General features: G+C 45.1%; 4 protein-coding genes across 7 annotated transcripts in view; 2 read left to right on the top strand and 2 right to left on the bottom strand.

The window, feature by feature from the left end:
* crip1 (cysteine-rich protein 1) overlaps positions 1–1,210 on the bottom strand; it is a 4,813-nt gene extending 3,603 nt beyond the window's left edge. Inside the window, exon 1 of the mRNA XM_012825006.2 lies at positions 1,046–1,210. Coding sequence (XP_012680460.1) covers positions 1,046–1,085 — 40 coding nt within the window. The 5' untranslated portion in view covers positions 1,086–1,210. The remainder of the gene's footprint in view (positions 1–1,045) is intronic.
* A 21,591-nt stretch (positions 1,211–22,801) lies between these two features.
* On the bottom strand, positions 22,802–55,195 carry crip2 (cysteine-rich protein 2). 2 transcript variants are annotated; one of them, XM_031580931.2, is made up of 8 exons: positions 55,035–55,195; positions 30,219–30,313; positions 26,532–26,589; positions 25,584–25,721; positions 24,913–24,981; positions 24,668–24,762; positions 24,495–24,552; positions 22,802–23,956 (listed from the first exon to the last, which is right to left on the bottom strand). In XM_031580931.2, the coding sequence occupies exons 1-8, from the start codon at positions 55,129–55,131 to the stop codon at positions 23,889–23,891; spliced, it is 678 nt and encodes a 225-aa protein (XP_031436791.1). In that variant the 5' UTR covers positions 55,132–55,195; the 3' UTR covers positions 22,802–23,888. The 2 variants fall into 2 exon arrangements, with proteins under 2 accessions (XP_031436791.1, XP_031436792.1); XM_031580932.2 differs by lacking the exon at positions 55,035–55,195 and adding an exon at positions 41,833–42,023.
* A 23-nt stretch (positions 55,196–55,218) lies between these two features.
* mta1 (metastasis associated 1) lies at positions 55,219–86,369 on the top strand. Of its 3 annotated transcripts, XM_031580929.2 has the most exons (19): positions 55,219–55,237; positions 55,358–55,463; positions 66,751–66,818; positions 68,187–68,280; positions 73,805–73,931; positions 75,954–76,017; positions 76,779–76,896; positions 78,256–78,358; positions 78,639–78,738; positions 79,858–80,046; positions 80,637–80,711; positions 81,319–81,377; positions 81,569–81,924; positions 82,269–82,420; positions 83,160–83,349; positions 83,879–83,968; positions 84,500–84,652; positions 85,244–85,400; positions 85,660–86,369. In XM_031580929.2, the coding sequence occupies exons 2-18, from the start codon at positions 55,436–55,438 to the stop codon at positions 85,351–85,353; spliced, it is 2,076 nt and encodes a 691-aa protein (XP_031436789.1). In that variant the 5' UTR covers positions 55,219–55,237; positions 55,358–55,435; the 3' UTR covers positions 85,354–85,400; positions 85,660–86,369. The 3 variants fall into 3 exon arrangements, with proteins under 3 accessions (XP_031436789.1, XP_031436790.1, XP_042565767.1); XM_031580930.2 differs by lacking the exon at positions 55,219–55,237 and having other exon boundaries at positions 55,249–55,463; positions 85,244–85,373; XM_042709833.1 differs by lacking the exon at positions 55,219–55,237 and having other exon boundaries at positions 55,249–55,463.
* Positions 86,370–87,865: 1,496 nt separating this feature from the next.
* Positions 87,866–96,293, top strand: tmem229b (transmembrane protein 229B). Its single transcript, XM_012825019.3, has 2 exons — positions 87,866–89,158; positions 95,487–96,293. Exons 1-2 carry the CDS (start codon positions 88,972–88,974, stop codon positions 96,158–96,160), a joined length of 861 nt encoding a protein of 286 aa, XP_012680473.2. The 5' UTR covers positions 87,866–88,971; the 3' UTR covers positions 96,161–96,293.
* Positions 96,294–105,000: the final 8,707 nt, after the last annotated feature.

Here is a 105,000-nt window from a genome sequence, read left to right as displayed (position 1 = left end):
GCCAACAAACCGCTAGGGGAATATTAGTCACGCAAAGTCTTACTGGGGATAAACTTTGATGGCTTGCCCTGCTCCCTTTGATTTGTTAGCACAAAAGTCACTATGATGGGAGGGTTTCACTGGCAGCCTGAGGTAAACAGAAAATACGCAAGAGAGGGAAAACATAGATTGCTGATAAGATAAAGGAGGTGTTCTAGCTCGATATGAGAAAGAGGGAGTATGAACAAGTGAAAAGATGGCCTTGAGCCCGAGGGAAGAGTTTCTGTCCAAATACTTTAACCAGGTAAAAACTCTCTCTCTCTCTCTCTCTCTCTCTCTCTCTCTCTCTCTCTCTCCCACTCTGTCCTTCAGCCCCCTCTTTCCCACACCCCTCCATCTCTCTCTGTCTCTTTCTCACCCTCTGGCTGTCTCATGTGATGAATGCAACTATGGTGATAAATCCCCAGAGTCACCATCCATAACCGTCCAACTGGCCGTCACGGGAGAGAAGCAAAGAATACGTCTCTTAAACCATCAGCATCTGTATGCTCTTTGCTCTGAACCCTAACCCTAAGTCATAGGGTTTTGCAGAGAGCTCTCAGGTGCTCCAGGGCCAACCAGCGTGTCAGGTCAGAACCAACAGATGTCTACATTTACATTTTACGTTTATGTTATGAGAAGGACATTTATGTAATTTTGCAAGTTTTTAAGTTTGTGCAGAATTTTCAGTAGATGCATCAAGTCTAAAGCAGCACATTTAACAGACTAGAAATGTTCTCTCCACAGATCTTTGAGCACATGGTGCGTTGTACATACTCAGTGCAGTAACACTTGCAATTTGCAATAACTACAGGAAATCCCTATTCAGAGCATGTTGCTTAATGCTAACTTCCTAAAAAAAAGACCTGAAACATTTAAATACCTGTGCATTGTTAATGTACAAGCTGCTTTGACCTGTTACCCGATGAATTATTAATGGTCGTCACGATGCATAGGTCTAATTGGTGCAATTTACTAAGTGACTAAGTTATTGACAACTACATTATAGTAAAGAAAGTTTTCTTACCAAAGTACACTTCCTTAGTACACTTTGGACACTTAGGCATGTTGGCGGAGTTGTGTGATCTTCAAAAGAAATCCCTGGTTGCTCTGAACTGCGAGCTGTTCTGCTGGTCTACCTGGCACGAACCACTGTACTGTCCACTGTGCAGATGTTGAGGAACTTCCCCTATTTATACCGCTTTAGAAATATGCGGAGAGACGGAAAGAGGGTGCGGCTCTCAGTCGTGTGTGTGTGTGTGTGTGTGTGTGTCTGTATCAGTGCGTGCATGCGATCGTGCGTTTGACTGTTCATTACCAAGGTTTGCAGTTTATTTTCCCTTTAATATGTATAGTATTCTGCCAATAAACAACAAACCTCGGATTACTCAAATATACATTCTCTTCATTATCAGCCTGTCGCACTTACACGCTGAAATTAGCAGGTCCCCTGATTTGCGCCAAAACTTGATTTCAGCAAATGCAGGTGTTTAACTTGTTCTTTGCATCAATAACCCTACGTTTACGTTCTGACAACCACAAAGGCCAATGTGTCAAAAAAGAGGGCCTATAGTCATCATCAGTAAAACATCTTACAGGATTTCATACGTTACATGAAACTGGCAACGGAAACCATGCAGCAAGCCTTGCTCAACTTAACTTCCGTATTTCAATGACAAAGCACATGGTTTTACTGACGTATCCAGATAGCCTGATAGGCTTATAAAGAAAACCTTTCAAAATATTCTCTTTATCTGCAAAATGGCACTCTATGCAGATGTATAATTATTATTATAAAGAATGATATTATGTGAGCAGGTGCCTTGGCAGATCTTACACACACATGTTGTACACCTGGTAAAATGTATAGCCTAATGCATTTCATTTTAGAATGACTTAAAGTGGCATTATGTAGGAATTGTACTTCAGGGTTTGGGTTAGGATTAGCAGTTTTACCTTAAAATAACAGCTTAAAAAAAATTGGAGCGCTACAATGACGTTTAATATGGAGAATCGCCTCCGTGCCATTGCCATACCAGGGTCCGTAGGCATATTACTGCGTTATGTAGGATTGCCTGAAGCCGCCTGGTTACTACTGTCTGCCGTACTAGTAATTGGCTTATTTGCCGTCTTGCTTTGTCTTGCGTTACACTTGCTTGATGTTTGACTGTGTTAGGAAAGTTGTTGACTCACTAGTTTGTCATAGTGTCAAAGTAAGCAAATTTCAAGTGGTTTCGCTAGATTTAGCCGCTAGCATCTCGTTAGCGATTAGCAATTCCTACATAATGCCACTTTAAGGGGCAGAAAGTGTGATTTATACAAATCTAAATGAGGAATTGTTTAAAGTTCTGGCATAACCATAGTCCTAACTCAAACTAGTATGACCTTACACCAATCGTTTTCAGAAGACCTTTTGCACTTATGACTTATCCCATCCATCAAATTGTCTTCACCTTACAAGTACCAGAAGGACCTTCTTCCCAGTCTGTCAGCCCAGTACCACTTCCTCTCCCTCCAGGAGATTCCTCTCTAAAGCCTGTCATCACTACTCCACTTGGACTGAGTCTGACCCAGCCAGCCGCCCCACAGCTGCATCTGAAGGTATCCATGCGTGCCTACAATTCCTTCCACACACTGGCACCAAGGTCTTCTGAAAAGCAAGGTAGTGTGCAGATGACTGATTTACACCGGATTTAGACGGTGCAATACACCTCCGCCCATTTGTTAGGAAGCTACATTTCTCCTGTTCTAAAGTATAGGTGTTCTAAATAAACGGAACCAGACAAGAAACAGTTAAAATGTGATGACAAAGATCATGATGGAGTGAGGAACTATAACTATGTAAAGACCCAGGAGTCTCCAACTCTGATAGAAGTAGTAGTAGTTTGGTAGTAGTTATTGTGGTTGTAGAAACAAATCTTTTTAAGTGAACTCAACTACTGTATGCACTGTCGTGTCTGGTCAAACATGAATATGTGAATTTGTATAGGTTCATGTATAGGTTTCAGTATGTACTGCTCTGTATGCCAGTGCAGATGCATGCATGCGTGTCATTTGGTGTGTGTGCATGTGTGTTTGCATTACCCGTGTCTGTGTACTTATCGCTCGGAATTACCCCTGAACAGATAGCTGTATTCCATTACCAACTCATTTGTTAATTAATTCTCCATGACAACCAAACACATTGACCTACTGTGGATTAGGTGATGGAACACACAGTGTGGTGAAGAGAAACAAGGCAACTCTGTTGTTAGTGTTAAATTAGCACAAAAAAGCAGTCTGCATTTTGGCTGAGACCATAATCAATTTCAGGGTATTGTGAAGGAAAAGACTACAATAATAAACTGGCAAAGAGGAAAATAGCTAATTTGAAATGAGCATGTGAGTGTGTATACACAACTGACTTCCTGTGCCTGGTTTGTGTGTTTGTGTTGGTCTCCTCACCGCTGTTTGGAATCAACCTGGCTAGAAGTCAAGAATGTTAATAACCTATGGTCTGATAACAAAACAGCAAAATAATAACAAAGTCAAGTCAATTCTGTTGAGTGGAAGCAGACTATTTCTTGTGATAATTCTTGGTGGTAATCTACAATGGTAATTACGTACAGCACTTCAACTCAAACGCACAGATTTAGATACTAATGAGGCCATCGGTACAGTCTGACAAACCTCATGCATAACATCTAATTCCACTGAATTCCAGCAAGTACTGCCCTGTTCAGTCCTCAACCATCTCAAATGATCTGTGTTAGAAAACTGAATAAGAATGACTAATCTAAGACTGAAAGACTGAATAATCTAAATCTGTGTGTTTGAGTTGAAGTGCTGTATGTAATTACCATTGTAGATTACCACCAAGAATTATCACAAGAAATAGTCTGCTTCCACTCAACTGAATTGACTTGACTTTGTTATTATTTAGCTGTTTTGTTATCAGACCATAGGTTATTAACATTAAAGCATTCTTAATTCTTTAAAAAAATTATATTGGTCTTATCCCATTATGCTGATGAATTTGCAGGATCGTTTTCTCACTCATTGTTGATTTCCGTTGCAGACAAACACGGTTCCGAAGGGAGGGCAACTGTAACATTAACCCCGGTGTTGCTTTACATAAGCAGTCACGTCTGGTCACGTCACATCTTCAAAAGATGATGGAGGCTGTGTCAAAGTAGATTCTTTTAGTATTGATACGGGATTTAATTTTAATGGCAAACTTTAATGGCAATCTGATAGCTTTAGTTCTGCCTTTAATGATTCCGCTGTCTCTCTAGTAGTCAAGCAAACACGGTGAAGATACTTTAAGCTTCCTGTGCCCCTTGGCAAAAGCTGACAACATTTGCTGCTGATTATATCGCGATCAGCACCTTATGAAGAATGCCCTTTGTGTGGAAGTCTTTCTACGTAATCCCCCTCTAATGACCACAATAACTGCAGCCACCCTTCAACTCCCCTCTTTGGTGAAGGTCATGGAAACTCTGATCATTTGCCATTGATGTGCCCTTTTTTTAAACCAAAGAACAACATTGCTTTGTCTCACTCTAGTGGGCATGGTGCCAGGCCGGCACAGAACCAAGCTCCTGCTTTAGATCTCCCATGCCCACGCTGTGCCACTCTCGCCAGGAGGTTACCCGTCAGGGGATGGCATGGGTCCTCAGCTTTCCCAGCAGGCGCTAGTCGCCTAACTAGTCGCTTTTCTGAAGTGTGGCACCCTTCCTTTGCCTTACTGCTACTGTGGTTGACAGGAAGGCCCCAGAGGGCTGTCCGCTGTGTTTGCTACCGCAGAATTATCACAGCCTCAATCATCTCCTTCGCTGCTGCTGCCTCTCTGGGAGTTAAAAATCATTATCTGATTTACCGTACGCCAACCCCTCCCACCCCCCACCCCTATTCCCGCCCGTCTCTGGAATGGATCTGGGCCTAATCTGGCAGATCCGGGCCAAATAGGGTCTGATTCCGTGCCACAGTCAGCTGCCTCCAGGGTCCTGAACCAGGGCAGCTGCTGGAGGAGGCAGGAGGAGGGAGCAGAACAAAAGACATGATAGAGGGGTGGAGCGGGATGAAGAGAGATGAGATAATGCCAACTATGTTTGAACAGCGAGGGAGGGGGTGAAAGAAAAACAGCTCCCTCGCATGACTTTCAATATCCTGCTGCTCCTTAATTGCTCTGGGCAATTTTATGACTCTTTACTCCGTGGTAGTTGAGGGCCAGATTGATGGATCAGGGTGTGCTGAAAAGGAAGAATGTGAAATGGGGAGCTGAAGGAACCACTCCTCCTACGCTATCTCTCTCTCTTTCTCTATCTCTCTCTCTTTCTCTCTCTCTATCTCTCTCTCTCTCTATCTACTGTATGTATGTGTGTGTGTGTGTGTGTGTGCGCGTGCAATTCTGTGTGATTGCAAGGCTGAGAGAGAGAGAGAGGGAGAAGACACTCCCATATAAAACACAGGCACCCTGAAATAAAAACCTGCGTCATTGTGATGTGATGTGTGGTTGCTGTGGCGCTGGCACTCCTCAACTTACACCTGGACTGCCAATCACCTGCCATGAGTGAGCAAGCACGCTTGCATCATAACTGTTACCACACAAACAACCGTTCTGAAAAAAACTGGACATTATTATTTGTTCTGGCTGACCTGGCAGGAGTGCCTTCACATCCTCTTAAGTGTAGCAAGGATGCATGCACAGGCATGATCATTAGTGCCCATTAAAACTACAATTACAGTCATGAGAGGCAGGAGACGACAGCTCTCACTCAGTCCTGTAAACATGACACCCGCCCTGTCTAGTGGAGCACCTATCCCTCCGGGGGCCACTGTGGTGAATGGTGCAGACTAGAAGCACAACAGTAATTAACGCGTCAGTGCTCCAGATTAGCAAACGCTACACTGCAGATCTGGGTTTCATATTGTTTAGAAAAATCTGGGTTGCGTTTGTTTAAGCTTAAGAGGGGCCAGAGGAGCTTTAGCCAATAGTTGCGCTCATTTATTTACTGGAGTGGAGATACATGTGGTTTTGCTTGCTTGCAGCTACAGTTGTTGGTGTTGATTGACAACTCAACAATCTGCTTTGGTATTCTGACACGTCTGTGTTGAATTAGACTAATCACTGTGGTATCCATAAACCCCAATCATTATAACTTACTAACAAAATCCATGCATGCATATGGCAACCTGTTGTTGCAACCTTTACCCATGGCCCTGTATGTGACTGATTTGAACAATATAGCCATATATAACATAGCCTTGCTCGGTGACCCAGGCTCTTTGAGTAGACCTTGATATTTTGGATCAATTATAATTGGCCCTGTACGTCTCTTATTTGCCAAGGCTTTATTCGGCTTAGTTGTGCTTTGCACTGATCTTACCCTGCCACTTCTCACCGCTTTGACACGAGTTTTTTGTTTTGATGGCAACATATGTTATTTGACTTGGAGAAGAGTGAGTGCTGATGTAATTGTTACTCAAGAGAAAAGCTGTGTGTGGGTGGGTGTGCGTGTTCACGTGTAGTTGCATGTGTGTGTGTGTGTGTGTTTATGAGGTGTGTGTGTGTGTGAGTGGTATGCGTACGTTTTATGTGAGAGTGTGTGTGTGTGTATGGATTCTTTTATCTCACTGTTAGTGGGAGGGGGTGTGTTTGTGTTATCTGTGCATGCATCAGGGGCATGAATATCCTGCTTTCACTGTAAAGGAAATGATGACATGACTTCAGAGGAACCACCTGCCACAATTAGTAGGAGCGACAGACACCAATGCACAAGGATTTGGATGCAAGCAAATTTCAGTGTGCTCTAGCGTGCACTACTTGTTTGTGCATTCATGTGGAGAACTTGGACACACAAACAAAACCATCTTTGAGTCCTGGGACTGAAAACAACAGCACACAAGAAGAAATAAAAGTTTAATGAAAGTTTCATGGCATTATAGACCAGATTTGGCCACAAATACACATTCATTATTCCCCAAAGCTTTTAGTTAAGGACAATTTGTAGTTCGCCACTGCCTTGGCTAATGCTCAAGTATTTCTGTCAAGTAAACAACAACAGCTTTAAATCGTTTCCATGATAACAAGTGATTATTTTTCAGAGTTGTCGTCCGGTGCCATGGCAACGGCAAAGGGAAAGAAAAGACTGAGAGAAAAAAAAGGAAGCGAAAAAGCCCCATGAGGTTCTGATGACTCTGCCACTAACGCAGCACAGATAAAACTCTTTTGATGTGATTTAAAAGAGAGGGATGATGTGAGCAATGTTTCTCATTTCTCTCTCTCTATCTCTCTCTCTCTCTCTCTCTCTTTCTCTCTCTCTCTTTGTCTCCCCTTTCTTTCTCACTGTGACTAAGTTCTGTTTGCCATATGCATAGGAGTCCAAGTGTCACACATTAAACTGTTTTGACTTGGTAGTTTGAGGGTTGTGGAAAGGCAGTGAAGAAAACATCTCCAAACAGACATTCAATTCCACAACCTCTCAGCAACTGCCTATACTGCTAAAGACTGCACCAGCAGAGAGAGAAGGAGAGAGTGTGTGAAGACATTGAAACGACAAAGGAAAAAGAACTGCTGGTTTCAGGTGCTGAATAGGAATAAAAGGCCTACTGAGATGACAGTAAGAGTTTTAGACGGTGGAAAATACGGGCAGTTTTATATCCAACAATAAGGCTGTACAAGTGGTGCAATTATGCCCTGATAGTGGAGGTTATTTTGCAGGAACCACTGAATGGTGTACTGCTGGATTTTAAAAGGATGTTTTTTATCACCCTTTGCTGAAAGTCGGATTCTCTGTTTTTTTATCGTCTTTGAAGAAACTGTACTCTTATCTTTGTCTACACTTTCATAATTCATGTATGAGCGGACAGCGAGCTATCAATTTACCAGTTAACTAAGAAGATTGATTCCAGCCTCGGATTAGATTAGCTTCAGTGTGACTCATAAGTAGCTACCCTTGACCTCTCATTTAAAAAGCAATGCTTTTGAAGATATAATGGCAAGGGAGGAAGCTTGTTGCCTAGCAAGTCAGTGTGGCTTAACACATGGCTAACATGGCTGAAAGACTGAGAGATCTTCTGAAACATGTAATTCTCTGATCACTCAGCATACGGTTTTTTCACTGTTTACTGTTATGAGTGGTGGTTTTCAGTGGCAAACTTCACAGGAACGGGGCTGTTTCTTGTTGCCTCATTTGACTAATCATACACATTTCCAGACTAAAGGACTAAACATGCTTTGTGTGCATCGCCATGTTAAAACATGATTTTCCCCTCCTACAGTGCCTACATTATGCATGCCGTGCTCTGAGAAACTGAGGGAAAGCAGGTTCCCTGTTTGAATTTCAATGAAAAAAAAAAAACCATTGAGATTTACTGCAGGGCTAATAGCCCCCAGATGCCTTTGTGTTTTTGACATTAGCATCAACTACTGTAAATATGAGCCCCCTCCAAAACTAACATCTTGGGCAGCCAGCAGCCAGCAGCCAGCAGCCAGCGTTCACATATCAAAGGGATCCATTTGCTAAATTCATTCCCCTCTGTGGACAATGTTGCCATTTTGGTGGCAAAAAAAGGTTTCTATGTGTAAGAGCACAGACACACACAAACGTGCTCCTGTCCTCTGAAAACGATCTGTCCTGCTATATGGTGCCCTGGTGTGATTATCAGATCTAGGATATGTTATGGAAAAAATATTTTATGGAAAGTATGTCCAAGTCTTCAGACGTCAACATCTGGTTCTGTCATCACCCACGCACTCCCTCTCTTGCCCTTCGTTGCATCATCGTGGTGAGTGCCTTAAAAGCTGCCATGACTTTTGCTGTGATTTGTGACTTTCAAAGCAGGTTATTTTGTAAAGGCCACTCTGTGTTCATGTTCACTGCTGTCCCTGCAGGTCAGAAGGAGTCGTGTATTCCTACGCACTCGCTGAAAGGATGTGTCAGCTGAAGAGTTGTCAGCTGGTTGATGATGGAAGGATTGGGATCTCTGGAGATGGAGACAGTCAATCCTTAGAGGAACTATTACCTTAAGGGCTTTGTAGCTGAAAGGGCCGTCACGAGGACTTCAACTCACAAGATCTAAAGAATGAATTTATCTATGTATGTATGTATGTATGTATGTATGTATGTATGTATGTATGTATGTATGTACAGTACCAGTAAAAAGTTTGGACACACCTTTAATTTTTTTGAGAAGTGTTTTCTTTACTTTTATTATTTTCTACATGGTAGATTAATACTGAAGATATTTAAACTACGAAAGAACACATATGGAATGATGTACTAAACAAAAAAAGTGTTATCTACCATGTAGAAAATAAAAGTAAAGAAAACCCTTCTCAAAAAATTAGAAGGCGTGTCCAAACTTTTGACTGGTACTGTATGCATCTATCTATCTATCTATCTATCTATCTATCTATCTATCTATCTATAGTGTCTTCTCTCTGTTTAGGGAGTGGCCCAACCATGTTGCCATGGCAGGAACCTTTTGAGTTTGAGTAACAGTGGCTTGGGTCACACAACCAATGCCAGTCAGCTGTCATGGTGTCAGCATGCATAGACAGGAAGTCAAAGGCCTGAGCAATGGCTCATCATTTGCCATGAGTCAAACCCTGAGGCTATACACATGGTGTCATGTATTTATCTTAGTGAGCGTTTGTTTGGGTCTGATGCAGGGTGGCTCGAGCTCATGTAGTAATGGGAGGGTGCGACAGGGCAGTTCAGCGTCGTTTCACACCACATTTATTCAGTGTTCACATGACTCTCTTTCCAGTTTTTTGAACTGATTAGTTTGTCGTCATCTGTTCTGTCTCGTGGATATAAAGGATACGCAGCTTGAAATTATGTCTTGACTGTTGGCATTATATTACAGCATAACTGCCTTCCAACTGTTAGAAACTATCTGAATGGTTTCATTTTGAAGAAATGAAATAGCAGTTGATTTGATACGCAAATGAAATAATTTATCGAGGGACCACAGTTTTGTTTTTCCTGAAAATGTGTTCTTTGTTAAAAGATATTTAGACAGTCCAAATTGTTTCGCCAAATAGTTCTCAATAGTGATAGCTACGTGTCCATGATGCAATGATTTAGTTTTGCAGGTCAGCCATGTTGTTGAACTCCGTCAGACAGCCATTCAGACACATAAAGAACAATGGCAGGAGAGGCACAATGAAGTCATTGAGCAATCATCACCTCCCAGGACCCGACCAAAACCTGTATGACATAGAAACATCCGCAAACAAAGAGTTTTCCTATCAGCAGTGGCAGGCAGACGTAGTCTATTCAAATATTTTCCCACTGAAGTCAACCGGTGGCATAACATTATGCAGCAGCATTGCGTTGGCTTTCAGTAAAGTCAGTAGCCAGCGTGGGGCAAAGAAAGAGAGGAAGAGAAAAGAAAACAAACGAGTCGTGCTGTCGTTCATACTGAAAGGTTTTACGGCACAGAGCAGGCAGTAAAAACACAGTTCTCTCTTTTTGACAGCAAATTATGTTTCGCGTAGTCAATAAATCACCCACACCTTGGTTTTTGCCCAAAGTATGTAACTCCAGATGTAAAGTCCAAACACTGGCCCATCGCTCTGCTTCCATCTCTGCTATATGTAACAATCAGCCCCGTCTTGAATCACCGAAACGCTGGGGAGAAGAAAACAGTGATATTATCGAATCAATCTGCGAAACCAGCTCTAAATCCTGCTGTGCTGGGACTCCAGTCTCTGGGAGCATAAGCTTCGGAGAGTCAGGGGGATCGGTGATAAATGAACTGCATCCTCTGGTGAAGACAAGACTCACATAACTCCCAACCAAACCAAAGCCAAGTTAGCCCTAAACCCTGGAAGTAGAACCGGAGGAGGAGAACCATGCCAGCTGGAACCCTGGAAGGCAGAAAGACACCCACAGACAGTCAGGAAAAGAGGGCCTGTTGTCCTGGGAATGGTGACCATGGTCACCACAGTTGGGGAAAAGAATATGCTATGCATGCAGCTGATATGAGAGATGGAGCATTCAAGTTTCCTATTTTGGTGTTAAAAGGTCACCAACTGATGTTACATTTAAATTCAACTCACTGACATATATCATGGATGTATTGATGCATCTGATGGATGTATGACTTTATAAAACATGTTCATCACTTAACATTAAACAGTGCAGGTCAGTGCCCAACGTCCTAATTTGAAAACTACCATTGGCACGAATATGTTTAGACAGCATGAGACTGCACTCAAGAGTGTGTGTGTGTGTGTGTGTGTGTGTGTGTGTGTGTGTGTGTGTGTGTGTGTGTGTGTGTGTGTGTGTGTGTGTGTGTGTGTGTGTGTGTGTGTGTGTGTGTGTGTGTGTGTGTGTGTGTGTGTGTGTAGATGGTGGTCAAGCACATGTGTGAGGCAGAGACATAATCAGTCCCATAAGAAGCAATTAAAGCAATGGCAGGATGCACTCTAATAGCTTCTCTCTTTAGGTACAAAGAGAGATAATACCATGGAAACCTGTGAAACCTCAGAGGAAGAGACTAATACTGATCTAATCCCCATCAGTACTCTCTTATGCATCTCTCACAGTTCATCCCCCATGACATGAAACACATGAGACCTTCTTCAGTGTAGGGATTAGGGAATCATACACCCAGTTCTTCTGGCCTACATATGACGCCATATTCAGTACTCTCAGAAAGTATGCCTGAGCACCCATGTGATCTGAAGCCGGCCTTTGAGGTTACATGCTGGAGGTTTTATAGTGCAGTTGGCTGTCACTGACACAAACGTTGCTGACAGTCTTGGGGTGTGTGTGGATGTGTGTGTTCTGGACCGTTTGTTTCTTTTTCATTGCTGTGAGCACAGAGCACTGACTCTTTTTTGGTGGGAATTAGTCAAAACTGTTTTCCCTTTTTACTCACACAGCGCTTGGAAAGCTCGATCACCCAAAGGCCAGTAAAACGCACAAGGACTGAAATAAACAGCTTGCGTCCTTCCAAGACGTCTTAAACAGCTTGCGTCCTTCCAAGACGTCTGTGGGCTTCCTGGCGACTCTTGATCCCGCGCCTCCAAGTGAGTGCAATCGTGAGCGCCACTGAACAGCAGCTACGCTGCCCTTCCTCTATCCCTGCTGAAGTCTATCTATCTTTCTCTCTCTCTCTCTCTCTCTCTCTCTCTCCTCCCTCTGTTATCTAACATTGCTGGCCCTGAGTGGGGATGTTATGTCACCAGCAGGACAAAAGGAAGCCAAAGGGCCTGGAGAAAAGACAGAGGGGAGTATCTGCCTTCAGAGACCACTGCTATACCCATTAAAACAACCCCCTCTCCTTGCTCTGCACTATAGAATAATAACCATTTTAAAACTACCAATTCTTTTATTTTTTACAGGGGGACGAGTTATGCGCCAGTGAGCGCGGATGAGAGATAGATGAGACAAATGAGGTTCCTACTGGGAAAAAGTGTGCTGCTTTGACACGGGTTAGACAGCGGAAAAAGGGCAGTATATCAGAGCAGCCACGAGAGGGCCGGAGAAGCAATTGCCATTTTTTTAACTTGATCTGTGGATAGTTTAAGGCCAAAATGGCAGAGAGTCAACTGTGTGTTAACGACTGGGTGCATTTTAGCTCGGCGCACTATTTTTATTGTAGGAATCAGTTACTGCATGCCCTTTCTAACAGCTCAGCATTTCCAAGCTTCTCCGTTCGTCTTTATTACCCAGTATTATAGCACCTTCTGTTCTACTTTTCTTCCTTTTCTATTTTTAATATTTTTTAATGGAGGTATGTGCGCAAACAACGTGAGGGAAGGTTTGGCATCCCGTGAATGGCTGCCATGGTGATCAAACTTGGAAAAGAAAAACAGCCACAACCCTTGACACATTACGTCATTTGACTTCCAGCACTACTGTACTGGAGAACCTGCTGATTCCTGAGACTTGGCAAACGCAAGCACTTCCAACGTTCAAGGCCTTTCGGTTAAAGAGGATTAGGGCTGGGCTTCATTAAGGGCTGGACGGGAGGAACTAGAATTTGTGGCTGTCCCTCAGCACTCGCTTATGTTTGAGAGTTTGAGAGTTGAGCAGTTTGAGAGTTTGAGCAGATTCTCAACTCCTCAAAACAGGAACCACATTTGGCCTTTAGCACCTGATTTCCACACTCCTACTTGCATCAGCAGAAATGTTAGCTCAATTAGACAACCTTCATCCTGGAGGAAAACCATGAGAACTGCTTGCCGGATGATGGGCGGACAAAATAGTCCCATGGAAAAGGGACAATGAGAGACTGTGGGACAAAAAGGGACTGTGAACTAACTTACCCTGTAGGCCCAGTTCAAAGAATGCTGAGGAGTGGTGTTTTGAGTTATAATCCTCACTAAACATATGTTTATTTGACCTCATGTGACCTGTTTCACTGTTCCACTGAGCAGTTCATTTTGAAGTTTGCCCCACACCGTTCTTCTGACCGGTACTGTATGTAATGTCCACGCTTTCCCTACCCCTCCCTGTGAACATTGCCCTTCCTCTCGTGCCTCTGTGACTCTGTGCCTTTCCCCTCCTGCCTCTGTGCCCTTCCCCTCCTGCCTCTGTGAGTCTGTGCCCTCCTGCCTCTGTGAGTCTGTGCCCTTCCTCTCCAGCCTCTGTGACTCTGTGCCCTTCCCCTCCTGCCTCTGTGAGTCTGTGCCCTTCCCCTCCTGCCTCTGTGACTCTGTGCCCTTCCCCTCCAGCCTCTGTGAGTCTGTGCCCTTCCCCTCCAGCCTCTGTGTCCTTCCCCTCCAGCCTCTGTGACTCTGTGCCCTTCCCCTTCCCCTCCAGCCTCTGTGCCCTTCCCCTCCTGCCTCTGTGAGTCTGTGCCCTTCCCCTTCCCCTCCAGCCTCTGTGTCCTTCCCCTCCTGCCTCTGTGACTCTGTGCCCTTCCCCTTTCCCTCCAGCCTCTGTGCCCTTCCCCTCCTGCCTCTGTGAGTCTTTTGCAACTGAGTTTTCACAACTGTGTGCAACTAATCAATGGAAACATGATGAAAATGGCTGAGGAATTATGCCTTGTGGGATAGAGTCTCTGGAGGAGTACACATGAATGCAGATGTTAAGGCAACTTTTCGGTCAAATTGGCTTCAATTACGACATTAAAAGGCAGCTGAGAGCAGTCTCAAGCCAATCACCTCCTTCAATCAGTTCCTTTCGTCAGGCTATTATGTTCTAGGCTGCAATCAAGTCCAGCTGCCCGGTGTGCTCCAGCGAGCACTGGCTTTTGTTTTATCCGCCTGAAACTTTCCGCAGTCAAAAGCCAGACCAGAATCTTGTCTACTGACAGTCCCATAAAAGATGGTGGGTTTAATAAACCGGACTCAGAGAGGAGGCTCTGCTCTAGCTTCAGGTAGTGGTGGTCTGGGTTTAGGGCCTGCTTTTCCCAGTTGCTGTAGCCCCCCACAAACCTGGTCCCATTAAGGCTAGTAAAACCAGCATGGCGGCAGTGAGAGTGTGGTTTTCCAGGATAACGACGCGATAATGAAGAGCGCGAAGGCAAGCAAGCTCTGCACCGCCATCCTCTCTCCTCTCCACACACTCCAGCTCGTTTGTCTTCGAACCTGACACTCTACAGTCTGCTCTGTCCTCCCAGTAGATTTCCCCCAATTGCTCCCATTTGAGCTTGCCTCCCTGTCCGCCGTCCAAGAAAGTGTCTTTTCCCCCTCTCTCTTGGCGCCCCACATACGGAAATCATCATTTCACATCCAGAAGTGCTTGAAAGACGCCGGTTTGATGTGGCTCCTGTAAGGCTGCTGTAGTTCCAGCGCTCAGCCCCTATTAGAGCCTTGAGCTTCGGAGAACACAAACAGCTCCAAGAAGGTTGCTCAGGAGCAGCCAACACACAAGATAGAACATTTGTACTGTAGCGCTCATTGGACTTAGGCTTGAGGGAGTCTCTATAGTGATAAGTAACTGTTATGAGTAAAACCCCATGGACCGCTCATGAAGTGGCCCCTCCATGCAATGGATGACTACCTGGTCATGGTCTGATTGCACACGCCAAAGCAGACACTAATCCACGAGAAAATGTTGTCTCACTACGGACTAATCAATAGCTTGGTATCCTTAAAAAACCGTTACCAAGGAAGAACTGTTGTACTGCAAACAACATTCCATTCTATTAGGAAAACCACAATGGCTATTTCCTGAGTGGGTGTGGCTCTTTTCTGCTTGTTTACAGTCGCGTATGGTCTCCATTTGGACTGTTTTGGAGTCCATGGTGGCATTGGCTTTCTGTGGCCAACCTGGCATTGAATCATCAAGTGATAATCACCCTGTCGTCTCTCAACACATGAAACAACCTCCATTGTTGTCTCAGCCCCATGTTACTGAGGACATGGTGGTTAACTGAGGGACTTGAAACTATTAACAGAATTTTGGAAGTATTCAGATTCAGGTTACTGTGTGTATGATATTACTTTAAGCAAGAAAATTCAAAGAGGATTATGTAAATATACAAGAATGGAGGCTGTCTGAGAACCGGCTGTCACCATGGCAACCACCACTCTAAAACACAAACAGTGATCTGCTCTGCATTTACAGAAAGGAGAAAAAGAAAATGTTTTCCCAAGCCAAATTTGGGGGGAATGGGGAAGTGTGTGTGTGTGTGGGGGGGGATAGGAGCTGGCCAGGCGTGTTGGGGGTTTGTGTGGGAACATTTTCAGACCGATGAAGAATTCCTTCCTGTGAATGAATAGCTGACCGCCGTCTGCCAACGCAAGGGGGACTAAGGCTCACTACACAACTCTTCATCACCCGCCACAAGAAACCGCTCTCCTCAAAAAAAGATGGTGATAAAGTCATGAGCTTGAACCATTAGGGTTTGTGGCTTATCATTAAATAAGAAGCCTCTGTATTTATGATCGCCGATCCTGGAGTGGTCCCTTTCTTCTCTTGCCTACCTTACTTCCTGTCTCTCTCTCAGGCTGGAAATCAAATCAGACTCAATATAGTGGAAGTATTAATCCATGATGTTGGGGTAAGGGTGCTAGTGTCCTTCAGTATCATATAAAGCAGAATGTCAATGTAAAGCAAAGTGTACCATTATAACAAATATGATTATAGAGACCACAACCTTGATTGATTTTTATATAGGTAGCTGTTCATTAAGCTTTATGAGTTCATTAAAACTGTTCTTTAAATGACAACGCTCTAAATTATTTTTTGCTTGAACACTTTCACAATCACTTCACAAACAACACTTTCCTGCAAGCCCGCCATGTTGATTGCTCCTGCTGCTTTAATGTCAGTGATGGCAGGTGTTCCTAAAGTAAAGAGAGACTTATAAATAATCATCTTTCCTGACTGGTTTTATGTGTAGTTTATGTTGGTGTGGCGCTTTCTTTCACAGTGTACACTGTGCCCTTTACCCATTCATCTGCCCCTTGGGAAGTGACCCTTGTGGCATACAGTCTTTCTCTACCAGCGGAGTTCAGGGGCTCCATACCTTATATGTCCATATAATACTCTCCACATTCCTTTTCATACTACAGCTCCACCCCTCCATGCAACCTCCCTCTTTCTCTCCATCAATCCATCCCTTCCCCTCCCTTCAGACTCTCTCTATCCCCTTTTTTCGTTGCATCATTTCCTCCCTGGCCCGGCTCCATCTCCGTCCGTCGCCAGATGAACGTCCTCTGTGGACGTCCTTCTGAGGTCAGCGGGTGGGGCACCCCATCCCTCCGTGATGTCACTCTTTGGACGTCAGCGAAGAGGGCATGTCCATTCCTCCGCGTTCCCTTTCTGCGCGCCTTTGTTTTGTGATCTTTATATATTTATATATATAAGTTTTAGGACTTTTTATATTTAGTTTTGACAGTGATTGATAGGGGGATGATTGATAAGGGAAGAGATCCATTCCTGGAAAAGAACTCGGAGAAGAGAAATATGGGAGAGGACCAAAGAGGAGTCGGGAAAAGACTGGAGAAAAAGAAGGGAAGAATGGAAAAAGTCCTGGATTGAATTAGTGCTAGAAACAGGGATGCAGTTGTAAACATGTGGGACGTAAACAAGAAGGGTAGTAAACAGCCATAACAGGAAGCTGAGCAACCAAGGAGAGATTAAAGGTGTTATGCACACTTGGCTCAGAGCAGAAGCAACAATAGGGGTAGGCCACACAGAGTTGCAACTAATAAAGTACATTTACTAAAGAATACTGGGCCTCATTACAGTAGGGGATAGATCTTTGACTGGCATGTGGCATCAGGAAGTACATGCCACTGGCAGGAGGCGGGACATGCCAGTGAGCCACCAATCAGCAGCATCGACCGTTGACAGCCAATTGCACGAACGAATACTGAGCGAGTATTTACAGGAATTAAATTAAAGTTCGTAGTTTATAATGTTATTTAGCTACAAGCTAATAAATGTTGTAGTAGACCTTTAACTCCCTCTCCCTCATTCTCGAACATTTTCTTAGATATCTTCTTCCGAACTTCGAAAGACCAACGTAAGAAAAGATCTTCGCCGGATTCATGAACGCCTGGAAATGGTTTCTTAGGGCCGAATCACACCAGATGCGTTTTTCTAAAAATGCAGACGCTAGCAAAACCATTGTTTCCTATGGTACGGCGCGCCTTTCGTGCCTTATGCGCCGTGTGTCGCATTTTTATAGCGTTTTTTAGGCGAGCTTAAAAGTTTAAATATTCTCAACTTTTCAGCACAAGGTGCGGAGGCGGACAGCTCAAGAATGTCACACTCGGCCCATTTGGTTGTGCACGCAGCCCCGCTTCATAGGCGCCAGGCAAAACAGCCTGGTGCGCCTGCGGCTGTTATGCCCTGCGTGCTTTGCCAAGGCGTTTTCGATGCGTCTGCATTTTTAGTGTGTTTCGGCCCTTACACAGCCAAAGAAGAATCTGGCCGATTTACGATAAATTCTGGTTAAGAACGAATCCCAGATGAGAAAACTTTCATGAATGCCAGAATTGTCCCAGGAACGTGGAGTGTAAGTGGAGTTAAGAAGAAAGACATTTCTTCTTAACTTGTTCTTAACTGCTCCTGTCAATCAATGAGGAACTCTCCACACCTGCATCCCACCTGTCAATCAATAAGAAACTTGACACACCTGCATCCCAGTCCACCTACTTGGAAGAGACAGAAGACTGGCACACTCTGCAGGTGTGGCGAGTTTCTCAGATCAACTTAAAACTTCTCTCCCTGGGCAAACTTGATGGTGATTATGCATTATGATCTCTATGTACTGTATATACAAGTAAGAGTCTGTGCACAAGTGAAACGTGCTTTTACCTGAGTGTGTGTGTGTGTGTGTGTGTGTGTGTGTATGTGTGTGTATGTGTGTGTGTGTGTATGCGCGTGTGAGCGAGAGCGAGTCTGTCTGTCTGAGCATTCATGTGGAACTGAATAACATTTCTATGCTGTGCATACGTTCCATTGTAGATTTATACAGTTTCCTCTCTCGCTCTCTGTGCCTCTAAATCAGCAAAGGTTTAAGCAAAGGTCCCATCATTACCATGGTGATTCATGCCACTGCTGGTGAACTCATTCTGGATGAAGAGGAGAGGTCACGGGTTCAACTAAACAGTTTGCACTCTGCCAGATTTGTTAACGATCCGCCGTACACATTAAACGTCAAACATCAACCCAGTCCTAAAGCAAGCACTCATTGTGCTTCAAATGAACCACAGTTGTAGATGACTCTTAAGTGGGCTGTGTTCACAACCGACTGCTGTGATTGATCTGTATCCATATTTGCGCCGAATTAATGTCAGCAAAACACTGAAGCAATTTCCCCAGATAACTCAGCACCAGTAGGTGTCCTGATGGATCTGCCAAAAACGCGGTGAGGGGTGACTGGGTTGTTGCTTGCCTTGGCAGCGATATCAGGGGGAGACATGTGTCTGTCGGACGGCTGTATCTCTCAACCAGCGAATAAATCTCGTTTTTTTTCTCGAGCCTGTCTGAGGTTGGAGCCAAGGCTGCAGCTGTCCCTCTCCCCCCGCGCAGTAACTCCAAAGTTTCAGTAATGATATCCAGCAAACCGGTGTAACATTTCTATACATCTATAGGCTATGTGCTCATAGGCAGAATGTATCTGGAACCACACACATACACACAGGCACATACATACAGAGCAGGCCTGGGGGGGGGGGGGGGGGATGAAAAAAGAATAAAAGAGGCGAAAAGAAGAAGAAGAAACAGAAACTGCAAACAAGTAGAAGAAAAAAAGAATGAAGTGGAGGATAGCCGAGTCACATGATCCTGCACCTGGATGTGGCTATGGATGGAGTGTAGCTCCAGGCGCGAGTGGTAGGGATGGCTGCCAGCCTGCCATTGCTCAATTCATCACTCACACACGCACACCCACCCACACACACACACCCACACACACACACACACACACACAGGCATGCACATGCACATACGCACACCCACACACACACACACACACAGACACATGCACATACGTGTGCTCACATAAACATACACACAAACACTCACACACACATACACACGCACACATATGCGTGCACACAGAGACACACACACACACGCACACATACGCATGCACACATAGACATACACACACACAGACACACACAGACACACACACACACACACACACATCTGCAGGCGCCACCTGCACAAGATAATTATATGTTAATCCAGGAGCAGAATGGGAGGCAATGAACATCAGTGTAACGGTCACGCTGCCATGACCCTCAAGATCTACCGTTTGGGTGGTACTCTGTGTCCCGTTTGATCACAGTGGCACACAGCTTCTTTTGACATGCAAAATAGTGTTGATTCCCCCCCGGCCTTCACGGAGGGTTTGGATTCAATGGGATGAGCAGGTCAGCAGTCACGTGATGCAGCCCAGAGAAGCTGACAGTTCCACTGTTTTCAGACAGGGGCTGAAGACAGGGAGCCATGTGGATATATAGATCATCTGCAAAGTGTTTTCTTTACATTACAATCTTTCAGGACCAAACTACATTGTCCAGTTTTTGAGGCTTCCGGAAATCTATCATCTATCATCTATCAACTATCATCGCAAGACATAGTATAGCACTCAACCTAATCATGCAAAACTGTATAGCACAAACTGTATCTTCTGATCTTTGCTTTAATAGTAACCGTTGTGTAAACCACATAAAGGCCATGTAGAGGTCGGGAGTATACACCCAAGAAGACCAGCAAAAAGAGAAGCAGATGTTTGGCAAGGTGGGAGCGACACTGACTACGACGATGACTCTGATATTGAGATGATTCTGCTGAGGTTGAGGGTTTAGTTGGCCACCACACACGAAAGCCTGTGAAGAGAAGTCAAGGTGGCTTTATTAGACAGAGCCTCCCTTCATCCAGGCTCTTCTTTAATGGTTTAATTTTTCCAAGAGGAACACCGTGGGAGACCGTGAGTTGCCAGCCACCAGAGTCTGGAGTTGATCTACTCTCCAAGATCACCGCTCCAAGCAAGGAAAACATAAAGCAGGAAGTGACAGTGATGTCATCACAGCAGAAACTCACAGCTGCGGCGCTCCCTCCTCCCTCCGCAGGAGTTTCTGTGTGGCTCTCTCTCTCTCTCTTCCTCCCTCTCTCTCTGTGTGGCTCTGCGAAACGTGTTTGGTCGTTTGGTCCCCTCTACAAACTCTCTTTCGTGAGAAGCGAGAAATGCAAAGCGAGAGTCAAGGGTATTTTTTGCCTTTGGCCCTTCTTCTATCCACTGTTATCCGACTTTCAGCTGAACCGGTTTTCTCCCTATTGGTAGCTAACACTACTGTAGTTATAAGCACCTGGGAGCCTCTCCTAGATAAATTTCCCATTGGACCACATGGTCCTACTCTACTACCAGCAGTAGTGTTTATGGATGCCCACTATGAGTCACTGAGGTGGAAAAATGCTTACATGCAAAATAGGAAAGAGCCCCAAGCTTCCAGGTGTCTATCCATCTTCCACAGTGGAAAGTTGAATAATATCATGGGATGGTGTAATGGACTTTTTCCTGCATTTTGACCCAAGAATGGTGTTCATTCCCAGGGATTCACTGGAGGAGTAAGGCCAATTCCTTCTAATTCCTTCTATGCTTATGGAAATACATCCGCAAATATGTGTGTGAGTGTGAGTGTGAGTGTGTGTGTGTGTGTGCACACACTCCTGGTCTGTCAATCTTCTACAGGGAGTCAGCTCTAAAACAAAAGACCTGCACAGGCAGCCACCTGGTGAATTCATTGAGCTACGGCAAGTTTCTGTATCCAGGCAACCAGATTGTTCCTGGGGGTAGGGCCTGGGGAAGTATCACCCAGTAGACCATGGAAGGTCAGGGGCCCAGAGGCTGTGACAGAGGGCCTGACTCTCATGTTCTGTGACACCCTCACATACAGTAGCATTCCCCACTAGTTTCAGTGAGGTTCACTGGGAACAGTGAATGGTGGGTGTTGAATCAGCCGTTTCAGTCGCTCGCCCCTCTCTCTATGGCCATTACGTCATATCGATCAACTTCCCATCACACTTTACAGTACAGTTCCCATCACTCATCTTACCTTCAAGCTGACGGGGCTTTCCACTTTACATTGTTCTCCACAGCTGTCTTCCTCAGTCACAAAGTATTCCTGCCTAGTTATGTTTGGCTCGTGTTTTTTTTTTTGCAACAATAACAAACATTAACACCTGAAGCTAATTCAGTTGAACAAGTACTGTGGCTGCAGGGTGCCGCTCCTCTGGAGCGACGTGTTTATGGCATTCCAGCCGCAGTGTGGTGATGTCAGGGTGAAAGTGCACCAAAGGCTTGCTAAACACTCAAGTGTGTCACCAGCACTTCTGTGGAGATAACGTAGGAGTGGCATTCACACACACACCCACCCATATCATTCTGGTCAACCTCAACTACCTGTGGTCAGCTGTATATTTACATGAACTTTTGCATTTCTATCTTTAGAGTAAATTATCATTATTCAGTTTCCTCTCTATGGCAACACAGGGTGTGTAATAAAAGGATACAGTGCACTCTGTGAGACCATATTTTTTTTTTTTTATCGTTTACATAACTTTTTTTTCAACACGAAGGCATGCAATCACTCACAACGACATTGCTCATGCTAATTGTTGTTTATCCAGACTTAATATTGAGCCTTTGTGTATTTTTACAGATGTAAGAGAGAGAGAGAGAGAGAGAGAGAGAGAGAGATGAATGTTTCGTGGTAGATGTATGTACTGATGATTTCCAGATCAAAACTTCTACTGCAGGGGGCTTCCCTCCATGCAACACTGTGACCCATCTAACAGTACTTTGCATGTCCCAGAGGGTCAGAGTCTAATTGCCCATTTGGGGTGGGTTAAAATGGCTATGGGTTTAAATCTGTTCCTTGGCTGGTCTGTGAGCGTGGGGTGTGGCGAGGACAAAAGGCAAAAGAGGCTGAGGCACGAGGGAGGCTTTTGAATGTCAGACACTAATTTGTTTTTGTCTGAGAATGGGGAGTTCTTGTAACCATGGTGAGGACATAAGGTTGAGCATTAAGCTTGGAATGCTCCAGAAAGAGAGTTGGATTTCCATGGATGCGGATGTCATTAAATAAAAACACATTTTGATTAAACAGATGGATTGCTCCAAATAAAAGCTATTTTTCATCGGCATACAGTGAGAGATTTATCTGCAAGGTTAACATTGCAAAAGAAACAGTACTTACCTTTCCACTTTGTGTGGAAGTGTTAATGTGTGTACATTTGAAAACAGCTTGTCCTGAACAGGTGAATGGAAACGCATCGGTTATTTGACCACGTTTCAATCTCTGGTTTATAACTGAACTGAACTATAACTGAAGCAAACAAACAAACAAAGTCGACCACAGAGACCCAAGCAGTTCTGTACGTACACTTTAATGGGGGGAATTAAAAAGATAGCAACACATAGATTTACCTTTCAGAGCTTTCTTTACAAAACAACAGATTATTGCCATGGTCGTCATAAACTATCACAAACGAATGCACATTCATTCAGCGAGAATGCTTTGTCTTTAGCGGTTTCAGTATCTTCTGTGCTCTGTTTGGTTTAACTATGGAATGGAGGGCGGTTAGTCATTCCTCCAACTCTAGCAGAAGGAGGCAGATTGCCCTATCAAGAAAACAAACACCATCCATCTTGATGTCTTATCCAGTCTAACTATTTCACAAGCTCATGTGTCACTTCATGTACACGTGTTCACATACATGCATATAGACCCCAGTATGGATCTACAGTAATGATCTAAGACCAACATGCAGTGTGGATGGCTGTGTTTGACAGAAATCAGTCCCATACAAGGCCCTGCCCAAGTGGCTTCTCCTAGAGCGAAGAGGACATAAAAGGAGTCAATGGGAAAGATGTCATTCTAACGTAATGTTTACACTAAGAGCAGAACGGAACCAAAAGCATGTACTTAGCTAGGAATATAAATTTAAACACCTGAGGGTTCTAACACTAGGCGGTACTTTTACCGCAATACTGCCACCCCCTTCTTTATGCACTCTTGTCGCAGAAACTCCCGATTTTATCAGGTCAGTGTGCCAGGTGAAGAGGTTTATTCTGAGAGATTAGCGACACAAAGTAGGCTACAAGACCCTCTGTAACATCAGGCGAGCTCCGTGTACTCACGAGGAGCTGTTTGTCTAGGGCGGCCAACAGCTTAGACTGGTACCGAGAAGCAGCTCCAGCGTCTATGTCACCTATGTCAAGGTGAGGGGGAACATACAGGGGGATGTGAGTCTGTGAGACCACCAAGGGGTGGGAGAAGAGTTCTGAGTGGCTAGCTAGGGTTAGGTGCTGAAACTCAGCGCTGATTGGAGGCCTTTGAGGAAGTAGGGGTTTTGTTTATGTTTTTTTTTGTTTTTTTAAGGTGGAGCGTCATTGGCTGTGCTGGCCGAGAGGGAGGGCGGTGAGCGCGGTGAGAGGGTCACACAGGAGCAGACTCAGGGCTGGGTCGCTGTGCTTGGCTCCTTCTCGTAGATGTAGCTGCCCACGCCTCCAGTGTTCACGCCTGCGGACAAACATGAATGCACGTGCGTTTTATATACATCACATGGTGTCGTCTGCTGTGCTTAACCTAAAGGGATTCTACAGCACTAATGAGTGGGCTGTTTGTGTGTCCAGCAGCCTATGTTAACATGAGGAGAACTGTAGAGCCAGGAATCCGGTCTCCTACAAACCTTCCCGAAAGCTTGCACTAACTGTGAGGAACATGGGGTTTAAATGAATAAACAGACAGACAGTCAGACAAGCAGGCAGGCAGGCAGGGAGGGAGGCAGACATCCCCAACACACATACACAGACACACACCATCAATACACATCTGTAAATAAAATTCACGTATGTTGTTATTAGGATGCATGACAAATAGTTTAGGGAGCACATAAGCACGAAGACAAATGGACTGGAATGGTATGGAAATTACTGTGAATGATTGTTTATGCAAGTGGTTACATCTGAGTAGAAGGCCAGATCAGGCCGATGGATGCATTAAGAGAAGCAAGAGCTCCCTCTACTGGTAAGTGCATAAGACGCAGATCCTGTCATACCTTTGGGGCCAAACAGCGTAGCGTAGCAGGGTTTGTGACAGTAGGGCTGACCGTCATGCTGTAAAACATTAACAGAATATTAGCGTTCATTCAATACATCATGTTCCTCATCTCTTTTCGACCCATCCAAACTCTTTTCCTTTTATTCTCTCCATCTTCTCTCTGTCTCTTACCTCTGCATGGCTTCCAGGAGCCAGCGTCTTACTGCACCTCTCACAGCGCAGGCATGGCCGATGCCAGTCTTTCCCCAGCGAGGTCACCTTCTCCGCTGCACACACACACACACACACACACACACACACACACACACAGACACAGACACACGCGTAAGAAATACAACAACCACGACAGACCCCAAGCCCTCCTTTTCAATATGAAGATCTCAAGGCGGAGGAAGAGTTTTGTTTGAGAAACTCACCAAAGTAAACCTTCTTATTGCACCTGGGGCAAAGGTTGGCCTCCCCAGCAAAGGTAGTGACACTGCCAGCTACAGAAAGAGAGGAGAAAATGGAACATTCCTTACACAATCAAAAGAAAAAGAAATGAACAAAGAATAAACAAAACATATCAAACATGCCATCTCCTGCACTCGCTTGCTTGCTCTTAATTCTGTGTCTCTCTCCCCCCCCGCCCTCCCACACACACAGATGGACAGGAAGTTGGATGACCTTTGGACCAGAAGTGGACATGAGAAATGACTGTGTCTGACCAGCCCTAGAATCCCTGGCGGTCACTCGGTTCAACTCCACAGTTCTCTTGCTCACACCCACCGGCGCTGTCTGAAGCCAGTAACTCCCTTAAGAACCTCTCCTGTACTCACCCACTGGCCCTGTCTGAAGCCAGTAACTCACTTAAGAACCTCTGCTGTACTCTGGAGGTTTGCTCTGCTCGACGTTTACAACTAAACAACTAAACTATCCACTAGAACCTGTCTGATGTCATTAACTCCCTTCACCCCATCCCTGTTAAGAACCTCTGCTGTACTCACTCAGTCACTGTATGGGAGCACTTCAATGATAGTCTAATACCAATACGACCCATACTAACAATAATAACACCCCCACCAGGGTAAGCTTGTGGTCAGTGTACCTTTGGAGGGGCCCTTGGGCGGGACGGAGGCCGGTTTGTCTTCTGGTTTGGGGGCGCTCACGCGGGCCGGGGCAGGAGCAGAGCTGTTGTTGACTGGAGTGTCATACACATAGGAGCCAGCCCCGCCAATGTTCACACCTAGAAGATCAGACACACACACACGCACACGCACACACACAAACACACACACACACACACACACACACACTTAACAGAGCTGTCTCCACTGAATACCTCGCACATCCTCCATATTTATGCCCTGTGAAGAACATGAAGATAGGAGAGAAGATGGCTGCTGTGATGCACTTCCCCATCTGTTCCTCATCTACTGGAATGGAGTCCTGCCTTCTATGAATTTGCTGGAAAACAGCGTACACTGCAGCTGAACACACAGGCAGCCAAGCAGCGCTGAAAAAGTGGGCCAGCTTTTAATTGTGTCCATGCTGTGCTTGAAAAAGGGGTTCAGCTCTAATGGTGACTTTGCTGACAATGACAGATTATTCGTAAGAGCACTCCAGAGGCTCCATGCTGTGCTGTAAGTGTGTCAAATGACAGGGGCCCGCCGCGAGGCCCAATTGGCACGGTGCTGTTTGTTGTAGTGATCCACTGAGTCTACTGCACACCCAGTAGATGGCAGCCCTGTGCATGGCAAGTGAAAAGTCACAGCTCAGATGGGAAAGCCAAGGATACAACATGTCATGGGAGGGGGGGGGGGGGGGAGACTGTAGTGTTTGATATCCATTATGCCTACATAGGTGCTTACATATGGTTATATAAGCAAGTCAGTCAGGAGAACTGAAGGAAACACACATGAGGGAGCGTGCACACGTGCGCATACACACACACACACACACACACACACACACACACACACACACACACACACACACACACACAATATGGTGGTCCACATACTACAAAGGTACATATGTGTATGTGGGTCCTCACCTTTTGGTCCGAAGAGAGCAGCATAGCATGGCTTGTGGCAGTATGGCATTCCATCATGCTGTGGATGGGAGAAAGGAGATTAAGTACCGTAATGGAGGACAGGACAGAGAAGCTACACAATGTCCTACAGTAAGACCTCCAGCAACAGCTTACTGCACATGCGATAATGATGTGGTTTGAGTCACGGGGCCATCATTCTTCTTCTACCATACCATGCACTCACAATACCAGTCAATTCAACGTGTTGACCTCCCAGGGCACTGGTCAGCCTGCATAACGTCTCAAACAAATCAAAGCAACGATGCTGAATTTCCAAAGACTGCTCATCTACTTAACACTGTGCCCATGTATTTGGACCATCCATGTTAGATAACACTCTTCCAACTCGCACCCCCCCGTAGTGGCACAACAACCAAGTCACCCGTCCAAGCTGCTCATGCACAGTGGGCAGTGAGCGTCAGGGGATGCCGAAGGAACAGGGTGCCACTCGCGATAACACCCAGTGCCAGCACAATAGGGGGATGTGGAGGCCTCTTGCCAAGACACAGAACATGCTGGAAAAATCGCCTCAAATGACAAACATGTAACAGATTAGCTACCAGATTAGCTGATGTTAGTGGTCTCTCTCTGTGTGTGTGTGTGTGTGTGTGTGTGTGTGTGTGTGTGTGTGTGGCTGTGACATTAGCAGCATCTTGCATCAAAGGGCTACAGGAAACCAGAGGAGGCCTGAGAGTGGATGCAGAACAATGGGAGAGCATGTAACAGAGGCCTAACCACATCAGCAGATACAGCCTGATGAGAACCTCCTGACTAGAGTCTGATGCCATTCCTGCCGTCAGGACGCCTCCGTTGTACAAAGGATTAGATTACCCCGCAACCTCCTCAATCATCCCACGCACACACGGACACACACATGCGCACACACACACGCCAGCATGCACACACACATTCACCCGCACACACACACACACACACACAGGCAGTTTCCATTTCATTGCTGCCTGCTTCATCTCCTCCAGCTCCCCTGTGGTCAGTGAAGGTACAATCCATCCAAAGCTGAGGGCGTCTCTGAGTCGAGTTTTAGTCCCTTCAGCCAGCATGCACTGAAAGCTGGGAGCTGATGCACTGGCTTTCCTGCTTTATCTTATACTCTTGTACCAGTGAGGCTTATGCAAGCGTGTGTAGGGGGGGTGTGCTGGCTCTATTAAGAGCAGTGGGGATTAGATCTCCCAGCCCACTCAGTTCCCAGCGTCTCCCTTTCCATACAGCCCCCACATACAGTACACACATATGATTAGTCCCTTCACCAAACCTTCCCCCTCATCCCCCTCCTCCTCTTCCCCCTCCCCCCTCCTCCCCCCCCCTCCTCCCTCAAAGCAGATGCATGCAGCACTGAGGTTCCTCGCGACAGAACAGGGTCACCAGGATGATCTTAGGATTTTGTACCCCCCCGCCTAAACAGAGATCAGAGATGAAGTGTGTGTGTGTGTGCGTTTGGGGGTCGGGTGAATTTTGGCTGTTCTGTGGAGCACCACAGGCTGATCCGTCCAAACAGGGCCTCCATCTGGTCTTTCTGAAGGCCTTCAGAGCTCAACCAAGCCTGTGTGTGTATACACACACACACACACACACACACACACACACACACACAGCGGTCACCACATTGAGAAGAGTGCAGGTCCAGGACGCTACTATGAACTGAACCATATTCAGGTCGTGCCTTCTTAAATCGTGTTGCCTCTATGACCATAAAAACAAGTGTCTCTGTGTTACATAAACCCCTTATGTGAGCTCCATCAAGCTGCATTAATGTGTGTGTGCCCTCTCGTGATGAAAAAAAAAAAAAGTTATTTACATGATACTCTGTTCTCCCAATTGTATTTCAACTAGTTGCGCCGGGGGTGAAATTGACCCTAGAAATATAACACGGACCCATGTGCGCTATGTGTGTTTCAAAAATCAATATCTCCCTGAAAGCATCTACCAACGGGATCCAAATGAAAAAAGATCTGATTGAACAAGGGACAAACATGTCAAACTGCACTCTAACACAGTTAAACGATGATTGAATAAAGATTCTTCTGCTCCCCGAGAAGCTTGTGCTCAAATTAATGCTTTGTGTTGGATGGCTAAAGAGGGCTCCTTTGTGTTCACGATTGTGTCTGTCCAATATAATAACAAAATGGCACACACACACACAGTGTGTGCCTGTGCGCTTGCCATGCCCCAGTTACAGTGCCATGTGCCATATGGCACGAGGGGTGGTGCCTGGCGATTAATTCTTCAAATAAAGGCACCACGCTTGCCCTGAGCTCCGAGCCCCAGGACTGATGGACACACAATGTGTCATTATATCAATACACAGTCTCTGTTCGCTCGGGGAGCGTCCCTATGAGACGGCAACGAGCACAATAGAGCCAACACCACCAATCCCACGGACTGCCCGAGTCAACTCTGGAGCTAGTCCCGTTTGCTCACTCCATTGTAGGGACTCATTTTCCATGATGTAATGTTCCTGAAGTAGCTCCAGTAGTAGAGCAAAGTGCTGAGACAGGAGAGCTCACATACTGAGGGAAATGTATATCTGTACTGTACTGTACTGAAAGGCAGTTTGGATAAAGGTGTCTGCTAAATGACTACATGTAAATGTATATCTGGCCACATTCATATGACACATCAAACCATCACTGCTGGTATGTAAAGGACTGGTTTCCTAGGGATTATCTGTTGTCCTCCAGCAGTCTTAATGTTTGTTTGAGAAACTAGGCTACTAGCAATCAGTGGAGATCCACGCTCTGAAGCTGTACTCCAGAGGAGTTTGATGATGATTCGATTAAGATTATTGGGGTCACATAGAGGCCGAGCTCAGTTTTATGCTTTGTTTTAGATGCTTCAACGAATATGCTTTGTTTTCACCGTTGTAAAGGTACACAAGAAGCCAGTCAGAGGCCGTATCAGGCAGTGTGAAGAGGCGCTTTTCCACTGCAGGAACTCGGGGCACTTCCCAGGTGGCGCAAACGTTTACAGGAACAACACCTAATCGGCCCTTTCAGCCTTTCTGTTTTCATTGCGGTGCAGGGACTACAAACCTACAAGTGACGTAGCCTAATATTTTGCTCTTTGATCGCATCATCAATTCCAAGCACAATAAAATAATGATGAACATGAACATTAGGAACGTTACAGGAACATTAGACCATTAAACCAGAGATTTTTTAGATAACTTTAGGATTACCTCAAGGTCAAGTCAACAATTTAATTTTGATATAAAGTTGCTAACACTCTATTAAATGGCTTCATGGCAGCTGTAATAACTTGATAAATGGATATACAAGCACAACTATGATTAATTAAAGCTTATATATTTCAGATGACGTTTTGCTTGTGTTCATTCAGTGATTGTAACCTCAACAAGCTATTATTTATTTTTCCTGTTTGCCGTCACCATGTAACCTCTGGTAAATCTCGCTGGTTTTAAAAATGCTTGTTCTTGCCGGCACCCCTAAAATGATCCGCAAGTTCCTGCAGTGGCGCCTAACGGTGACAAAAGAGGATCCTGTCTAATTGTGCTGCATTTGTTCATGTCAGCAGGATCAAGCAGGTACATGAATTCATTTTCAGATTTTGTTTTGTGAGGATTGTAATAATACACTGGTAAATGTTGGTGCCTCTGCTGCTCTGACTTACCTCAGCGTGGCCCCCTGCTGTCAGGATCTTGTTACAGCGCTCACACTTCAGGCAGAGCTTGTGCCAGTCCTTTCCCAGGGATGCCACTTTCTCCGCTGGATTCAGGAGCAGAGGAGGAAGAGGACCAAACATGAGAAAGAGCAACAAGAGGAAGCGAAAACAAGATTAGATAAAGTACACAAACACAAACCATGACTGCGTGAACACTTCCATCTTTTCTCAGAGTTCAGTCATTGTGTACTTTGGAGCGAGCTACTTCCCCAGGCCTCCCTACTGTGAGCGCTGAAGGGACAGGGGGGGTTGTGTGTAGCTCCTGGGGTTGAGCTTGTCAACTCTCTCAATCCCTTCCCAGTAGGCCCTTGTCCTGAATATCAAATCCAATCTGCTGTGATTTCATCTGATCTGCGGAGGTCCTCTGGGGGTTCTCTTAAGCAGTTATAAGTATAGAGAGAATAGATGCTGAATGTTTCTCGGTCAACAGCAAATGTAAGGGATGGACTGTGTATGTACATGTGTTCATCACAACAAGCCATTCAGCGTCTTCCAACATTCCTTATCCTTAACGACATTCCAAAGCCTATTTTGCCTCATCCTTATAGCCTTAACTGTGAGGTCATTTCCTTTAAGTGAGGGTACTAATAATACCCTTTTGCTACTATATTACCCCTCCCGTTTCTCCACTGTCACAATGCAGAATACGGTCTGGTCAAGCCGGCACCCCCTAAGCAGGGGAAACACCTTTTCTTATCATCACTGGCCACAATTGTCCAGAAAGCAGAAGCCATTTCCTGTTGATTTTCCTTCCTCTTCGTGGTCCCTTCCTAGGCCCTCCTCCAGGAATACTCTGATTTCCAATCGCGCTCTCTGCCTCCGCATACACCAAAGAAGGAAAGCCACTCTCCACACTGGGGAGTCCGAGCAGGCACAACCTTGAGTTCTCAACGCTTTCACAATGCTCTGAAATCGTTTCTCCCCCCTGAGCTCTGACATCACCGCGGCCTGTTTACTTCTCTGGGTGGTGGCCGCGTGATTAATTGCCGTACTCGTGACGTGACGGATCACTATTTGATCTGGCCACTTCACGCCACACCAACTCTGAGCTCACTGCACACAGTGACCTCACTAAAGGACAGTGCACTGGGGCGATGCTCTAGGACAATGGTATTATGTGGCCCTATCTCTAACCAACCTGACAATTTTCAATTTCAGGCAATGACGCCACTTCAGCTCACAAAAGCCTCAGCACTTGGGACGCACTGGCTGTGTATGCCTATAGTGATCCCTGAAGCTGCTCTCGGTCTGAATGAGTCTCAAGGGGAGTCTTTGTCCTCCCCCCCCCCCCCACTCACCCCCACAGTGCACCAGCAAACTGTATTCACTGTATGCATCCAGAACATGCTAGAAATGATTGAACACAAAACACGAGCACTCAAGCGTTAAGTGGGAAAAGGTTCAGTTAATTCACACTGATCTAAACACGAACTGATTGGGCCCAGGCGGGTGTTCCTTTGTGTCTGCATTGACACAGGTTCTGTGTGTTTACACAGCATTGACACAGGTTCTGTGTGTCTTGGAGGGATAAAACTACTTGTGATTGCTGGGCAAGGGCATTACTGTATTTAAGGCCCATACTACAACATACAGTGATCTTGTACCATCAGGTTAGGTTTATGTGGTTATAGTTACTTTATAAGTTGCCTTTACATTCCGCGTTGTCAGATGCTCCAGGGATGGCCAAAGGGGTTCAGCCTTTTAGCTCAATCCAACACATTGACAACAAGCTATTGAGGTTGCAGCGTTTACTAACAGTCTGGTGAGTCAAGGCCAAGCAAGGTGATTCCCCTGTCCCGCCCTGAGGTCAGAGAGCATAACACGGCATAAATCACACTTTCAGTCATCTCTCTAAATATAGAGCCGCGTAGAGAGAGAGAGAGAGAGAGAGAGAGAGAGAGAGAGAGAGAGAGAGAGAGATGGAGGGAGGGAGGGAGAGAGAGAAAGAGAGAGATGGAGATGGAGGGAGGGAGAGAGAGAGAAAGAGAGAGAGAGAGAGAGAGAGAGAGAGAGAGATGGAGGGAGGGAGAGAGAGAAAGAGAGAGATGGAGATGGAGGGAGGGAGAGAGAGGGAGAGACAGAAAGAGAGAGAGAGAGAGAGAGAGAGAGAGAGAGAGAGAGAGAGAGAGAGAGAGAGAGAGAGATGGAGGGAGGGAGAGATAGGGAGAGAGATGTACACCTGATTGCAGATTATCTGTTTCTGCTGGGTGTTGTTGGGGTTGGAGCTGTGATGGAACAGTAAGCCCTTTATCCCCCCCTGACCAACGGCACAGAGGACAGGTAGAGAAATACTTATATATAATACTGATATTCTACACAGGACTGACCAATGGGACATTCACTTCCACACCTTCAGAAACAAGACGAAAAGTCACATATTTGTGTAATTTCTGTTAACGCATTCTTTCATGTCTGCCATTTATATGGGGAAACTATTGAAGTAAAACTGCAGGTTGAGGCTTGTGATGGCACGTGTGATATGTGTGGTGGCACCTTGAAATTCAGCTACAGAGAGGAAAACTCCAAGCTGAAAACTAAACCTAGTAAAAAAACCTCAGGACAACAAATGTCCAAAACTAGTGTTCAGTAAGTTTCAGGTCTATGCGTTTGATCTGAAATCCCATGGGAATCATGCCATAACAAACATACCTCAGGACCATTCCACTGGGGCCTCCCAATCATCCATTCACCTACGGGTCATGCCTGTGGATTCTCTGGCTAATGATTACTCTGGCCTAACTTGTTTTGTCAAGCTGAGTGAAAAAGGGAACCACACTGGTCAAGATTCCGGTGTGTTTCTCAAGAACCGAAATTACTTCCACAAGCCGCTGTCAGCTGAGGTCTAAGGGCTCATTGTATGGCATTCACACAGTCCAGTCGGTTGATGTATTATGTTTGTGATGGTCAAGGGTTAATAGGGAAGGGGCGGAAGGGGGCCATTGGAACAACACCTTGCGGTAGAACACTAATGTTCAGGGTGCCAAAATGGGTTCAAGCAGCGAGAGATATATTGTTTACTTCCCTCTACTTTTTTCCCTCTACATGGTAAAACAGACGTCCTCATTAACTGATTAAACCATGTGTGCTGTAGGCGTAGAATCATACCAACAGAGTCACTACTGTTGTTATTAGCCTGAGTGCCGTTTCTCAGTGTTGTTTCACTGCCTCTCTCAGCCAGTGTGATTGTCTGCATGAATTTGTAATTAGACGGGCTTTAGAGGAGGCAGCATTAATGGGTAATTGGGTGTCAGAGAGACGGAGAGATTTTGTGCACTGTGGTGCAATTACTGATGGATAATTATCCACCATAATGAAGCTGCACCAACACAACAACTCGCTAGATTCGGTCGACGTTAGAGAGTGCTTGAAAGGTGTAATCCAAATGGCAGACAAAAAAAAGTAATTATGTTAAATTCTTAATAGGTCCTAATAGGCTCTTCCCCAACCCACCACCCAGTTTGATAGAGGAGAGATGCTGGGAGACGCTGGGAGAGTACTGCTTGAGATCTCTACATACTGTGAGTTTATTGGTTGGTAATGAATGTAATCAGGAAGGTCTAGTAGAGATTACATTGTCGTCAATAGTAAAGTGGTTTCAATTGTTATTTTGTGTAAAGCTCATCTTCAATTGATAAACTATATCAAGTCCTAAATTGGAACAGTCATAAAGGCATTCTCAGAGACTATGACTCTGGCCTACATGTTTGAGAAGGAGAATGTGTGAGAAGTGTTATAAAAACAACGTATATATACTACTGTAAATGCTATAAGTGAACTGTATGTCTTCAAGTAGAAGCACTGGCTTTAGGTCAACACATAAATCGTACATAGTGTGTTTGGCTTGGACAATTTCTACATGAAGCTTGATTAATACACACCCATCTGTTCCAGCCTGCAAAGTTACCGCCCCCTCCCCCCCTCAACCCAGTACACACACACACACACACACTACTATCATCTTCATAATATGCCATTTCTATTTTTATGATAGCTGAGCACTGACATGACAGAGTGGCGATTATGGCACGTTCCACTGGTCACACACCTGAGCACTACTCTCTCAGACACACACACACACACACACACACACACAAATACCCACAAAGTAGTACACAGCCGATCAAAGACACACACACACACACACACACACACACACACACAGACAGACCCAGCAGCTCTACAGACAGTCAGAGCCCCAGACACACAGGAACATCCAGAGGAAAGCACTGTGTGTGTGTGTGTGTTTCCATTGCACTCTGCTCCATTCCCATTCTAAAAATACCCTCTGCACGTCCTCAGGCCAAACAGTAGTATTTGCGCTCGGCTTTAATAAACACAGCGACGCTCTGCGGAGCCGAGACTCACAGATGTGATTACCCAAGCCCTGACATGCTGCTGCTGCTGCTGCTGCTGCTGCTGGCCCCTTCCCTCTCATCTGGTTTCTATTTCCCTTCATTCTACTGCTACTGCTACAAACTGCTACAAAGACGTCCGTTTCCCGGCGGCCAAGAGAGATAGCCACGCTTAAACGCACTGACTGCAGGTCTGACCTTGCAGTAGCCCAGCATAGTTCCAGCAGCCGGGTTCCCCTTTGGCTGTGGAGCGGGCAGCAAAAACAGCAATGCAGGCCAGGGCGCCTAATCAGGACCATGATTGTGATTGATTACGCACGAGGACGGCCTGTACAGTGGAGCTCAGCTCGGCTCGCCTCTGCTTTAAGTGCTGATGCACAGAATGCAGGCTGTGTGGTCAGCCACTGATCCGTGTAAATGGTGAATAATGCTTGGACACACACACACACACACACACACACACACACACACACACACACACACACACACACACACACACACACACACACACACACACACACACACACACACACAAACACACACACAAACACACACAGGCTATGAGGCCAAACGCCGATTTACTTGTGTCTTTTAGTATACTGTTTAGCTGGTTCCAGGCCTTAAGACCATCGGCCTGTCTAAGTGAGATCAGCCCACAGCATGAATAACAGATAAACTGTGTGTTTGCTTTCACAGTGTGAAATAGAAGTGGATAGAAGCCTTACTGGAACATCTTCATTCCGTGAACCATGATTTATCACCCACGCTAACATGCCACGAGGTGCCTTGCGAATCAGGTTATGGAAGGCACAGGCACACGTTAGGTCTGAACAGTGTGGGAACTCTCCAGGACGGATCACAGGAATGATTCTCCACCCCCCCCCCCCCCCCCCCACCCCACCCCACCCCCGGCCGTCAACTGTGTGTGTTTGCCTTGACTGTGGATCACACAAGTGTGTTAGATTTCTTGAGTGTGTGTGTGTGTGTGTGTGTGTGTGTGTGCTGTCCGATGGCCGGTTGGATTTTGTGGGACAGTGGGTCACGGTTCGTTGCACAGGTCATGGTGACATGCTGTTGGATCAATATTTTGATTACAGTAGAGGAGGGGAAAGTAAATATGTGTGTCAGTGGATAGAGTGTACGGAGAGTGGAGGGGAGAGCCGTGTTCAAAGCCAGGGCCCTGCTAAGAGGCTCCAACCCAAACAGAAGTAGCCTCAAATGGACACCAAATACAAATAATGATGAGACTTTACAATAAACTGACTCATGTGTGTGTGTATGTTTGTGTGCACGGGTGTGTGTGTGTGTGTGTGTGTGTGTGTGTGTGTGTGTTAGTGTGTCCAGCACACCACAATCTGATGCAATTATAGTGCAAACAGGGTGAGAGGACTATGACTGTGTGTGTGTGTGAGTGTGTGTGAGTGTGTGTGTTTCCCCAGACAAGGCGAGGTTTCCTCTCTCTTTTCCAAATTAAGCAAAGCGCTCACCGCATGTCTGTGAGGAGTGTGAGTGTGTGTGTGTGTGTGTGTGTGTGTGTCAGAGACAGGGCACTGGACAGGTCACTTGTCACAAAGCCTCACATGGTTAGGCTAAAAGTGTACTCATTAGTGATCCTTGCAGAGTGTCACACTTTTCATCTGGATTTGCCTGCCTCTTACACCTTCCACTTACAGTGAAAGGTTTGTCTTTCAGTAGGATTACATACATTACTCTTTATAGCTTAAGTTGATAACCTATTGGGTGTCTTATCTTTAAGCTATATTGATTGTATGAAGTCACCTTCTAAAATCACCTATTAATAAGATTGAAAGAAATGTGCAAAAAGCTTTCAGTCTAACACTCTTTTTTTTTTACACATCCTTTAAGCTTCAGCTCAGTCAAAGCTACCAGGGGCCTCTGCCACATGTGTGACTGGGAGGGGAAAAATCTATGTAAGTGCCTATTTTGGGGCTATAAATTATGAATGTGTTCAGTGAAGACCGAGCCCTACTGGAGTCAGGCTCTATTTTAGAGGGCAGGGCCTGAAAGATGCATGTTATTACATCATAGGGCTCATTGTGTGCAGCCAAGGGCCAGAGGGGAGGAACACTCTCTGTCCATGAGCTGTGGCAAAGGATGCTTATGAGCCTTGGCAGGAACGGACAGCCATGGACAGAGAGAGACAGAGAAAAAGAAAGAAAGAAAGAAAGAAAGAAAGAAAGAAAGAGAGAGAGGGAGAGAGTCAGAGAGAGCTGGAGAGAGACAGACCCCTTATTCACAGTTTTATTCACCACTTCATAGGGGCTTTCAGGTTATGCAATGGCACAGGAGAGGTGGCACAGACTGAAGAAATGATATTACATAATACACACACACACACACACACACACACACACAAACTCTCTCTCTCACACACACAACCTCACACTGCCTGAGGAGTCACCAAGTGCCGTGAATCCAAACAAAAACCCATACGTGTGTGGATTTTGAATGTGCTGAATCTGTAAACAACAGAGACATTTGCATCAAATCCAACGCATTCTAAAAGTGCACGTGTGTGTGTATGTGAGAGTAAGAAGGGAGAAGCAAAAGAGAGTATGGTCTTTCACATTTCCACTCTCCTGTGTGTGCGGTGAGTTATAATGACAGGGAGTGTCTTCCACAATCTCTAATTCTCTCTCCCCAGCACTTACCCTTCCCTCCTCCTCCTTCTCTCGCTCTCTCCCTCTCTCCCCTTCTTCTCTCTCTCTCCCTCTCTCCCCTTCTTCTCTCTTTCTTCCCTTCTTCTCTCTCTCTCCCTCTCTCCCTCTCTTCCCTTCTTCTCTCTCTCTCCCCTTCTTCTCTCTCTCTCCCCTTCTTCTCTCTCTCTCCGCTTCTTCTCTCTCTCCCTCTTTCACTCATTTGGCCGTAAGCAGGGCCATAAAGCTCTGTCCATATTCATTGCCCAGTGATGCACGTGTCACTCTCCTGCCTCTCCTAAGAGACCTGTAACAATCTCACTTGCTTGTTTTCAGGAAGTCACAGGACATTCAGAATGTCTTACCATGCGAAATATTTGGAATCGTTTTATATAACCTGCACTGTGTGAGGACGTACTGCTGTCTCTGCGGTTCCTTTTTTATTGCATTAGAAGCCATTTTTCCACACGAGGTCTAGGTGGCTGGGTTTGGCACAACAACTAAAGCCTGTTGCATTTTGGGTCTTGGATCTGGCTGGTGAAATCAATTACACTCACAAGACATCAGTGGAGAAGAATTGTGTTGATGTTAAACTCTCAGCAGCTTATTCTTTGTATATTGGCCCAATGTTTCAGATATTACAGTACCATTAATTCAGTTTTTATGGGCTTTCATTGGTCCAGATATAGAGTCTTCGTGTATACTGACTGTGTTGACAATGATTATGTAGTCAAACCCAGACAATGTTTAGGAAAAGAAATCTGCGCAAGAGAACTACAATCTAGTCAGCGTTGATCAGTCAGCAAAGATGTGACCATTGTTCTTTGCTTTGCGAGTCAGCATGTAATATCTGTTGGACCTTAGGGATAAGATACACTTCCACCATGTCCTTAAAAAATTTCACTAAAAACATTTCAATCAGACACATAGTTCCTACAGGCCCAGACTGATAGGCTATGCCCTGTCTGGAACTGGTCAACATCCTATTGAGTTGTGCATCAGTCATTGTGGTCTGGCACATTGCATCAGTTACCTGTCTGTTTAAGGGCAGATTTTGGAGACTTAACTTTAGGTGTCAAATCACTTATGCTTTTTTTTTTAAAGTAATTTTATTTAAGTCAGTATGGTCTGGGGCTCCTTCTGAGAGATACTGTGTCTCTGTCAAAGAGAGATACCATTTGGTGGCAACTGACTCGCACTTCTGAGAAAAGCATGAAGTGAGGTTATCAAGATAAACGTTAATTTCATTGGGTCATAGAAATCCCCCTATTGTAGGTCGTTACAGACTAATATTCCATGTTGAGCCAAATGCTTCCTGGAACTTAATTGTATGAATGCCATTTGACAGACGGAAGACAAGAATGTTGTATTCGAATGAAACAGACAACCTCTGTTGGCACTGCTCATTTCATTATTTGTGACAGTATGCCATTGAAATGAATGTGCCTCAGATGACAAAGAAGTGACCAACACTAAGAATTAAATTAAGCAGGTTAAGAGCAGCCAAGCTTAAACTTTTGATTTTAATCTGTGTGTAAATCTCAAACCAACAGCAGCGAAAGGTTCTCTCCCTTTATATGGGATGCACTGTTTGCATTCTCTGTCTTAATTTGTATTCTGCGACTGATACGGAGGGCCGTCTCCCTCTCGGTATCCCAGCAACCCCCGGGCCCTCCAGCCTCTGTCTCATGGCTCTGTGGCCCCTCTGCTCCTCCTGAGCTTCCAAAATAACAGGAATCCGCATTCCTGCGTCGTACAAAAGCCACATGTCAGCCTTAGCACTAGCCTTCCCATACACAGTCCCACTTTTGGAAGCTTGTCCCATATGCCGTCTTATGCTTTGCCAGCATTCTCATACCGCATAGCGAACCACATACAAACAGTTCTACACACTCTCCCAAGCATCACCAAGACTCCCACACGTACAGCATGTTCTAATAGCATGATGCTATTGTGCTAGCCTGTGTTTACACTTTTTAAGTTGCATATTTTGGGTCCCATGAGGTGCACTGAGACCACACCATGTGCTGGGAGAGGCTAATCCAATTTAGATGGAGCAGTCAAAGTTAGTTGTGTTTGCTCTTTGTGCAAATATTTAAACAGAACCTATTTATGTTATTTTAAAATCGTTGACAAAAGTTACATACGGTCCCTTTTTGTCTTTTTAGGTCAACATATTTGTCAGACACCCAAAAAAAGGGAATACTTGTTGACACCATTTGACTTCAATCAATCTTGCATGGGAGGAAAAATGCACAAAATGTGCTACCAGCTGTTCAATAACAGATGAAATAGAAAATATTAAAAACTGGTGCCTTTGAGCCAAATAAGAGGTCCAGACGGCGTCTCACCACTTCTTCCCGACAGGCTTTAAAACAGGATGTCGGTGGGGAAATTTCAGGGGAGGGCTGAAGAACTGGGATTTTTGATACCCACAAATGCAGCTGGCAATATCAGTCTTAGTGTAATGCGGTGGGTGCACACTGACAAAGTGCAGTACAACATCTGGCCAGAAAGACACGAGACAATATCTCTCATATATTAACAACACGGTCTTACAAGTGGTTACACAACAACAATCATGTAGGGCTGTATGTCAATAAGCATCTCTGTAATGTGGCTGGATGCTACTCTCTCTCTCTCTCTCTCTCTCTCTCTCTCTCTCTCTCTATCCCTTTCAGAACATACAGTGGTAAACAACTAACTGCACAACACCTACTCTACCCCCTCCATCCAGCTGCCACACAGCTGTTCGTGCCACAACTACAGTTTTAACAGTGCGGCCACAACACAACAGTTGCCATTCACTGATTTATTCATAGGCCCATCAATCTGTCCACCCATATAGAGCTGATGATATTGGGCCAATAGTATGTGACGTAAGGGAGCTAAAGAGGCGCTTTTAATCCCCTTTGGCACTTTGCTGATGTTTACGCTTATAGTTTGAGGAAGGAAATATAAATCTGTGCCTGAGCTGGAAGCCACCTCCAGCCTGCGCCTTGAAACCTCACTGGCTGCCCGATGAGCTGCTGCGGAGGACTGCGCGCGGCAACGGCTCTTACGCAACCGCCAGCATCCTCTCGTCTGCCTCGCTGGTTCCTTTCAGTCATGACTTTATTGGCTGTTCCGAGGTTTTTGCCCCTGGATACAGACTCTGCTGCTCAGGACACAGCACTACGCAGCATGAAAGTGTGATCCGTCAAGAACAGGAACACAAACACACACAAACACCCACGTGCTATTGACTGATTGCTTCAAAAAGATGTGCAAACACCATGAAGGGCTGACCTCATCACACTATATATAGCCTTTGAAATGGAGCGGGCCGGGAGCAAGCAGATGAGACAAGGGGGTAGTAATTCACTGTTAACGGCTCAGTAAATAAAAAGATCAACACAGCACTCAAACTTCACTTTCAGACACACACACACACACGCACACAAACACACACACACACAAACACACACAACCTCTCGCTCTGGGGGAAAGAATCTCTCATCTCCATGAGACGGCACCAAACTCTCATGGCACAGCCCGTGTCATGAGGGGAACTTTATTCAAATGCATCACAGAGAGGACATCCCTCTCGCCACACCTCACTGACTAGCGCAGAGGGGAGGCTCATTTCAGTAAGATCACTCTCAACCTCCATTTGTGGACATGCTAAGATTTCTGAGAACCAAAAAGAAATCGACTGATGCTTGAATGTGTCGCACCTGTGTACAAGTCATGGGGTTCCTGAATGAATTTCACTGGCATGGTTAGTCAGCGCCCTTTTGTCCTCATAACGCCAGTGCATGTCTGGAGGCTTTAGAAGAGAGCACAGCCGCTCTTAAAAGAAACTAAAGAGAGAGACCCAAAGGACCTTGCCTGTCACAACATCAGCCATACAAGAAGTGAATGTGATTTAGCTGCGGATTCTGGTACCTAGAACTGGATACATTTACTAACTTAAGATCTAGATAGATACTAGAAGATCATGTAATATGTGGAGCTCATATTGACCACACTCATTCTTGGATTCTGGGCAGAGTTATTAATCTCAGTAAAGGTGAGACTGATATCTAAAGAATGAAGATAGCTTATAGAATTTTAATTTCCTCTGCAATCCAAAAGTTGCTTAATGCTATACTGCAGGGAATAATGGCCTCTGTCGTGTAGTAACAAACACGATCAAATAAAAAGGGTTAGTATTGTGTCTTATATTGCTCTTATAATAGGCCTAATTGAGCATCTCGTTATAGTACTCCTGTAGTCCATATTTGACTGTACACCTTACCAACTGATCACAATATCCGGACAACTCCATGCGGATCTAAATATGTTAACTTTAGCTTACCCGTTACGCTAGATGTCTATATATTTGAACGAAAACGAGTTGAATTAAAGAAACATCCTATGTCTGACTTAATGCAGAAATCAGACAAAGATCAACCGAAGGGACAATGTAAACAATCAGTGCTGTCATTCCGAAAATTCACAACGTGGGGCGGGCTAATACATCTCCATAACACAACAAATGCCTCAACATTTGATAAATATAAATTCACTTACCGAAATACACAGTCTTTTCGCACTTGGGACACTTTGAAGACATGTTGTTCTGATGAGAAAACGTCGCGTGGAAAACAAAATGTTTCGTGTGGTTTGCAGTCCCCTCTCTCCAGTGGCTAACCCTGCTGAAGTTCCTCTTTGAAAACCGGGAGCATCCTTTCTCCCCATGCACCGCGCTTATTTAGGCCTGCGTAACCCCGCCCCCTGTATGCCGTGCCTCTGCCGATCACCCCGCCCCCATGCCCTGCCTCTCTCTCCCCTTGGTTTGGAACCCGGTCAGTTACACACAACACGAGCAGACTAGTGGAACGTTCTCTCTCTCTCTCTTTCTCTCATTCTCTCTCTCTCTCTCTCTCTCTCTCCCCCTCTCCTTTACGCGCGCGTTTCCTTTTTGCACTCTTTAACTGGAACATGAATGCCAGGACACAATGGTCCCTTTCAGTGTGCTCATCAATAGAGGTTCTTCAGCACATGTCGGACCGTTAAAATTTGAAAATGTCTCTGAATGACGTCTGAAGGTTATAGTTGTATTCTAGAGAGGGGAAAAGATCAGCCAAAAATAGATTAAGTTGGGTAATTTTCCTTACACGTTTTTGACAACAGTGCAGCAGTTTTGGCAGCAGTGAAAACTGAAACGTTGGTATATTTTTTCCATGGCAACTGAAGGATTTTTTTTTTCTTTTTTTAGTTTACACACATACTATATTTTCTTTTAGGTCAAGCTAACAGACCTAAAGTGTGACATCACTTCCTTGTCTGTGTGTGAGTAAGCTGTAGACATTATCCATTCCTAAGCTTGCTGTTCAAACCACTCTAATATGGGGCGGTAAACTAACATCCTTGTCCCCTTATATCATCTTTTAGAAATGTGTGAACTTCCTGTTGATTAACTCATGTATTTCTCTTAGGTCTCGTATCTCTTAAGTCATTGTTGAAGTGCCTTTTGTAAACACTCCCTGAACAACCACGGGTCCTTTACTTCCCTCTGCTTTCAATAATGACAGTGGTGACATGTCACAGGTGAAGATAAAATCTCAGTTCTGTACAGCATGCAGAAGCTACACACTTTAATTAAGCCAAAAGGGTCAAGACATTTTACCATGACTATGTAAAGATCTTAAACAGATACCCTTTTGCCATGTGTGTGTGAGTTTGATTGAGAACCACTCTGTGTGAGTTGCTGTTCTTGCAGCTTTGCTCCACTGCAGTGCAGAGTCACTGTGAGCAGTGGAAGCAGACAAAACTAGTCAGCAGAAGGCAGGGAGGTATAGGGCTAGGGTACAGGGTAGTTTCAAGTCTTTTATTGTCAGATGCACAGAACAACACGAAGTTGGACTGGGCACTGACATTCTTAAGACAAGACACCACACAACAACCTGCCATAATATAACATAACATAACATATAAGTACTCTGAACATAAATTACACATATGATAAACATATAATAAACCTACTAAATATACACAATAATATACAATACAATATGCTAAATGCTATGGGTAGAGGGTTTAGAGGAGAAACAAACTGAGGAAATGAGGGGGCCATGGAAAAGGCTCCAGAGGAAAGGCTCAAAAGAGTTATGCTCTTTGACGCAGTCCGAGAGCGTTAAGGGATTAAGTTTGATGCACAAAAGTGCCTCAGGAAAAAAGGCTATTGCACATAAAGCATGTGCTAAATCTGCTCAGATAAGTCTTCAGAGAGGCCATAGGCCGTGGAGAAAGACCAGATAAAGTTCTACTCAAACTCAGTGCTCAATAGAATTGATGGCTGAGGTTGACTGGTCCATGGTTGGTACATATCTATGAAAATGCACTAGAGTTAAGATTTTACCATGCTGTAAATGTATAACAATGTGCTACTGGTACAGTAGTTGTGACCTACAATTATTGTTGATCCCAATAGTTCAATAGCTATTTCAATTTAAAGATTCGTTTTGAGTGACAGTTAATATGAGAAGATCAGTGGTGTGAGTGAAGCATCTGAAAGTCCATGTAAGGAAACGCTCCCACATTCTGAATCAGTGAGTCAATAATTAACCACATTAACTCGGTCTGTCTCCCTGTTATGATAATAGCAAAATCCAGACTAGAATATTCTAAGAATGATGTAATGTTCTGCTGAAAGGAGCAAATAAAAGATGAGAATGTTTATCATTTGAGTACACAACAGAGGACAAGAAAGACAGATAATGTCAATAACTGTCCCATACTATTGAACATGTAAAGGCAGTACAAGATTCAAATCAGAATGATTCAGATCCCTCTGACCACCTGACAGTATCACACTGATCAATTTCAATCCAAAAGTAAGAAGAACTCTGTGAAGTTGACTTATGTTTATTAAATAAATAAATAAATAAATAAATAAAACATATTAGGATGGGTACAAAATAAATTTGCAGTAAGTGAAGAGATTACTTGAATTATGAGGATACTTTGGCATTGAGATAAACTAACAGTTTTGACTTCAATCTTCAGCACCACGACCGCTCCCACCACACTCAAATATTCAGCCACTTGGCTCACCCAAAGTCAGGATTTCAGGACCACGCATGTGTGCTGTAATCCATCCCACACATGGCCAAACTCCCACGCCCGACATATCTCCTCCCCCCCCCCCCCCCCCCCCCCCGACTCCAAACAGTCATATTCCTACAAACTCAATCAGACAAACATACACACACACACACACACACACACACACACACACACACACACACACACACACACACACACACACCTCCTCCTGCTCTTCCGCATACTCATATAGACTTCTACTAGATCCCACACATATGATCACACAAAGCTCCACTGCCCACACCTGCACACTCTTACACACATGCACACACTCACACTCAAACAGGCCACAGTCAACAAATTTAGAAAATGGAGTTAGGTTTCTTGAATGAACGGGTGTACGCCTTTGATTAAGACCACAGGCAGTCGAAGAATGTGAAGGGAGTGTGGTGGAGAGGTTGTGCACATGTGCATGTGTGTGAATGTGAAAGGGTGTGTTTTGGAGGGCATGTGTGCATAATGACCAAGGAAGATAAAGTGAAGTGAACTGAAAACGTGCTTCTTTGAAAGACCCTCTTTGTTCCCTGCTGCTAGTATTTCATTGTGTGTGTGTGTGTGTGTGTGTGTGTGTGTGTGTGTGTGTGTGTGTGTGTGTGTGTGTGTGTGTGTGTGTGTGTGTGTGTGCGTGAGCGTAAGAAAGATTGATGTAACATCAGCAAAGAGTGAAAGTGTTGTGTGATCAAAGGTAGTAAGTTAGCGATGCAAGCTAGGAAAAATTATACTCTATTAGGAACAAGTTCCAGTGAATTTTGCTGGCAGTGGTTTCTGTGTGTGTTGTGTGTTGTCGTCCATCCTCTGACTGTAAATAACTAACAACACTATTATGAAACCACACATCTTACTAAACTGTACATGGATTAGTAATGTGTGACATGAGGTCACACACCTCAAAATCTGCTACGCTTAAATAAAATCTCTTCAATGTATTGAAAAGATGTCAGTTTAATTAGATGCATCTTTAAATCATACAAATTATAGAGGGCATCACAGTAAATCCACAAAGTAAGCCACTTTTCCCCATGCTAAAACCAAGAACAAGAACAAAGATAAGAGAATAAGATAAGAGAATAAAAATAATAACCACCCAATGTAGTATTCAGTCTAATTATTTTGGGGGTTATTCAGAAGCGTTTTTATATATCTACACCTATTAAATTTGTGTGATGGACGTGGCAAAATAAGTTACAACTCCTGAGGCACTTGCTCACCTCCTCACCTCCTCCTTCAAGCAATTGTTGTTAATGAAGTTGAGGCGCACGAGCGTGAGAGAGAGGGCAGCTCTTCACACGGAGAAGCCAGCCAGCGTCACCTGGGCTGAGACAGAGGTGTTATAATTAGCATCACGAGAGGGCATTGGGCTGGGGAAGGAAGGGAAGGGAAGAGGCCTTGAGGAGAACCATGGCTGAACTTCTGGAGGAAACGTGGGTGGAAACACCAGTGCCATGAGGGTCACAGAACACAGCAGAGGGGGAGATAGGGTGTGTGTGTGCATTTGTGTGCGAGTTTGTGTGTGTGTGTTAGTGTGTGTGTGTGTGTGTGTGCGAGTGTGTGTGCGAGTGTGTGTGTGTGTGTATGGAGTAGTCCCGTCTAGACTAGGTAAATAAATGTGGAGTTTGTTTGTGCCCCCTCTAGGTTGTCTTTGTCCTTGTGTTCTTTGAATGTGTAGATTCCATGTGGCAAAATCTCTAGGGGTATTTGTACTGCACCTGACACTCTCACTCTCATTAAGCTGCTTAAAAAACGAAGACGCCTTTTTACAAAAAAACCTGTTAGTGAAACACCATACACTTGAAGACTTTGTAGAGTGGTGTACCTTTATGGACAATGCAAATATTGCAGTTTGAAGAGGACTGTCCAATTTATTCTACTTCAACATATTCAACTCTGATGGAACTGCAAAATAGCTATTCTACTGTTGTTCTGTATCATTTGTATCTTTAACATATATTGATGTTTCCTGCTCTGATTGGCTGTTGCATGGTGGTTATTGTGTGAGCATATAAATGCTCATATAGGGGACTGATGGAACTGGAAATATTGCTATTCTGTTGTTGTAAGACATTAACTCCTTATGTTGTATCTGCAACTCATTTTGGATGTGTACTCCGTCTGTTTCACTGAGACCTGAACAAGTGGCTTGTGAACCCTTCCCCCCCAGATAGGCTCCTTCCTGCTAAGACCCTTTGTGCCATAGTATCACCCCCTCCCCCCATAGGTGAACCCCTCACCCCCACTGTCTCCCCCTTCCTCTCACCTAAAGGGTGTGGTCATCCCCTCTTCTATTGTATTCTACCTGACTGAAATGTATAAATGCCTACACATTCTGCTATCAGGTAGGCCTTGCTCTGAGCACCAAGCTGAGAGGGGGTCTCCACGCTGAAAATAAACTACAGAAACCTGACTTCAACTCTCCGGTCCCTTCTTCAAACTTAAGCGTGCTTACAGAGATTCTATCAACTCTTAACCCAGAATATAATAATACTTCCTCATACCTCATCTGTGATATCACCCCTTCTGCTTGCTTTACTTTAGCAGTTCAGTACATAGTGTAGATAGAGGGGTTTGCTTATGTGTAAAACAAGTGTGTCAGGATGTGATAACATCGATGTATAACCACAATACTGTTAGTTAGAGTTTGAGTGCAGACAGTGACAGTCATGGGTTCAATACGCATACGGCACAAGCAGTGCATGGTCCTAATTTCATTGACAGGCAAGTAGCAAAGCAACGAGCAAAGTCTGTCGTGCATGAACTAAAGCTATCGTGTGGCGTGTGGGAGCATTGTGCTGACTCACCCATGTTTGCGCTTAGGATCTTGCTCATGGTGTTGAATTAGCACTATGATTTAGCTATTACCTCAGTCAAGGAGGGTGTTTTCACCCGTGTCTGTCTGTTTGTTGGTTTGTTTGTTTGTTTGTTTGCTTGTGTGTTAGCAGGATTATGCAAAACCTACAGGCCAGATTTTCACGAAACTTGGAAAGGTGTAGCATGGGCCAAGGATGAACCCATTCAATGTTGGTCTGGACTCAGGCGGTGCCTGCACAAGTTTAGTTTAGCTTTCGCTAATGTGGTGAGGTACGGCATTTGCCCTCAGCGAAGGTATGCGCTTTACTGAGTGCCATTTTAGTTCAAATAGCTTAACATTTACATTTACATTTAGTCATTTAGCAGACGCTTTTGTCCAAAGCGACGTACAAGGGAGAGAACAGTCAAGCTAAGAGCAATAAAAAAGCATGGTGTAACAATAAATACTACTTTACATGAGAATTAGAAAAACAACAACCTAGAAAAGAGGAAAAAGAAGTGCAGGAATGTAACTGCTGAAGTGCAAGTTAAGCGCTAGTCAGGTGCCAGTTAGGAGGGGAGGTGCTCTCTGAAGAGTTGGGTCTTCAAAAGCTTCTTGAAGGTAGAGAGGGACGCCCCTGCTCTGGTAGTACTAGGCAGTTCGTTCCACCAACGTGGAAGTTCATTCACTGTGCACTGTGGGCTTTGCTTTGCTCGCTGCCCATCAATACAATTAGGGTCCATTAAGTTAAATCCATAACATTTCAAGATACATCTTTCACTGATAAATGTGTTGCTTTTGTGCTGTTTTTGCTTTGTGTTTCATTTCAACAGACACACGTTATCTCACAGCAAGTTTTGTGTCAAGCTGCCATTGGATTTTGTTGAGGTTTACTGTTATACTGTTATATATATGCTCAAAACTATCCCAAATACTTTTCATTCACTTCAGTTTTCCTTGGTCTTCCTGTTCTTTTTCCAAGGAACTGTGAAATATGGTTGGTTTGATGCACAATCCACGTCTGGTCCCCAAGAGCAAGCCTATGTTTTTGTCTGTCTGTGTTGTCTCCCCCCCCCTTTAATATTATGTATTCATACTGGGAGTCTTGTTTGGCATCCAGGTTAATAATGGAGAGTATATATAGAAAGTAATAAAATCACTGGTGTCTCTCCAGAAACGAAATTCAATTTGCAGGAGAGGGGAGCAGCGGAGCGAGAGGACATAAAGAGAGGGAGAAATTATGAGACAGAAGTAATGAGAGAGTGAGCCGCTTTTGGATTTCAGTCAACTCAGCTCAGGAAGCTGGGGCTGGCGCTGACGTTTGAGCGGGCAGAGCACGAGTTTAGGGTTCGGAAAAAACCAACCTCTTGAGTTTGCCAGACCAGCTGCCATTCCACTGTCTTTCCTTTTTTCTCTTGTCCTCCGTCAAATATGCAGCTTTCAGTAGGCCCCTCGACTCCCTCGCCCGACGGAGCCCAGTCTTACAAGGGCACATGGGCTGGGGTGCTGCTTGAAATACGAGGAGGTCAAGCTGTCTGAGACTTCTTCTGTGGGTGTGTCTGTCTGTCTGTCTGTCTGTCTGTCTGTCTGCCTTTGCCTTGGACTGTCTCCCCCTTCCTCTCCTTCTCTGATTCCAGTGCTTTTGTGTGTGTTGGTTCTTTGCCTCTACTGTCCCTCGTTCTCTTTCTCTCCATTGGGCTGGAGTGTGAATAGCTCCACTGGGAGTGACAAGGCTAAGAGGCAGCTGTGGGCCAACAGCTGAGGGACGTTCAGCCCACTAGCCTGGTACCCAGTGCCCAGCCCAAGTACAGTATGTCCACACCCTTCTCCGTCTAGTCTCTCTCACCTCCCACTCTCTCAGCTTGATTCTAAAATAGGATTTAAAATGAGGGATGGCAAACTGACTACTGTATTGTATGAAATGGGGCACTTTTGGGGAAAGTCTGGTAACATCAATGTGCTTAGTTGTCCAACACCTTCCCAACACTCAGTTGTACATCAAAATGATATCTTGACTTGAATATTTGGTCTTGAATGCAGGCACTACAAAGACTTTGAATTTGTTTAATAAAATGTTTTAATTATTGTATATGTCAGTGTAATGAAGTGCATTGTATTCGATTCTTGTGGGTCTCCCAGCATGGTGGTCAGGAGCTAAGCTTATCTCCCAAAAGGGTCTCCTCTCCACCCAAAACGGCCGGAAGAAAAGCGCTTCAGAGATGTTACTGTTGGCCTGCCAAGTACAACCGCCCTAGACACACACACACACACACACACACACACACACACACACACACACACAGCTCGAAAGACGATGATGTCACTGTGTTGGGGTCTGTGGGACTGAGCTGTTGTTTTGGGTCTTAAATCTAATCTTTCCACATATGACAAGCGGAAGAGGCGTGATAAACCAATTACTTAAGAGCTACTTCCACTCACTGTGATTGGTGCTCTGTCAGCCATTGAGAGAACGCGCTGATTTCGAGCTGCAAGGCAGAGGGCAACAGAGGACACACCGAGCCATAACAAATCGTGTGCTTCTAGCGCCCTCTGTTGGTCAAAATTATAATGCAGCGCGAACCGAATACATGAAGCATGACTAAACCCCCACATGTCCGCTGGCTGGAGCCTTCTTTTGATTATCTCCTCAGACGTGTGTGGATCCAGGAGATATGGGCAAAAAAAGTCAACCGAAACAAACAACTTCTCTTTGGTCTGTGCTGCAGAAACTGAGAGGAATCACATTGACAATGACGATTTGGTACATGATACAGTACATGCACTACACACTAAAATGTAAATATATCCATTGTTTGAAAAGATATGAAGCCTATTCAAGTGTATGTTTCAGTTAGGGTCTACATTGCCTCATGTTATATGTTTTCTACAAATATTAAGTTGTTCACGAGGTGGATGGTAGATTGATTTTAACTTTATTTTTAAAATAAAAAAACTGTTGTGATTTTCCAATGGATATCGTTGTGGCTGGCTGTAATGTCTTGCCTTGTTTCAACCTATCAGAATGATCCAAAAAACAGTGCATTCATTGTTGAGATACCGTCACTGCCTTGTTCCATTAATCGACACTTGACCTTGGGAAAATTGAATTAACACCTCCTGTGAAAAGAGCACTAGGAAGTGTTCCCTCTTGTAACGTGTGGAATGGAAGGCAGAACAATCTCCATGCAGAAGAGAAGAGTAGGCACTGTAATTTTTTTTCCAATGATTTCACAACACCAGCTTCTGATCTCGCTCACTGGCAAGAGTGACTGTGTCACTACTTTTGGTTTCCATCTGTTTGCGGAGGCGACACCATTCAGATCAATCCTTCTGCTATATCACCATCCTCAGCCTGAGAGGTGCTGTGAATGGGCAGTGGGTGGTATAGTACAGTGGTGTTTCGTTTAGGAGGAAAGTATGCTAGTTTTCCCCCCGTTCTTTGGGTCTGTATGTAATTAAAAAATGCAGTGGAATCAGAGGGGAGGGTGGGGTAGGAAAGACAGTGGAGGAAAAAGGAATGCTTTCCTAATTGATTTCTTCTGTGGCTCCTTGTAGCTGCCTACTGCTCTCAAAGCCCAGGGAAGGCAAGACCATCTGGGGCTGTCCGTTAGCCACCGCAACTGTACCTGTCTATCTGTCTATGTGCCAATCTACCTCCAATCCAATCCAATCCAATCCAATCCAATTTGTCTATTTGATCAAGAGGGACAGTGTACATAAATGTAAATGCACCCAATTATAGCCAAAAGGATAGTTTCCATTGGCGGTCCCCCTGCCAGAGTGGCAAGATTGAGGGAGAAATTGCAGCATGAGGAGAGGGGAGGAGAGAAAAAAAGGCAACCCCCAGACTATGCTCCTAGAGGTGTACAGTGTGGGAACAGGAAAAAAAAAACTCAGCACATAAGCACATACATTTACAACATTACAGAAACATGACTTGCAACGGGGAGGGGGGTGGGAAGATGGAGGTAAGCCAGCGCAAACAAGCAGCCCTCTGGTCCTGCAGCCATGATAGGCGCTGGTCCCAGACCCGCCTGTGAGACTGGGGGAACGAAGCAGGCGAAGGCGTGGGATGGGCGTCGTGGGGGGGTGATTGCATATACCTTGATTGATAGTACCTGTCAGACTATGCATGTATGTATGTATGTATGTATGCATGCATGTATGTATGTATGTATGTATGTATGTATGTATGTATGTATGTATGTATGTATGCATGTATGCATGTATGTATTGTGGGGTCCCGTGGGGGCATGTCGTGGATGGAAAATACATTCCCCTGAAAGCAGGCTACAAAGTTCTCCAGAGGTCGACCAAGTCAGAAACTACATTTCCCAGAATGCCAAGGGAAGCAGACAAGTGATGGAGATTACCAATCAAGCCAGAGAGGAGACAGACAAAGAGAGGCTGGCAAACACATTTGGAAGGTGGAAGGAGAGGCACATGTTTGAATGTTGTGTGTGGAATGTTGAGAAAGTTTGAGTAACTGAGTTTTGGAACGGTTTGCGTTGAAGTGGGCCCGTTGAAAGATAGACTTTACAGAGACTGAATAGTCTGAGATTGTTTGGTTTAAACGGCGACTGATCCTTTTGAGTTACTAGAGAAGCCTAATTAAAGCTTCCCTTTCTGTTGAAAACACTGTTTTGTCTGATTCCTCCACACTCCCCACACAGCCTCAGATAGTTAGCTACCAGGAAAACCCCTGCAAGTATTACAGTATGTATGTATCTATCTATGTATGTATCTATCTATGCATGCATGCATGCATATGTATCTATCTATCTATCTATGTATGTATGTATGTATGTATGTATGTATGTATGTATGTATGTATGTATGTATGCATGTATGTATGTATGTATGTATGTATGTGTCTCTGCCTGACTGACTTTCTGCTACCTGCGGTATCCTTTCTCTGCTTCCGTGACTGTGCATCTACCTGCGTTCCTTCTTGCTCAACAGTGTGTGTTTGCATCCTTTTTTTTTTTTTTTTTCAAAACTACTTGTCATATTCCTTTTTTGCCTTTCGTGGTCCGTCTGTCTCTTTCCTAATCTGGCTACTTCAGTCCTTTCTGACTGTCTAGGTTTATATCTGTCTCTATAGCTGCAAGGGCAATTGAAATTGATTCAGTTGACTATTGTGATTTTTGACTATTGTTATTTAAACTGCATTGAATTAGATGCCAAAGAATCCATCCATCCATCCATCCATCCATCCATCAGTTGGCAGACAAAAAGTTAGTTTAGTTGTTAGTTATTTATGAACCTATTGATAAGCTGTAGGCTTTCATAGTCCACTATATGACAGTGAGAAGCTCCTAATTAATGTTTTACCATTTCTTTTATTTTATTTTTCAAATGTGTCATGTTGGAAGAACAGATCTTGACAGAATTGCAGTGTCAGAATCATGATCTTATGAAATTATGGCTAAAATATTGTGATTATACTGAATTATGACAAATCTAGGGATTCCAAATAGTATTTGGGCATGTTTGTCTGTGTGACTAGCTGGCTACCCACCTGACTCTGCCTGGCTGCCTCTCTGCTTGTCTGTCTCTGTTTGACTGTTTTTTTGCTTAAACACAGCAGCAGCCTTGTTTTTGAAGGAGGAGAATCAAGGAGAACTCATTCTACATTTTAGAGGAGCCCAGTGCTGTGCAGTAGTACTGGCTCAGAGAGAGAGAGAGAGAGAAACATCTGGATAGAGAGCAGCCAACTCTTCAGACAACATCTCTTTCAGTGTGTGGACGAAAATGTACAATAAAATATTACCTGCCCTGTTCATACGTTCCTATGTTCTAAGTGTCCACGGGGTGTTCTTGTGGTTTGGCTGTGTGGAATACCCTACAACAGTTATTTAGCACTCTGCAAGTATTACTACTGAATCTCTGGGTTAAGTTCTTTGTACAAATGAGACACACTCAAGCTTAGATGATTACGACTACATCATATCTGCACTAATGAACTCATATATTATGTCCAAGCGTATGGCTAAACACGAACTGCACATCGACACACACATGACCACACTCCATGGCACAGTAGAATTAGCTTTGTTGTGTGCCTACAGTGAAGGCTAAGGTAAAGCCTGTAATTGGCTGAAAGGAGTCACATGACCACAGATTAAAGGCACCCTCTGGGTTGAGCTTTGTTTCAGGGCTTTTCATATGGTGTGGATCACATGCACACACACCCAGACGCACGCACAACCACACACACACACACACATACACACATACCACAGCATTCCTCTCTTGCCCACATTCATGATGAAAACCCCCTTACTAGTTTCTCCCTCATCAGGAAAAAAAAAATCACTACACTCTCCACTCTACTCCCTCACGAGAACGGAGAGCAAAATGGTCTGGGCCTCCATCCTCTCTGTGTGGGCTGCAGTGACATGAGTCCATATGCTCTGCACGCAGATAGGCCCTCCTAGAGAAACACAAATACTCCAATCACCAATCAGTGTTTTGTAAAATGTGTCCTCTATCCTACAGGCTCAGATGAAGTGAGGCCTTTTCTGAATGATCAGTAAATCTATAACATGATTACCCTGTGGTTTCACATCATGTGAATGTAACGCTAGCCAACGGGTTCAGTGCTGTGCTGTGCAGTGAGTAAACCTCACTCCCTTAAGAGACGTGCTAGCGACAGACACTAGCACCCCTGGATTTTAGCCTCCTTGCTAGCAGGTACAGTGCTGTGCAGTGAGTAAACCTCACTCCCTGACACCTTAAGAGGCAAGCTAGCGACAGACGCTAGTACCCCTGGATTTTGACCTCTTTGCATGCGCGCCCACCTCCCATGCCAGTGGTTGCGAGTTCAAGTCCAGTGCGGGATTGTGCTTGTTTACACAACGTAGGTTACAAGAACACACTACAGCTTTTAATATATGTGATTAACTGTTTTTAAACATAGGAGTAATGAGTATTATTATCAAAGGATTTCTATCACAGACACACTCCTCACCATGCTCACCACAGCAGCCAAAACCTATAATCTTCAGATTCTTAGTGTTTTTGACAAAAAAGTTTAATTGATCCGAGAAGCATACTGTAAGACAGTGTCCTGTACTGTGGTAACTGGTCAAATATTCACAATTTCAATATTTCTTCATTTAATCTTCTACTTCTTAAATAATAATGTAATTTACAAAGTACTTATTTTTTTAGATTATGAAAACTTCCTGATTTGGTGTAGATGCCAACTTGCCACAACCAGACAAGCCTTAGCAAAAAACACAAGTTATGACACCTAATGTTAGGTAAAGTAGGGGGGTATGTACTAGTTCCTAATATTAGGTTAAGTAGAGGGGGTATGTACTAGTTCTAGGATTGCTGTAGATGTTGTGAGGACCATTCTAATAAAGAGAATTCACTTGAGATTAAACTGCACAAAGGGTATGACATAATAGGCTATGCTAACCTGAAATGTATTTGTGATTAAGGCCCCTCTGAATACTTTTTAATTTTAAGGATGGCCTATTTGTGGACCCTCCGTAAGGTCATAGTGCAAGTGATGCTGTAGTCCAAGTACTACTGCCTGCCCTACTCCCTTTAAACACGGATACATAGCCTGCTTAGAGGGAGTGCATTGCACACATGAGAGTACAAAGTAGGCCTGGGCTAAATAGTTGTAGTGCACATAGCAATAGGAACGTGATTATACGACCAAGAATTTTACTCTTGCTTGAATCCTAACAGAGAAAAAATAAGAGCTGGTGAAGAGAAAGAAAGGGGGGGGGGGGAGAAAGAAAGTGTAGAACCACATCTTGTGATTTTTCACCAATTTACTCAAAATAGGAGTGGTTCGGGCAAGACAGCAACAGTTGTTTACCTCGCTCTCTGTTTTTTAAGCTCGAAGCAATTGTCCCTTTTTGAAGGAAGGCGGGGAGAAGCGGGCGGGTCATGCTGCTCGCGCTGCCCCGGTCCATCTCGAGTCCACCCCCCCGGAGGAGGCCAACCCGTGACCGATTCTGGCTCGGCGTCCTGATGAGCTGCTTTGTTACGTGTTGTCCAAATTTTACGCGGGTTTTTCAGGTTTACCCCCCACATTGTAGTGTTTTGAGAAGTGCGCCCTAGAAATATGTGCGCTGTCGCTTTAAGATCCCTTAGCTAGTCTGCTTCGTATTGATCAATCCACCATTTTCCAACACACAGCACACTCAGCGGCAGTGGTAACGCAGCGACGGCGGCAGCAGAAAGCCCTACCTGGAGACGCCAGGACCTGGGGCAGTCATGGCAGCCAACATGTATCGGGTTGGAGGTAGAGCACGTTTTTGATGTAACATAACGTTATTTATGTGTCTACAATGTCGTGATCGCCGGTGAATTCGCCACACGACTGCAGCTGCGTTTGTCCTTCCTCTTTTATTTCTCAAAGCTAAAGAGCCTTGTGCTGTAGCTACAGAGGATGATGATGGTGACTGTGAGAAGGGCGATGAAGAGTGTCGGAACCAAGTGAATGGTCTTTTAATGTTGTCGTTCAAATTGTCTTCTGTTATAACGAAATGAAAATTTGGTTTCACGAGCGCTAACGATCTCGGTTTGTTTTCTCTGAAATGATTAAAGTCACTTCAGCTTTTAAAGTTAAGTTTGGCCAGCTAGCTGTGTTGGAAAGTGCGTTAGACTGAGTAGGCAGAGCCAGCTTTTGTCGTCTTAAGTCACCACTGGATTTCAAAAGATGTGAACTGCTACAGCCACAGTATGTTTATTTCAACTGATGGTCCAGCTGAAATAAAAAGCTTTAGCATCAGTCAAGTTATTAGCTACCATCACTGTCATTAACGAAATAATTTGTACAGGTCTGCTCCTAAACTTAATGTCATAAATTATTCCTCAAATTCTCTCCCAAACCCTTCATTTTAAGTTATGGTAACCACAAGACGGATCAACTCTGGATTCAAAATACTTATTGATAAACTACTAAAAGCTGTTTATGTGCTTTTAAATCATGGCTGTAGTTCCTAAAATGTGCCTTCAGAACCCCTCAGCAGGTTCAGACCAAGAGGCTAGCACCACAGGGATCATGGGGTCAATGCTTGGGGAGAACTGACTGCCAAAATGTATCCCCATGATCATTTATAGCTTTCTGTGGAGCAGCATGGATAAAAGGGTATCTCTAAAGGTAATGAAGCTGCCATGTAAAGTTCTATCAGCATGGGCAAGTAAGGTAACCAGAATGTATTGTACAGGGTTACAGGTATCCTTAGTGACATACAATTTTGCTAAATGTAGCTTATGTTCTCATAGATATGGATAGAGAAGTATGGGCACTGGTTATAAGAAACTGTAATTTTTGTCACAATATATGACTACTTTTTCTTGAGTTTCAACAGTCAGATTACTAGGCTACGGGTTAACTAATATCTAGCCTTAACTCCGGGCTTATGACAACAACCAAAATATGACAATACATATTGCCATACAAATGGCAACAGAAATATGACGACCTTTGGCGAAGGTCAAAATGCTATTGAATAGCATAGAGAGCTAAGTTCTTCAGGTATTCACACCTTCAGGTAAACCTGCACTTGCTGGGCAGGTTAGCCTAAGTGTTGAAGTTTTTGCCTGAGGTGTTGTTTACTTCTCAGCTGTCACATATATTGAGTATGAGTAGGAGGTGATCGGAAGCATGGATCAGTTATTTGAAATTAGTCATAGTCAGGTCTATGACAGCCTCCCGAGTCCTTGTCTTGTGAGGTGTATCTCACTCGTTAGTTGACCCGAGGAGTGGTTCTCTCCCCTCAGCGTTGTTCAGCCGTGGGAAGTCCTTACACTCTAGCCCTCCACCACCCCACACCATGGTTCACATTGGTGGATTTGTTCCTCCGTGTAACCTGTGCTTCATAAAGCAGATTAGAGGTGGTCCTGCTGACCCTTGTGTTCCCAGGAACTAGCTCATGCCTGGTCGTGGTAGCAAGAGAAAGCTCTTTGTAGAATGCTTGGGAGCTTACCAGTTTACATTTAAGGAGGAAGCTGAGTTACAAGAGAGGCCTTTTTCGTCTGGGTGACAGTGCGACAGTCACTGGGCGTTGTGGATGATGCCACAACCTGTGTTTTGATGTTGCATACTCCCTGCTCTGACGCTATTGTTGGATTGATTTTACAGGTCTATTAGGAGGATCATGGTCACTGGCTATCAGCTTTCACTCTGCCCACATAGGAAGAGATTGATCAAGCAGAAATAGTGGCAGGCCTCCCTGGAAGCCGAGTCTGTGGCACCAGTCTGGATCTTTACCCCGCTAGTTAGCGCAGTTTTTGAACAAGGGGCTAGTGCAGCTGAGTGAAACCAAGCGGCCGGCTGGCTGGGTGGGTGTGTGGGTGCAGCAGAGGCACCGCACGACTTTTACTCTCTAAACCTGCAGCTCCTCGCCGAAACACCACCCAACCCCGGCTCCACACCCCAGACCAAGGCGAGTGCCATTTGGGTCTTGGTGGGGTGGGTGTCCTTTCCCCCAAAGTGCCCGCACCTCTGATTTCACCTTTAGTTGGGCTGGACTGGTAGGATGAAAGTTAATTTGCCATCTTTGCCTTTCTTGTGTAACTGTGTAGGACAGAGCGCATATATGTTTTCCTCTGCATACATGGACATGAATACTTTTGAAAGGTTTGTTAGCAGTTACTCCGTCAAGGTGAGGTCAGAGTCTCTTCGCCATTGGCCTGGCTTGGGAGTCCCCTCATTGGCTGTTAATTGTAACAGACTGATAAGACCCCGGTATATGTGCTGCCTGTTCAGAGGCACCACAAGGCAACTTTTTCACTGTTTCCCTGATGCTGACATCAGTGTGTTTTTGTGTGTGGTTGCAATTAGCCTAATTATTTTACTTAATTGAGGGTAATATGCTGTGATGTAACTCTTAGCCAAAGACTTTTCTAATATCTCAGAAAATAAACAGGCACAAACGCTATACCCAAGGGGTTTTTCCTAGCACAAAGCTGTACTAAAAGGGGAATAATAGTCACATTTTGTAATTTTAAGTTCATTGTAATTCTTTTTTTTGCGGCAGCTTCGCTGAAATGTGCATGCTGCATACTGTACTCTGTAGTTGTGGCTCGTGTGTTGAAATGCTTTGAGAACGGCATAAATGGAGATAAAATGAGTATTGCCTTGTGTTTGCAGACATGGATGCTCTGTTTATTTCCTTTATTTTCCCCTCCAGGAAAACATCAGTTGTGATGAGACCCACCAGTAGTGACGGGCCTGTCTAATAGCAACAGAAATATGTGATGAAGATCAGATGTCACATTAAAAATTATAATTGACTTCATAGGGTTGGTTTCCAAAAATGTTTTAAGGTCCATCAAAGAAATCTCCCTGTTTGGTCAATGTGATACATGTGAATGCGTGTAAAGTTGTGCTGGTTAGCAAAAAGTGACTTTTATTTAGCTAATCAGTTTCAAGCTTATTTCCTGTGGAAGAATGTATGGCACTTTGCATTAGAATAAGGCCATCAGTAAAACAATGAGCTGCGGAGACAAAGGCTGTCTGCATCCCACTGTTTCTTCCCTACATCTTAGCACTTCCAGGTAGAATCCTCTTCAGGGTCTTTGAGAACATACACACAGAACAGAAAGGTCTGACTGTATGTTCCTCAGGGAACTTAAGAAGAACAGAACTGAACAGCCAAGAACCTTTTGCTGATATTTAGACCTTAAATGCTCTGTGTATTTAGACTCAGTTTACGAACCAGATCTCCAATGGGGGAGGAACTTTCATGTGGGTTTCAGGGCTCTTCAGTTCCTTCCGGTCCCTTCTCCCTCTACCTTATTTTGTGTTTTACCGGAATCCCCCGTGAGTGAAACGGTTCCCTGACCTGTGTTCTGGTTCTTAGCGGGAGAATCCCTCCATCTCTTGAGTTTCAGCACTCTAGGTACTTTAGGTTACTTTAGGTAAAGCCCCGGTGACCTCACTTAGGGACCAGGAGGTCACAGCATGAAGTAAGTCCGTAAGTGGATAAACCCATGTGATATGGTTCCATCATGTAAAACGAACTCACCGAAGCCAGTTGCGTCAAATTGAAGAGAATGCTACAGTCCTCCTAAAACCAATGCATATAGCCTGTGTTATTAATGGGAGTTTTAACACCAGCGCTCTAATCATTCTGGTCCGATTGATTTCACTTGTGTTCACCCACAGCAGTCCAGTTTGCTCACATTGCCAACCCAGTCCATGTCTGGCAGGCCTTTTTGGGAGAACCCCCCCTCCCCACCCACCCACACCCACACACACACACACACATCAACCCCCACCTCCAGCCTCAATACAAGGCTGCGTTTGCCTCTGGGCAGTGTGTTTTATGCATGGGCTGGTTCGGGGTGCGCTGCTGCTAGTGGGGAGGAGGTGCAGATAGCACTGGTGCTGCAGAGTGGGTCGGAGGTGGTCAGAACCTTCAGTGGTTTTTGGTGCTCCTCAGTGGAAATATGTGTGGTTACAAGAAAATACCACTCGGGCTGTTGGTGGTGGTCCTATAAGAATGAATGATTGGTTAAAAGAGTCTTAGTGTCAGTGAGGCACAGATTCACAGAGAATTACGGAGAAAAAGGTGAGTTAACTAAGGAAGAGAGAGAGAAGGGAAGGGGGAGAGGGAGAGAAGGGAAGGGGGAGAGGGAGAGAAGGTAAGGTAAGGGGGAGAGCAAGAAGGAAAGGAAGAGAAGAGAGAGAGGGGAACTATTCAAAGATTGACAGAAAAAAACAGAGAAACAAGAAAGCCTGAAAGAAGAATTCACAGAGATGGACAACCAGGAAGTGAGAGAAATTCAGGCGTGAGTTCACAGATGAAGACGTGGATCTCGAGAGAAAGACACACACACACACACACACACACACACACACACACACATATATACACAATCATTCCTGCCTGGGCCAGTCCCATCTGACACGGCTATCTATCTGGCAGTGGCCCGTGATTGACAGATTAAACACAAACCTGATCTTTTATTTATCACGTCTTGCTCTGGCACCAGAGGCTTCCTTTTGTTTGGGTTGGTCAGGTAGCGCTACATGCGTTCTGATGAACTCGCCCCCATATCCTGACGGAGCCGTCACAGCGGGTGTCCGTGTCGTTCTCGGACGCGTTCCTCTCCCAACGAGCCTCACATCAACAACTTCTCCGTCATCGCAAGAGCACTCGTGCATTGGCGTTGACCTCTGCCGTGTAGTTTTTTTTCTTTTTTTTTTTTTAATACCTTTTATGTCGTTAGATTTCATATGTAAACTACAACAAAACAGAACAAGGTCAAAGGATATTTGAATAATGGACACGGGACGCATGTTTCTCCGCATTTGACGTGAAATGGATGCGAACTTGAAGTCTAAAGGGCCTTTTGGCAGTGGATTGTCCTCGGGGGCCAGTCGCTGACAGTACAGTTTCACACAGGTGTGAAATATAGGCTTCCTGGAGAAGGGAATGAAGGTAGTTTGGGAGTAAAGTAGTCAACCGTATGTGAATGTTCGGGGGTGAAGGAGAAATTAGAATTGCAAGATGAATTCATCTTGCAATTCTAATTTCTCCTTCACCCCCGAACATTCACATATTGTACAGAAAATTGTACAGAAACTGCATAACATCAAATTCTATAAAACATTACAGAAATGTAGGCAATCTTGAATACGCCTATACCTGGTCAGCCTTGCCAGTGTATGGGATATTTTTTTTTATATATTTTAGTTGAATTTTTAAGTGTTCAAAACAGTTGTGGAGTCTTGTGTTACCGTAGAGTGTTTTGGTTGTGGTTGGTGAGCTTTTGTTCGTGTGCCTGGCACTTACTTGGGCAGAGTGGCAGACTGACCGACATGCCCAAGCACGAGAAGTTGTAAGGGCGTCTCTCTACTGAACAGATGTGGAATAACCCACGTCTGCAAAAAAACACACTTGCTTGTGTGTGTGTGTGTGTGTGTGTGTGTGTGTGTGTGTGTGTGTGTGTGTGTGTGTGTGTGTGTGTGTGTGTGTGTGTGTGTGTGTGTGTGTGTGTGTGTGTGTGTGAAGGAGCCACTGTAGAGAAGTGGTAGGTAAGACCATGCATTTCAAGGCAAAAGATTCATATTGCCATAGTAACCTCCATCCTCTAAATGATGAGTATAGTGTTGTGTGTGAGGAAGTGTGACACACACATTTGTTATCTCTCCGCACCTCTCCCAAAGACTCTGTCTGTTTCTCCTCCTGTGGTCTTTCCTTTGTTCCTCTCTCGATCTCTCAGTCTGCTTTTTGGGAGTTTGTCTGTCTCACTCCCCCCCTCCTCTCTCTCTCTCTCTCTCTCTCTCTCTCTCTCTCTCTCTCTCTCTCTCTCTCTCTCTCTCCTTAGCCCTTAGTCTCTCTCTCATTATTTCAGTCCATCTCTTTCTGGCCTGGTTATAATGCATTCAGCCCGGTCTCGTTCTCTCTCTCACTACCTCTGTCTGTCTCTCTCTCCCTCTCTCTCTCTCTCACACTGTCCAATTCTGTCTGTCTGTCTTTCTTTCTCTCTCCCCCCCTTGTCTCTCGGCAACATACTCGGATTGGATCACAGAAAATGTAACTGCACTGTGATGTCACAGCCTCTGTTACCCTGTGATTGGCTAATGCTGTCAGGAAGGGGGATGGGGGCACAGATGCCGCGGGCGCAATGAGAGAGGGAGTCAGAAAGAGAAAGAAAGAAAGAAAGAAAGAAATAAAAGACAAGAGAAAAAAAAGACAGACAGACAGACAGAGAGAAAGGATCGACACGGGCTTTTGCTGTATAGATCTTTTAACAAAAAAAAGTCAAGTCTGAGGTTGGGGTTTGCTCCCCGTATTTTTGTTTCTTTTTTCTCCCCCTGTCTCTAGCTTACTCTTTCACTGGGTTTCACCGAGTTCAAGTTTTTTTTTTTTTTTTTTTTTGTGCTGTAGCTTTGCCAGTAGTGCAAAGAGAACTCTTGGCGAAAAAGTACAGAGAGAAATAGAAGGGTGTGGTTTGTGCTGTGTTACACACACACACACACACCATTTCACCAAGGGCTGAGACAAGTAGGCCAGATGATTCATTAGTCCTTTGTTTTGTGTGTGTGTGTGTGTGTGTGTGTGTGTGTGTGTGTGTGTGTGTGTGTTGAATTTGTATGGGCATGCATGTGTGTGTACATGTTCCTTCATCTGTTTACCCACTGCACATAGTTGTGTTCGTTGTAACTTCACACATGTGTATACTATATCAGCATGTGTGTGTGTATGTGATTTATTTAGGTGTAGTATCATTGCACATAGCAGGGGTTGCTACGGTGAGATTCACAAAATCACATTTTCTAGCCAAGACTTGACTAGGAGTCTCTCTAGACTAGACCAACAGTCTCTCCATAGACAAGACCAGCGCATCCCCTTTAGACTACACCAGCAGCTTTACTAGACTAACACCGTCACTTTAGACTAGAGAAGTACACTCTCCGTGTATTTAATGGTAGTTGCTATGTTGAACCATAAATATGACTGCCCCAAAAGCTACTTCTGTTGATAGCCAGGGGTGGACGTGTGTTTCAGTGTGTGTGTGTTTACGCATGCGTAGGTGTCTTGCCTGAGGTAGGTATGGATAACAGGGGCTTGACTGCAAGCAGAGATAGCTAAGATGCTCTGAAACCGGAGATGAGTGGCGATGAGAGGAGGAAGTAGAAGAAAAGAGGAGATGAGAGGAGCAACAAGAAAATCTGCACGGAGAGCAGAGGAGATCTGAAAGAAGGGGTGCAGAAAGGAGGAGAGAGAAAGTGGCAAGGAGAGGAGGAGAAGAAAAGATGAGTAGAAGAGAGGAGAAGGATGGATGGATGGATAGATGGAGGAAGGAAGGGAGGTATGGTGCTTTGGCAGGAGTCCGTGTGGGGGTTGTAATCCCAGAGGTGTGTGTGTGTGTGTGTGTGTGTGTGTGTGTGCGCGATCACGTGTGTGTGTGCTCGTGCGTGCGAAGGGGGTGTGTGTGTGTGCGCATGCGCACGAGGGAGGGTGTGTGTGTGTGTGTGTGTGTGTGTGTGTGTGTGTGTGTGTGTGTGTGTGTGCGCGTGCGCGCCCGAGGGGGGGGGTGTGTGTGTGTGTGTGTGTGTGTGTGTGTGTGAGGGTGTGTGTGCGTGAGGGTGTGTGTGTGTGTGTTTAAGGGCAGACGCCCCACCAGGCCGGGGGCTAACGGAGACGTCCCACTGACACACAGGCTTGGAGCAGAGCCAGCGGGGATGGAGAGATGGAAGGGTTGGTTGGGAAGGAAGATAAGAGGCTGAGGGGGGGGGCTGAGAAATGGAGAAAGAAAAAGAATGAGAGAGAGAGAGAGAGAAAGAGAGACGGATCATGAGAGAAGATGCATATGTATGGGGTGAGACCAAAGGTCCCCACTGACTGCTGGTGTGGTGCATGTTTGACCCTGTTATTCCACAGTTTAATACATTCTGTGTGTGTGTGTGTGTCTGTGTGTGTGTGTGTGTGTGCGTGTGCGTGCGTGCGTGCGCGCGTGCATGTGTGTTTGCATGCGCGTGCACGCATGCTGTGAGTTGTTTTTCATTCCTGACACTGTGGGTGAAAGAGCAGCCCTGTTCCGCTTGCCTCTCTCTCGCCTTGCTCGCGCCTCGCCCTCACAGGCCTGCATCCTCCAGCTCTGAGGCCGGCAGGCTGGCTGGCTGGCTGGCTGACGGCACCAACGGTTTCTGGGCCTGCCCTCGTGATGGGGGAGGCTTCAGAAGTCGCGCTCTTAATGGAAGGCTCCTCGGTGAGGGCCAGGGTGGGTGTGTGTGTGTGTGTGTGTGTCAAGCTTCAAAATGAATCTGTGGCGTGTGTGTGTCTGTCGGCCAAGGCTTTGGCTTCAGCTCTAGAAGGGGAATTCCTGATGCAGGCTCAAGAGCGTGCTGACTTGGTTACAAAAAAACAAAAAAGATAGAAACCCCCACCAACTTTTCTTCTGGCTTTATTGCCTGGCAGCAAATCGTCTGGAGCATGCGGCTAAAAGTGAACGAAGACGGGAAGACGATTGACCTCGATTGGTCCAAATATTTTCCCTTATCCCTCATTTACATTGAACACACATTCTACTGCCTTCAGGGTTCACAACATGAATCAGTGAGAGCAGTGCTGCCCATATCTGGGGTTGGGCTTCAGAGGAGATCAGCGACTGTGGTGTGGGAGATGCTGAAAAGGGGACTGTTTTGCCGTTTACCCCTTTTAAAGTGTGTCTCAAGAATCGTATAGTTCACTTGCAGGCTTTAGGAGAGTTTATGATATGACCTGGAGAAACATACAGGGCACTAACACATATGCCAGATGTCCCAACACTGTGCAGGCTACAGTGAAGGTGTCTTAGCCTTCATGAAACCTCTTTGAGTTGTTTTTGTAAACGAAAACCGAATCACTGTTTATAGTTGGCTGTTAGGCAGAAGCTTTTACTCAAGGGGACTTGTTGTGCTTGGATGGCATACATTTTATAGCTCGGCGTCCACTCCCAGAACCAAAACTATGGCACTGGTTTTGCCAGCTGCTTTGTTCTGCCGGCTGTGTTTATAGGAGCACAAAATGTCACTCCTTAACCAAGCGGCAAACCCAGTCCATACCAAATGCTCACCGCTATACCAACAAAATTTAGGGAATTGAAATGCAAAACATGATGATGTTGTCAATCAGTTTTGCGTACCTTATTTTCCTGGCTAATAACCGCACCATATATAAATCGCATTACAGTATTTTATGTTGTTCTACAAAACAAACATGTGTATTGACCACACCTGTGTAGTTTATTCAAGAATATGCGTTTAAAACTAAATGCCATTTAGTTGTGGTGCGAGCACTACTAGTTGTATGAAGTAGGGATGGGCATTTCAAGCAAAAATACTATACTTCCTCTCCGCAGACACACACACACACACGCACACACACAATTATAGCGTACCTCATTCCCAAACACATTCCCATTCCCCTTACATTTATTTAGTGTTATGGTGTCATGGAGACACTAAACGTTTAAGTCGATTCATTAATTGGTCCTCTGGGGACCTAGGCTACCATAAATGACAATCCTCTGACGCTTTGCAGTGGGAATCGCCAGCATTGAATGAACACGTTCGGGAAGGGGGAGGGGGGACGAGACTGATTGGTGAGCTGATTTTGAGAGATTAAACATTTGCTTCTGGCTGTGCGGCAAATGGTTTCTTGATTGCTATGGCTGTCTAGTCGCTATGGTTGTCTAGTCGCTATGGCTGTCTAGTCGCTATGGTTGTGTAGTTGCTATGGTTGTCTAGTTGCTATGGTTGTCTAGTCGCTATGCTAGCTAGTTAGCTAAGGACACTTTTAACAAACCTTCAACGGTTTAAATGGCAGAGTGCCATTTGCATGAAGTGATAGTTATCTGGCTGATGTTCTAGTCTCCTCAATTCAACTTCTACAATTATAATAGGAAAAGGTAGAAACCCTCAGGGTGCCTGGGCATCCTGGCATTAACACAAGTTCATATTCCCGTTATATTCGTATTACACACGCTAGCGACCTTGTGTGTTTTACGCCAGTGTGTGTTTTACTAGTTGGTTTGGGTTAGCAGGAAGTTCTAAATTAGTAGAATGTAGTGGTCTTAAGAGTTCTGGACTGTGATGTGTCAGTTTTTGTATTAGTCATGCAGTGTTTTGTCTGCACGACCATGCAATTCATCTTCATAGGGCTACTAAATGAATGGGGCACTAGTTGTAAAATAGACTAAGAGCACAAATCTTGTGGCAGTTTGGCATCTTGAGCCAAAGTTTGCTTAAGGAACACTGAATGTGTAAAACAAACAATTTTGCCTGCAGACATGGACAGTCAAACAACTGCAGTAGTTCATACAAAGCATCCAATATTGTTTTGCCAGCGTGGTGTAAAACGGCACAGCACGGCAGTTTGGTGAAATAACAGTGGTATTACTAAACCGGTATGTGGCCCAAGACCCGCTGCTTGAGTCTAATAGGTCCCATGATGTCCGTGCCTGTGTGTATCCAGCAGCTTCTTCAATATGAGCCTGAACATTTAGTGCTGCTGTTAATCTGCCCATCACTCTGCTATGTGGCCAATAGCTGGTGGCAGGGGGGAGTGGGTGGGTTGATTGGCCAGACAGTAATGGGGTTTTCTGTGCTTCAGAAGCTCAATCGTCGTGCCGTGTCAGTAAACCACGCCCTGGGTACACCTCTAATCACAGATCCAGAGCCATCAGGGAGACTTGTCTCCGTCTCCCATCCCGTGCTCCAGCGTTTCTGACTGATAATCACCTTTAATCCACTCATGAGCGCGTGGGGCGTTTGCCTGCCCGCTTCACAGCAGGCTTCTGTAGGGTACTGATGCCGACTCGCAGAGACCTTGTAGGATTGCAGGGGCACCTCAGTAGAGAAGGCGTAGCCTTAACACAACAACAATACACCATTGGTGGACAGGCGTAATGTGTGTGGTCACGGCTGTTGAATCATCCTCTCTATTTTTTAACAAATAATTATGACAAATAAAATGACTCATCCTGAACTGAAGGGGTTCGATTCTTAGTCATAAATGTTGTGTGGATGTGAGCTGCACCTGTAATATCTCTAATAGGTGTGTTTTGTGTGTGTTTTTTCCTCGTAGATTATGTATATTTTGAAAACTCCTCCAGTAACCCCCTACTCATCAGGCGAATAGAAGAGCTGAACAAGGTAAGCTTGGATGTCTGGACCCCCATGGCAGTGTGTCTGTTGCTGTGTGTGTTTATGTCTGGACCCCCATGGCAGTGTGTCTCTCGCTGTGTGTGTTTATGTCTGGGTGTATTATTGTGTTTTGTGTGTGTCCTGTCTTATAGCCAGGCTGTGTGTGTGTGTGTGTGTGTGTGTGTGTGAGACCACATGTATACATGTATGAGTAGGGTTGGGTACCGAGAACCGGTACCAATATGGAACCGGTTACAATACAACCGGTACCTACCCGGACCGAAATGCAACATAGATTTCGGTGCTTCATTTCGGTGCCTGAGCCAATTGAAAACGGTTGCTAGGCAGATTCCGCGGGGCACATGTAAAACTGCCCCAGCTCCCAATGTAAACTTTGTCTTGTGTCGCTCACGCTCATTGGTGTTTTCATAGCAACAGTCTTATGACAGTGAAGAGCATGCAGCATTTCACAGAGCAAGCACAAACAGAACTAGCCATCAACCTTTTAACAGAGAAAATACCGAAAGGTAAACGGCAGTTCAGCAACCGAAGACTGAAAAATAAACGGAGATGACAGCTATACTTAACCTACGGTAGTCTCTTAAAGGGGCAGTACACATTTTCTCGTACTCAGTGTGTTCAAGTAACAAGATTAACTATAAACAAGCTAGAAAAGATAGGTATAAACAAATCATAAAATGGTGAAATTTCATGAAATAAATGCAAACAAAATAATACATTTTTGACTCCAAAGGCAAATATGCTCATATTTTTGCAAAAGAAGTTTGAAGCTGTTTTTTGTATTTATTTATTTATATTTATTTAAGTATACTATAAACTGTTGTTTACAGTTAATATAATGTTCATAGTTTGAAGTTAAAAAGTTTGAAGCCAAGTGTTTTGTATGTATTTATATTTATAATATACTTAACTATAACAGTTAATATATTGTTCAATTTGAAGAAAAAAAATTGAATTGAACAAAAGAATTGCTGAAGTATTGAAGCTGTAGTGTGTGTACAGAGTGTGTGTGTGTGTGTGTGTGTTTTGTATTTATTTGTATTTATTTAAGTATAGTCTAAACTTTTGTTAACAGTTCATATATTATTTAAGTTAAAAGGTGTTTTGTATTTATTTATTTATATATATATAATCTACTTTAAACAGTTCATATATTTGGCAATAAAGCCTTTCTTAAATGTCGTCAATCGTAAACATTTTTTTTTTTTTTTATAAAAGTATCGGTTCCGGCACCGTTTAGGCACCGGTATCGTTTTAAAAGTATCGGTTATGTACCGGTATCGGATAAAAACCAAACGATACCCATCCCTATGTATGAGTGTGTATATGTTTTCATATGACGTATTGTCCTCACAGACCGCGAATGGGAATGTGGAGGCCAAGGTGGTGTGTTTCTACAGGCGCAGGGACATCTCCGGCACACTGATTGCCTTGGCTGACAAACATGCACGTGAGTTCACCAAAATCGTGCGTGTGTGTGTGTGTGTGTTCGTGTTTGTGTTTGTGTGTGTGAGACGGAGAGCATGTGCCGAGGCCGTTTTATTCTCTCCACAGGGTTCTCTTTGTTGCTGTGATTTTCATATTTGCTGCAAAAGCAGCTCCAACAAAAGCAGCGCAATCACGACGGTTTCTCCATCAATCAGTCCGTGTCCCTGAAACAGAGTTGGCTGAGGAGTCGCGGCAGAACCGCTCCTCTTTATTCCGGTGCTCAACAACGCCTCGTGTTTGCCACGCTCCTGGCGCTAGCCGAGACGCTCTATGTCAACGCATTATGTCTGGGATGGAGTGCTGTCTGCTGTCTGGGTGCTGAGACTTTACAGTAACCTAAGCACACGTTGGGTATTGACTGGCAAAGTCCACGTGTGTTATCGATAGAGTACACTAGAACGTTGGTCTTAAAAGATTAAGGAGTTGAAACAGCTGTAATATCAATAATTATGACTTTATTTACATATAAGCCTTTGCTCAGAGCTTACAGTGCTTTTGAGTAGTACATGAAATCGTGCCAGAAGTTGAATTTGCACGTGTTAACTTCAGGCAATACAGTGAAAATGATAAATGCAGAGGAACTAATTGTATTTAATATATGCAATGCAAATAAATAAATCGGTGTGTGTGTGAGAAAATGGTATGTACAAAATCAAGAAGTTATTTTCAAACATTAGAAACGGTATATATCCAGAACCATTATCCAAATTGAAATAGTAATATATTAAAGTATGCAGATAAAAACATGGCTGAAATGATTGAATATCCTTATTTTGGCAACGGCTAGCTTGCGCTGAATGCTAAATGGTGGCGCTCCACGCAGCAGCCCTTGCCGAGAGTGACGTGTGGGCTCTAAGCCTCTCAGATGGGAGTGGGAGTGGGAGTGGGAGTGGGTGTGGTGGGAGGATGGAAAATGCAGAGTGTGCGCTGAGGCGACGACGGAGGGTCTGTTTGTGTTATAGACTCTGTGTGTGTGTGTGCGTGCGCAAAGGGGTGAGTGGGTGGGTGGATGTGTGCAAAGTAAGAGTGATGATTTGTTTTATGCCTGCAGAAGTTGTGTGTGTGTGTGTGTGTGTGTGTGTGTGTGTGTGTGTGTGTGTGTGTGTGTGTGTGTGTGTGTGTGTGTGTGTGTGTGTGTGTGTGAGAGAGAGCTTGGAAGTGCGGTTGAGACTCCAGCACGAGAGCGGTGTCGGTTGCCAGCAGTCCCTTCAGCGGATTCCTCGGCATTCACAATTATGTGAAAAATCAAAGTAGACGTGATGGAGGGAATAAATAAATGAATGAATGAATGAAAGAAAGAAGGAGTAAATGAGCGAGGGAGTGAAGTAGGGACTGAGGGAGTGAAGTAGGGACTGAGGAAGTAAGATCCGGAGGGATGGAAGTAGGTGAATAAAGAAGGGAGTGTGTGGGGCAGGTAGTGAGATGAGAGGGAGTGTGTGGGGCAGGTAGTGAGATGAGAGGGAGTGTGTGGGGCAGGTAGTGAGATGAGAGGGAGTGTTTGGGGCAGGTAGTGAGATGGGAGGGAGTGTGTGGGGCAGGTAGTGAGATGAGAGGGAGTGTGTGGGGCAGGTAGTGATTGAAAAGGAATGGGTGGGAGAAAGGGGTGATGGAAGGAGGGTTGAAGGATGGAGAGGGTGGGTATTGGAGTGGAGGTCTGAGAGAGACAGAGAGGAAGAGGGGGAGTTTTGATGAGAAGAGATGAGACCAGTGGCAGTTCCCTCCTGCGCATCAGACCTCTCAGTGTCTTTAAGTCAGAAACACTACATTATTCTTTCCATTGCACTGGAGTCTGGGAGGATGATTCATGCTCTGTCCTGAATTAGCTTGGACCAAACTCTGTCTGTTACCCGCTAATCAAGTCTCACTGTCTCTTTTTAAGGAGACACAGGCAGAAAGAGAAGACTGAGAGAGAGGAAAGGAGAGTGTGATGGAGAGAGAGAGAGAGAGAGAGAGAGAGAGAGAGAGAGAGAATGTGTGTGTATGTGTTTGTTTCATTGGAGTATATTTGTAGTTGGCATTTGTCAGGCTGCTTTCTAAGCGAGCGCGAGTGTGTGTGTGCGTGTGGGTTGGATGACTCACAGATTAAATATTTGACTTTCTGTGAAGCTGCTGCTCCTTGGTGGAAGGCTGTGACCCCGCCCTCCTTCAGGGAGTCACTCGCCCTCTCCAGTGCTGTGACCCTGCCCTCCTTCAGGGAGTCACTCCCCCTCTCCAGTGCTGTGCAGTGAGTGAGTGACTCTCTCTCTCCAGTGCTGTGACCCCGCCCTCCTTCAGGGAGTCACTCCCCCTCTCCAGTGCTGTGACCCCGCCCTCCTTCAGGGAGTCACTCCCCCTCTCCAGTGCTGTGACCCCGCCCTCCTTCAGGGAGTCACTCCCCCTCTCCAGTGCTGTGACCCTGCCCTCCTTCAGGGAGTCACTCCCCCTCTCCAGTGCTGTGACCCCGCCCTCCTTCAGGGAGTCACTCCCCCTCTCCAGTGCTGTCCAGTGAGTGAGTGACTCATCCTCTCCAGTGCTGTGCAGTGAGTGAGTTGGTGCAGGAGAGAAAGAGAGCCTGTCAAAACACTGAACTGAAGGATCAATAACTCAATAATAACAAAATAACGTCCTGTTGTCACCTCTTTCACCAGCTGTTCCGTCGCCCATACTTTTGGAGCATTAGCATTTTGGCCAAGTGAAATGGTCAGCTTAAGCACATTCTGTTTGTGTTTGTGGTACTGTGTGTCGGCCAGCTACGGAAGTCTTTTATTTTAGTGGCGAGCGAACTTGGCCTGCGTCTCTCCGACACTTTTTGTGGCCGTGAATCCACAGGCCAGTCCAAAACCCGCAATGAAAAAGTCATAAAATGATTCCGTGTTTTATGAATGAGCGAAGAGGAGGCAGTTCACACTCAGAAGATTCGTATCAGAGGAAAATTGTGCAATGTGTCTGGAACAAATGGATTAGGACCTAAATAGGTTAGCAATAGAATTTATTTCAGTCATCTTTATATTTAAACATTTTAGATCCGATTCAGCTGCCAGAATGAAGGGTGCTATTGAATTATTAAAGACTGTTGCATATTTGTAGGTGTTCAAAACACAATTTAAATGTTTAAATTCCATCATAATGTTATTTATTGTGAAAAGTACTCTTGATTCAAACTTATGCTTTTCAGAATTTCAGCTAAAATAGCGCCTTGTGTTTAGGCTCTCATAGATACTCTTTCTTTCTCTCTCTCTCTCTCTCTCTCTCTCTCTCTCTCTCTCTCTCTCTCTCTCTCTCTCTCTCTCTCTCTCCTCTCTCGCTCTCTTCCTTCCTTTCCTTTCCTCCACTGCTCTGGTAAGGTGATGCACTCAGCAATAATTGATGATTGGTTGAGGAGGGTGGACGGCAGTGAGAACGGCTTGTGTGGTTTAGCCAGTCGACTCAGCTGCAGGTCTGAGGTTGCCGGGCTGGGAATACCTACACCTGCATCATGATCACTGTCTCACTCACACACTCACACACTCACTCACTCACTCACTCACTCACTCACTCACTCACTCACTCTTCATCTCTCTCTGTTGGTCAGTTTCTCTCTCTCTCTCTCGCGCTCCCCCCTTCCCCTCTAGTTTCTTGCACACCCTCTATTTCGTTCACTCTCTCCCCTTTTTTTTTGAAAGGGAGAAAAGGCCTCCTGGCCTCTTAGCCTGTTATAATTCAGAGGAGTAAGTCGCTCCTCTCACACCTCAGTAAAAATGGATGGCCTTGTGTACCTTTGCCTTCGCCTCTACGGATGGTATGATGCCATACCAGTACCTGCTAAAACCACAGTTGGTACTGTTTCGATTTTGGTTCGTGTTTTCAAAGTGTTGGCCAAGCAGTCAGATCACCTGACAAACAGATCTGCCCATTATGTAAGGTCTACATCACTGGTTCCCAAGCTTGTAATGGCAAACAAATGCTTCCCACGCCCATCAATTAGTTCAGATGGGTCTCTACCCTTCAAAGTGTCTCTTTTAAAACATGCACATCTGTAAATATGATCTGAGAAAGACCGTGAAAGGGGTTTGTGCGTGTGCTTGCACGCTTGCATGCACATTTCAGCGAAAGACCAGAAAGGTGCATTTGGTTGTGAATGCTGGAGAGCCGAGTGAACGGGCTGGGAATATGTATTGATTTTAGACCCTCGCGTCCCACATGGCCTGATTGCTTCTCTCGCTTGCCCTCTCTCCCCCTCTCCATTTAAACCTCTCTTTCTCGCTACCTTTCCTTCTTTCTCACTCTCTCTCTAATGATAGACCGAATGAATTGGAGCATGCTCGTGTGGTTTAATCCTCCATCTCTCTCTCTCCATCTCTCTCCATCTTTCTCTCCATCTCTCTCTCTCTCTCCGTCTCCTTCCCTCCCTCCCTCTAAATTTCTGTCTGTCTGTCTGTCTGTCTGTCCGTCCCCAAAGCATCCAACTGGATCTCACGACTCGCTTTTGTGTCTATTTGTCCTTCAAGTGAGACAGTGAGCGAATGCAATTGAAAACTGAGATAGGAGAGGGTGATGAAGAAAGAAAATGAGTGTATAGACATCTACGTTGATAAAGAAGAGCGTATTCCCTATATGAAAAGGCATCCTATATATTTCCCTGTATTCGTTGTGTTCGTGGTTCTGAAGTTCTATACCACTGCGATAATCTTGATGGGTACCAGACATAGACACAGCACGCCACACAAAAACAACATTTCAGTGTCATTGGAGACTGTCTGTTTGAGAGGAGGGGGAGTGGCGCAGAATTTCTCTAAAAATGTCTCCATGTCTGTCAACAAAGACCCTGTCCATAAGATCCACATAAATCTGCAAAGTCTCATTGCATTTATCGAATGGATGTTGGCTTTTTTTTTTTCAATCGTTTGTGTTAGCCATACAATCAATGCCTAAGGAAAATAGTACACCGCGTCTTCCAGAAAGGGCTAATGGGTGCTTAATAAAGAGCTTATGAATTCTTAATAAAGACCTTATGACTCCGTTTTTGGAGCTCCTCAGAGCTCCCTCGCAGGAAGCGTCCTTGGGAGCCTGAAGCCAGGCGCATACCAATCAGCCGCAGTAGCCAATACTTACCATCAGCACCCAGCACCACTGTTGCCTAGCAACAAGTAATGCTGTTGTCCAACCACTGCTAGTGAGGGTTATACTGATGTAGCAACCAAACGTGGTGTTTCAGAATCCACATACCCTATGTAAGCTTCAAACAAATACTGCACAAATAATTCACATTACAGGCCACCAATCGTCTGCATTAGATTGTCAGAGCAAGTACTCTGGTATTTGCCCTGAAAAAACATGTGAATAAAATAATAGTTCATGTTTTGATGAATTGTAATTGTACTGCCTGAGCAGTAATTGTAATCAATTTGAACTTGTAGTTGTGTCAGTGTGCTGAAGAGATAGGCAGGTTTAGTCTGTCAGGTGGTGTTCTGGTGACCCTGTGACCTTTCCATGTTTGGACTGACCCTTGACCCCGTTGGCCCCTGCAGGAGAGATGGAGGAGGAGATGGAGAACCCTGAGATCCTGGACCTGCCCGAGAAGCAGAAGCACCAGCTCCGTCACCGAGAGCTCTTCCTCTCTCGCCAGCTTGAGTCACTGCCTGCCACACACATCAGGTACAGGTCACACACACATATACACATACACACACATACACACACATACACACACATACACACACACACACACACACACACACACACACACACATTAAGCATTAAACCATTTTGGCTTTTTATCCATACCGAGAGGGAGATGATATACAGAGCTGATTATTGAAATCAAATTGGTTTGTGCAAGATGCATTAAATGGGTTGATGGTCATGGTACTACAGACGTTTATTTTTCTAAATTGGGTTAGTGTTCATCCAGTCATCCAATGCGTGCAGAAATTATGTTCATTTTGATCATATTTGTTTGTTTGTTGTTTCCCCCCCCCCCCCCAGCTATAGATGATTCTATACACTCTGTCCTGCTCTAGCCTCCTATGTCACCTATGGCCTGCCTATGATGTGCTGGGGGGGGGGGGAGAGAAAGTAGACTTTCACAGTGACCATAAATAATTAATTCCCAAATAGCTCCTGCTCTGTTGCAGCCTTTCACATTTTGTACTGACTCTCTTAATCACCTTTGCATCATTTGCGAAGACCTGTCAACATTGGGCTTTGAAAATAATGGAGATTTTCTGGTTCCCCGTCCCGGATGATGTATTGGTTGCTGGTGTATTGTGACTTAAGATATTTGGTTTAGGCTGTGTTCTCATATTTTGACCTTTTTACCAAGATGTTAAATGGGTGGACCGTTTTTTTCGGTGTAGACCGTGGTCGCGAAATAGTGAACCTGATACTACCAAAGAATGTCCCATTAAATGTTGCACAAACACAATGGAGCTTGTCTGTTGAGTTTAGGAGTGCAACAAGTGCTTTACTTTGAGGAATGACAGCTCTGATGAGGTGCTAAAGTTACACCTGAAACATAAGACACTGATGCATAAGCTAGTCTTTCAACGGGCTGTGTGTGTTAACCATCTCTTAAACAACTTACTCTGGAATAAACCACACACTTACTAACTCCAATGCTGGCTTGCCTTATCTTTTAGTCCCAAAGACTAGACTTAAAACATCTAGCCTATAAGATCTTTAGCTTTTTAACATTGACTAAATTTGGAAGTTTCTTGTCTGGGGTGCATGCATTGTCTAGGCTAATGTTCCAGTGTTTTAAGTAGGAACACGTTCAAACATACATTCAAGAGATGCAAGAGCATCATCCCGCAGTTTTGCTTTTTTCTCTTCTCTGCTCCCGACTCCGGTTGCCTCTCCACCATGTTGTTCGTAAATTGTAGCCTTGCCTTCACATCATCACTATGAGCCTTCATATCATCACTACGATCCTTCATATCATCACTATGATCCTTCATATCATCACTATGAGGGCTGTCAGGCACAATCAAAACAAACCCCAGGGAGAGAGGAAGGGGCACCACAATCCTTTATGTTGTTATTTTGTTAAAATAAATATAGTGTATGGCCTACACTGGTTTAATGGTGTAGTAGTCTGAAATGTAGGTTTTAGATTATTATTATCTGTTACATTTATTTGATGCAACCCTGGTGCCCTTGGTGCAGCCCTGATCTCAGCCTTTGCATTTAGACACGGGTGCACACAGTGACCCCTGAAATCACCACTAGCAACCACTTTCCTTAAAATATCAACAAGGATGTGATTTAACTACTTCCTACGGTAACTGCGTGACTACAGCTAGATGGGCAGACACTGTTTTAGCGGCGGGGGAGCGTTGCAGGAAGTGATCGGTCCGGTTATGTAGGCCTAATGTTAAGAACGGTTCTAAAGATGGGATATTTCATGGGGAACCACTGCAAGGAGAGAACAGAACGGTTCTAAAGATGGGATATTTCATGGGGAACCACTGAAAGGAGAGAACAGAGGGGGAGAAGGCTACAATATGGAAGAGGCCCAGATAAAACAGGAGGGTTGACAGGTCTGGCGTAGACCCACATGCACACGGCCGCTGAGGCTGCTCATGATGGTTTGTGTTGATTTGGGCTGGATTTGATTCTGTGTGTTGATTGACACTGCTGTGTTGACTTGTGCTGATTCATTGGATAAATGTGTTTCAGGGGGAAGTGCTGTGTCACACTCCTAAATGAGACGGAGGCGCTTAAATCCTACCTGGACCGGGAGGTGAGTGTCTCTGTGTGTGTGTGTCTCTGTGTGTGTGTGTGTCTCTGTGTGTGTGTGTGTGTGTGTGTGTGTGTGTGTCTCTGTGTGTGTGTGTCTCTGTGTGTGTGTGTCTCTGTGTGTGTGATTGTGATCGAGGAGACTGAGAGCTTCTCTATGTCCAGCTCCAGGCTTGCATGTGTTTGTACAAGCTCACTTGTGTAACACTTATTTTCAAAATGTATCTAGTGGTGTCTCCAGATGTGTTTGCAGTAATTTCACAGTTACATAATGTGTGTGTGTGTGTGTGTGTGTGTGTGTGTGTGTGTGTGTGTGTGTGTGTGTGTGTGTGTGTGTGTGTGTGTGTGTGTGTGTGTGTGTGTGTGTGTGTGTGTGTGTGTGTGTGTGTGGCATTTTGAATTGGTTTTCATGTGAATTATTTAGTGTGTTGACCCAGAAGATTCCGTGCATATTCTGTAATGAGGTGGCTGGAGATTCCTCTCAGAGCTGTTCCAGAATTCTACACACATACATGACACATGCGCGCACACACACACACACACGCACCCAGATCCACTTATGTTTATGTGTTTGTGGACACTTTTTCAGTATTTCAGCCCAAAAAGCTTGGATGTGGTTTAGTAGTTCACAGACCATAATGAGACACTACTTCTGAAATACACAATATACATCTTTACAGATATGTAGTATTGGACTTTAGAATTCTCATGGGCACATCTCATGGATAACATGTTAATCACCCCTTCTCTCTCTCTCTCTCTCAGGATGCCTTCTTCTACTCCCTGGTGTATGATCCCCAGCAGAAGACCCTGCTGGCCGATAAAGGGGAGATCCGCGTTGGAAACAAGTATCAGGCAGACATCACAGACTTCCTGGCAGAGGGTAGGCCCTACGCACACACACACACACACTAACACCCCCACGCACGCACACACTCACGCACGCACACGCACGCAAACACACACACACGCACGCACACACACACACACACACACAGAAAACTGCCCGCAAAGGACTGTCTGTCAGGCAAAGCATTGCTCTGTGTGAATATACCAGTTAGATGGTCAGTTAGATGTTTGCCATAGATGCTCTTGGAGAAAATCCACTGTCTAATCCAGAACTCAGGGCCTCATTTACGTAGATTTGTGAGCGCAGCGTAATCAGCGCCTTTGCCAAACCGCATACAGCGCACGCTGTGTTTCCGCATTTTGCGTAGTATTTATCAAACAAGAACCTCGTTGCGTAATCAGCGCCTTACTCCGCCCTTCAGTGTTATTAGCGCGCTGCTAAAATAGGGGAGAATGGGCCTGCGGGTTCCTGCCACCATGGATGATGAATTAGAGCTTTTGGTTCACGAGGTTACAGCAAACTTAGACCCCGTCCATCCCGGGTAAATATAGAAATGCATAAATATTTCTCTGTTTAGCCCTTCCGTCCACACTAAAACGGCGTATTCGACACTGAAAACAATGCTTTTCAAAAACGCTGTGAGGAGATGCGTAAAATGCACCTAATTATGTATTCTGGATACATTTGAAAACTCCAGGTTCGCGTACTTTTCCTGAATAGATACGCGTTACTCCTACACAGAAAGCGAGCGCTGTACTCGGTGTGCTTGAACAATGGGGGGGAAAAGGCAAAGAAGACAGTTTAAACCATACATGGAGCAGTGATTCTGGGTAGGACCTGGCCGAACAGCTAGCTGGTGCGACCATTTTTTTATATGCCTATATTAAATAATATATCAAATATAAACATTTAAACAAATAACATTATTTATAATGTTATATTTTCATCTGTATCCCTACCCAAAACCCTGATGTGCGTATTTTTTATTAATTGTCTCAAATTTCTTGCAGGCACATAGTTTTCATTTAGCAGCTGATATGTCATACTAAAACACCTCTTGTTTCGTTACAAATGGAACAGACCGGGTTTAGACCTGCTTTTATGAGGCGGAGAATTCTCACGCAAATTAGAGACGCCCTCTCGTCAGGCAGTCTTAGTAAATACCACGGAATACATAATTAGGCGCACTTTCCGCATCTCCTGTAAATACGATTCCATGTCTTTACCCACATATTGCGTTGAAATTTCGCCTGAAGTGGGCGCAATTCTGTTAGTAAATCTGGCCCTCAGTGTCTTGCGTGGAGTAAAAATCTTACTTTCCTGTTCCGCAATAATGGCCGTAAGTGTCAGCCAGAGCGATTGGCCCCTGCTGACGGATGTTTGTGTGTGCAGGGGAAGAGGACGACAGAGACCTTACCAAACTGGAGGAGAAGGTCTGGGACCCCAGCAGTTTGATCACAGAGAAACAGATTGACCAGTTTTTAGTGGTGGCACGGTGAGAACATGCACACACTCTTTCTCTCTCTCGCTCGCTCTCTCTCACTCACTTACTCTCTTGCTCACACCCACAAGTTCACGCACACTCTCGCTCTCTCACTTACTCTCTCGGTCACACCCACGAGATCACACACACATGCACACACTCTTTGTCTTTCTCTCTCTCTCTCTCTCTCTCTCACTCTCTCACTTACTCTCTCGCTCACACACACACACACACACACACACACGGCTTTCAGTTCTGTTTTGAGTGTGCTGTTGCTGCTGTGCCTGTGCAGGTCTGTGGGCACGTTCGCGAGGGCCCTGGACTGTAGCAGCTCCGTGCGGCAGCCCAGCCTTCACATGAGCGCAGCGGCTGCCTCCAGAGATATCACACTGGTAAGCCTCTAGCCCAGTCTCGACCCCTGGGCCGATACCCAACCTTTGACCTCTGTAAACATGACCTCATACTCTGTATCCTGAACCAGCACCCCAGCCTAACGCCCCAAATTTAATACGAAACCCTTCACCTCTAAACATGGACACATTCCCCTACGAGTGCAAACTCACACACTCTTAACTACCCCCTTACCTCACACACACATACACACACACACACACACACACACACACACACCGCCTTTTCTGAGAGTGAGCCCTATAGTAACAAAACTGCTCCGTGCTAAAGACCTCTCGATTGAGAACGCCCTCAGTGCCGCCCTCGTGTGGACAGAAGGAAAACTGGGTCTGGTGATGTGATCGTCACGGCAAGGCCCAGAGGACTTTTGTTGCCCCGAGCCTGCCTCCTCAGAAACCGTGATGGGTCATGACATCACCCATCATCTCCACTGCTTTAGCTCGGTTGCATAGCAACAACACCAATATGTCGTGGAGAAAAAAATACAGCCCCCACTCACGCACACACACACTCTTAGACACACACACACACACACACACACACACACACACCTAAAATGCGTGCTTAGACAAGTAAGGGCAACTCCTTTTACATCGAACGACACACTTCTATATGTGGCAGATGGTTTCATGCTGTATGTGTGTCTGCACGTGCATGTTTATGTATTTGTGTTTGGTTGTGTGTGTGTGTGTGTGTGTGTATGTGTGTGTGTGTGTGTGTGTGTGTGTGTGTGTGTGTGTGTGTGTGTGTGTGTGTGTGTGTGTGTGTATATGTTTATGTATTTGTATTTGGGTGTGTTTGTGTGTGTGTGTGTGTATATGTTTACGTATTTGTATTTGGGTGTGTGTGTGTCTGCACGTGCATGTTTATGTATTTGTATTTGGGTGTGTGTGTTTTTGTATTTGGGTCTGAGTGTGTGTGTGTGTGTGTGTGTGTGTGTGTGTGTGTGTGTGTGTGCATGCATGTGTGTGTTTGCATGCATGCATGCATGTGTGTGTGTGCATGCATGTGTGTGTATGTGTGTGTGTGTGTGTGTGTGTGTGTGTGTGTGTGCATGCATACATACATGTACCTAATTGTCACCCCTCACCCCTTCACAGTTCCATGCCATGGACACGCTGCATAAGAACGGTTATGACATGACACGGGCCATCGCGGCGCTGGTGCCCCAGGGTGGGCCGGTGCTGTGCCGGGACGAGATGGAGGAGTGGAGCGCCTCCGAGGCCAACCTCTTCGAGGAGGCTCTGGAGAAATACGGCAAAGACTTCGCCGACATCCAGCAGGACTTTGTGAGTGAAAGAGTGCGAGAGAGGGGGTGTGAGAGAGTGACCAACAGAGTGGAAGAGCTAGAAGAAGTTAAAAAGAAGTGAGAGGGAAGGAGTGTAAAAAAAACAAGGGAGGGGATGAGAGAGAGAGAGAGAGAGAGAGAGAGAGAGAGAGAGAGAGAGAGAGAGAGGAAAAGAAGAAAAAGAAGAAAAAGCAAAAGCAGTAGAGGAGAGGTGGAGAACAATGCAGACAATGGAGGCCTCTTTGTGTCTTTGTCTTAACAGCAGACAACCTCCCGCTGCTTTCTGTTCTCGCCCAGTTTGATGGATGGAGGGCCAGCAGTTTTCTTTGTTAGAAGTTTTGTTTTGTTCACTCTTAGCAGTCTTACAGCGTTCACATGTTTCTCCGTGGTCTCTTCCTGAGTGGGGGTCTCGGATCTCACCTCACAGACTGCACTTAGGACATAAGACACGTGAATGACTGCATGTTTTCCAACACACAAAAGAAACATTTCACAGTGGACGTTAATTGCTGTTTTTTCCAGTGTCTGTTCATAAAGAATGAGTTGGGATGAGTGTATTAATTATGACGCCCGTGTTCTCTGCCCTTGCAGCTTCCCTGGAAGTCCTTGACCAGTATTATTGAGTATTACTACATGTGGAAGACCACGGACAGATATGTACAGCAGGTAGGTCTATTGGCTCGTCCTCAGTCACATGGCCGCCGCCTCTCTGGATCATCTGATGGTGTTTTTTTTTTTTAGTTCCTTTCTGTTCTTTTGTGGTCTGAGAGAAACCATCTGGCATATGTTATTTACGGAGCTTCCAACCTGACTCATTTTTTTTAGCACAGAACCCAAGGCTTCATGGTCTAATTTCCCCTCCCCAGTAATTCCACCTGTTCTGCAAATGAACAGCAAGATGTCCTTGGTGTAGCTCTCTGTCCTTGAATGTTTTTTTCGTGAAGACATCGACAGCTCTTCTTTCCACTAACCAATTTTGTATAATGAGTGTTGTCAAAGATGGAAAGGAGAAGTGTGTGTGTGTGTGTGTGTGTGTGTGTGTGTGTGTGTGTGTGTGTTGAGGATGAAACTGAATGTGGGTGAAGACACTGAATTGTAATCTCCTGTTTGTCGCTCTGCTGATATTGTTCCTACCGTCTCTATCCTTGATTCTGCTCATTTGGTCCGATTCTGGCATTACTCATTTGGCATTACTGTTTACCACGCCACTGATCATCCTGCTAATGAACTGCTGACGTGTACCTTTTGACATCAATACCTCTGTTTGGCACAGAAACGGTTAAAAGCAGCAGAGGCCGAGAGCAAGCTGAAGCAGGTCTACATCCCCAACTAGTGAGTATCCAGAGGTCAAAAGCCAAATGATGATGCTCCCCCCTTAGTGTGTAGGCTGTTGAAGCAGTGTAACGTTAGGCTAAACGCCTTTAGTCTCATTCCCAGTCGTTGTCTGGAAGGTTAGTTTGTTGACTGGGTATTAAATGTGTGTGTCTTTAATTTGTCTGTCTGTCTGTCTGCCTCCCCTCCAGTAACAAGCCCAACCCTAACCAGCTGAGCTCCAACAGTGTGAAGCTGGCCGGCCTTGTGAACGGAAGCGGGGCAGCGGCCGCCGGGGGCGCAGCCGGAGCAGCAGTCGCAGTCGCAGCCGCAGCAGCAGCAGCAGCAGCAGCAGCAGCCGCAGCAGGAGCAGCCGCAGCAGCAGCCGCAGCAGCCGCTGCAGGAATCGCAGCAGGAACCCCAGGAATCCCAGGAGTCGCAGCAGGAACCCCAGGAGTTCCAGGACTTCCAGGAGTTCCAGGAATCCCAGGAGTTCCAGGAGTTCCAGGCGTTCCAGGAGCCCCGGGCCAGCCAGCAGTGCTGGGCCGTGCCTGCGAGAGCTGCTTTAGTGAGTACCAGCTGATCCCTAATCAGTGTTGGGATTTTATCTCCATGCAAAATACAGACAGGAGAACTTTGTATTATGGAGGGAGATTAGGCATCCCTAATAGCGATGGATAACCTTGGCGAAAAGGCATGCAAATATCGGTTGTATTGAGGAATAATAAATAAAGCATTTTTCTGTGTGTGTGTGTGTGTGTGTGTGTGTGTGTGTGTCTGTGTGTGTGTGTGTGTGCGTGCGTGCGTGCGTGCGTGCGTGCGTGCGTGCGTGCGCGCGCGCGTGCGTGCGTGCGTGTGTGTGCGTGTGTGTGTGTTTGTGTGTGTGTGTGTGTGTGACTGTGACATCTGAAGACACCAACTCGTATCAGTGGTACTCGTGGGGTCCTCCCAACATGCAGTGTCGGCTGTGCGCCACCTGCTGGACATACTGGAAGAAATATGGCGGCCTGAAGATGCCCACGCGCCTGGACGGGGAGAGGCCGGGACCCAACCGCAACAACCCGGTCAGTCCCAACACCCGCACCGCCAGAACCACGCAGGTCTAATTTAGGAGTGGAACTCCAACACTTGTACAGCCAGAACCACGCAGGTCTAATATAGGAGTGGAACTCCAATTTGAGGGAACGGAGGGAACATGGGGTGGTGGTGACGTAGTAGGATGTTGTCATGTGATCTTTTGTATCCCCTCTCGGCTTTCCCAAGTTCCTGAGACTGGTACCCAAAAAAGAATGAAAACAATTACGCGTCAAAAAGAAACTTGCAGGAAGATAACCTGCCTGTCTTGAGCGGCTACTCTTTCTAGCATGCCGTTCGAAAGCAGTGTGTCTGTCTGTGTGGGTGGGTGGCTAACAGCAGAAGCACAGTCTGTTCTCCCTATTCAGATGTGTGAAATAACGGATGGCCTAAAAGATGGGGGAAAAAAATGAAATCCAATCTTTGCTGCTCCTTTTGAACGCCATTTCCCATTGTGATGGGGGGGAAAAAACATCTCAGTAAATGAAGAATATTTGTGGCAAAATATCTAGCTTTCACTGTCTAGCCCTAACAGCCAGACTGTAAAATATATGATGTTTTTGTCAAGCTGAGGGCTGCAAACAGTTCAATAACAGCTCACATGGAAGTGGAGAAGTTCTGCCTTTCCGAAGAATGAAAATAATGGGATGCGTCTGATGAATTAATCTGACTCACACACTCACTCACTCTCACTCTCTGACTCCGTCTGTTTATCTGTGTTTATCTCAGAATGCTCACAACATGCCAGTTCGACACAGCGGCAGCCCCAAGTTTGCGGCGAAGACGAGGCAGGCCTTCTACCTGCACACGACCCAGCTGACCCGGGCGTCCCGCCGCGCCTGCCAGGACCTGCTGCGCTCCCACTTCCTGGGCCGACACCCCTACAACCCGGTCAACGCCGCCGCCGTCAAGGCTGAGAGTGAGTGCACCCCCGGCTCTTATGTATGGAGCTCCTCCCAGATCATGTGAATCAACACTGATACTGTCCAGTCCACACAATCAGTAGACCTAAATAATATAAATTCATATACATACATACAAAAAGGGTTCTGCTATAATCTAGCATGTTAACCATGATGACAAGTAATGGTTAGCATGATATTAGCAGGTTAAATGAGCATTTTACTACGCTGGGAACTTTTCACTTAAAGGCATAATATCCATAAATGTAACGTGTTTATGTTGCTATTGTAAGTGAGTACTGACATATTGGTCTAAAACAAAATTGGTTTACATGCATAACATATCCATGTCAATAAGTGAACAGCCGGGGACCGTGTAGTCCACAGCCGTAGGGTTAAACACACAGTCGCGGTGGCTTCAATGGTCTGTTACTGTGGTGCTCTCTCCCTCATTACAATGCCATGGCTGCTGTTCAGCACTGAAGCTGGGTTTGGAAATGGAGCAGGTTTGTGCTTGCCTGTGGCTTAGTCTGCTGTCTCTCGTAGGCGTGGTGCGGTTGCCAGATGTTCCCAAAAAGCTGCTGCCGCTCAAGCCGTTGGTGAGGAAGCCTCTGGAGTCCGTGGTTCGATACCTAGGTAAGAGGAGAAGGGGAACGGGCTGATGGCACTCCAGTGCCTGTCCTGGTGTCACGGTCACCCTGCCGGTGTCTGTCTCTGGAACATGCCAACAGTAACATCTCACAATGTAACCCACAGATTTGGATCTCTTTCCTCTAGTGTTTTTCACTTCACCCGAAGTGTGATTTTATAGTCTTGCAAATGCGTGAGTTACAAAGCCACGCAAGACACTAATTCACTATTTAAAAAAAAATTGTAACATGATTTTATATTTTAAGTTTTGTAGGAGTTAATTGTAGGTTGCACGTAATTGTCACACAATGCTATCAAGAGCTCATCGACCAGTCATCAAACTATGGAGTCCTTGGGTAGATAGTTGGAGTAACTGTGTTAACGCGTGTCTCTCTCGTGTCACCCTCGTGTCTCTCTCGTGTCTCCCTTGTGTCTCCCTTGTGTCTCCCTTGTGTCTCCCTCGTGTCTCCCTCGTGTCTCTCTCGTGTCTCTCTCGTGTCTCCCTTGTGTCTCCCTCGTGTCTCTCCCGTGTCCCAGAGGCCCACCCGTGGGCTCCCAAGCCTGAGGTCCAGCGCAGTGCCACCATCTCCACCAGCAGCCTGACGCCCATCAAGTCCTCGCCCATCCTGAACAACGGCTCGCCCACCATCCTGGGCAAACGCAACTACGAGCAGCACAACGGCCTGGAGGGTGAGTGAACGGAGAGGAGAGAGAGAGAGAGAGAGTGGGAGGGAAGGAAGGAAGGAGAAGGGAGAGGAATGAATGCTTTCTTCCCCAAAACCCTTGATCAAAATGCCACCCAGTAATGAACGTGTCTGCGGTCACCAGCCCAACATTACACATGCCAAAGGCCTGCGGAGGCCTCTGATGCACATGTTCCTTTAGTGTGTGTGTGTGTGTGTGTGTGTGTGTCTACATGCTTAGTCTTACAGTGTGAGTTTGACCGGCTGAAAATGTTGTTCTAGTGGGATTTTGGTTCAAGGGTGCAGTTCTTCAGCAGACAAACACATAACCACAAACACGCAACTAAATACACACACACACACACACACACACACACACACACACACACACACACACATAACCACAAACACGCACTACTGGAATTAAACCCACACTTTGACCTCCTACCCCTGCTTTTAATGGAATGTTGAGGCTTGACTGAGGTTTGCATTTTTATCATGCTTATCCTCTTCATTCTCTTTCTTTTCTCTGCTCTCTTTCTCTCCATTTCTCCTCTCCATCTCTCCTCTCCTCTCCATCTCTCCTCTCCTCTCTCAGGCACCAAGCCCAAACAACACACCCCCCAGTGGGACATCATGTCCAAGCGTGTGTGTGAGCCGACCAGGAACGTCGCCCCCTTGCAGGATCAGGTCCACGAACTGGACTGACATCCCCCCACCCCAAGAAGGTGACCACCATACTGCACAGAGACAAGGTCAGAGCTAAATCTACACACGTCAAATAAACACACACAATAGATACAAAACACATACAGTCATCAGACAGTCTTAGTTTGGAGGTCTCATAAAAAGGTGAGGTAAGATGACTAGTGCAGTGAACTGGACAAACCGAACACTGTTTGACTTTCTTGTGTGTGTGTGTGTGTGTGTGTGTGTGTGTGTGTGTGTGTGTGTGTGTGTGTGTGTGTGTGTGTGTGTGTGTGTGTGTGTGTGTGTGTGTGCGGTTTGTTTCAGGCCTCAGACAGGAGGCGGCTGAGGGAAGATGACGTCCGCAGTGTTTGACCACCAGCCAGCCTGCACTGTCCACTCGGCCAGTCACTGAGCCCGAGCCTTGCAGGAACTGACCAATCGTCTCACCGGGTTATAGGCTTCAACCTATCAACGGGCTCGGCTGTCTGTACAGGACTGTTTATTCACCATTATTATTATTATTGTTGTTGTTATTATTATTATGACAATGTCTGCCATTGTAATTATATTCTTGTTTTTTTTTTATCAGCTGTAATCATATGCTTATCAGTTAATTGTTGAAAAAAAAAATTGAAGGAATGCAAAAAAAAAACATGAAGCCCATATAGGCCCGAGAACTTCAGGGCCACCTGCATCAGTTTTTGCCCTGTTTTTTGGTCCTTTTCTTTTTCCCTGTTTTCAGAAATGTCAAAATGAAAGACAAAACATGAGAGAGAGGGGGGATGTTTTTTTTTGTATGTTTATTGACTGGATGAATACCCCCTCCCCAGTTCTGCTTGCTATTTTTTGTTTGTTTTATTTTTTTGCTTTTGTTTTTGTTTTTTGAAAAAGAAAAAAAAATGTCCTCTAAGTCCCTTCTGCACGCTGATGGATTTAACTTATTGAGAAAGACTAAGACGTGCTCTTTTTTTACCTTTTCATAAATAATGCATCTTCTGCTTCGATGATGTCATTAAAAATAAGACTATTTGGTTGTTCTGCTTCTCTTGTGAATATATAAACAACCTGTAGGAGGCACTGTGGCACACATTTGTACATTTGTAATACTGGCTTAATTGGAATGGGCTGATTGAAAGTACAATATTGTATTAAAAAATGGTCTTGAGGACGGAAGGACAGACTTATCTTCATGTAGAGACAAATGGATGCGGAAAAGAGGAGATGGCTTTTGGGGATTGGGAAACTTTTAATTATGTGCCCCATGAAAAAAATATTAACAATTTAAAACAGCAAGTTGTACCACACAGTCATTTCTTAGCAGGCTATACCTTGCGAGTTCGAAACCTAGTGGTTTGACCTTAAATTAACTCTCGCTAGGAGTCCGTCATGTGACTGGCTGTGAATCAGTTCCGTGGGACACCTGCTGTATGTTGTGTCTTGCAGCATACGCTTAGTCAAGCTTTCCTGAACCCCAGATTGATTCACACATCAAGTGAATGAGATTGAAAGTTATGATTTATGACCGACAAAGGGTAAGTTGATGGGCCTTACTTTGATGCAAGCACAATTAAATGGAAAATCCCTTGGAACTTAGCTCTACTTTGTAATGTTTTACCTCTCTATAACCTGCCACCTGTTCTATTATTCATGGGCAGTGCATTGCTTTAGGATGAAGCATCAGAACATCGTGAAAAAAAAGCATAGTTGAAGTCCAGTATGCCCCTTGAGTGACAATTAGATGAAGTTTTACTAGTGGGTTATAGTGTGTGACATGGTTGTCATGTATGATAAATATATAGTCCTGATTGGAACATAGTTCCAACACTTTGATAGTATGCCAGAGACACAGCGAGTAATCAAGTAAGCTGTTTAAAAAGTGAAGGTATCTCTGACAGAATTAATACACGGTGATAAACGTGGACGTAAGTGATAAATATTCTTTGAAAAGAATATTCTGAAAAGTCTTTGAAAAAGTTTTCTTTGATTTCATCCCTTTGGGAGGTACTTCATAGATCCACAAAAATCCCATAGATGAAGAACCCTTTAGAGTACCTACTTGCCAGTTCTAAAGAACCTCTGTTTTTGTCAGTCAAGTGTTCTTTGAGTGAAAAAACAAACATTTGATGCTAAACCTTCAGGTGTCTGAAGACCCCAGAAAAAAACTCCAGTATTTGTAGAGGCTCCACCTTCTTCTATGACTGATTTGATGAAGGTACCAGGTGTCACTGCCATCCCCAGCTGGTGAGCGGTCAGCCAGTGACACTGTATACACACTTTCCCCCTCCCTGCTCACACCACTCATCACCCATGAAATATTTGTTAGGTAGCAGGTGGTAAACGGAAAGATATCTACATGACACCTCTGAATAGACACCTCTAACCTGAATGGACCTCTAACAGGTGAGTCACCACCGAAACAGGAGATTAGGGCACTGGTTTCAGGATCATTAAAAAGCCTGTTTAAATGGCTAGGTTATGGTACTACCATGGTTAATGTAGGTTAAACTCAGACAGTTTTAGTGGCAATTGCAGTGATACTCTGTATCAGGTCATGTGAATCATCAACTAGACATTTGTGTTGGGAAAGGTCAGAGACTAGATACTGGTGGAACTGCTTAAATGTATCTAACCCTTTTACTTTCTGTTAGCAAATGATTATGAAGCTAAAAGATGTGGCATGAGTATTGCCTCTGCGCTTGCTGGCATCATGGAGCTGATTGTTTCTGCCAGACTTTCTGTGAACACACATTTTTTGCACATCAAAGACTGTCATTATTACTTCCACCACAAACTTGCTCATCATCAATTGGCCAGTGGCTGGCAACTCAGGCCAATACCATCCAAATTTGTATGAGTAGACATAATTTCATCCTCCAATAGACTAACAAAGGGGATGGCAAATCATTTTCTTTCATCCTGACCCATTGCCTTGGCTCACCTTAGAATGCAGGAAGGCTCTTAGAGAGGCTTTGTATGGCTACTGAAAGGTTGCCATGACATCCAGGCAACCCAGTGAACCCTGTCCAGAACTCCTGGTCTAAAGGCTTTGTCATGTATGGAGCCTCTAATCACTCTGGTATTTTTTTATGACTGTGTTCATGTGGAATAACTCCCCTGTATAGGAGTTGTTCCCAATTTAAAAGCTAAATGCTTGTGTGTTGTTTTGGTGGAGAGAGTTAAGATGTCTTATTTCAAGTTATTTTGAACTTCTTTAATTAGGTCCATCAACACTGAACACCAAATGTAGCCTAACATCTGATCTTGACATATAGGCCTAGGGTAATGAAAACTTGTATTGGTGGTGTAGACACAGGAAGTGTGTTTTACATGTGTATAAAGGCTAATTAAAAAGCTACAGGAAGGTCATTCTGTGATTGAATATCATCTATAATGAGACATTTTAAAAGAATACACTAATTGACACTGAATAGCCCTATCAATCATATATAATGTTACTTTTAAATAGGCTAACCTAATAGGTTTTGCTTAATTGCTTGTTCACCGTTCAAACATTTAGCCAAATCTTAGGAAATGTTGTTAAAGGATGGGAAATCTACCGGCCACGAAATAGTTAAACAAGAGAGCGACCTCTGAGGAGCCCGAGCATGTGCTGCGGACTGCTGCAGTGAAGTCAAAATGTGTCAATTTTCATTGGATGGCAGAAAGAGAGAGAGGGAGAGAGACACGGGGGGAGAGAGAGAGAGTCCGACCAAAGCGACAGTGGCCGAAAACCTGCGGAAAGCTTGGACATTTGCTTTATTTAAGCCGTTTAAACTGAATTCGCTTCATTCATTTTCGGGAGATTCACATCTAAAAATTGACGGTAAGCACTGTAACTATGTTCACAGTTTCTGCCGGATGCCGGATATCTGGATTCGGTGTTATACCAAAACAATCGTGGTGCAAACGATCCCGTGCTTCAGTGAGGTTTTTGTGTTGCCTTTAAAGGCTAAGTAGTAACCTGAAGGGATGCCACACGCGTTGCCTTTATGTCGAAATTATTACCGCTGAATGAACATTAATTTTGCTGGGGGAAAACCGTTGTCCTTTTCATCGTGGCTCTGATGTGTCACAGCTCCCAACTCAGCTGTCCCACTTCTTCAAACGATATGCCTGTCACTATGCGTATAAATATTTATTTTCCACTGACAGCAGGGATTTCTACAGTTTAGGATGATAATATTCACAGGCCGGAATATGTCAATGCTACCATCAGGCTACTTCAGCGCAAAATACCTGTGCCTCGTAATTTTACAAAGCTTCTGTGTGCATAGGCTTAAAATTGGCTTTTTAAGGACAAACGTTTTCGGGGCATCGTCCGGGCAACTGGCCGCGGAATTGGCCTCATGAGGTGCCGTGACGCATTGAATCATTTGATACTTTGAATAATTTGATCCTTCTCCGGCCGGTGCGTGATGCTCCAGCGTCTGTGGTCTCCCACGTCCGCCGAGGCCTGCTCTGTTACAGCCCAAAAATCCGGCGAGGAAGATTATTTCTGTGTACAGTGCTGCCAAAAAAATATTTTCGTATTTTCCTCTTCTGCTGATCCCTTGTGAAACCACCGGGTCGTTTGACTAACGGGCTCGCAGGAACTTGAGCGCTCCAGTCATGTGTGCACCCCTCAAGCTACATAACAACCTACCAGAGGGGTCGTCCAAGCACCCTATAAGGATCTCCGTGCTGGCAACCAATCGTTTACAAGCTTGAAATACAAAGGGAAAGGAAGGCATGATTGCATGGCCAAAACAAAACCCTAGAGTTAGAGAATCTTTTTCATGCGTCTTCAACACACCTGCCATTGTCCGGCCGTAAGCCCAGAGCAGGCACGGTGATGTGAGCAGAGCTGTCGGCTGGGACAGTGAGTGCGATAGGGATGTAAAGGTCATCGCGCACCGCTAACTATCCTTCGCAGTGGCGTCGTTTTGAACAAATTGCACTGATCTGCTCACTGCAGGAGCACGTGTCTGTGTGTGTGTGAATGTGTTCTTGTCAAGATGGTTAGGGAGATAGCAGGCTTCAGCTAAAAATGAACTACGTGTAGGTGACTTACAAAACTGATTTCCATATGTATTCTCTGTGATGAAAATCCTGTAAGGGTTTTTCTATTTTTACATAACTTGAAATGCAGCCTATCTGATAGAGTTTTTTGAAGTAGAGAACAAAGTGTATTGTCATTACATTCCTCACCAAGTTATACATAACTGTCAGTTTCATCTCTTGGTCGATTCCATTCAGGTTTAGTTGTTATAAAACTACTATAGAAGATGATTATACTGAGTATAGGGTAAATAGTATATTATCTTTCAGTGAACAAAACACCAACTCTGTGTAGGTGGTCTGAATCCATCCACTCTGCAGGGGATCTGCTCTGTAAATTAAGACCTGCTGCCAGATAGATACATTTATTTTAAGCACACACACACACACAATTTAAACTGGTCCGTGTTCTGCTGGTCGGAGACCTTATTGGGCTATTCCATGTGCACATTATGGATTATGTGGAGGAGATTCCCATTGACCCAAACTCTCGAGGATGAATACGAGCTTTTACATGAATCCTAGAGTTCTTTGCTGGGCTGATATTTAGGAACATTATGGATCTTGGCACCCGCCATGGCTCTAACCCAAGCCTTTCTTAAGCCCATAGCAGCTCCTAATCCCATGGACATGGCCCACATGTACGCCAGGCCGGAAGGGTTCTAAGCCCCCGGGCCTCACAGTCCACGAAATCAACGAAAAAAAAGAAATGCCTTAATACCCTGACGCAGAATTCACCAACACAGCGGACACACAGAGACTCACGCAAAGGCGTGATTAGGAATTTAATAACATTGAATGAATCTTGGCATTACGGTAGATTTAAGGGATTTATTTGATCTTGTTCTGCTTTTTTTATACTTTACTATTGTGAGAAGTTGATTTGCAATACAGCACGCAGCTTTTCAAGACCCTTGCTCTGTGTGGCTGTAGGGTGGTATCAGCACTCTGCCATGCTGTCATCCACAACCTTCAGCTGGGGCACAAAACTGACCAAATCCAAGCAGTCAGACAGACTGTGGAGGTTGGTGGCTCCAGGTTGTATTTCTGCTGCCAGTTAGACCTTTGAATGAAAGACTCTTGGGCCCAGGCTGGCCATTAAACCACTAAATAGAATTTCCCTAATGACCTTACTGTAAGCCTGGCCTTTTGAGGACCATCTGTTTGTTGTGCCTGTGTCAAAATGATGTGGGCCACAGAGGTCAAACCAGTGCACTTTCTAGCAGTCTAGGTAGTATAGTGTGACTAATTAGTGATGTCTTGTGGTATAATCTTAGTGTATTGGTAGTGTGGTACTAATGAAGCACACAGCTACAGTTTTAAATTGGATATTTAGATGATGATAGCTTGTTTTTTAGCTAAGTGTCTGTCAGCATCAAAGTGAGTCCATGCCTTGGGTTTTGAATATGCCAAACTGGAGGGAACTATATGAACTGTGGTCAATGTTTTGGTACCCGTTGGCTGTGACCGTGTGTTTTATTTTTAGCTGTTTGTTTGCTGGCTCATCAAACATGTTGACCTCTCTCTGAAGAGCAGCGCTGATGGATCTGGAAATGGAGGGTGATGACCAAGTGTCTGCCCTGCTATAATGGAGCTGCCTTCGCCACACTGCTCGTAAAGAGAGGAACTTGATGGAGTGTTTCCTGATGGGAAGTGGACTTGCAGACTCGGCAGAGACGCTAATGTCGGTGCTGACTGAAAGAGAGCTTTGACAGTAGACTGGCAGGCAGCCTATAGGTTCGTCAACAAATTCCATGAGTAAATATGACAGTCATCATGAATGACTTAGAAAATAAACTTCCTATATACTACAGTTGGAAAGAGTACACACAAGATTTAGGATGTTGTTTATAGATATTATTTATATATATTATATTATATATGTCATGGGTGCTCACATGGTGTTTTTACATGTGACATATTATGAGATAAAGGCGGGGTTTTAAGTAGGCAGTGATATACTTCATAATCATAGCTGTCATTGTAATTCATTTGGTAATCCTTTAAATTCACATGAACGGCATCTATATCACTCAAAGCACTACAGCAGTACTTTACATGTGATTTGTTAAAACATTGTCTGCCAGTCTCACAGATATGCTGCAGTACAGATCTGACCTTCAGAAGAAAACGTAGATGTATTGCTGAATGAAGTATACTTTGTGTTAACTTTAACAATAACTTCGACAGCCACCTCTACTGCAATTATCAAGACAAGTGCATGTAAGCCTAAAGCCCAGCACATCCTCGGATGCTACATACGTTTGTCTCGCTCTCTTTCAGCCAGCAGTCCACTAATTGTAGATGGGGCATAAGTGCCAGGTGTCCATGTCCCCACCCACGTACTGCCCTGTGGGACAGACAAGACTTTTGGTAGTGGAATCTGATCAGTATCCAATGAACAATGCATGGGTCCATCGTATACCATTACTCGTGACTGCGCGTTTAGAGACTTAGCGTTATGGCCTCCTCCTCTGTGTGTGGTAGAGGTCAGAGGGGTAAATGGGAGATCTAGTTCGGCGCCGGTCCATTTCCACGCCTCAGCAAAAACACAAGCGAGGCGACAAGGTGCTGATGGAGACCGGGCGACACCCCCACTCCGTCCTCCATCTTCTGGTCTGTTTCTGAAGCATCGATGCCAGGGCGCGCTCGGCGGCTGCCAGCTGCTGAGGGGAGCTGTTTTAGGGGAGCAGGAGAGGTGGGGATGTGTTGCGACATCATTTCCTGTTGCCATGTTTGTCTCTGCTCTTCACGCACTCATGGCTCAGGTCACTTCAGGGTTGCCCTTCAGACTGCTCAAAAACACGCTGAACCAACTTGTCCATTTAAGATACAATTTAATTAGTCTAGTAATTCAGCTGTCTGTCTTATACCTCAAATGCGGTCCACCGAAGGGAACCATCGAATGGAATTACAGTTGATTTGTTTTAGTTCAGTCATTTGGCCTTGATCATACACATTGCAGACTTCTTCTGTACCACCAGGTGAGTGTAGTCTGCTTCACACGTATGGAGAGCACAGCACACACATAGATATCTGAAATATCGTGAACACAAACAGATACATTTCAAACTCCACAACAACAGGTTTACTGGGCTGTTTATTCCTATTGCCTCTGCTATAAAGCTCAGCATGTTGACCTATTGCACAATAACTTTCTCTGGGCTGTTTCGTCACGCCTGCGTTTAGCATTGCTTAAGTATGCCCGTTGGCACAACTGCCAACCTGCCCACAAGAATTTGAATCTTAGCTTTTCTCCAAGCCTCCCTTTAGACTTCCCTCTGTCATAAATGCTTCTCCATCCTCCACAAACAACATGTTTGCTTGCGCGGCATGGCTCACCACACCTACGTCTGTAAGCACAATCCGGGGGGGAAGGGGCAGACTGGGCGGACGGTTTGCTGTGGGATGCAGGGCAACCAGTCAGGAGGGGGCTGCTGGGTGGCTGGGGCTTGGGGGATGGGGGTAGGTTCAATCAAGGATTGATCAATACGGGGCCTGAATCGCTTATGTGTGTGGTTGGGTGGGGGTGGGGTGACACATGGGTGGGGGTGGGGTGACTGGACACATGAGCAGACACACACACACACACACACACACACACACACACACAAACACACATGAGCGGACATGCCTCTTTTCACACACACACACACACACACACACACACACACACATCCTTGTATGGCATTAAAACCCAAGGTTAATCTACCATCAAATCTTTTCCAAGTTCCATTCATGTTTGTGAACAGATGGTCTAAAAGACACATTTAGACAGAGATAAGATAATCCGCAGGAGTATGATATGCAAATGTTGGTGTTGTGTTATTTTGACATGTTAACCTTTCTGTATTCCTGACATGAAACTTGAAAAACAGCCTAAATGCCTCATAGCATGTTGAGGGGTGATGCACTGAACAAAACAGTGGAACAAGTGCATCCTGTTCTGTGCCTTTGTTGCCATGGATACTATATAGCACTTCCCGTCTGTGTGTCAGCCATGATTGGTCTTTGGGTTGTTTGGTTTAAGTGCGGAGATAGAATGTCAGCTGAGAAGATAGCATTAAATACTCTGGCATGACGGGTCCTGAATGCCCTCTGAGGACACACTGACACTCACTTCACTGCACACACACACACACATACACACACACATGCATCTTTTCCATCTCTGTCAGACATGAGCTCAACTACAAGAGCCTCTAGTGGGACAGACATCTGGTGTGGAGGAGGCGAAGGACTGACAGAGGAGGATGGTGTTGGACGATGGAGTGGGGGGAAAGAGAGAAAGAGAGAGAGATAAAACAGAAAGGGTTAGCTAAGAGGTGGCAAATACACTGGGTGGAAGAGGTAGAATACATGGAGAAAGAGATGTGTGTTTTTTGTACATATCAGTTTGTATTTCTAAGCAGTGTGAATCTGGGCTTTGATCCGAGCCCTAAAGCTCCTACTGGGAAATGGGTGTTTTATAAATTTTCCCCAGATTGCATTTGTCACTGATAGCCTACATTTGATACTTAATCTGAGATTGGACAGCTCTGAAGGACACTATCCATATGGTTTCCTTTCAACACATGATCCAAATCTGGGTGTGCGTGCGTGTGAATGTACGTGTGTGTGTGTGTGTGTGTGTGTGTGTGTGTGTGTGTGTGTGTGTGTTTGTATGTGTGTGTGTGTGTGTGTGTGCATGAGGGGATTTACACCCTGACTAGATGAAGTAGGCATCTCACACCCTAGTTAGGTGGCTGTGACGGTATCGTGGGGCTGAGGCCGTATGAACGCACTACGCAGCGTTCTGCTCAGGTCTGCTGGTGACTAGTGCTGGATAAGAGGCCACTGGAACACTTCTGATGCTGAAACACATTTGGAGCGAGTTGCACAGGAAAAGGTGGCTTGGTTTGAGGTTGAGATCCGTGCCAGTCTTTATCATTGCTGCTAAAAGCGTTGAGAAATACTGAGAAACTCCTTCAGCCACAAACCCAACAGCCTGACAGCAACCAATGTTTTACGAGGTCATGTCAATGACGTGTTGTACTTTTTTGTCTGCCCCTCGTGCAACTCCCATCACCCAGGTTCAACTCACTCAAAGTCTTGTCCCCTCTTCTCCCCCACAGGGCCCCTGCAGGCCTCCACCTGCCCCCCCTCTCCACGCCATCGGCCCCTTCTCTGCCATAACAGAGGGACAACCACCACAGGGATGGTCTCCGCGGAGATGCCACCGGTGGCGGCGGCAGCAGCCGCGGCGGCGATGCTCCCCGAGCCCCTGACGACCATGTCGCGCTGGTACCTGTACGCCATCCACGGCTACTTCTGCGAGGTGATGTTCACCGCCGCCTGGGAGTTCGTGGTGCACTGCAACTGGAAGTTCCCCGGCGTGACCAGCGTGTGGGCGCTCTTCATCTACGGCACGTGCATCCTGATCGTGGAGCGCATGTACCTGCGGCTGCGCGGCCGCTGCCCCGTGCTGCTGCGCTGCCTCATCTACACACTGTGGACGTACATGTGGGAGTTCGGCACGGGCTTCCTGCTGCGCCAGTTCGACGCCTGCCCCTGGGACTACTCGCAGTTCCGCTACAACTTCATGGGCCTGATCACGGCCGAGTACGCCGTGCCCTGGTTCTGTGCCTCCTTCCTCGTGGAGCGGCTGGTCATCCGCAACACGCTGGGGCTGCGCTATCAGGAGCTGGGAGAGCCGGGGTGTGCTGGAGGAGGAGGAGGAGGAGGAGCGCAACGGGAGCATGGGGGGAGAGGGGCGCGGAGTGCGAATGGATATGTGAAGGTGGACTGAGACGGGGAAAGAATGCGACGGCAGCAGGACTGCTCGTCTCTGACCTCTCCTGTCTGTCACTGTTAACGTGCATACACTCCTATACACACACACACACACACACACATCCACACAGAATTACATGGAAGAAAGAGTACACACACAGACACACACACACACACACACACACACAGACAGACACACACACACACACACACACACACACACACCTCTAACTCACTAACCACACCGATCCTCACCCAACTACAACAAACAACACACCCCCTCCATGACATATCATACCTCTCTCCCGGCCTCAGAGAGAGGAGAGAAATAGAGAGAAAAGAGAGAGGAAGAGTAGACCGGAGGAGAGAGACGAGGGAAAGATCACCAAAGGATGAGAATGAATAGAGGAAGGAGGTGTTGGAAATGCAGTCCTGAGGTGTGGGTGTGAGGGAGCAGGCCAAAAGACACATTAGAGATGCAAGAATAAGAGTTGAGGAGTGTCAAAATCAATCATAAACAAACACACACACACACACACGCACACACAAACACACAACCACCCACTCACACATCCGCACACATATACACACACTTCCCTCCTCGTGAGGACTGCCTGATCCGTGTCTCTCTGCGCTCTGCGTTGCAGCAGTGAACGCTAGAGAGGACCGAACTAGCAACTAATCCATTCCAGCACAGCTCCACACATTGCCCCGTGTGTGTGGGGGTTTGTAAGTGTGTGTGTGTGTGGGGGAGGGGTCTGTAAGTGTGTGTGTGTGTGTGTAAGTGTGTGCGTGTAAGTGTGTGTAAGTTTGGGTGTGTGTGTGTAAGTGTGGGTGTGTGTGTGTAAGTGTGTAAGTGTGTGTGTGTGTGGGTGTGTGTAAGTGTGTAAGTGTGTAAGTGTGTATGGTTATTGTGTGTGTAAGTGTGCGTGGGTGTGTGTGTGTGTGTAAGTGTGTGTGTAAGTGTGCGTGGGTGTGTAAGTGTGTGTGTAAGTGTGTAAGTGTGTGTGTGTTTGTGTGTGTGTGTGTGTGTGGGGGCACTGCAGGAGCACGTCGTCAGCTGGGCCTCTGTGACATCTGCATCACAGGTCATAGATCACCATCCTGTCTGTCGATCATGTCTTCACAGAGAGAGAAAAACAGCGCTCTGCCAAGAGTGAGCAAAAGTAGCATAAAAATAAAGAAGAATCAAATCCTTCCACTAAAAAGCAAGTAAAGAAACCTTTTAGAATTCTAATCGTCCATGTATGTCGTAGCGAAAGCAAATAACAGTTGATAACGCATGCTTTTATTTTTTATTTCTCTTATTTATTAATATTTATCTTAAAGAATTATGTATGTAGCTTGAAATTAATATATTAATGAATGGTAGATATTTAATGAGACTACTGTATGTTTGAGTTCATTGCTTCTGAGCAGTTGTCACATTTTTTAACCGCAAAGAAAACTTGCTGTGTGCTTGAATCTGCATGAGACCAGTTGTCTTCCAAACAAACATAAACCAACTCCTTCTTAAAAATGAATATGCACATACCATGCATCCACCTCTATGTGTTCCCTTAAGAAAGCCCGGCAAAGACATCTGGAGACGAAACCTGAAAAAGGTCTGGTCTGAAGTATATGGGGGTGTCTGAAGCGACATGTGAGTGTAAAAAGGGGAGTCGTTTGGATGGATGAAAAAGAAAGGTTGAATCATTGGTGCTACATTTTCAATAAACCTTTTGAATTTCTATTTTTGTCCCTCTGAACATGTTCTGGGTTTAGTGCATGCATAACTCTTGCTAATGCTAATGCATGTTTTACCAGAGGCAGCATATCAGTACAGAAAGTCTGATTTTTTAAAACCATTGATTTTTGTCCCCCAAAGTGTCCAGCAATCACGGTAACACCGACCAATTAACACTCATGGCACGGCCGTTTTACACTTCAGCGTGTAAAATGTTACATCAAAGGGGGAAATGTTGAGAGAGCTGAGGCACTAGCTGTTGATACCCTACATTTGGTATTCACACTCAACTAATGCAGAGCTATTTTGCACTGATGTATCTTCAGATTGAGTGTGTTGTTGGATACATCTGCTTAGGCAGGAGCAGCTAATCCAGTTTAACTACTCTTCATTAATCCTCACTAATATTCTGTAATCAGGAGGTTTATTCAGATTTCCTAATCCCATGAATGACTCAACCAGCTAGGCTGGTCAATGCATGGCTAGTGCAAAACTACGGTAGCACAGTATTTCTACTTCCTTCATGGACCTGCACTGGGACAGAGTTCACTCACCTGCAAAATGTACTGTTACCTCTCAAGTCCATCTCTTATTCTGTCAGAGGCCTTTAGCTGCGTGTTATAATGCCGTGAAAAGCAATGCTAAAACAGAACTAGCCATTAATTCACATTTGTATTGTACTGTACTGAATGCACTGATAACTACTTACCACCAGGTTGACCTCCTGTATTGATTCAATAAAATGCAGCCATACTGGCTTAAGCGGATCATCTGATCACTCCTCTTGGCAACTTCAGAGTGTTTATGTTGACATGGCATTGACTAAGTGAGCTTTTGCACAGGGCATTTGCTGTAATAAACTGTTGACAATATGTGGTCGTCATTTCTTTGTACTATGACTCTTTATCAACGATCAGGCTGAGCCAGTGTCTTGCTCGGGGAACAATGCAATTGCAGTTACGTTTGCTACTGCCACCTAGTGGACACATTTTGGATCCTCGCATCTATTTTTAATGGTTATTGCTGGCACCTTATCCATTAGGTAGATATTCCCCACATTTATTATCCATGCTCTTAGGCAGTCTGGCACCTCTTAACCCATTCCCTCTCTCTTTTTCTCTCTCTGTTTTTGTGTGTGTGGGTATCTCTCGCTCACTCAACCAACTCTACCAACTGTGACTGTTAGCGCAGTCTCACAGCACATTAGTGCACGTGCACATCCCTTAAAACTAGCCTCTGAGCAACTGGGTCAGAGATGCCCATGTCAGCACCTCTATGCTCTGTCCTGCAGGGGGCAGCAATTCACCATTATGCAGTTGTTGATAGAAGACAGAAGTTGAAGTAGCCAGTCTAAAAGATCGACCGCAACCTTCTCCTGTGATACTTTTACAGTCACCAGCGCTGCTCCAACTGGCAGCGGATCCAATGGTCCCGCCCGCGGGACTTCAGGATGCCAACCTCTGTACACGTGTACAGGATGATGGAACCTGTTTCTACATTTGTTTCAGTATACGGGCATGTGTTGTTGAAAGAGTTTGTGTCCTGAAAAGAAGAGCGATGCTAATATCTAAAAATCAGTTATTTATTTAGAAGCTAAACTGTAAGATTTTGCGAACGATTATGAACAAAACCTCTGCTGCATGTCCCTTACTACATATCATTCTAATTCATCACCGAGTATTAGTCTTCCTCATATACTGTTCTGGAGGGGGAGAGTGTACAGGACGTGTGAGAGAGGATGTAATGTCAGTCAATGACCACAAGATGTCGATCTGTTTCCAACAAAACATTTTCCATTTTCAAGGCCACTAATTTACTGTAACTGAGATTATCATTTTTTTATGTATACAGTGTAATACAAACACCATCATAAGATTTTTTGCGTAAACATTGAAAACTTCAAACTGTGACAGTATTACTTGACATGCATCACAAAAATGGTTGGAACTTGGATTTCTAAGATACATTCAATGATATTTAGAAATCAATCCGAATTCCTTGTACTGAAACTGATGTTGGACTACATTCCTCGCACTCACTCATGAATGTTCAAAGAGATTAAAACTTGATACTAATTCCAAAATAATGAGTCATAAGAAAGGGAGAGGTAAAAGTGCACCCTAAAGAAGAAGAAAAGACAGTTAGAAGACAGAAAACACGAGTATGACCAGCGTCTCGTCTGTTCTCCCTTTCACCTGCTGTACACTGCAGCCTTCTTTTCTCCTTTCAAGTGCAGCTTTTCTTTAAGTAGCTGACCCCAGGCCTCTCTTCCACTTATTAGCACAAATCCTGTAATGGCTGCTGATGGTTGCCTCTGACATCACTGCCCAAACCTCCCACGACCCCCCCCCCCCTTCAGCAGGTGCGTTCCACCTAAATCCATTCACATAACACTTTTCAAAAGATGTGGACAGTTCTCTTGTCTGTAATGATTTACAGCGTCTTAAGACTAAGTGACTCATTTGTGTTGTGGTTGATGGTGAACTGTGCAGAAGGGAATGGGTGTCAGAGATCCTTTAAAGGGAGCGGCAGAGTGGCAGATGAGGAGGGGTGTGTGTTGAAACGGTGCTAACAGGGTCTGTTGAGTGATAGAGTGTGTTAGATGTGGGGTTCTAAAGGGTACGATTGGGTGCATGTGAGTACAGCCAAAGTGGAGAGGAGAGGAGAGGAGATGCTCTGCTGTGCTCTGCTATGTAATGATAGGTGGAGGCTCCAGAGTTTGCCCTGGGGGTATCGGGGAGGTTGAAGCGGGGTAGAAGGGGGCATTAGAGGCATCAATGGTTCTAGCTATGTTGGGAACTGAAACATAGACTATAACACTAATGTGTGCTGCCCTGCTTGTTTCGGGGCCGGTCTTAGAGGTGAAACATAGACTATAACACTAATGTGTGCTGCCCTGCTTGTTTCGGGGCCGGTCTTAGAGGTGAAACATTGACTTTGCAGCAACGGTGGCAGCCTGCACCTGCCGTACCTGATGTCAGCGTTCAGCCGTTATGTGAACGTTTTGTGTGTTTATCCACCCCACCACACCCCACCACACCGCGCCGGTGGACATACATAACGCAGAGAGGGGGCAGGTCTCCCAGAAGGTCTTGAGTGAGGCTCACCGTATCGCTCACAAATCTGTGTGAGCAGCTGCCTGCAAGACCTGATCAGGCAAAGATAAGAGCAGAGTCAAGCCCTGCCTAACCCCTTTCTCTCTCTCTCTCTCGCTCTCTCTCTTTCACTCTCTCTCTCTCTTTAACTCTCTCTCTTTCTCTCTCTCTCTCGCTCTCCCTCCTTCACTCTCTCTTCACTGCATTTCTCACTGTTTCACTTTTCCACGTTGCAGATTCAGCATACGTTATAATGATATCCAAACGGTGCCATTTCTGTTCATGGAGGCTGCTTTGACTGGCCCCTAAGGCCTTGTGGACGCTTACTCTATGCAATATCCTCTCTCACTTTTTCCCCAGTGCTTTTCCAAATGCGTCAGTTATACAGTTCTCACTCTATAATAATATGAGGTCACAAAATCCATCTCTCTTTCTCTGCTCTTTCTCTCTCTCTGTGTATGTGTGTTCATGTGCATGTCTGTGTGTGTGTGTGTGTGTGTGTGTGTGTGTGTGTGTGTGTGTGCGTGTGCGTGTGCGTGTGCGTGTGTGTGTGTGTGTGTGTGTGTGTGTGTGTCTGTATGTGTGTGTGTGTGTGTGTGTGTGTGTGTGTGTGTGTGTGTGTGTGTGTGTGTGTGTGTGTGTGTGCGTGCGTGTGTGTGTGTGTGCGCGTGTGTGTGTGTGTGTGTGTGTGTGTGTGTGCAATTGTGAGTTTGTGTGTGTGAGAAGGGAAAGTGAGAAAGTTTTGTATGTGGTTCACCTTCAAATCAGGTACTTGTAAACATCCTTTGAAGTTGATTGTCTATTGTAATACTGTGATGGTTTGAGGTGTGTGCTTCTCTGACTGGTTCTCCAAATGCTGTTTTTAATTCTGCATCTGGTGACCTCTCCGAAACCTAAAGTCGCACTGCTACACGCATCCATAGCTCAACGCTGGGCCATCAGGCCCGTGTCTGTGGCTCAACGCTTTGAGAACAGTGTTAACAACACCAAGGTCTCAGAACTTTTTATAGGAACAATTTTATTGTTTTGGCGTTGTATAAATGAAATTGAATGGAATTGAACTAATTCCCATAGAAAACACATACTGATCAACACTTAGACATAACCAACATCACCACAACTCTAAATGTGCTACATCAGTGCATGTTCATATGATGAATCACAGTCACCCTTATTGAAGTTGGTCACATGATAACTAACCTGAAATAGGCCAGCCTGAGGTTGGCAAAGGGATGGCTCGCGAAGGCCCTATAAAGAGGTGTGAGAGGTTTACAGTTTTTCTCGATTGTTTTCACACATTTAGCCAATCATGGGTCAACTTCATCTAATGCTCACATCTACTTGGCACAGCAAGAGTCTTTTCTGGCGAATGGGTTAACTATTTCTCATTGCTTTCACACAAATTTCTTTGAGTTTTAACACACTTTTCAAAACAGTTAACACACTTCTCAGAGAAAGACACAAAGCCTAATTGAATAACCATGTCAACACATTGCAGACACTTAGTAGCAGCCTACTGAAACTGCTCTCTATATTCTAAATATCGTCAGCACCTGTGTGAACTCGCTGTGCAAAACTAATCAAGTAGTTCTCAACCTCTAAAAGAGGTCAATAGATTGAAGTTGATACCAAGCATGTTTCGAGGAGGCCGCCACCAACAACCTCAGCAAAGACTAGGACGAGGACAAGGAAGAGGTAGAGGGGCCCCTGTCAGGGACGTGGCATTCGTGTAAGATGCTCTAATGAAATTAGGGCAAGAGTCATTGATCACGTAGTCAATCATGAGAGAGGCTGGCCAAAGGGTTCAGCCAAACCTGAGCCGTCATATCAATTGCATCAATTGTTTGTACGTTCGGAAATGACAATGACACTTTGCTGGCCTTTACAGTCAATGTACCGTACTGTATTTCACTGTATTTGCACTCTTGGCAACAACCATTTCTATACTTTTGTAAAGTGTGTTGCCACAATACAATGTATACTGTAGTTTCACTAAAGTAATTTACAATGAATTCTGATTACTTTATATTTAGAGTATTTATAGCCTATTACACTATTTTTTACAGAATCAACACACGGGCTCACACTGGTGGCAGGGGGAGAATGTTCACTGCAGAACAGATTTGACCTTTTTACTGTATATTGAAACCTGTCATTTTGACTTCTTACAGAATATACATGCACTGCAATAAATATTTTTGTGTCAGAATGTTTGCCATTTTGTACACAGTAGAGCAAATGTAAATCAATGGTGTTGACAGGTCCTTGTTTAGAATATATTTTACGTATAGTGTTTAGCAATACAAAAACAGAACTACAATATTTTACTGTATACAAATTTTCAGATTTCAAATACTTTCTGACAGTATAATCCCTAAGTAAGAGTGCTCAGTGCAAAACCCAAATTGTAGTATGTTGGCAGTGGTAAAATGTTCAATACTGTGAGGGTGTTGCACAAAAGTTGAAGTGATGGTTACAGAGATTGATATTGATAGCTGTAGTTTGAATTTTGTTATCCATTGTTAAATAAATGAAAAAACATACATTTTCAATTGAGCTCAAATTGTAGGTTTTGATGGAAATCTTTGGTTTTGATGGGTGTGTGATGAGTTTTGAGAAGGTGGTGTCATTCTGCAAACATCATATAGTGTTTTGGTCATTTCAGCTTCTGTTAAGGGCTGTGTGTGAGCTGTTTTGAAAAAGTAAACAGTGAATGGAAAAATTTACCAAAGCAATCGAGAAAAACTGTAACAGTATTGGCTCAGCTTAGTTCCAGTCTGAGGTCACGGAGCCATGTCAGTTTAGGGGGCCGGGTTGCGACCTTGACTGTGACCCTCCATGTGGGCTCCGGCCGCCCTCTCGGGACACTGGTGGGTGTATGTGACACACACATGGCCACTGTTATCCAGTACTGAAGAATGTGCCCTTGTGCGGCTGCCTGGGTATCAGGTCACCCTTTCCAGACACACACACACACACACACACACACACACACACACAAATGCAGACATGGTTGCAGTACATACCAACCAAATGCTGACGGGGTGTCCCAGGTTTCCAGGGGGGGGGGGGTCCAGATGGGGACGAGTCTGGGAATTCTTTTGAAGAGGAACCTCTGGAGACTGCAGACCTGCTGGGTGACGGATCAGGTCTGGGTGGTCTGATCTGCTGTGTTGGGTGTGCCGCTTACAAGGCCTCAGACAGACCAACTGTCGGCCTCGACCCCCGGGAAAAAAAAGAGACAGGGATCAAACGCCGACCTGCGGGTCTGATGCCGCTGATACAGTTAGCGTGTCTTTGTGTGGCTGTGTGAGTGTGCGCTGGGAATCAGTGACCCGATACTGAGCTCAAACCTGTCTGTCTGTCACATACTCATATTTATAAGGATCATGCAGGTCCTGTGTGTGCATGTGTCGAAAGAGGGAGTGTGCGCCTGTGGGTGTGCGTGTGTGTGTGTGCGTGTGTGTGTGTGTGTGTGTATGAGCGTGCATGTATGCATGTGGGTGTGTGCGTGTGTGTGTATATGTTTGTGGGTGTGCGTGTATGTGTGTGCGTGTGTGTGTGTGTGTATGAGCGTGTATGCGTATTGGTGTGCGTGTATGTGTGTGTATGTGTGTGTGGGTTTATGTCTATGGGTGTATGCGTGTGTGTGTATGCGTGTATGCGTGTTTGTGTGTGTGTGTGTGTGTATGCGTGTGGGTGTGCGTGTATGCGTGTGTGTGCGTGTATGCGTGTAAGTGTGTGTGTATGCGTGTGGGTGGGTGTGCATGTATGCGTGTGTGTGTGTGTGTGTATGCGTGTGGGTGTGCGTGTATGCGTGCGTGTATGTGTGTGTGTGTATTCCTGTGGGTGTGCGTGTATGCGTGTGTGTGTGTGTGTGTGCGGGTGTGCGTGTATGCGTGTGTGTGTGTGTGTGTGTGTGTGAGTGTGTGTGTGTGTATGTGTGAAACCTCCATGGAAGAAAAGCAGGGTATCTAGTCTTTCAATTAGTCTTGCATCGGTTTAGAGGGATAGTTTTCACGTGCTTCTCAGCAG

This window comes from Clupea harengus, chromosome 14, assembly GCF_900700415.2.
Source record: "Clupea harengus chromosome 14, Ch_v2.0.2, whole genome shotgun sequence".
In the NCBI taxonomy this organism is placed as follows: domain Eukaryota; kingdom Metazoa; phylum Chordata; class Actinopteri; order Clupeiformes; family Clupeidae; genus Clupea; species Clupea harengus.
Note: the sequence above shows the minus strand (reverse complement) of the source record. Positions and strands in the feature narration are given on the sequence as shown.

What these genes read in the sequence shown, in the direction of transcription:
- mta1 (XM_031580929.2), top strand. Translation starts at nt 55,436, where the DNA reads ATGGCAGCCAACATGTATCGGGTTGGAG. An exon ending in CAACATGTATCGGGTTGGAG is followed by an intron (nt 55,464 to 66,750) that starts GTAGAGCACGTT and finishes TTTTCCTCGTAG; the next exon opens with ATTATGTATATTTTGAAAAC. An exon ending in CGGACAGATATGTACAGCAG is followed by an intron (nt 80,712 to 81,318) that starts GTAGGTCTATTG and finishes TGTTTGGCACAG; the next exon opens with AAACGGTTAAAAGCAGCAGA.
- tmem229b (XM_012825019.3), top strand. Translation starts at nt 88,972, where the DNA reads ATGTGTCAATTTTCATTGGATGGCAGAAAGAGAGAGAGGGAGAGAGAC. An exon ending in TTCACATCTAAAAATTGACG is followed by an intron (nt 89,159 to 95,486) that starts GTAAGCACTGTA and finishes TCTCCCCCACAG; the next exon opens with GGCCCCTGCAGGCCTCCACC.
- crip2 (XM_031580931.2), bottom strand. Translation starts at nt 55,131, where the DNA reads ATGGACCGGGGCAGCGCGAGCAGCATGACCCGCCCGCTTCTCCCCGCC. An exon ending in CTTAAAAAACAGAGAGCGAG is followed by an intron (nt 30,314 to 55,034) that starts GTAAACAACTGT and finishes TCCTGAATCCAG; the next exon opens with CGGAGAAAGTGGCATCCCTG. An exon ending in CAATAAGAAGGTTTACTTTG is followed by an intron (nt 24,763 to 24,912) that starts GTGAGTTTCTCA and finishes GTGTGTGTGCAG; the next exon opens with CGGAGAAGGTGACCTCGCTG.